At 38.4% G+C, this 140,207-nt stretch overlaps 18 protein-coding genes and 2 long non-coding RNA genes across 34 annotated transcripts; 12 read left to right on the top strand and 8 right to left on the bottom strand.

Annotated features, from left to right (window-relative positions):
* Positions 1 to 1,750: 1,750 nt before the first annotated feature.
* Positions 1,751 to 2,500, bottom strand: LOC6639601 (ras-related protein Rac2). The gene has a single exon (XM_002062115.4). It carries the CDS (start codon positions 2,408 to 2,410, stop codon positions 1,832 to 1,834), a length of 579 nt encoding a protein of 192 aa, XP_002062151.1. The 5' UTR covers positions 2,411 to 2,500; the 3' UTR covers positions 1,751 to 1,831.
* A 9,849-nt stretch (positions 2,501 to 12,349) lies between these two features.
* On the top strand, positions 12,350 to 23,197 carry LOC6639602 (transcription factor mef2A). Of its 2 annotated transcripts, none has more exons than XM_023181767.2 (8): positions 12,350 to 12,691; positions 12,787 to 12,894; positions 16,056 to 16,134; positions 17,996 to 19,026; positions 20,978 to 21,115; positions 21,543 to 22,168; positions 22,242 to 22,430; positions 22,616 to 23,197. In XM_023181767.2, exons 1-8 carry the CDS (start codon positions 12,547 to 12,549, stop codon positions 22,700 to 22,702), a joined length of 2,403 nt encoding a protein of 800 aa, XP_023037535.1. In that variant the 5' UTR covers positions 12,350 to 12,546; the 3' UTR covers positions 22,703 to 23,197. The 2 variants fall into 2 exon arrangements, with proteins under 2 accessions (XP_023037535.1, XP_046868155.1); XM_047012199.1 differs by lacking the exon at positions 22,616 to 23,197 and adding an exon at positions 22,545 to 22,607.
* LOC6639484 (probable serine/threonine-protein kinase tsuA) lies at positions 19,311 to 20,884 on the top strand. The gene has a single exon (XM_023181769.2). The coding sequence runs from the start codon at positions 19,391 to 19,393 to the stop codon at positions 20,831 to 20,833; it is 1,443 nt and encodes a 480-aa protein (XP_023037537.1). The 5' UTR covers positions 19,311 to 19,390; the 3' UTR covers positions 20,834 to 20,884.
* Positions 23,198 to 27,165: 3,968 nt separating the features above from the next.
* Positions 27,166 to 30,758, top strand: LOC6639486 (pickpocket protein 28). The gene is made up of 6 exons (XM_002062119.3): positions 27,166 to 27,752; positions 28,828 to 29,088; positions 29,154 to 29,358; positions 29,432 to 29,702; positions 29,774 to 30,032; positions 30,372 to 30,758. The coding sequence occupies exons 1-6, from the start codon at positions 27,172 to 27,174 to the stop codon at positions 30,616 to 30,618; spliced, it is 1,824 nt and encodes a 607-aa protein (XP_002062155.1). The 5' UTR covers positions 27,166 to 27,171; the 3' UTR covers positions 30,619 to 30,758.
* A 9,744-nt stretch (positions 30,759 to 40,502) lies between these two features.
* On the top strand, positions 40,503 to 41,649 carry LOC6639487 (protein late bloomer). Its single transcript, XM_002062120.4, has 5 exons — positions 40,503 to 40,667; positions 40,745 to 40,924; positions 41,011 to 41,145; positions 41,214 to 41,393; positions 41,452 to 41,649. Exons 1-5 carry the CDS (start codon positions 40,590 to 40,592, stop codon positions 41,554 to 41,556), a joined length of 678 nt encoding a protein of 225 aa, XP_002062156.4. The 5' UTR covers positions 40,503 to 40,589; the 3' UTR covers positions 41,557 to 41,649.
* A 2,366-nt stretch (positions 41,650 to 44,015) lies between these two features.
* Positions 44,016 to 44,725, bottom strand: LOC6639488 (cuticle protein 76). The gene has a single exon (XM_002062121.2). It carries the CDS (start codon positions 44,658 to 44,660, stop codon positions 44,016 to 44,018), a length of 645 nt encoding a protein of 214 aa, XP_002062157.1. The 5' UTR covers positions 44,661 to 44,725.
* A 1,540-nt stretch (positions 44,726 to 46,265) lies between these two features.
* LOC6639133 (cuticle protein 16.5) lies at positions 46,266 to 47,138 on the top strand. Of its 2 annotated transcripts, XM_023181772.2 has the most exons (3): positions 46,266 to 46,487; positions 46,593 to 46,935; positions 47,008 to 47,138. In XM_023181772.2, the coding sequence occupies exons 1-3, from the start codon at positions 46,266 to 46,268 to the stop codon at positions 47,076 to 47,078; spliced, it is 636 nt and encodes a 211-aa protein (XP_023037540.1). In that variant the 3' UTR covers positions 47,079 to 47,138. The 2 variants fall into 2 exon arrangements, with proteins under 2 accessions (XP_023037540.1, XP_002062158.1); XM_002062122.4 differs by having other exon boundaries at positions 46,266 to 47,138.
* A 5,513-nt stretch (positions 47,139 to 52,651) lies between these two features.
* Positions 52,652 to 54,054, top strand: LOC111519778. 2 transcript variants are annotated; one of them, XM_023181773.2, is made up of 6 exons: positions 52,874 to 53,052; positions 53,115 to 53,231; positions 53,290 to 53,442; positions 53,492 to 53,659; positions 53,716 to 53,847; positions 53,923 to 54,054. In XM_023181773.2, exons 3-6 carry the CDS (start codon positions 53,380 to 53,382, stop codon positions 53,977 to 53,979), a joined length of 420 nt encoding a protein of 139 aa, XP_023037541.1. In that variant the 5' UTR covers positions 52,874 to 53,052; positions 53,115 to 53,231; positions 53,290 to 53,379; the 3' UTR covers positions 53,980 to 54,054. The 2 variants fall into 2 exon arrangements, with proteins under 2 accessions (XP_046868156.1, XP_023037541.1); XM_047012200.1 differs by lacking the exons at positions 53,492 to 53,659; positions 53,716 to 53,847; positions 53,923 to 54,054 and adding an exon at positions 52,652 to 52,830 and having other exon boundaries at positions 52,885 to 53,052; positions 53,290 to 53,366.
* Positions 54,055 to 58,450: 4,396 nt separating this feature from the next.
* On the top strand, positions 58,451 to 94,391 carry LOC124460722. Its single transcript, XR_006954738.1, has 3 exons — positions 58,451 to 58,779; positions 79,423 to 79,593; positions 94,340 to 94,391. It is a non-coding gene; the product is annotated as an uncharacterized LOC124460722 (long non-coding RNA).
* On the top strand, positions 73,723 to 75,329 carry LOC6639134 (probable cytochrome P450 316a1). Its single transcript, XM_002062123.1, has 4 exons — positions 73,723 to 73,879; positions 73,927 to 74,356; positions 74,426 to 74,946; positions 75,001 to 75,329. The coding sequence occupies exons 1-4, from the start codon at positions 73,723 to 73,725 to the stop codon at positions 75,327 to 75,329; spliced, it is 1,437 nt and encodes a 478-aa protein (XP_002062159.1).
* On the bottom strand, positions 75,338 to 78,525 carry LOC6639135 (cytochrome P450 4d8). Its single transcript, XM_002062124.3, has 4 exons — positions 78,334 to 78,525; positions 76,417 to 76,870; positions 75,796 to 76,358; positions 75,338 to 75,726 (listed from the first exon to the last, which is right to left on the bottom strand). The coding sequence occupies exons 1-4, from the start codon at positions 78,488 to 78,490 to the stop codon at positions 75,374 to 75,376; spliced, it is 1,527 nt and encodes a 508-aa protein (XP_002062160.1). The 5' UTR covers positions 78,491 to 78,525; the 3' UTR covers positions 75,338 to 75,373.
* LOC6639136 (zinc carboxypeptidase) lies at positions 80,230 to 81,492 on the bottom strand. Its single transcript, XM_002062125.4, has 2 exons — positions 80,770 to 81,492; positions 80,230 to 80,710 (listed from the first exon to the last, which is right to left on the bottom strand). Exons 1-2 carry the CDS (start codon positions 81,486 to 81,488, stop codon positions 80,305 to 80,307), a joined length of 1,125 nt encoding a protein of 374 aa, XP_002062161.4. The 5' UTR covers positions 81,489 to 81,492; the 3' UTR covers positions 80,230 to 80,304.
* Positions 84,906 to 85,939, bottom strand: LOC6639137 (larval/pupal cuticle protein H1C). Its single transcript, XM_002062126.2, has one exon. The coding sequence runs from the start codon at positions 85,436 to 85,438 to the stop codon at positions 84,929 to 84,931; it is 510 nt and encodes a 169-aa protein (XP_002062162.1). The 5' UTR covers positions 85,439 to 85,939; the 3' UTR covers positions 84,906 to 84,928.
* On the bottom strand, positions 92,845 to 94,758 carry LOC6639083 (trypsin). Its single transcript, XM_023181771.2, has 4 exons — positions 94,321 to 94,758; positions 93,889 to 94,089; positions 93,623 to 93,830; positions 92,845 to 93,561 (listed from the first exon to the last, which is right to left on the bottom strand). Exons 1-4 carry the CDS (start codon positions 94,586 to 94,588, stop codon positions 92,943 to 92,945), a joined length of 1,296 nt encoding a protein of 431 aa, XP_023037539.1. The 5' UTR covers positions 94,589 to 94,758; the 3' UTR covers positions 92,845 to 92,942.
* Positions 94,759 to 94,847: 89 nt separating this feature from the next.
* LOC6639084 (large proline-rich protein BAG6) lies at positions 94,848 to 102,338 on the top strand. 2 transcript variants are annotated; one of them, XM_023181759.2, is made up of 11 exons: positions 94,848 to 95,376; positions 95,477 to 95,594; positions 95,675 to 95,889; positions 95,945 to 96,772; positions 96,834 to 97,629; positions 97,706 to 97,771; positions 98,007 to 98,768; positions 99,543 to 100,214; positions 100,279 to 100,409; positions 100,469 to 100,645; positions 100,952 to 102,338. In XM_023181759.2, the coding sequence occupies exons 1-11, from the start codon at positions 95,311 to 95,313 to the stop codon at positions 101,297 to 101,299; spliced, it is 4,179 nt and encodes a 1,392-aa protein (XP_023037527.1). In that variant the 5' UTR covers positions 94,848 to 95,310; the 3' UTR covers positions 101,300 to 102,338. The 2 variants fall into 2 exon arrangements, with proteins under 2 accessions (XP_023037527.1, XP_002062164.2); XM_002062128.4 differs by lacking the exon at positions 97,706 to 97,771 and having other exon boundaries at positions 94,849 to 95,376.
* Positions 102,339 to 102,785: 447 nt separating this feature from the next.
* LOC124460721 lies at positions 102,786 to 103,287 on the top strand. The gene is made up of 2 exons (XR_006954737.1): positions 102,786 to 103,029; positions 103,092 to 103,287. It is a non-coding gene; the product is annotated as an uncharacterized LOC124460721 (long non-coding RNA).
* Positions 103,288 to 107,284: 3,997 nt separating this feature from the next.
* On the top strand, positions 107,285 to 117,437 carry LOC6639085 (protein artichoke). The gene is made up of 4 exons (XM_002062129.4): positions 107,285 to 107,654; positions 114,920 to 115,928; positions 115,993 to 116,191; positions 116,261 to 117,437. The coding sequence occupies exons 1-4, from the start codon at positions 107,362 to 107,364 to the stop codon at positions 117,241 to 117,243; spliced, it is 2,484 nt and encodes an 827-aa protein (XP_002062165.1). The 5' UTR covers positions 107,285 to 107,361; the 3' UTR covers positions 117,244 to 117,437.
* Positions 117,438 to 118,602: 1,165 nt separating this feature from the next.
* Positions 118,603 to 131,808, top strand: LOC6639086 (epsin-1). Of its 11 annotated transcripts, none has more exons than XM_047012196.1 (11): positions 118,603 to 118,787; positions 125,619 to 125,896; positions 126,615 to 126,703; positions 126,771 to 127,429; positions 127,492 to 128,182; positions 128,240 to 128,333; positions 128,406 to 128,686; positions 128,762 to 128,857; positions 129,150 to 129,797; positions 130,607 to 130,662; positions 131,045 to 131,184. In XM_047012196.1, coding segments are annotated over exons 2-10 (2,589 nt in total). In that variant the 5' UTR covers positions 118,603 to 118,787; positions 125,619 to 125,895; the 3' UTR covers positions 130,637 to 130,662; positions 131,045 to 131,184. The 11 variants fall into 11 exon arrangements, with proteins under 11 accessions (XP_046868152.1, XP_046868151.1, XP_046868153.1 ...); XM_047012195.1 differs by having other exon boundaries at positions 131,042 to 131,184; XM_047012197.1 differs by lacking the exon at positions 130,607 to 130,662 and having other exon boundaries at positions 127,492 to 128,122; positions 131,042 to 131,808.
* A 1,994-nt stretch (positions 131,809 to 133,802) lies between these two features.
* LOC6639382 (transmembrane protease serine 9) lies at positions 133,803 to 134,570 on the bottom strand. The gene has a single exon (XM_002062131.1). It carries the CDS (start codon positions 134,568 to 134,570, stop codon positions 133,803 to 133,805), a length of 768 nt encoding a protein of 255 aa, XP_002062167.1.
* An 827-nt stretch (positions 134,571 to 135,397) lies between these two features.
* LOC6639383 (trypsin beta) lies at positions 135,398 to 136,354 on the bottom strand. Its single transcript, XM_002062132.3, has one exon. The coding sequence runs from the start codon at positions 136,352 to 136,354 to the stop codon at positions 135,398 to 135,400; it is 957 nt and encodes a 318-aa protein (XP_002062168.1).
* Positions 136,355 to 140,207: the final 3,853 nt, after the last annotated feature.

Genomic DNA, 140,207 nt, shown 5'->3' with positions numbered 1-140,207 from the left:
GTGATGTGGTGGAGGAGGACATGAAGGGAGGCTGTGAGCAGAAGCCAAAAATGCCACACACAAAATAATTCAAATTTTTCATTATATGTACATACATACAAACATACATACACTTACAGGGCCAAAGGGGTACATTTAATTTTGTTTGTCGCTTGATGAGAGATGAGTTCATATGTATGTACATACATGAATGGACACTAGTCCTCCCCCCCCGCCTCCGCTTTAACGCCATCCACTCATTGCTTTAGTTTTTAAGTTCTATCAGTCATAAGTGGTTTGCCGGATGTATTAGGAATCAGACAGACGAATGAACAATATCATTTACATATGTAGGAGTTTCTATTCTCATTATAAGACTTGGTAATAAAAAAATGAATAGTTTCTGCAACAATTTTCTCAAGTATTTGTTTAGATTTCAGTTAGCTTAGATCGGAAATAAGTAAGTGTATATAGACTTCCGGTGTTTTGTTTGCGCCTCCATTGGAGTAATTTGGTTCTTTTTATTGCATTTTCTTCTTTTTGTTTTTGTTTCATTTAAAGTGTTTTTTGTTGTGTGTTAATATAAATAGGTTTTTATTTGATATTAAAAAAAAAAGTCGTTTACAAAATTTATGCATTAATTAATGTATATATATATATACATATAAATATATATATATATATAAAGTATAAGTATATATAAATTAACATTTAGTATACAATTAAATAAATTATAAAAATCTACGCTCATCCGGGCAAATGCAAGGTTAACTAACACAAACAAATAAACAATTTTCTTTCGATTTTTTAATTTTTATACAACAAAATTTGGAGCTTATTCTATATATATATTTTTTGTTCTTTCTTTTTTTTCCTTATTGTTAGTTTTTGTTGTTGCTTTCTTTTTTTTTGTAGATTTGAATTTGAAATCGATAAGCGGGGCCTTTTCCTTATAAAGTTAGTTAGTTGTCAGCTAGCTGCTGGCTCCTTATCTCCAGTCATAGCTGAGTGGCTGTTGGTTGGTTGGTTGGTTGGTTGCTTGCAGTCGGCAGTTAAATTTTGTTTTTGTTATATTTTGCTTTTTTTAAATCGTCTAGATTTATTTACAATTAATATTATTTATTTCAATGAATTTGTCATACACCCTGACTGGCTAGAACATAGAAACACACACATACACAGATACACCTATACACTGAACGAAAATTATAATGTTTGAACTTATTGAGTCACAAGGGAGCATGAACGAGTCACTATTAATGTTTCGCTCCAATTTGGTTATTATGTATGGCTGTGAGTAATACAGCAAATTATAACAGACCACAATTTAAGAGGAAAAATATAAATAATATAAAACTTTTTTTTTTGCTTAGCACGAATTCACACCTTGTTTGTGAGGGTCAAATTAATTAAATCAAAATGCTGTTTGTTCATTTCTCTCAGTGTATATGCATATGTTTCTGTATTATTGTGCACCCGCAATTCAACAAACTGAATGCGTTCAATGTTTCTGTAGCCCCTTCCCAATCTTTTCCCTCACCCCCTAATATAAAGCAGACAATATATATATATAAAAAAAAAAACTACTAACTCTCACACGGTCTTCACGCATACATACATACATACAAACTGATTCTCCCACACACTCATACATACAAACAGACGACACACTCACACTCATAATAACTGTAACTGTAACGCAGCAAAGCGAACAAATATGAATTTATTTTGTTTTTGTTTCTTTTTTTTTTTTTTGCAAAAATATTCTGCACTTTGTTCTCTTTTTGTTTTATTACTCTTGCTCCCCATTTTTTTTTTGCACATCAGTTTCTGGGGCCGGAGGGAGGGGATCCTACAGCAGTGAACATTTCTTAGACACATTGCCGCGCATAACGGGACAGAGTACAGAACGGATTGCCTCATCGAATACCGTTTTGAGACCCTTTTGGGTCAATGCCGAACACTCCAGATACTTGACAGCTGCTATCTCCTTGGCCATGGCCAGACCCTGTGGATATGTGATTGGTGTTAATTTCTTATCCTTTAGCTTCTCGATGGTCTGCTTATCGTCACGCAAATCCAGTTTGGTGCCAACCAGAATGATGGGCACATTGGGGCAATGATGACGCACCTCCGGAAACCATTTGGCACGCACATTCTCAAATGAGGCCGGATTCACCAGCGAAAAGCAAATGAGAAAGACGTCCGTCTGAGGATACGATAGTGGACGCAAACGATCATAATCCTCTTGTCCGGCAGTATCCCATAGACCCAAATTGATGGGTTTGGCATCGACCATCACATTGGCCGAATAGTTGTCAAATACCGTGGGTATATATTCGCCCGGAAAGGCATTTGTTGTATAGCTGATCAAAAGGCAGGTCTTACCCACGGCGCCATCGCCAACTACAACACACTTGATTGCCTGCATGACGTAGTCGCAACAGAACTCAGTCTTTCTTCTTTAGGTGGTTTTTTTTTCTACTTCTTTTTTGTTTTTTTATTATTAATTTATACAAAGTTAACGAACGGGTGGTGGTGGTGGTGGTGGTGTTGGTGATTGTGTTGCCGCTGGTGCTGGTAGTAGGGCGAGGGCGAGAGCAGCTGGCTGGCTGGCGATTTTTGCGTTCAACAAGTTTCTCGCGATGCGGTGGCGGTGACGGTGACTATGGCGTTGGCGTTTTTGGCGATTATACAACAATTTGCTCACGCACTCACACAGATGCTGCCAATACACATATACACGTATGCATACAGAACGATAAGAGTATCTTTTGGATTCCTCTTTGCTTTCATTTACTTTCTTGCAGTTCTTGGTTTGCCCTTTGTTTCTTTTTTTTTTTTCGTTTCGTTTAACGTTTTTTCCTTGATTACTGCTGATTGATAGTTAAATTTTTAACCCGCATATGGGAGGAATTTGATTGTTTAATATATGTATATATATATATCAAAGAACAACAACAAAAAAATAATATAAATAACAACAGCGACACAGCAACAAATCGAATACCTCCAAACACAGCGATCGTTGTAAAAAAACTGATTCTGTTAAGATACAAAGCAGTCTAAAATCATTTGGGAGTCTGCTAACTAACAGATTGCTCATATATGAGACTGCTAGCAAGAAAACTGCTCATTTACGAGTTGGAGCAGTCTAGCTATCTCTGTTGCACGTCAGCCCCCCAAGTATCTATGTTAAGTATGTCGCGCACGCTCCCACACAAAGTCGAAAAAGAGAGAGAGAGAGAGAGCCAGAGAAAGAGCAACAGTCAATGTGAGTCATAGACATCTGGTGACGTTGAACGTTGGACCCCACAGTGGGGCACATTTAAGATAAAGACGTTTATAATATGGGAAATGTGTAATCTTTAGAACAAATTTTCATCAAAGCATTTTACATATAATATAATTTTTATTATTCAAATTAAATTGATATATTTTTTTACATTTGTTATTACAAAAGCGGAAGGAAACTTTCTTTCGATTTTTTTTACAACCTGTTTCTAATAAACTAACACAGTGTGTTCGGTCACTTGACCTTGCTTTGGTCTTTTTTGTAGAGATTTTTCTTTCTATATTTGTACCGTCGCTTTTCCATGAATTTTCCTCCCTGTTATTGTTGTTGTTATTTTTGTTGCTGTTGTCGCTGTGTGCTGCTTGTGTGAGCCAATTTCCACAAAATTAGTTACAATACAATGTCATAGCTATAGGAGCCCATGTATGTATATGGTGGATAGAGGAGCTATGTATAGTATGTGGTTATGTAGGTAGGTAGTATGGCCGCTTTAATGGACCACAAAAATGCGTGTGTTGGCAAAAAGGCATATCAGACGACAAACGGTAACAACAACAGCAACAACAATGAGACACAATAGGCGGTTTGTGGTCACCAAACTCAAGCCCCCAAAAACCTCAAACCATAAAACGTAACCGAAACCATAACCAAATCAGCATCCGCAGTTGGTCGAAACGGATAGCCGAACAAATCCTCCAACCCAACTGATGTTTGTGCTTGTTTCCGCCAACAAACATTCACAGACCTAAACGACCCACCAACGACCACCCACCACCATAACCACCACCCAAAACAAATGAAATCGAAATATTTTTGAAAATGTTGAAATATTTTCACATTAACTTAATTTCTTGCTACTACTGTTGCCTGTAATTGGATAATTAAATGGGCGCCACAAATTTTGGTTCATAACAATATAAATATGAAATTCAATAATAATCTTTAGATTGGATAAAAAAAAAAAAACCAAATGAAATATAATAAATAACAGAAAAAAAACATTTACCACAATTAAATCACGAATGAAGAGCTGATCAAGTGGAATAAATTAAATAATAATGTCCATTTGCCATGTTATTTCCTTTTGATGCCCTTTACTGAAAGCTATTGTAAGTTATATTGAATATATAAGTCTGTTATATACATATGTCCGTCATGAGAATAGCTATTCCAAAAGCAAAGTTTCGAACATATGATTGCTGTAAAACTTCTAGTTCGACATAATCGTATGAAACAATAAAATCAAATATCGACAGGTGATTTCACATCTGTTTTTTTCTTTTCTTTTGAAACAAAAATACAAGTGTTTAGATTAAATACGAGTTTCGGGCCAAATTTCTGGCGATCGTAAATACGATTACTCACAGACAATCAAGTAAGCATGATTTTAGGAATTGTTTCGTATTTGTCATTAGAAAAAGTACTTATGGTTAAAACAAATTGGTCTTTGTCTAAGATTACCTAAAGAAGAGCAAAAGGAATCGAGATTGAATCGATGTGAGCGGTTGGCAAGTTGGCAGAATTATTTTCAAAGTAGGTAACCCCCAATTTTAGCGTAGTATATTTCAATTCCGGATCTAAATGTAGGGCAAACCGAAGTCGGCTTGAATGGTTTTGTAATCATTTTAGTTGGTTGTTTCATTTCGCATACGCAAATGCAGATTGATGAGAAATCCAAATGCCGTGTGAGTATGTTTGCGTTGATTAAAACGGAAAAATAAATGCTGGTGTCACATTTTGTTTGGTTTGGCTTTTTGCATATGCATATACATATCAATATATACATACATATATACATATGTACATACGTGTAGGCATTCCCATCAATAAAATCACATTCATTTTTCTCACTACATTTCTGCTTGAAATTTTCAACATGTCCATTAAAACGGGGAAAAAGGCAAAACATAACAAAAAACGCACACGCAAAGTATGGAAAACAATATACCTGAAAAACTGAAAGAGAACTGTGCAAATAATTAAAGTAGAAGAGCGAAATATATGGGATATATGACAGAAAATGCAACAATTATTTGATTACTGTCGGAGAGTTGAAATTGGGGGCAGGAGCGTCGTGAGCCATGGCCAAAGTCGGAGGATGGCAGCGTTCCTCGTAATTGGCGAAGTGAAATATATGCTGATATGATGCCCATAACCAAAGCCCTTGCTAACCACCCACACAATATACACGAATATACAAATGTGTATGTATGTGTGTAGATATATTTATATATGTATGTATGTACATACATACATATATACCATTTCGCCGATCTGCCAATATGGCCACAACAGCCGCAGCTTGGGCCATTATGTGCAGAGAGTTATTCATAATTGTTGTTGCAACAAAAGTGGCAGAGAAATGCATAACAAACTGAAAAATATGCAAACCATTTTTATTGCCACACCAGACGTGCCACACACACACACACACTCAAATACACACACAGTAACGGACTATAATGAATGAATGCGCTCTAAAGAACCGCAGTCTGAACCGATGCCGACCCCAAAAAAGAAACAACAACTACAACAAATATATGCCACATGACTGCAAGTGCAACAACAGCAAAGGATAAAGCAAAAGCTACAATAACATTTGCCGACCAACAATAAATTTAACACTTTAACAGTCAAGTAAACAAAGAGAGAATGAGAAAGTCATAACAGAAACAATGAGGCAAAGGGCAAAAGAGACACACACACAGAGATAAACAGAAAGAGAGAGAGAGCAAGGGAAAAAGGAAAGACAATTGGAGAATCCATTAATTTTTACAAAATGATAATGATATACACATATAAAAACATCATGTACGCACAAACACACACACACACAAATCATCGCATTCTCCTGCAGCTAAAAACTCTACAAAATCTACTTCTACAATCTCAAGCAAGTTAACTTAATAATTATTTATAAAATAATTAGGTTATCAAACGAATAATTCATTTTTAATCAGCTATTTAATCTAATATCCAAAAAATACCTGAATTCAATATACTCTATTAAGGATTTATGTATTTAACAAATTGAATTCCAAATAATCCTTAGGACGGAAATAGCAAATAGCATTAATATCAGGAAAATATCATTGATATCATTGTTGAAAAATTCATCATCCGTATTAAATTTTGAAAAATTTATGGAATACTCTGAATCGAAATTGAAGTAAAGCAAAGTCAAAAAGCAATATTTGTATGGGGATATTTTTTAATTATTTTACTCCTATATGCAAAATACAATTACAATGCTATATATGTAGATTTTTCTTTCATACATACTATTTTTATATCTATTTTTATATCACAGAGCAGTTCAAAAATAATGCCCGAGCCACTTCCAAATGATGGGTAATGTTTTCCTCCTCTTATTCATATTACGAATGCCACTTTTGACTGCTACAAAAAAACAAAAAAAAAACAACGAAAAAATTCCATAACAAAATGAATAATTTTTAAAGTCAATCGATTCGCGGTACTTGGCGTCATTTAATACTTTTCCGCATTCTCATTATCCGATTTCGGTTCTCTCTGTTTCATTTGGTTGGTTCTTGTTGTTGCTGCTGCTGTTGTTGTTGTTTCTTTTTGTTAATTTAATTTATTTAATGAGCAACACAATAAAATGCATTTATTGTCAAGTGATAAAATGCCATTTCAGTTTGCTTCAGCCTGCAATTTTCCTCCACTCCATTTGAATTTGGTTCGCTCTCAGTTTTTTGCCCCCACTTTTTTTCGCTTTTTTTTTTTTTTGTTTCCATTCACTGCATATTTTTCATTTATATACCCACATGTCAGAGGCATTCGCCGTATAAATGTGTGAGTAAGTGAGTCAGTGTGTGTGTGTGTGTGTGTGTGTGTGTGTATTCCTTTCGTCCTTTTCAGCCTGTTGACATGCAGCAATTATTAACTTTTGTGCGGCTGCTGCCATGGCGCCGTGTGTTTGTTATTAATTTCTTGTTATTTATGCAAATAGTTGGCACTTAATACGCTTGTAAATATATATATAAATGTATATATTTAATAGATTGTATATATAAATGTTTCTTTCTGTGTATGTGTGTGTGAGAGTATTCTTTTTTTTTTTTATTTGCAAATTGTTTTGCGCATTACAATAAATTAACAACAAACAACAACAAATGGCAACAACAATGGCGTATTCTAGCACGTTTCGAGTTTATCGACAACGTTCCGTGTTCCTCGGTTCCATTCCGGCGGAATTTAAAACTATGTAGCATACGTTCGGGCGTCGACTGGGCTGACTGTGGCTCGATTCTTCTATAAACTCGACTGAGTTATCGCTGGCAGACGTGAAGTCATCTCTGGATGCAGGTCCAAAACACACACACACATATATTTATATATACATATATGTGTGTATATGCATTCCAGAAAAGAGGATTCTGCCTCAGCTTCCATCGGTTTGTGTTTGGTTTTTGCTGGGGTCACGTTTGCTTCTGCTCCCTGTATGACTGCTTATGAATAAAGTTGTTTGCTGGCTTGTCAATACACACACACACACACACACACCCATTGACATTGCTATCATCATCATCATCATCATTCCACCACCTTTATCCATTCCCGACCCCGACTATGCATGGGGCCCATTCAATTGGGGTTATTTGTCGTTCTATGTGGCATGGTTTCGTTCCTTCATGTCCATCATGCCTTCACACTCCTTACCACACCATTTACTCGCTTTGTTGACTTTTTGGCTTTTTGAATGGCCCTCGATGTCTATTCATTTCTTATTTTCTGTTTTTTTTTTTTTTTTTTTTTTTTTTTGTGTAAGAACCCCTCACATTGCCGCCAAGCAATTTGAAATGAAAAGTTGTCTGCCATCTCTAAACATATGTATGAAAATAAATAGATAAACAAAAATTGCGTATTTGTGAAAATAGAAAATCGACTAAAACTTACCCAGTGTAAAGGCTTTCTAAACTTTAACAATTTGTCGATATATTTCTATTAAAAAAAAACTGCAGCTTAATAACTTAATAACTTATGAACTAAAGGGTTAAAAAAACAATTACCCAAAAAAAAAAATTCCTATAGATGATATAAAAAACAATTTCCATTGTCTATTAGGTAAGTTGTCATGTATACACCTTTTTCTGTTAACCAATTTAATGGGTAGAAACAAAAAGGAGAGCACAAAACAAAAAATTGATATGTATCGCTTGTAGCCGTATCTGTATCTGCATCTGCGTAGGCAGTAAATAGCAACAGGCATCCTGTCGAAATGTGTCCTTTGACATTTGATCGTTTTGGCCGATAATCCTGGGCAACAGACTGTTCTGCCACGATGTTGGCTTTTCAACAACTCTTCTCAACCAGCTTAATGGCTTCTTGCATTATTTAATACAACTTCTGGTCTGTGTGTGTGTGTGTGTGTGTCCCAATAAAATTCCTTTAACAAAAAACCAAAAAAAAAAAAAAAAAGAAAACATAAAATTAACCGGGAAATAGTCCACAAAGTCGTTGACTTTAAGCCGTAGACAATGCAGCGTATTAAGGCCTGCAGCAGCAACTCCAGCAAAGTAATTAAACTCTCATCACGGTGAGAAGTGATGACTATATGAAGAAGTTTGCCAGTTGCCTTCAGACTGACCATTCAAATGCAACCCCACATCATCATCATCATCATCATCATCTGTTTGTTACGCAACTTCCTATACTCTAATCATTTTTCAAAAATCTCCTTCTGGAGTTATGAAAAGGTAAAGCCTTTTTTCCATTAAAAGTCTTTACAATTATTGTTTGAATTTGATACTGATCAGTAAATAAAAAACAAAATGTTAAAAACTCTTTTATATGGTATTTCAGCCATATTTGAGTACTTTGTGTAGACAATATGCTCTCGATTTAGCATTGCAATGTTCTGAGTTTCGAGTCGCAAAAGACGAGAACGAGGAAAATAAAAACAGAACAAACTAAGTTTTACAATAAACTTTAATGCAAAATTTACTTTTAACTGAATGGAAATGAGTTTTATTTTGATATGGAAAGAATACTATTTGGTGTCATTTCTTGAAAATCTTTTAATAAAGATTTATTAAGGCATCACCCTGGCCCAAGAGTATCAATAGCTCGGTTTTTAATGTGTTGTGAGAAAACACACACAATTCCTTATTTTCCGCACTCAATTACAAAGTTCAGTGGATAGACGACTGAGGGCACATGTGAAGTTTTGGGGTGGGGGGCAGGGTTGACTTTTCGACGACTTTTAGTTGCTGCTTACTTGGGAGTTAAGCGTCTTAATTTACTTTTGCACTCAGGCGTCTGGAAAAAAAGTGCAGCCATCTGAAGGAAGTAGACGACGTTATTCTGGGCCTAAAACAACACCCCCAAGATTCATGACGAAGGCAAGGATAGAGAGGCTAGAGGTGTGGTGGCAATAATACAAAGAACTGCAGCAATTTCCTGAGCAATTTCTTGCGGTTGAACTTGGGCTTCCAAGAGGGACAGAGTCAGAGAAAGAAAGAGAGAGAGAGTGAGCGAGAGAGAAAACTTCTCATAGTTAATTATAATTAAGACGAGTTAACTAACCACTTGGTAAAACTTGCTGCACTGCAGAGGGAAAGAAGAGGGAGCAGAGAGGGCTTGGTAGCCACCTGCTGCTATAAAGGCTTTAATTTGTCAACGCCTGCCTAGAATGTGGGCTGTTATTGTTGGTAAGAAAAATCATTAAAATGTCAGGCGCTGAAAAGTAGGCCATGGAAAATGCGAAAGAAAAAAATTGTTGCATATTCAACGGTTTATTCAATATAGATTCCGTTGTCGTTCGTTGATGTTTCATGTTGTTCTTGCTCTGTGTGTGTGTGTGTGTGTGTGTCTCTAGACTGTGTCATGTAACAATGGTGGCAAAATGTTGGTTGATGGGTAAAGAGTGAAGAGAGAGGCAAGGGGGGTCCCTATAACAGTGAAACGGTGAAATTGTGGTTAGCCGTTAAGGAAGCTGCTAGCTGTTATGCAAAAGCCGCCAGCAGCAATGTTCCTTCATTTGCAAGGACAATGCGGCGAACGAGCGGCAAAACGACAAAACAAGAAGTAAAACAAAAAAAAAAAGAGAAAAAAAAACACAAAAAACAAAATAGAAAGCGTTGAATGACTGACTGACTCAATGAATGAATGCCTGAATGCTTGAATGGGTGAATGGGCTGAATGGGTGAATGACTGAATACATCAGGGGACAGCAACCAAAGGCAGAGGAATCGCTGTGGAGGCAGGAATGCTATTATAATAAATAAAGAGAGACTTTTCACTCATAACTGGCGCACAATGCATATCTCAACCAAAGCTATGAATATCTTCTCCTTCTCCCCACTTTCCTTTTTTGTCTATCTATCTATCTGTCTATCTGTTTCACTCTTTCTCTCCCTCTCTATCTCTGTGTCTTTCTCTCTCTCTTATTCTCGCTGTCTGTCTGAGTATATCCTGTTTGATTTATTCGAAACAATGCAAACACTTTTAATAAAACTGATGGCCTGGCCAGATCGATGACGTTGACTTTAATCAGCCTCAAGCCAAGAATCAGAGGCAGTGGCAGAAGCAAAGGCAAAGGCAATGGTAAAAGCAAAGACAACGTCCTCTTGCCCAACAGGCAAAGGCAAAAGTCTTTCCCAATTAACGCCAACTGCTGTCGCCCATAAATATGCAATAAATAACTAAAGTGAAGAGAAGTGTGTGAAGGTGGCCAAGAATGGAAAATGGAGAATGAAGAAGTTCGCCCCATGTATCCCACCATGTTGCATAAAAATCACATTAACAATTTGCTAGTACAAGAGTATTTTATTTTTATTGCTGCATGTTTTATTTTTATTTCATGCGCGTCTTTGTACATTTTAATGCCACATACAACAAAGAGCCATGCAAAGCACTCACACACACACACACGCTCACACACACAAACATCCACTCACATTGAACACACATGTTGCCAAGTGAGAGGATGTGTGGCAGGATACTGGCAGGATGGTGCCCACTGGTGCACCACTCTTGCCATCGAAAGCGCAATAAAAACGCTTAATTTTTCACTTTTACACGAACGAGAACAAAGTTCTCTTGTTTTTTTTTTTTCTCAGACAGAGTTCTGATGTCTGTTGTGCTGGGGTGTTAATGTTGCTCTTTTTGAACATTTCCTAGACCCATTTAAAAATTGTTTAATTTAATAACACGCCTAAGCCAAGTAAAAGCTACATGTAAGGCAGACTAAAATTTATGACGAAGCCTAGAATTAACTTTCGCATGGACTAAGTCCTTTCTTTCTTCAACTCTTTAATGAGTAAAGTATTTTCCAGTTATTCTACTGGCAATCGAAAATCAAAACTGTGGCGGTATAAATCATTTCCCCCCTCACATTTCCTCCCGCATTTTCCAAGCCTTTCAATTAAAAGGGTATTTTTGCATTTTAATTGCTTGGTGATAAAGATTAAAATTCACAGAAATAAACAAAAAATATTACGTATACGCAGAGCAGAACAGACAAATGCCAACGATACGACGACTCAATATCAGTTTTTGGTCTGCTCTCGATACCCATTGATATTTAAGCCGAAAAACAGAGGTTGGCCAAAAAAATAAAAACGGGCAACCAGACCAAACCAACAAAACAAACAAACAAACAAACAAAATGCCAAAAACCAACATGCAAAGCAAAAATCATTGTCAATTTTATTTATTCTGGCTGCACACACACTTATTACTGTGTGTGTGTGTGTGTGTGAGATTGTGTTTTTTTCCCCTGTATATGTATAACATTGGCATTGTTGTTGTTCTTATTTTACAGATTTAAAAGCAACAACATCCTGACAATCTGCGGCCGCTCACAGATTTGGATTCGTTAAACAAAACAAAACACACACCCACAAAAAAGGCGAACGCAAAAAAAGCGCGTGGCATCTAAAAAGAAAAATAAAAAAGGAAAAATAAAGAAAAGGAAACAAACCTGAGACCGGAGACCAAAATGCAATAAGCTGCAGTGACGCACCCAAAGCCGTAAACAAAGCCCAGTCTAAACCGCAGCAACGTACAACAACCAAAAAGCAGCGACAACGACAGCAACAGCAACAACAATAAGAATCAAAAGCAACAGCAAACAATCAACAAGAACCACAAAAAGAAGCTGAACTCTCTCGTGGATTGTGCCAAGAGTCGCCAGAATTGCTTTCTTGTACTTTGGACACACGTGCGCCGCGACTGCGCCGGTGCCCGTGCCATTGCCCGTGTCTCTGGGACCAGGTGGAACATCGTCATTGCCAACGGCTGGCACAATGAAGCTGTCAAAACTGTCTAACCAGACGAATTCGCAGGATCCGCAGGCGGTTAACTCGCGCATCTTTGTGGGCAATCTGAATACGTTTCAATGCTCCAAAACGGATGTGGAGCGCATGTTTCAGATCTATGGTCGTCTGGCAGGTAAGATTCTTCTTTATCTCTCTACCCCTCTCTCTCTCTCTAACAACAAAAACCCACGACCACATCATCTTTCTTTTTCTTATTCTATTTTTCAGGCATTTCCATGCATAAGGGCTATGCCTTTGTCCAGTTTACCAATCCGTTCGATGCGCGTAATGCCTGCCATGGCGAGGATGGTAAAACGGTTCTCAGCCAAACGCTAGGTGAGTTTTCCGAACAAGACAAACAAAAACAAAGCATTTAACTATAAATAGACCATAGTGTTAGGCCAGTTTTTCGTTTTTTTTAAGGACCAATACATCAAAACGTCGAATACAAATTTTTAGAATTTGTTTTGTTTAAATCAAATTCATTTAATTTAGTTTATTCTAGACATTTTCATTTCTATTGAGGAATATAGTTGGGATCAATTTAAAACCAAAAACTTCAAGTTGCATTTACTTTATATGGTTATGATATGTACCTACATATATAAATATCCAAAGTTGTTGTATATTCGGCAGTTGATCTTATATGAACTTTGCTCCTATTTAATTATTTTTTTTGCAAATTGCAAATAGGTTGCTTAGAACTGGCTTATACAGTCTGAAATACTAAAGCGACTTGAATTAAGTAAAAGTCTTTAATTAAGTTGCTTCTTAAATAGATAAAGTTAATTTGTATGAGCCCAAAAGATTAAGCCAAAATAACGACGAAATTACGATTCTTATTTTACAGTCACTTCAAATAAATATAACCTATTGCTTTAATAGAGCTTATCACTAACTAAAATCTTTAATTAATTATTATGAACTACTCAAAAGTTGGAGTCTTCAGTCCTTAGCAAAATGAAAATCGGGAATTGGTTGAGATACAATCGTACTTGCAATATAATTGGGTATATTGTCGTTTTATCTAGTTGGTTATAGGTACAAGAAAATCTTAATTAGAAATAATATATAGAAATAATAACCTTGAAAAGTCAAAAGCAAGCACCTACGATACTAAGTTAGTTTCTTTAAATAAGTAGGAAGTAAGTTGAAAGCTCTTTAAAGTATTAGCACATTTTATTGGAGTGTTGAGGGTAATTTCTTGTTGTTTTTTTTTTCTACTTTTCTTATGTGTATGCATAGATATAGTAGACCTTAACCCTTGGCAGTTGCATGTCCTTTGTGTCCTAAAGGAACCCTATACTCGTCGTCAGGTTAGGTTAATGGCCGCCAGCAGCAGGAAGTGTTGCACTAAAATCGAACAAACGTAAAATATAGAATAGTTGAGGGTGTGGGTGTGGGTGGTGATAGTTGAGTATGTTGTTGTTGTTGTTGTTGTTGTAAGGAATTGTAGTAAATGAAAACCGACCCCGACCCTGGCATGTGTAATGGCCATATCTTATGGCACCCTGCAACTTAACTGAACAGAAGAAAATGTTGTCTGAGTATTTTTGTGCAACGGAAGTTGTTGCCAAAGGCGATACGAGTGAGGGGGGGGGAGGGCCGCAACTTTAAGTGCGGCCGACATAAATCTTGGCGCGATACTTTTAATGAAATTTCAATGTTGTGTGTGAGTGTGTTGGAGTGCTGTCTTTCTGTCTTTCTGGCGGACCTGTATGTAGCTACCTCTACCTGGCAGACAGTGTCGACTGTGTTTGCCGATTTCATTTAAACGGCTAATGAAATTTTCAACGCCAGTTGCAGCTGCAATTTTAACTGAACGTCAGAGTGACAGCCATTCATTCCTTGGCAATGGCAATGGTAATGTGTCGCAGTCTCAGTCGAAGTCGCAGTCGCAGTCTCAGTCGAAGTCGTTGCAGTCGTCATCGTCGTGTGAAGAACAACTTAATGCACTTAGCGAGCTGTGTCATCCCATCCGTTGATCATAATGATGATAAAGAATGATGTTAAAGATGACGATGATGAAGATGATGATGCCATATGCTCGCTCTTTTCCATATACTTTGGCCTCATAAAACAAAAAAACACTGAAGAAGTATTTTTTCTTGCATTTTACTTATGCTGCTGCTGCTGCTGCTGCTGCTTATGCAAATAGAGAATGCTAATTCCGTTGATTAGAAAGAAAGCCAGACAGAAGGGAAAGCAATGGCAGCGGCAGTGAAATGTACAAAGAGCAATAACAAAAGGAACAACATTTTGAGAGTCGAGTGGACTGTTGTAATATTTCATTGCTACGCGCCATTGACTTTTAAGCGCAGTGGCAGCGCAGCAGCAGCGCAGTTAAACCGATTTTAGCTGGACTAGAGGAATTGGGCCATAAGGGACTGAGACTAGAATTGGGTTTGGGTTTGTCGGAATTGGTAAAGTAAAATGCGGAAACTTGTGGAAATCCTTCTTACGCTTTTATCCTTAATCTTAATTATAGCCTGCCAGCCGTAAAGTCAGACAGACAGAGAGAAAGCAAGAAAAGAGAAAAAGAATGAAAAGAAAACACGAACAAAAAATATAGCAGACGGCTAAAAAGCGAACATCTCACATCCAAAGAATATGGGCTTTTCCTTCTGCTGCTGCTGCTGCTGCTGCTCACCAATTTGTAGTTATAGCAACAACGCCCCAACATTTCATTCCCATTTCCCTACCACCCAAAATCCCCTTTACCCAGTCATCACTCTGCGTGAGTGGTTTGTCTTTTGGGCGCGCGCGTTTTGCCAACGGCAGGAGCAGGACAGCAGGGACAGAGTCAGGAGTAAAGGCTGAGGGGGTAAAGCGTCAGCTCAGCCATGTCCCACTTCAAAGTTTGTCATGAATTATGATGAACGAGCTTGGGCATTGGCATCATCCTATCTAACGGACCCGGAAGGGGAGGGGAGTGGAATGTGAAAGGCCTCTGTCGCACCCTTTTCATTGAAAAATGAAAACAAAAATCTTCTTCATATCTTTATGGTTTGCATGTTACACAGTGCAGTTTTATTAAGATTAATGATTGACCAGATTGAATTAGAAAAAAAAAAAAACCAAAAACCAATGCAAATTCAAATATAAATAGTAGAAAAAAACAAAAGGCAACTCCCTGCAATGACTTTAAATTGTTTTCTTTTCTTTTTTTCCTACTTTTTTTAATCACTTAAGAGTCATTTGCATAATGAAAAGACAACAACACACAAAAAATTATCAAAATAATCAAGTGATAAACCAAAAAATAAAAGAAAGACTATATGGAACAATTTCTGGTTATTGTCTTTTGTTTTGTTGATCCCCTCTATGAGATATTACTTAGAGAGTGGACCGGAATGGACTTCAAAAGCTAGAAAATGGGCTTTTGTTTAGCATATTATTTGTTGTTGTTGTATTTTTTTTGGCAGATTGCCTTATTTATCTCTCATTCTCTCTCTCTCTCTCTGTCTATCTCCATCTCTGTTTATTTTTTTTTGCAGATGTGAACATGGTGGCCGAACCAAAGGCCCATCAAATTGGAAGGAAACGCCAGAATGTTAGCAAAACGGGCAACGATTGGTAAGTGGGTCCATAGAAATTCCTTTCTATTCCATTATACTAAACTTTTTAATTTAAATATTTCAGTTAGTGGGAGGAAAATTTGAGGGCGGAGAAGGGGGGGATTGTAGTTTTTTGCACAATTTAACTAAGGCGCACATAAGGCGTTCATTATTTTGGGCTTTATTTACATATCATTTAACGGCTGAGTTTGGTGTTTTTTTTATTTGGATTGAGAGAGGAGGAGGGGTTAACTTTTAGTTGTTTGGGGGTGGATGGAGTAACCCAGAAGCAAATAAATAAATAAAGGACAATTCATCAGGAATGGCCATGGCCATGGATGAAGATGATGATCATGATGATGGCCATGTGAGTCCTTTGTTTCAACGCCTGCCTGGCATAAAATATTTGGCTGTCAACTCGATGTTTCGAGTTTCGGTTACCATATATGTATGTACATATATATATTCCAGACCAAGGACTGTCTGGGTCAGTCAGTTCGTCTTTACTTCCCACTCCCTCTCTCTCTTTCTCTGTGTGTGTTGGTGTGTTCGAGTGTTGCGTCAACAAACTTGCCGCCGTTGCCCCTTTTTGGAGTAACTATCCCAGGGGTAAAAAAAAAAATGGCCGCTCTCTTTTCTGTGACTGACAGTTGCAATGTATGCCATATAATGTCCTGGCTGTTGTCCTGCTCCTTCTGTGTTGCTGGCTGTTGCTGACATGTGTGTGAGTGTGTGTGTGTGTGTGTTTGCACTTGTTTGTCCTGGCGCGGCCTTAATGATGACTGAGCGACATTCACAATTTATTTGGGTCTTGAGCTGCAAACTCTCCACCAGACTTGGCATTCGTGTGGAAATATTTAATTTAAGCTTAATGACGCCGAAACGAAATGCGTTAAGGCTTTAAAAGGACACACATACAAAGAGAGAAAGAGCGAGAGCATGGACATGGCCTGACATGGACTTTATTGTAATTAAAACACAAACATGTCACAGCAGACAGCGACCAACCAAACAGAACCGAACCGAACCAAACTGAACTCAACTGAACTCAAACCATACCTGGAATCCTTCAACCAGGTGACTGCTCCACGTGTTTGTCATTAAACGGCTGCTGCTGCTCCTGCTGTTGCTCTTCATATCTTTGTTGTCCCTCTCTCTGCCAGTCGTTGCCAACCGCACACAAACTGACCAAAAAAGCCGCAATTGTTGCGCCACACCCACAACTCGCCCATCCATCCACTCATCATCATCATCATATTCCCCCACGACGCCGACCCCCTTAAAACAGCCAGAATATTTGACCTCAAATGGGGGTGGTGACTGAGTGAGGAGGAAGTTGCCTTATTTGAACCAGTTTGGGCATTTGTATCAATCACTGGCAGCAAAAGTGCTTCAACAGCAACAGCAACAAGACCGTATGGAAACGGGTAAGGGTGAAGTGAGGCAGATTGGGCCACAAACATAATTGGCAAATGACAATTCAAACGGCGTGCAGACGGACAAAAACCAGAAAAAAAAAACCAAACAACAGATAAGAGTGAGAGGTTGAGGAAGTGCCGGGGCCTAAACAAATATTGACTGGCTAACTGACTGACTGACAACTGGCAACAGGCAACAGTTGGTAACACAATTTCCCGATGAATCCAAAAAAAAAAAAAAAGAAAGTAATGAAGCAAGTAAATCAACGCGTGAGCTTTTTACCAACTCATTTTGGTGCACTTAGATGGCAAATTTTCCTTCTGATTTGTAGAAAATTGAACAAATTTTTTAGTTATTAGATGACTTTAGCTCTTTTACCTCCTACAATTAAAGTATATCCACTAATTGATGGGTATTCGAGTGAATTGTCAATTAATTGATTTCTCTTTTGGTTTCCATAGGGATTATTTTTATGATAGCTACTGCTCGTCGGCTCTTCTTCGCGGTGGTAGCGGTGGTTCGAATGGTGTACGTCCCAAAAAGCGCAAACGTCTGATGACGAATGGTAATAGTTTAGCTGCTGCTGTACAACAACAACAGCATGGACAACATTTGGTTGCTGCCGCGGCAGCAGCTGCCCATCATCAACAACAACAGCAGCAGGTACAGGTGCAACAGCAGCAGCAACAGCATCAACAGCAACAGCACCAGCAGCAACATCATCATCATCAACAGCAAGTGGCCGCTGTTGCTATGGCGGCCATGGCCAATTTGCTGCCACAGCAGCAACTTTTGCTGCATCAGCAGAATCTACTTTCGAATGCTGCTACTGCAGCGGCAGTGGCCACTACGGCAGCCACGACAGCTGCTCCAAGTGCCCTCCATTGGTCGCAATACAAACAAGAGCCACAGCAGCAACAGCAACAGCAGCAGCAGCAGCAACAACAGCAGCAGCAGCAACAACAACAACAACAGCAGCCACAGCCACAACAGTTTGGCTTCCAGTTGAAGAGCAATGTCGCTGGCCAGTCAACGACATCGCCGCAGAATGCAAAGTCAGCAATAATTGCTAATCAAACAGCGCTAGTTGAGCCATACACAAGCGGAGTTGGAGCCTTTGGCCAACAGCCGCCGCCGCCACATCACCAGCAACATCAGCAGCAACAACAACAGCAACAACACCAGCAGCAGCAGCAGCAATTGGGGTGCTTGTTGCAGCCGTTGACTTTGGCATTGTCCCCACAGCAACCGCAGTCACATCAGGCCGCAACACCCATGCAATTGCATAGCCAATTGATGCAACAACAACATCAACAACATCAGCATCAGCAGCAGCAGCAACAACAACAACAACATCAGCATCAACAACAACATCTGCAACAACAACAGCAGCAGCAGCATCAACAGCATCATCAACAACAACAACATCAGCAACATGCACAAGAGCAATTAAGTTCACATCAGCAACATTGGGGACCATTCAAAATCTACAGTGAGTATTGACTTGCCTTACAGTTGATTTGCTTTCAATGAAAGACAGAAAAGAGTCACAAGAGAATTATTTTTAATGTTCGGTGACTTGCTTAAATTTTAGTCAGTTAGTTAGAATTAGTTAGCAAATAAGATTTTTAATCTAAAATTAGTTAATGATTGTCGTTATTAAATTAAAATTTTCGACTTTATCATACGGCTCACGGCTGCGTATACGCAATGCCATCATAAAAGTAATCCGTTGAAATTTTGTTAAATTTTATTCATACAAAGTTTTTCTCAGTCGCTTTGAGAATTTTGTCAAAGATGTCGCTACCTGACGACGACGACGACGACGAAAACTCACCTGTGTCTGAGAATGAGAAATGTGTAAACGGGGCACAAGTCTCGTTGTGGTTTTTATTGCACTTACCATTGCCATATTTCCAATACAGACTGCTTCCTTGTCGGGGAGATCACAACTGCGTCTAGCACCAGCCTATGTGAACGGAGTGCTGACATTAAAGAGCAGTTTGCTCTCAAAAAATAATAATAGTCCAGCTTTGGCAAACGGTCGCAGTGGTGGCAGTCTGATCAAGTCCAATCAAAATCCCAGTTACAAGCATCAATATCAGAGCTTAAACTCTGGTAACTCTGGTTACGGCAAATACGGAGAGGAGGCAGATAAATCCCAACAGAAAGCAACGGCAACAAATCTCAGGAACTTAGGGACAGCATTTAGACCACTTAGCCGGACTATGATCAATATGAATTATGGCCATCAAATGGAACCGTTCAAGTCGTTGTTGGATGAACGAGATGAAACAAATGAGAATATAGGCAAATCATATTCATACGAATCGAATGCAAATCCATTATATATGCCAGCAAAACCATCTTCGCTGTCATATCAGCAATATCCGGCCGCGATCATACAACCACAACAGGATCAAATGAGTGCTCCCATGTCATATGCTCCATTGGCCATGCAAACGGATCGTCAGGCGAATCGTTATGTACAAGAGTTTCCGCCGCATTTTCTGTTTCAGCCACCATTTGTGCCCATGCAGACGACCGCATTGGAAACACCTGAAACACCACAATCTATTGCCCCACAGCAACAACCTACAGCAGAGCAACTTGATTTGCTGCAACAATTGTCTGAGTTCTTTGGTCAGCGACAGCAGCAGCAGCAACAACAACATCCACAGCAGCAGCAACAGAATTTTATACCCATAAGTTTTGCCCAATTGGCCTCAACTCAGCCACCACCCGATGAGCAGGGACAATGTCCATTTGATACAGAGGAGATTACTACAACTATTTCTCCTCTAGCAAAGTCAACAAAGAAATCAAAGACAACCACAATGGAGCCAGATGAGTCAGTCACAATTGATGTTGAGTCCGACACAGAGAAGCCAATTTCCAAAACAAAATCGAACAAGAAATTGCCATGTTGCAGCAAGACACCAAAACGGGATGTGATTAGTTTTACTCTCAATGTAGAGAATCCGAATCTGAATCGAGAGCAGCAAAACAAAGCCAGGGAACAACAACGATCGAGTCGTCATGCCATTCAGCCCGATTTGCGTATTAATGCTATAGCAACATTATTACGATACCGCAACGAATTGGGCAATGCCCAAGATCCATTGCAACAGCTGCTGCGACAGGAGCAGAAGAGAGTCGAGCAGCAGCAGGCCATTAAGCAGCGACGAAAAGGCAAGGTCAAAGGACGAAGGCAACGGCGAATCTTGGACAAGAATCGATTATTGCAGGCGGAATTGAAAATATGGCCACTTAAAATTGAACGCCTAAGCGGCGTATAATTTTCTATACATATTTATATTTTTTTAAGAGTTTATTAATTTTTTTTTGTTATTTATTAAATGCTATTTACTTAATTCTGTGTAATAACAATGTTTTATAATTCCATTTTGTTTGTTCGTTTTTTGTTTCTTCTATTTTTCTAGGCAATCCGGACACATTAATCTGTGGCAATTGCCGGGAATGCTTTGGCGAGCTCTCTGAATTATTGGACCACAAGAAAAGTTATTGCAAACTGAGGTTCACATGCAAATGCCAGGATGTTGCCTTTGCGGCAAGTGCTAGTAAGTCGAAAGGAGGTAAAAAGAGTGTGTGTGTGTGTGTGTCTGTCTGTTGGCAATTAATTTATGATTGTTAAACACTTTTTGCCATACTCGGGCGCTCGAGTGTTTGTCTAAGGCGGCTCAAGTTGTTGCAAGTCAGCAACATCTGGCCAATGTCTGTCTTTCTATCCGCCTGTCTGTCAGCCAGTCAGTGTGCCTGCCTGCATGCCTGTCTGCTTCACAGCCGCCTCTGCTTGTCCTTTGTCGGTTTTTGTAGCCATGTGCCATGCCTGCGGCCTGCTAGCAAATGCATTTAAAATTGAGTTATTTATGTCTGTCGGCCTTCTGCAAATTCCAACTTAAATAACTAATTAATTCTCGCATGTTCTCATCCTTCCGTTCTTCCTTCCATCCCTCAACCCTTCCTCCCCTGACATCCTTTTCACAGAGACGCCACCATCGAGCGCCAAATTGCTTTGTGCCGTTTGCAAGGATGCATTCGCCAATCCCTGGGATTTGATGGTCCACGCACAGGCCGCACATATGGTTAACATTTACGAGCTGGGCGATGAGGGTGCCAATGGCATTGGCAACAACAACAACAACAGCAACAAGAATAACAATAACAACAACAACAACAACAACAACAATGGCCCAACCACAGATGCAACGGCAGCAAATGTAACCAACGGACATCATGGCATCATGACGTCGTCGTCGTCGTCCTCATCCTCATCCTCGTCCTCATCGTCATCGTTATCGTCGGCGTCGTCGTCGTCGATGGCAGTTACGGCCTCAACAATTACCGCTGTTGCTGACGAGGCGACCACAAAGCAGATGCCAGCAACATCAGCAACACTTAACAAGGAGCCGAATAATAACAACAATAACAAAATTAGCAGCAACAGCAACAAGAATGACCAAATGTCGCCCACAGCAACTGTCACAGCAATGGAACCCATACCAGTCACAGAAGTAGCAAATGTCACTGCAGTTGGACCTGGAACTGCTCCAGCTACCGATACAGAGGCCAATTGCTTGGTGGACATCAAGTTTAGTCTTAGCCCCAAAGAGGTAAATAAATACCAAAATATTTCAATAAAAAAACTAAAACGAAACGTAACGGAAACTGCTTTTTCATTTCCAGGATCAACAGCGTGATGATCTCTCTTTAGATGGGCGATTGTCTAATAGTTCGCAAACTCATCACTCCTCCGATGACATAAATATGAAATTGCTGAATGGTGGTTCGGTATCATCGCGTGGCAGTTCCCCGGGCCTGGAGACAGATGAGCCGCCGGCAACGCGTGCTTGCATTGTGCGCACTTTGAGCATTGTAAGTGAAATTTGATAAATATTATTATTCCTACTCAATTTAAGGATTGTTTTTTTTTTCATTTTTTTTGTGAATTTTTTTTTGTTTTTTTTTTTTTTTTATTGTGTGAGAAAGAAGAGAGAAATATTGTTGTAGTTGCCTCTTTGGATTTGATATATTTTGTATTTTGTGTTGCCTACTTTTAGGAGGCTGCTGGAGCAACTGGCACAGCCACAGCGAATGCATTGAGCCTAATGTCAAATGGATTAACTCTGGCCCTGGCTCCACAATAGATTAAAAACTATATGCCGTAAGCAGTGTGACTAATTTAATTACAGAATCAAAAACCCAAAAAAAATATTGCCCAATACTAAATATGCATATATTTAGTGAGGTGGCGAGTGGAAGGAAGTGGTTTTTTTTTTAATAATAGTTGTGCAAATTGCAGACACAAATGCAGTATTCAGAATATTGCTTTTGGCTTTGTCTTTTGTGTATTATCAAGCATACAACTTAATCGTTTAATCGATACAAGTGCAATTTATTCAGTATTTTTGTACTAGACTAACATACGACATATATAAATACCTATACATTTTTTTTGTGAAAGCCATCATCACCACCAAATTGTGGGGTTGGCGGTTTATAAGTTGGTTAAATCATTATCAACCAACTGCAACAACAACAAAGTCAAGAATTGAACGTAAATTACAGCAAAACATATCATTTTAAATTAGATTTTAGGTCTAATACTCTATATATGTATAACAATATATAACTATGCATGTGTGTTTCTATATATATATACATATGTGTGTGTGTGTGTGTGTGTGGGTGTAAGTGCGTGTTGCATGTGTATAAATGTTTGTGTGTGAGTGTATTTTTTTTTTTTTTTTTGTGTATTCCCAGTGTAGAACATGAAAAAAAAAAACGAAAAGTATTTTGGTTTCAAACTGCATATGTGAACGTATAGGTAAAACAAAAAAAAAAAGAAAAAACAGAAACAAAATATTTCAAAATATATAGCCCGAGATTTTGTTTTCGTTTGTTTTCGGCAAGCCGAATTTTATATACCCTTGCAGCTCGTAAAATTTTAACTTAAATTCGATTGAATGTAAGCAAATTGACTATGAGGGGATGGTGGATTCTGGGCGTGGCTTTCAACTTAGTGGAAAGACGTTAAAGCAACTTTTTCATAAATAATTGTTGATTTCGCTGCGAAATTTACTTTCCAAATATAAGAAATTAAGCCCAAAACGATATTATCCTGATCCAAATCAAATAACAAATCCAATTCGGTTGAAATCTTGTCAGTATTTGTCTACAGAAACGAACTACACAGGATGAATACTTCTCGGATCATTCACTTATAAGCTATAGTATAGTATTCCAATGTGAATGCTATATACATAATTGTGAAACTACACAATTAAATGCTGAACAAGAGTTTATATAAAGCAAAACTACATATATTAAGAAGTTAAATTTCTAAATTAAAAAAGCTAAATAAATAAATAGTAATAAAACAGGAAAAAAAATGAGAAAATCCAAGCTTCAAAGTGTCATTATATACATATATATATATATATAAATATATCAATAGTTCATGGAATAAAAGGGCAATTTAAATGGCATTATGTAGGACAAATGAGCTTTGTATATAGTCAAAATATACTAACTAATTACCCAAACAACAAAAAAAATTTATGAATTATGTATTATTTGTTAATGCCTACAAAAACAATTAGCCTGGCAAAAGTAACCCAAAAACAAAAAACAAAAAAAAGAAATACAAGGAAAAACAAAAACTATATTTTATATATAAATCTAATTCGTTTAAAATTTAACAAGCCAAGAGCAGCGGCAGCAGCCACATTAGCAACAGCAACAACAACAACAACAAATACAAGCGAATTAAATTAAATATTATTAAACTAAACCAAAGATATACATATATACGTACCGTATATCAAATGTAGCATAGTGACAAAAACAAAAAATAAAAAGTGTTTCAAAAACAACAAGAAAAAATGCTAAAAACCAAAAAAAAAAAAAAAACAAAACAAACAAACAAAAGAACTTGAATAAATAATTAATAATTAAAAGTGTAAAAGTATCAGCATGAGAAAATACTTACTTCAAATAATTATAATCAAATCAACGTATTAACATTGACATTTAATTAAAACAAAAACAAAAACATGATAAATATATATACACATATATATATTTAGTCCCAAGTACATTTGTAGCAGCTATGTAAATAGTTTATAGTTACAAAACAAAACAAAAAAACAAGAACAAAAACATATGTAATATCAGTAACAACATTCAATTCAATGTCCTCCAGCTAAAAACCTAAAATCCCAAAAAGAAAACAAAAAAAAACCAACAACAAAATAAACACAAAAAAATTAAATTAAATTAAATTATATAAATGAAAGAAGATATCGTATATAAATCAACAGCAAAAGAAATGTATTAAATAAATGAAAATGCAAAGAAAAAGTGTTTTTATTAAGAAAAGTTTTCCACAACCCATCCGCTTTCACTCTCTCCCTCTCTCTCTCGCTCATGTTTGGAAAATTTCAGTTTCGGGACTGTAGAGCGCATTAGAAATTCTATTTTGAAGCTCATTAAAATAAATGATGATCAACTTGTAGCAGACAATGTCAAGCATTGCAGTGTGTGTACTTATATATACATACAGTGTGTTGACAACAACAACAACAATGGCCCGAAAAACCGTTTGCACGTTAATGAAAAGCCCCGCACAAAAGGTAAGTGCAGCAGCAGGGTCAAAACAGTTTGGGCCCAAAGAGTACGTTAAATTTTTCGACACAATGCCGTCACCCAACCTTACCTTACCCTACTCTACCTTTAGCACAAACTTTGCAGTTGAGTTTATTAAAATGCGCAACGAAAATTGTCTCGATTGTTGTGTTGTGTCCTTGCCGGCAGCAGGTAGACATTTTAACTAACATTACCCCAGAGATGGGTATATTAGCTGGTCAAATGCATATGAATCTGTATGACCATCAAGTGTTTCACCAGTATTTCAAGTGAATTGTCGGATATTGTTTTATTTTTGGGGCATATGGGTTAACTAAACCTAAACCTTCTGAATATAACTTTAAGATTTATATAGAATGTTATCCTCTCAATGAAGTTACTGTTAACACTGTTAAGGTAATAAATTAATCAGAATAGGCTTACCAACACTTATCAGCTAATACAGGTCGTGTAAAACCTATAATCCTAACTATGTATATCCTTTTATTTTCACTTCTTTTCGTTTTTATAATTTACTGAGTTGTATATCAACTTTTAATCAAACTTATAGCATATAACGCAAAACTATATGTCCCATTTCAGTGAAAAAGTGTTGAAAAACACTAATAAATTTTAAGGGTTACTAGACTTTGTCCTCTTCGAAATGTTTGAGCCAGCTCAAAATCAATCCAAAAAGAAGATTATCATTTACTTAATCACTGAATATCTTGCATATCTTTAGCACTTAAGGCTACCCAATATTTCTGACCCTAAGACAGACAAATGTGTATTGAAAACTTAAGTGAACAAATAGACGTCAATCTAGGAATTTCAATTAAATTTTAAACTTCTTTAATAGGGAAAGAAGATCAATAGATCTAAATTTTAATATTGAGTTACACAGCACTGAACACTCTTTTAATTCAGGTAAGAGAAAGAGAGAGTTTGCATTCTCTAATCTACTTACTATCAAATTATAGGTGGTAAGGGTTTTTACCTATTCGTTTGAATAGGAGTTGAAGTTTCGCGAACTTTTTTCGTATGCTTTTGTATTGTTTACTGGCTCAGATACTCCTGTACTTTAGGCCGTATGAGAATGCTGCAACCATTCAGGGTCCTGGATTTTTGGGGCCTGATGCTGTTGTTTAGGTTTTTGTTTGGAGGTCGAGCTAAGCGCCTGCGGTCTGGCAATGCGAGAGAGAGTGAAAGAGTCTAGGATTTAAAATGCATAAGCTCGACAACTGAACAACTGAAACTGAACTGGCGTAGTCAAGGAGCCAGCCAGTTGGTTTTCAATTCTTTTTTTTTTTTTTTTTTGGCTCAACACTTGGAACTGAACGTGGTCTTAACTGGCGCTCCTGGCTGTGTGTGCCTGAGTGTGTGTGTGTGTGTGTGTAGGGCTTGCCAACTTTAAAAGTGCGCACTGGCTAATTAGAATGCCTCACCCAGCCGTTCGGTTAGGTATCAAAGGTAACATTTAGCCTGGCATTCGGTCAGGGCTGACAATTATGGCTAGGTTAGTGGGTTCTGGGTTCTGCCTGCTTGACTGCCCCGGGGACAAGCTGACTCTCGCGCGCGCGAAAACTTGCAAATTACGCCAGCTTAGCAAAAATGAAGTAATTGAAACGCCAAGCCACCGAAAACTAAACTAAACTAAGCAACCAACGCCAAAACCAACCCCCTTACCTCTCCATGGACAATTTTTGCCATTTAGCATTTACTATATTTTACGTTTCCTCTGTATTTGCATTCGTATGCGTGATGCGTGCTGGAATTCTTTGGGGGGCAGAGAACCATTGTCACCATTGACGCCAAAGTCCGCCACCGTTATGCCCCCAACGGTATCGTAAGGTTACCACGCCCGATTGCGGCACTTACTTGAACAAACTTCTGCTTACTGCTTACATCGGGGGGTTCGGTCTAACCCTATATAAGGCTTGAGTATTGTGTGCACTCTTCTGACTTAGTTAACGCAATTCAAGCATACCGCATGTCGAACAATAGCACACTACAACGTACGCCCAGCCATGATCTGGACAAGCCGGACAAGAATCCAATTGCCGGTGTCGGTGCCGGAATCGCTTCGAGTGCCAATCAATGGAAACGGGCCGCATTGATGTCCCGTACAGCTTCCGCATTTAGGGAGACCATATCGGATGATAGCGAAGAGGAGGTCGATACCAAGCAGCAAATCAAATACGGCAGCGGATTTCAGGCAGCCAAAGCCATTGTTCATGAGTATTGTGACTATACAACGATTCATGGCATACGATATCTGGGCGAAAAGAAGCGCCCAATATTGGAACGTCTATTCTGGATCTGTGTCCTGATTGTCTCAATTGTCACCTGTTGCAAGCTGACATTAAACATTTGGGACAAGTGGAATAACAATCCGGTGATTGTCAGTTTTGCCGAGAAATCAACGCCAGTCTGGCAGATACCCTTCCCCGCTGTCACCGTCTGTGCCGAGACCAAGTCACGACGCAATCTATTCAATTATACGGATTCGTATCATCAAATACGCGATTTTCGTAACAATGTGACCGATGTAAAGGAATTACCTGAAAGAAAGTAGGTATTTCGGATGGTCTTGGTCAACAATTTTTTGTTCAAGTGCAAATTTCTGTGTTTTTTTTTATATGTGCAAAAATTGTGGTATATAAAATGCTCAAAAGGATAAATGGCCTGCGAGAGCAACTCTTCCTCTTTAGCAAAGCGAATTCAAAAATAAATTTATACAAAACGAAAGCGCCTTCAGCTAACATCAAACACTCCACGAAAAGGTCATTTAAGACCTCATTTTCCTGGTCTATATTTCCAAAACTTTTAACAATATTATAACGCCTCGTTATTCACACGTTTCCTTAATCCAATACTATCTATATTTTCGTTTTGCACTGCTTAGAAGTTTTGCAAACTTTTTAAACCTTTTTTAGCTACAAAAAGTAGATAAATTCTGAAATGTATCAATCTGTCTAGATTATTTATTCAGCCCTTCGAAGCTATAATGCTAGGATATCGCAGGTCAAACCTATTTGGTTCTGATGACTATCTTACTTCTTAGGATTGACTAGTATATTACTTTGTTTTATGCAATTATCATACAAAGATTTGTCAGTCTGTCATTTCAAGATAAAGATCGGACAACTATATCGTTTATTCAAAAAAGTTAGCGTGGTATATACAACCCCAACTTGACGAGCTTCTATTTCAGTTATAATATCTTATGTCCTTACTTACTTTCTCTAAAAATATATGTTTTCAAATTGATTTTAAGAGTCAAATACATATCTTTAATGGAATTTCTAGCCAATTAGTAAAAACTTAACCGAGTTATAGAACTCGCGCATAGCAAAATTGTATAAACAATTTTAAAGAAATTTCATAAAATTTCCATTCTCCAAACATTGACATTTTAATGACTTTTAATGGAAATTCATTTTATTTTTCAAGTCAGCAAAAAATAAGCTAAAATGGAAATTTCAAATAATGAAACTAAATGAAGAGAAAATAGTTTAAAAATGGTATCCGCCCTACAGATAATACAGTATTCGATTTATTTATTATTTATTTTGCTCAATTTATTATATATATCTTAAAAAATGTTTGTTAATGATTATAATCAATTTTATATTGATATTCTTAGGAAGGATATTTATGGTGCCATAAGCCAAGTGTGTGATGCTCATTTGCATGACATTGAATTCGGGCAAAAGATACGAAAGGGCATCGAGATAATCGATGCATTAAGTGAGGTCTCACCTTTATTTGACAACACCTATCTGAATTGCAAGTGGCGCAATATGCCCATCAAATGCAATGATATCTTTCATAAATTTGTCACCGAGGATGGCGTTTGCTATAGCTTCAATTCATTGAGCCCTGCAGAGATATATAGGGCCGAGGGGTAAGCTTTAGTTAGAGTTAATCGCTAAATTGGCTTGACTTTTCTCTTGTGTTGTTGTTTTACAGCATTATACCCGATTTTATATTCCGCGAAGAGAATCGTTTGTCAATGGATTGGAATGTAGAGGATGGTTATAGTGCCAGTGCCGATACAGACACCTATCCAAATCGTGTTTTAGGTCCTGGAGCCAAAGCAGGACTCTATTTGTTTATGGGCGGCATGGAGTTGGACTTTGATGATCTATGTCGTGGACCCGTTCAGGGTTTTAAAGTGGGGAAACAATATTTAATAATTAAGTACAAAAAAAAATAAGAGGAAGGTAATTTTTGTGTGTGTTTTACAGATTCTACTCCATACTCCTGGCGATGTGGCTCAAGTGTCAAAGCAATACTTTCGCATACCCTTCGATCAGGAAGTACTCATCTCTATACGCCCCAAAATTATCACCACTTCGGATGGCTTGAAGCACTACGAGCCGCATAGACGTCAATGTTATTTCCAAAAGGAGCGTGATTTGCGTTATTTCAATATTTACTCTCAAAGCAATTGTGAATTGGAATGTCTGGCCAATTTTACCTATACCAGATGCGGTTGTGTCAAGTTCTCCATGCCTCGTATGTTGCAAATAACAGAAATTGTCGCCAGTATCCAGTAATCCACATTACTCCGTACCCATTCCATTCAGGTAATGTCAATATGCCCGTTTGTGGAGCAGCCAACATTAAATGCTACAACGAAGCCGAGGATGAACTTCTGCTCAGAGAGTTTATGCAGGGATTGCAATCCAGTGGTGAAAATACTCGTGGTCATACCGAATGCAATTGTCTGCCCTCGTGCACTTCTATTGCCTATGAAGCGGAAATATCTCAGGCTGATTTTGACTACAAGACAGTAGCGAATGCTGATGGACCCGAAGGCATGGAGAAGGAGACCAAAAGAGATGGGTAAGTTTTGCCAATAAAACTAAAGCTTACATATTGAAACCTATAAAAATCACTGCAAATCCCTAAAAACTGAAAAAGTGGCGATTGAAAAAGACATAAAATTGGAAAGAAATTTTAATCCATTAAAAGTTTGAGTTGGTTTTACAAAATATTATGGTATATTTTCATGCTTAAAGATCTCAGCTTTCCAATGATGCATTCAGTTTCATATTTATCCAAGTCATTTAAGAAAACTAGGCACTCTCTCTTATAAATTTGGGAAGCTTAATAATTTTTTTCATTACATTTCTCTCTCTCTCGTTTCTCTGTGTTTCTTGTCTCCATTTTTCTTTATTTCAGCATGAAGATGTCACGTGTATCAATCTTCTTTAAGGAGGCTCAGTTTTTAACCTCAAGACGATCCGAACTTTATGGTACAACCGATTTTCTTGCCAACTGTGGCGGTCTATTGGGTCTATTTATGGGAGTCTCAGCATTGAGCATTGTGGAATTGATTTACTTTTGTACAGTGCGTTTAATATCGAATTTACTTATGAGGCACAAGACCCGCATGGAATTGTTGCATGCACCCAATAAGGAGGCCTAAGCAACAATAGAAAGCCAACGGGCACAGCAAACTGCAGCTGATATCACATTCGCATTCTCATTCTCTCATTTAGAGCGTTAAATGTTAAATGTGCAAACAATGAAAATAAAGTTGTATTTAGCAGCAGAAGCAGCAGCAGCAGCAGCAGACAACATTGCAAATGAACTTCAAATTGGAATAGATGATGATACCGACCCGCATATTTAGACAGGCCAAAATCTTATTCAATCTCCTCTAAACTGACTGACTGACTGACTGAATGTTGTGTGCATTTGAAATGGAATCAATTATTTTATTGTGTGATTTCCGGCTGCATACAATTCGATTTGCAAAGTCAATAGACAACGTCATCGAAGTTGAAGTCAAAGCCGTCGTCGCATCCTTGACTCCTTGCCTTGCCTTGCCATGTCTCATATGTTATGCAAGGCCAAGCCTTTGATTTATCTGCTGGCAGGCAATTTCGATGTCTACCGATACCTTTAGCTAGATAAACATTGTGGCAGAGTTCCCTACACTCCTCCTTGGCATCATCTCAATCTTTGGCTTTGCTTCTCTAATGGAAATCTAATTGAATTAAGTTAATTATGTTGGCAAATATTTAAACAATGGCAGCAATTTATGTACTCCCACCCAAGTAGTTGTGTGTGTGTGCGTGTGTGTGTTCAAGGCTTTAAATTGCTGATGATGATGATGATGATGACGACGATCATGATGCAGTTGTCATTTAGTTTAATTCAATTCACATTCGCATGCACCACGCGCAACTAGCGGAAATTATTAACATACAATTTGAAAATGGCAGCACGCAACAGCCGCAAACACTTGTGCAACAGTTGTGCAGAGCAGTTGCAGTTGGTAGATAGGTGTGAGGGGTTGGGGTTGGGGTTGGGGCTGAGGGGGGCAGAAACGTGACAGCAACTCCTGAAATATGTATCAAGCCAGGAGCTGCAGGAGCAGCACTAGTTGCCGAGTTCATTATGGCAACAAGTGTCGAAATGTGTCGAAATATTGCAAATAAAGTTGACACATTTGCATACCTAATAAAATTTTCATGCACACATGTATGGGAAATCCACGCAACACCAGCAACAACAAAAAACGAAAAGAGAGAAAACGTTGCCATAGTGCAACAATGATGGTCGCGGCCCCTCATAACGCGGTCGCGACGGCTGGCACCGGCCATAAAATTCACAAAAAAAAAAAAAAAAAAGCAACAACAAAATATATGTAAATATATGAGGCAGACATATAAAGAGAAAGTGGATAAGAGAGAGAGAGAGAGAGAGAGAGAGAGTGTGTGTGTGGGTGAGTGTGGGTGGTGGATGCGCTCCACTTTGGCACTTTTCCCACTTCTCAGCTGCACTCGTGCATGCCAATTTGATTCATATATAAAAATAAATTTATGACAATTTTATACTGATGGCTGTCAAGGCTGTCCCCATGAGGTTTATTGATTACAGGATCAACGTGGGTTGCAGTCTAAAGTTATCAAACAACGAATCCCTACTAAAATATATACTTACTTTGACTTTAGAATTGATTAACTGAACAAGAAACATAAGCAAAAAATAAAAAAACCTTTTATCGTTAAAGGTTAAAAGTGTAAGATGATCAACTGGATTGGTATATACAATCGATTATTATTTCGAAAAAAGAATATCAGGACACTCTATAAAGAGGAACACATCATTAAATGAAAATAACAATATCATCAAATCGCAAAGTGTTAACTTTTTGTTAAAGACAACGTATAGAAGGAAGCATATCCGGGCTTTAAGGTAGATCGGTACTTCTAGGCCACTTTAGGCTGCCAAATTCTTTCGTCTGTCCGTCCAGATCGACGCAAACAACTCTAGGATACTTAGAAGATTCCATATACTGTAGGCATTATATAGTTGGATTTTTAGATTAACCAGACTACTAAATCATATAAATTTAATAGTAACTAAAACAAAAGGATACAGAAATCTTCTCAGGGCCAATATTAGACTGATCCTCTGAATTTTTCTTATAACCCTCGGAATGTATCTTTTAAGTGCATGTGGTTGTATCCGTGTGTGTGTCTGTGTGTGTGTATGTGTGCTTTCAGAAGCGCGTAATGTGACAGCAGCTATTAAGCAGTAAAAGCAACTCGTCAACTCTGCCAATGTCAGTAATCAATTTGCAAGTAATTTCTGTTCACTTTTCTTCTTGTCTGTTCTGTTCTGTTCTGTTCCGTTCGCTTTTCTTGGCTTCTTTTCCCTTTTCAGTTTCTCATTTCGTTGGCCAGACATGAATAACTCCTGGATAACATGACACTTGACATTGGGAGGGGGCGGAGGGATTGGTTTTTTTTTTTTGGTGGCAGGGCGGGCAGAGCCAGAGGCTAGGACAGGTTGTGCAAGCAAGCAACTCCATAACAATATCAATAAAAAGTTTCTTTCACTTTTGCAGCAATTGCAAAATATTGTAATTAAACTTTCTTTTCTCTCCCCTCTTGCCGCGCGTGCATTTATTTATTTTCGTTTTTTTTTTTGTATTTTCTTACACAATGCAACTCAAACTGTCCGCAGTGTCTGCGTTCTGGGCAGGAAGAAAGTAGCGACAGCAACAACAACAATAACAACAACATTAACAGAATGCATAGCAACAAGAAACAAGCAAGCAAAAGTCGCGGACACTCGTTTGATTTGCTTGCCATGACTTTAAATTTCCGGTTTCCGGTTTAAGAACTCTCACGTTATATCGACAGTGGCACAGTGGTTCAAAGTATTAGACACAAACCAATTGAATTCATCTAAAAGTTTAGAAATCTTTCAAAGGCCAAACTAAACTTTTGATTAACCAAGCCATTTTGAATAATGTAAAACCGCTAAAACAACTAAGTAACCAATGCGAATACATCTATTCTGCCATTTTACTCTTTCAATTAGTTTTATCTTGATAATAGAGCCTACTCTCTGTCTCTCTTTTATTTTTTGGCTTGCTAATTAATGAAACTTCTAGCCCTAAGAGAATATTTTGGGTTTGGTAACGATATATATTTGCCCCGATTTCAAGAAATGTTTCGTTTAAAAACTGAGCTTGGTATTGAGATACTAACTGATTTCAAAGGGTAAAGGGCACCTCTAAAACTTACTTACTTACAAATACATTAAATTAGGTATTTTATTTTCGTATTACTTAGCCTTTCGATCTATACTTATTCGACTTGTATGGTTTTTGTGAGTACTTATATACTTTCGATTCTGAATGTGCAACCGAATGCAACTGTGTTGCACTCGTCGCCATTGGTGGCTAAAACAGCCGCCATGTTTGTTTGTATTTATGTCGGTTTTCTGAGAAACTTTTTGCGGCATTCAAATTGCGAGGCAGCAACAGCACGAGTCTGTCATGACAGGTTCTGGGCTCTGATTCTCTGGTTCTGGTTCACCTGGATCGTTTGGATGGCTCTGCGTGTGCCTTTAGCTGACTGCTTAAGCGGAAATGACTTGAATGCTTTTGCTATCGCCACGTCACGTCACATGGTTGAGGGAGGGACCAGATTGGGATTGGGATTGGGATTGGGTGATATGGTGGGAGTCGTCAGGCATATGTGGAATTTCGCACTCGATTGCCTGCCAGCCAGCCCTCTGCCAACTAGTCAACCAGCCAGCCAGCCAAGTTGCTTTGAGGCAAAGTTTTGTGTAACGCGATTAGCGGTTTGCGTTTTGTTTGCTGTTGTGTCTAACTTCAAGTCGTTTTTTGCCTAGAGTTTAAACGAGGTGATACCACCTATACCACCTGTATTTGAATCGGTTGCAGTAATTGCTGTTGCTTTACTCAACTAAAAACTTCTTGGTCTCTTTCTATCTCTCTCTCTCTCTCTCACTCACTCACTTTATTTTCTCTGAATAGTTTGAAAAGTCATTAAAAACTTGTGCGCAACTTTGAATTAGAATTAGAATTTTTGATTAAATTGTTTGGCGCACATTTCCGCAATTTCGAGATTTTGCCTTTTCTTTATTTTTTTTTTTTTGTCGTTTGATGCGACAAGAGAACAATTAATAAAAAATGCATATAGAACATCTAGTAAAGAGATGGCAAATCAATGTATATCGTGACATCAATTGTGAATTAACGCACACTCTAGTCCCCATCCCCCACCCCCACACACACAAACACACCACACATATGGCGTAGGATACTCTGCTGTAAGGATAACGCGTATAGCCATTGTCACGCAGGGATTTTGATGTTGTTGTGGTCGTGAAAGGCAGCTAAAATGAAAATTTGTATGCAAACCTCGCACTAAATTAGATTTTTTTTTTCGTCGTCTTCTTCTTTTTTTTTTTATATGTATATGTATTACTGCAGCAAAATGCCAAGATCCAACATGATTTGAGGAGGTGGGAAGGAGTCGACTCTAGGATGCTGGGAATGTTGGCATTCTCCTTGCACTGACGATAAAATTGCGTAAGCTCGTTAAAATTGCAGGCGACGCGCCTTTTATAATAATGATGGGACGATGGGGCGAAAAGCAATGCCATCCATGGCTATGAGATGCGATGCGATGCTTGATGGCTGAGACTCTATATTGATGGCTGATGTAACGAGCGAGTGGGTGGGTGGGGAGGGTGGTCGATTGTGTGTGGGTTTTCTGTCAGCCAGCTGAATTAAGCTCGTATTGATTTGACTTTTTTTCCATTTCCCAGAAGCATCTTGTGTAATGTTCGATTTTGATTGTGGCTGCTGCTGATGCGAGTTCAATAGACACTTCATCATGATGATGATGATGATGATGATGACAACGATGCCGTTAATGAGTGCGCAAAGTGGGTGCTAAATTGTGGCAATCAAGTTACAACATACACATCTTGCACTCATAATGGCAACTAATTTCTTAGCTAAAAGGTTTCAAAACTCTAAATTGAGAGAATTTTTGTAGACGAAACTAGTGATCTGAGAGAGAAACCATTTTGAATTTTTGAGAGTTCAGAGTATAGGGATTTTAAAATAACTGTTAACCCTTTTGATCCTTCAAATTCTCTAAAAGGATTTTCAAATTCTAAGCTCACAACTCAATCAAACAGAAGAACTTTTTTTCGGGGGTAAGTTGATCCTCTGAAAGGATCTTCAATCTATGCCCATAACTTGCTCAAACAGAAGACCCTTTTTCGAGAGTAAGGTGAGGCGTTTGTATTACTCGCCTAAACAAAGACACTTAGCATAACTTTTCATGGCTACAGCTAATTTGTTTTTACGTCAGACGTCAGAATCTGTAAAGGTACTCTAGATTTTGATGAAAAACTTGGTAGGGACCATCAATTTGATCAAAATATATCAAAGAGAAATTAGAAATGACAGCAACCACTTGTTCGATTTAATAGAAAGTGCTCCTAAAAGTAATCCATTCGTTAATAGAACACGAAAAATATTTTACTAACGATTTCTAAATTAATGAAAACTTAAATTTGATTGCTGATGAGCATTTAAGATGATTTATGTATAAAACAATCATTCTGGATTGATAAATGGCATTTGGGTTTTGGTTCTTTCAATCAATTACTAAACTGTCCTTGCAGAGCATTCACAATTGAATTTAACCTCCTCTCAACGCGGATTCAGATAGACAACATAAATTGAATTCGCTTAAGGAATGCGCCAAGCACAAAGAAAACACTTGCTTCTCGTACTTATTATGCATTACCTAATGAAAAGTGGGCGGATCTGGGCCAGGAATGTTTGCCAGCCGCGTAAGCAAATAATATAAATAAATAAATAAACGAAAAGCGCAAATAACATTCGAGAGCCAGATTTAATTTCTAACGTTCTGAGTGCGAATATTAAAACAGGCAGACAATGGGGGGATGACTGAAGGTGGGTGGGTGGAGGGGGAAGAGCAATGGGCTTGGGGGCAGACAAAAGGCAATGCCAATGACTGGGAGCAACAAACAAAGATGATGCGGATATCACTACACTTGGCTACCCTCTCCCAGCCCCTCCCCGCCGCCCTTCTCCACTTCCACTTCCTCGCTTCTGTTCTCATGGTTCCTGGTGTGTCTGTGGAAATGCAACGGAAATGCGGGATTCCTGGCGGTAGTTGAGGTGGCTGTGGCAGCAGCAGAATCAGTAGGAGTGAAAGTTTGCTGCTGCGGGGTAAAAATAAACAATCACAGCAAGGGCATAGGGCGGTGGGAGTGGCAATAAGGGTGGGCACACGGAAGGCGTAATAGAAGTTAGCGCGAATAAACAATGAATTACGGAATCATGAAAGCAAATTGACTTTAATGCAAAAATCAAATATTTACACGGCGTCAGAGAAACGCGTTAGAGATCACAGACAAATGCAGAGAGATAGAGTAAGAGAGTAAGGGGGTGGAGGAGAAGCAAAAGGCATGGTGAAGGGGGAGAAACTCAAAGCAAATTGCAAGTGCAATTTCTAAGAGATGGATATAGATAGAAAAAACCAAAAAAAAAAAAAAAGGAAAACAAAAACAAAGATGGTAAATGAAAAGTGGGAATTGTAGATGGAGATGAAGATAGAAATGGTAGACAAAAGGACAAACAAAAATACAAACGCATACAAATTGAGGTTATGTTGAAGCTTTGAAACTTATTTCGGCAATCGAACTGGAACTAGAACTTAAATGCCAATGCACCAACCAACACACACACACACACACACACACACATGTGTGTGAGAGAGAGAGAGGGGGAGACTTACACACATATACATAGCCATGATATTTGGAGTCTGATTGTAAGCCTTGATGCAAGGGAAAAAGATGGTATGAGTGGGTAAGCTGACTGGCTGGATGGTTGGTTGGTTGAGTTAGTGGGGCTGGGGGCGTGGCAACTGAGGGTTAAAAGCAAGGGTCAGCTTTTGTGCGGCAACGGTCTGTAGAGCATCCGGTTACGGAGTATACGTTATATTAGCTCGCTGCTGGCGTTGCGGCTGCTGCAGCGGCTTCGCTTGCTTGTCCGAATTTTACGATTTCATTCATTTTTGTGGCTGCCATTTGATGCCACAAAATATGCAACAAAATTTTATTTCGCACACGAAAAGAAGAAGAAGAAGCAGCAGCAGAAGATGAGCCAGAGGAAACAGGAGAAAGAGTACAAGAAGATTTTCGTCTCTAAAAATGAAAATGAAAATAAAAATAAAAACTATTATCTAATGTTCTGGAAATACAAATGCAAAATAAACACACACACACACACACACACAGAGAGAGAAACATACAGACACTCTAATACATATTAAATAAAGCAGTATCCCTCTGAATGTTTGGCTCTGACAATTTGCTAAGGAATTTTCCAATTAATATACCAAGAATAGAGAAAAAAACTCTGAGATTGTCACAGTGACAATGTGAGAGAAGGCGACCAAAAGGGAGACAGAGATGGCAATGGAGAACAGTTGCTGATAGCAAGCAGGAAACATCACACAAATCTGAAAACCATAAAAGTGTCGCTTTCAATTGTTTTCCAACCAGGCGACAATCGAAGCCAACAAGTGAAATTGAAACATTCAATGCCAGCGAGTCATAGGAGAAAACCAAAAAAAAAGAGAATCATATAGACAGGACATGGGATAGAACACAAATTGATGATGAAGTGTAAGAGAGTGTGAGAAAAAGAGAGAGAGAGAGAGAGAGAGAGGGGGTACTGCATGGTGGTTTTCCTTTTCTAGACACGATTTATTATGGTCTGGACCAGTCTGAACCTCATGCCCAATGACTATGTTATCCAGTTTGGTATTTCGACTAAAAAAATGTATTTTAAAATATTTCAAATATGAAACTTCTATAAAAATAAGGAAATTCGTACTCTACGAATATTACTTACCTTTTTTTGCTTAAAAAATTATCACAATATAATTTAATGTTGTAAAAATAACATATAAAATTATAAGTGCAATCAACTACTTTCTCTTGTTCAGTTTTAAAATAATAATGAAAGTAACATAAACGATTTTTAGGTTTTCTCATGAATCCTTTTCATAAAAATTGAAGAACATTTGTCTATCAGTTTTAGATAATTTATTTTAAAAAGCACTGGAAATCTCTAGGATCCGTTAACTAAAACATAGATATTTAAAGGTATTTCAAGTCTTACTTCTTACTTCTGAGTCTTAATTTGTTTTGCCAATTTTCATTACTTTCATTTATCATTTAAAGCGAAATTATTGAACGAAAAACTGGTCTGTGAGTAAAAATAACGTCGTTTCTGTTTTTTCAATAATATCCTGTGACATTTTATAATTTTTTAGAGCATACAAATGTGTCATAATTGAGTGTATAGTCATTTTTATTTTTATTTCCTTCGTTTTTTGCTGTTCGCTAGGACTTTATTACTTTTTTGCTGTTGCGCTGAACCGATGGCAGCGATGATTGACGCCTTGCCAGGCAATAAATTTTTAATTTTCCAAGCATCCCCCTGATAGATTGTGTGAGTGACTGACTGACTGACTGACTGTTTGACTAACTGACTGGTAGACTGAGCGACTATCTGCCTAGAACATCGTTGGCTTGATGCGAACTTGTTAAATTCAAATTAGAGTCCTGTTTGTTCCATCTACATACAGTCAAGCTTTATACTTGGTTCTTTTTTTTTTTGCTCTCTGGTTTTCTTGCCCCGCTGACAGGAAAGATAAATGACATAGCGCACAGCGATCGCAACAAATTAACCTTGTTAGCTGTGAGGCTGCAGGAGTCAGTCAAAGATGTGTGTGTGTGTGTGTGTGTGTGTGTGTGGCATAGAAAGAGCAAAATGGGCGGACAAAAGGCGGAGAGTTGCAACAGTTACAAGTGTATGTAATTTTTTATCGTCTCGATGCCAGAGAGTTGACTTACCCACGAACTGACTGACTTATGAATGGTGTGTGTGTGTGTGTTTATGTGGGTGGAATAGATGGGGCGGAGGGGAGGGCCAGCAGGCAGTATGTAGTATGTGTTGCAAAGTGTGCTAAGAAGCAAGCAAGCAAGCGAGTCGATAAATCAGTTTGTTGTATCAAATTGAATTCACTCAGTCTCTGCACTTGACACGAAGCATACGCACATTTATCAGTTGAATTTTACTATATGCAAGACCACTAGGCCTTCCCCTCCCCACCCCTTCCCTTATGTGCCAGCTTAGAGGCACTTTAATTCAACGGCTGCTATTTTATTTATTCTTATTTTTTTTTGGTTTTTTTGGACAAGAAGCCACAAAATTTTAATCTCAACTAAAAGCCAGTCCAAAAACAACACTAACAAACAAACAAACAAAACCAACACCAACAACTTGGCGCTTTATAAATTATTCATTACAGGGAACGCAGCCACGCCCCCATGACTCCCATATAAACGCCTTCTGCCACTGACGGCTGCTCGTTTGCACCTAATTTGATTTTTAGTTGTGTTGAATGGCTGCTGCGACTGGTTGCTCCTGGTTTCCGTTTTAACCGTTCAGTCTCAGCCTCTCTGTTCTGCCCGGCTCTGGTCTGGCTGGCTGCGGTTTGCCTCGCGGCATTCTTTTTTGTTGTTACACACACAAATGCACCCACACCCCAACACACACACACACACACACACACACATGGCTGATGCCTGAGAGCTGGCACGCCTTGGCAGCGGCAGCATTTTATTTCTTCTTTTTCACTTGCCCCCCATCGTCGTCGTCATCGTCATCGTCTTTCGCTTTTCATTCATTCTGTCCAAAAAAAATAAAACCAGCGAGAAAAAAGAATATGTCTGTTATGTGGCTACAGAATTTTGCAGTAATTAATGGCAACTGTTTGATTAAAAAATTCCACAGATGCCCCCATTTACCCCCATCACCCCTATCCTCCCTCTCTCATTGTCCCTTCCTCTGGATCTATGTATGTGAAAATCTATGCAAATTCCGTAAATTGCTTTAAGCTTTAACTAACTCAATTCGAAAACAGTGTCACATCTCGTAAAGTATTTCAAGTATTTCATATAGAATTTCAAAGCATTTGGCAAACAAACAAAAAATGAGAAACAACAATGGATCGACAGCAGAATTCAAATTGGTTATTTCATACATTACGTTGGACTATTTTCCTTATTATTGGCATTTGTTTCGTGAGTCCCTGCTGTGCTTTAGAGACATATCCTTGTTGAGAATCTCCTTTGTCTTTGTCTTTGTTTTTTTTTTTTAGCTTTTTAATTTCCTCGATTTGCTGACCTATTGCAAAATGATAAGCGATTATTGGTGGTGCAAGGAATGCATTTTTGTTACCTATGATTTTTGGGCATTGGCAGCTACCCTAATACTTCTGATTATGTCAATAATTGCCATATTCCTGGTTATCCGGCAATCGCCACAGGCTCTGCGCATTGTAAGTGCAATTTATACTTACCTCTGATGGGATGAGCGTTTTGCCTTGGTTAGTTGTTATTGTTTCTTATGAGTGATCGTTTTCAGTTTGTAGTACCTTTATTTCTGGCCAGTTGGGTGCAATTTATGCTAATTATGCTTATCGTTATGCAATTTCCCATTGTCAATGAAGTGTCCAAGTTGAGACGCAATGCAGCCAGTTTAAATCATTATGAATCCAAGGTTTGTTCAAGAAATTTCTAATGCGGATTCTTTGCTGTTGCAATTGTTTTCATTTGATTTTCTTCCAGTATTTGTGTTGTGGGGAATTCGGACCCAATGATTATATTAAAAACTCTGGCAAAGTGCCAAGCAGCTGCTATAAGAATCAAACCATGAGAAGCCGCGATATGCATGTAGATGGATGTCTGACCAAGACATATGAAGCCTCTACACCTGTACGGATTGAAATGCTGACGCCAATATTTCAGGTGAGCCCAGGACTTGGCTCTAAAAACTAATTGCATAGTGCATTTCGTTTATTATCAGTTTATATTGGTAATTGCATTGATTTTATATCGATGGCATCTGATATATATAAACGCGCCCATACGCTCCTTAAGATCCTTGAGCAATTTGCATCTTCATCCCTAAGCAGCAAATTGCATTTGCATTTGCAGTTGCCCAGATAAATTGGATGCCAGCAAGACTCAAAAAAAAAAAAGGACTCGACCGCTTACATACAAATAGAGACACAAAGAGACAGAGAGAGAGAGAGAGGGTAAAAATAGTGGAAGCGGAGGATAGCAAGACCTATATACAAACATATCTCATATTTCACAAGCTGTGCAATCAATAACGATAAACACTCAAGTCTGGAATTGGGATAGGGATTGAGCTTGGTCCTGGTCTTGGGCATGCATATGGATGAGCCAATAAAGAAATCAACAACAAAGCATGTCAGACGATTGAAAAAGTATTGCAAATGCCAAGGGATTTCGAATTGGACACGGGACATGGAACACGGAAAAACGGACTTGGACACGGACACGGACACACTCGAAACAATATGCGAAATGCAGTTAAGCGGCAAATATTCAAGGACAATCTTCAATCTCTCCCTTCTCCCTCACGTCAGTCCTTTCTCTTAGTTCTCTGCCTAGTTATTTTTCTCCGCCCCCCCCACCCCTTTTTGTTACTTTTGTCTGTTTTTATGTATGTTTCATACATAAATTTTATTGTTGTCAACATTAAATTTTGGCTCGAGTAAAACAATTTTCAAGCGTTTTGAAATGCATAAAATATGCATACAAAATTGTCCGGCTGCCGACTGAACGACCAACTTTATGGCTAAATAGTTTGCCCTGGCCCAAGCCATTAATGCTTTTTTATGCGGGTTTCTGTGCCAAAAGAGCAAAAAAAAAAAAAAAAACAATCCAAAAAGGGAAATCTACCAAGGAGAGAGAGCGAGAGAGAGAGTAGTAAACTTTTCTTTTCCCCCACTCTCTCGCTCTCTCCCTCTCTCTCTCTCTCTGTGTGGGTGGGTAGCACCACCTTAGTCGCCTTAGCCGCCACCCATAACCATAATAATAACAACAACACTTTGGTCAAACATCTGAAGCGAAACCCATCGCAAAGTTTATGGCGCCAACGCAGAAACTGAAAAACCGAAAGGGTCATGTGGCTCATTAAACTTTGGCCAACAATTTTTTCTAGCGCGCCCTTCCAACTCTAGTCCCATCCCCCTACCCCTTCACCACCACTCTTTCCCCCACCCACCCACATTAACCCACAAAGACAAACAAAAAGTTTTGCACTAAATATTTGCACCATTACAAAAAAGAATACAAAAAAAAAACGAACCCCATATAAGGTGAGTGGCCACAGTTTCTAGTAAATGGGCTAGCAAAAGGGGCAGGAGGAGAATGGGGGGGGTAAAGGGCTTTGAGGTCTGTGTTTTTTTCCCTATATAAAATTATCTTGCTCACACATACGCCCCATTAAACGTGAGACAAATTGTGAAGACAAGTAAATTGTAAAGTACGATGGCAAACGAGTTGAAAATAAAATAAAGAGGAAAAGTGAAAGCATATTTTTTTTTAAGAGATTTTGCAGTACCTATAAACAAAACAAAAAAAATCTGGCATGGAATTATAAGTATATAAATATATGATATTTAATTACAAACAGAAATTGAAAAATTTTCTCCATTTTGCAAAGATTTCAAATAATAACCATAAGGAAAGGTTAGCCTTTTCCCCTATTTAATATGCAATCGATAAATATACATAAATATAGCTTAAAGAATAATTATTTCAAAAGTTCTTTAGAGTTGTAAGCTGGGCTTTCTTTCTTTTTTGCTTCTTCTAGTTGTAATTCTCAACTAGTTGTAGCAGCATTGGAATAAGATTACAATTCTGAAGTGGTTAACAAAGGTTGCCGATGACAGAACTCATAGGGTCTCGAAAATGAAAGTCATCTATGATAAGTTTCAATAATAATCATCTGACTGCTCATTCAAAAGATAAAAAGAAAAAACTTTACACCTTTAGAAATCAATAAAGACTCTTTTTTTATAAATATATCTACATCTTTGGTTGACTTTTATGTAATAAAACTTGTCACTTCTGTATTACCTAACGCCTGGAGGCAGTTGAGAAACACGTTATTGAGCTTTATAGAGGTCAAAAGACCCCTTTAAAAATTTGCTGAATTTCAGTCATTCAGAAAAGTTATTCAATTAGGTATTTAATTTTCGATTAACCAAATTAACAATTGTCTTTTCACCAAACACGCACAGGTTGACCCATTGTATATGTTAACTATACTTATAGTTCCATATCCAGACACAGACCAAGACCCAGACCCAGACCCATGTCCACTTGTTTGTCCTTGCACATTTTCATTAGCGTGACATGTGTTGACATTTTTGCCAAGGACACGACCAAGGAGCGACCACCTTCTGTGTAGAGGGGCAGCTCGGCGGGATTTATTATTGCGTAATTAGTTAAAAGCGACAACATGTTATATGCAACTACTGGGTGTCTTTATTTCATGTGACAAATCAACAAAGTTTCAACAAATAGTGTGAGAGAGGCAGAGATGCTCACTCTTTAGTAGCCCCAATGGGAGCCGAAGCCATCGAAACTGGCATGAGCCACAACGGCGGCAGGTGAGTACTTGACATAGGCAGCTGGAGCGACGGCAACTGGTGCATGGGCAGCATAGGCAACGGGAGCAGGAGCAGCATAGGCGACTGGAGCTGGAGCAGCATAGACAGTCTTGGCCACAACTGGAGCAGGAGCAGCATAGACAGTCTTGGCCACAATTGGAGCGGGTGCGGCATACACAGCCTTAGTAACAACTGGAGCTGGAGCAGCATAGACAGTCTTGGCCACAACTGGAGCAGGAGCAGCATACACGGTCTTGGCCACAATTGGAGCTGGAGCAGCAGCGGCATAGATCGATTTGGTCACAACAGCGGGAGCCGAGTACAAAGTCTTTGGTGTGTAGACATTGTTGGTGATGCGGGAATCGACTTTGCTAACACTCGAATATGGGGTGACCACGTTTTTCGAATAGGTGGACACAGTGCCGCCAAATGAACGGACCACATTCTGTTGGGTGGTGCCAACAGCATCGAAATGAGGCTGAGCCACCTTGGCTACCACCGGAATGGCGGCGGGAGCAGCCAAATAGCCAGCATTCGATGCAGCAACCAAAGCGCAGAGGGACAACAGGACGTATTTGAATGCCATGGCGAGGAATTGAAGTGAAGATTTGTTTACTTGGATATGTAATTGAAGCTGAAAAAGCTGCTACTGATGCTGATCTGTTTGAGTTTCAAAGTTTTTATAGTCCCCGAACCAAAAAAAAAGGTTTGAGATTTATTTGTTGCCAAATTTCACGGTCAGCTCAAGTACGAATGTGAGTCTGGGTTTGTGTGTGTGTGACAGATCGACTTAGGCCTAAGCCCCTTTAACAAAACCCAAAAACTGGTTCAATGGGTCGACAAATGACTATGACTTGGCGCTAACTGGAAACTCTGCGAGTCTGAGACTGTGACTTCAGCATCAAGTTCCAATTTGACTCCACCTTCAATTCGCTGCAAAACGAAAATGAAAATGAATTATTTTGAATACTATCAGCAGCTCATAAATTTTACCAAAGAAGAAAAACTTTTATTTGTTCGGCGTATTTTTCCATTAAATTGAGTTCAACTCAAGCAGCAAATATGAGACCCTTCCCCCCTTCTCCGCCCACAGGGTTCCTTGTCACACCACCTTACCATCATTTAATGGGATGCGGGGGATGGGGGATGCGGATGCGAATGCGGATGCTGTATGTCAACTGCCTCTTGTATCTTAGCAGGTGGCGGTGGTGGTGGGTGGTTCTGTGAGTGGGTGGTTGGTGGACTTGTTTATGATTTTTGTTGTTTTTATAAGAGTTTCAAAAGTTTTCTTCACATCAGAAACAAAAGAAGGAAAGAGAACAAGAACGAGAAAAGAAAGAACTCCACTTTTGCCATATCGTTTGCCACTCTGTCTCTGTAATGAAGGTCGCATAAACTTCGAATTTCGAAAGTTGAAGGAGAAGCGAAAGATTACTTAAGATTTCTAGAAATTTGTTTTCTTTCACTATTCAAGAGAGCATGTGAAATTCGTTGTCTTCAATTCAACTTTCGTTTTCAGTGTTGTGCAAGTTTTTTTTTTTTTTTGGGAAAATGAATTTCCCTGCTGATGCTGCTGCTGCTTTTCACACAGGGACAGGGGCAGGCGGGCAGGGACAGAGAAAGGAGAACTGGGCAGAGAGGCAGGGCCGAGACCGTGATGAATATTTATTGAAATTACCAAAGTTGACGCTGCTCCAAATTGAATTGTGTTGCCAACTTGGGATGCCTGCACTCCAAAAAAAAAAAAAAAACAACGAAAATATTTATATATATAACTGCAGGTTATATCTTTTCGCTTCTTTCCTGGTTTTATGTTTTGCCTTTTTTGTTTTTTTTTGGCAAATTGTTATTAATTTTACACTCAGGGCCCATGCATGAGAGTTTCGAGTCTAAACCTAATTACGGCATTTAATTTATGTGAGTAAATTGGCTTTCAAATTGGGTGATAGAGGGAGGAACTTGACTGACAACTAGTCAGCATTGTGTGTGTGTGTGTGTCTTTGTGGGCAGTTCAATTACTGGCTAAAAAAGATATTGGCACGCGTCGCGTTGTTGTACCCTAAAATATATAAAAGCCGCAACATTTTGGTCAAATCAACATCAGTCTCAGAGCAACCAGCCATCAGCAATCAGCCATCAGCTGCTCAGTTCAATCTAAATTGCCAGTCATCCAGTCAAAAAAAATTACGAAATGGCTTTCCGCTACCTCATCTCATTCTGCGCTTTGTTGGCCTATGCCAATGCTGGTCTCTTGGCCGTAGCTAATCCCTCATTGGATGCAGTGGCCGCCACCCAGCAGAATGTGGTCCGCTCCTTCGCCGGCACAGTGTCCAGCTACTCCAAGGCAGTGGATACCCCATACTCAAGTGTCCGCAAGACAGACACCCGCATCCAGAACAATGTCTATACGCCAGCCATTGCCAAGACCACCTATGCTGCTGCTGCTCCTTTGTATACCCAAGCCACACCAGTGGTGGCCAAGACTCTGGTCCATGCAGCGCCGGCTCCTGTTATTGAGAAGACTGTGTATGCTGCCCCAGCTCCAGCTGTCCACTATGCTGCTCCTGCTCCAGTGCTGGCCAAGACAGTGTACTCTGCCCCGGCACCAGCTGTGATTGCCAAGACATATGCCGCTCCAGCTGTCCACTATGCTGCTCCCGCTCCAGCTGTCCACTATGCTGCTCCCGCTCCAGTTGTGGCCAAGACTGTCTATGCTGCTCCTGCCCCAGTTGTGGCCAAGACTTACTACTCTGCTCCCGCTCCAGTTGTGGCCAAGACAGTGTACTCTGCCCCCGCTCCAGTTGTTGCTGCCCCAGTGTCTTATGCCGCTCCTGTTGCTGCCACTACCAATGTGAACTATGGTCCTTCAGCTACCACCTATTCGCACAATGCTCCCGCTCTTGGCGTCTCCAGCTATGGCAGTGCCCAGACAGTGCATTACTCACCAGCCGAGAGTGTATCTCACATGAGCTTCGATGGCTTTGGCACCCACTGGGGTTTCTAGGTCACCTGGTCACGCCCCCCCAAGCTCCTACCGCATTGTTTGTTAAACCTTCTTGTTAATGTTGATCGATAATAAATTTTAAGCAATTTTTTTTTTCCCCATTGCAAATTCAAAACAAACATCAAGTAGACCTTCCTTTTGACCAAACAAAAACACAAAAAAAAAAAAAACATAAAACCACAAAGTCAATTTAACAGAATCAGGTCTAAAGAGCAGTCCCAGCAGCTTTATGGCCACAATAGAAACAATAAGAGCAGCGGGGAACGGGGGTAAAAATTACACAAAAATATATATAGAGCTCGTTTCTTCGTTGTCATTCACCATCATCATCGGATTGAAACTCTATGGAGCGTTGGCGGCCTTCGACAGTTGCCGTTTCGTTCAGAGTTGCTCAGTTGTGATAAATTGCCCCAGAGAAAGAGAGAGAGACAGAGAGAGAGAGAGAGAGAGAGAGAGAGGGTCGTGGGTGGGAGGAGGCGCGGTCATGTCGATTATGTATGTTTGCGCATTACATTATGGGGGTTTAATTGGATTTAATATTAATATTTCGCACACCTTTTTTTTCCTTCTTTTTTTTTTTAATTTTATTTCTCTTTCTCGCTTCACCTTTTGGCCCTAAGGCCAAACAATACTCGTACAAGGAAAAAATGAATTGAAATCAATTTCATTGAAATTATTCGCTTTGCATATACATACATACAAATTCGGCCGATATGTCATGATTATGTATATTTGCACTTGTTATAAATATTGTCAGTTAATTAACGGATATTTTGTTGCTGATATAACCGGACATCGATGGCCAAAGAAACACACACGAAAATGAAAACCAAACGAAACGAATAAACAGAAATGCTATTACATATTAACTTGATCGAAAAATAAATTCAATAAGCACATCAAACCAATTGAAATTGACAATTCACCAAGATTTTATATAAACCTCTCAAATTTAGTACGGGAAACGAGTCATTTCGTGATATTCGTGAAAAAAAACATCAAGTTTTAGTTTAAATTCTGAAAATAGTTACTATTTTCCCAATCATATAGCCAATTATTAATAAACTATTTCGATTGATAGGTACTAAATATAAAATTAAAATTCTTTTGAAGCTTTTAAAAGATTTAACATTACAAATTTGAACATTTAAGTTTAATCCAAAAATATTATACAAATAATAAGTATAAAAGTGTTTTTTTTTTATTTTAGATATTTAGAATATGTATTGTCAACAAATAATATTTAAATATTTAATAACAAATTTTAAGCCTGTTTCAAATTTTATAATTGTTTAGTATTTTGGGTAAAGTTTTTATTCAAAAATATTATAAATCTAAAATATGGCAATTCACATAAGCATGTGGGCTTAAAAAAAATATCTCTTATACAATTTGGAGTCCATCTCAAGACTTAAATCATTGGAAATTAATAAAATTTGTCTTAAAATCAACTTTTAATAAAGAAATTTAATTTGATTTAGAATATTTTTAAACCTTTTTGAACCAAAAGTCTTTAATCGTTAATCAGTTAATAATTTAAAAGAAGAGAAAGTTCGTAATACAGACAAAGTTAAGTGGATTTTTAAAGATAAAATATTCAAGATACATCTAAACCCTTAAGACTTAAGAGATTAACTAAATTTAATGGCATTTCAGCAAACGTTTTGAGAAAGGCAAAAACAGAGACTAAGTATGTCGAGTATACGCCACATGTTACTGGGTATCTCTCATTGAAGTCACAAAATCTTCATTGATATGGGCACAAACAGACGCACATACTGATATATGTGCTTGTGAGTGAGTGTGTGTATGTGTGTGTGTATGAGTATAAGTGTGGTATGTATCTTGAAATGGTCAACAATGGAGCAATTAAATCAATTGCTATACCACTCGGCCCTTTCTATCATTGTCAAGATGAGTATGAGGCAGCGTGTTTTGGGTGTGGGGGAACTTGAGGAGGCAATTCAAATTTGATGGCCTCTGACTTTTGGCATCGTTTAGTTCCTTTTGCTGCCAGCCTTTTGGGCTCTTTCTACTCCACATTGAAAGTGTCACTAATGTGACGTGCGACAGATTTGATCAATTCCCCAGCTAATGCACGACAATAAACAATCAAATCAAATTAAATGAAAACGTGCTTCAAAAACAACAACAACAAGTGGGATTGAATTGGCTCCCATACTTTTATTGGTTTTGCCTTTTTTTTTTTTGGTGGATAAAGAGTGCTGAGAGAGAGAGAGAGAGGGAGAAAGAGGTAAAGAAATTAGCTGCATTTGTTTGCCATTTTGATTGCGCATACGCCACATACTCCTTGGCTTCGTTTGGCATCGTTTTTACATGTTCTTGTCTGTCTCGGTTGACAATTAGTCAATAATTTATTTCAATTTCATTTGGCATGCCAAACACACACACGAACACACACCCAAACACACACATCTATAGATAGTTGGCCTAACTGCACTTTAATTACATTTGCATTTTGGTTTGTGCCTTGTCGTTTTGTCCTTTGTCCTTAGTCATTTTGTTCGCTTGTTTTTGCTGAAAACTGCTTGCCACAGCAGAGGGAAAAGCTCAAGCTCAATTGTTGCAATGAAATTTACGTAAGCGAATTTTCCATAATTTAAATAACAGCATTACACAGCACGTTTGTGTGTGTGTGTGTAACGGAATGGAAAAACTGCAGTCGGAAGAATATCTTTCCTGTGTCTTTTCGTCCGCCTGTTTGTCGTTTCGGTATCGTCTGCCTGCGAATACGTATGTCCTGGTATAATTAAATTATGAAAGGACATAAGACGCATAATAAGTTATAAATCAAATTTACCTATCCCACGAGATTGTCCCACACTTTACACATGGCAGAGACGACAAGGATGCCAAGGATACCTCAAGTCAAACATTTAGTTTGCTTGTCCAGTCTCTCTCTCTCTCGTCTTTGACCTGGGCCAAACGGACGGACACGGCAGGGGCCTCTGAATGTGACTGTGTCTGCAATTTGATGGACATTATGACGACTCTGTCTCGACAAACAATTAGACAATTGATGCATCTGTGTGGTGTACATTTTGTGGACCATCTCCTTGTTTTGCCATTGCAATTTTGTATTTACATGTGTGTGCGTCTGTGTCTCTGTGTGTGTGTGTGTGTGTGTGTGTGTGTGACTGTGGATTTTGAAAACGTGAAAAGGGCTGTCCTATTCCGGATACTGTTCTGGTTGTTTAAATGCAACTGTTTCATAACTGTGACTGCATTTTATGTTGCATTTTGGCTGGTGTCAAGTCCAGCCGCCACTTCAAGTGTGCAATTGAAAAATGTCCTGTAACAGGCAAATGCAAATTTGTGCCACAGGCACATGGCCGAGCCTTTCTCCATTGTCCCCTGTGGCAAGTTGTTATGTTTCTCTGGCCCTTCATCCAGGAACCTTTTAGATGTGCTTGATAAATATCTTTGTTATCGCTTATTTTCACACAAATTATTGAACATTAAACTACAGAAAAACAATTGCTAATTAGGTAATATATATTTGTGAAATCTGTCAATATTAATGCTCTCATTGATCTGCCTGGCAACTCTATCATGATAATGTTAAAATGTACTTAGCTGTTAATAAACATTCCGATAACATTTCTGTAAGTAATGATTACCGCTATAGATCGTCCTTAACAATCAAGCGAGCTTAAACATAAGCTTGAAACAACCACATTACTATATAAATTAATATTTCATTTACTGAATAAGTTCTTTAATTTTCCAGAACTTGCAAAACATAAAAAAAACCTACTAAAAAATGGAAAATTTAATCAAATCTAACAGCAAATCTAATCTAATAGCATCAGGTAAGTCACCTAAAAAATACAACATCATTTAGAAGAAATAAATACTCACAAAACAATCAATTAATGCACTTTACATTAATTTAACGAAGTTCAAAACTGAAATAAAATTAAATATCTGTCTCTAAATTAAAGCAAGGCTATATGTAATGGTATTTAGTTAAACATAATTCGTCCATTCAAAATTCTGTTCTTCTTGAACTTAAACTCCAAAGCAAGCCAGGCAGAAGTAGGCAAAGGAAAGCAACCATCATGATATGTCATCATGGTCTCTTAGCCTTACAGGACAAAGGGACAGTCAGATCCATCCCCTGTAGAGGAAGACGAAAAACAAAAACAAAAAAGAAAAGCCAGCCAACTGATACTTATCATTGTAAGCTGCTGCTTGGCTGATTAAAATTTAATTTTTAATTTAAAGAATGTTTGTATTTTATTTGAGTCTTGTTGCGAAATAAATACGAGGGAAAGAGAAAACCTAAGAAACACACAGAGAGAAGCACAAAGAGACTTAGGCAGATAGAGGGAGATAGAGAGCGAGAGAGAGAGAGAGGCTAGAGAAGGGTAGCAAAGTGCCTTGAAGGTCGTTGTAACTGTTGATTTATCATTACTTTATGCAAATTGACCGCTTACCTTTTGCTTTTTATCGAAGCATCTGTATAAACTCTCCATTTTTTTCCCCAACAATTTTTTCTATGCAATGGCAATTTTATACTCTCTGAGTGGGTACAACGGATATATCTTCAAAGAGAAGTTTGAAACTCCATAGACAGACATTGAATGTTCTAGTTTTGTTTTCATGGAGAATATCTTTTTATACTTCTTTCAGTTTGAAACCGTTTTCCAACAGTGGTGCGCCAGTGTTGTTAAACGTCTTTAAGTTCTAAAAGCAAACACCAAAAATAACATGGCGCTCACATGCACATTCAATATATTGAATCACTAATCCATATATTAAAATACATTCTGTTATTTGAAGAGTATTTCAATAGCCCACAAAGGTCAATAGTTCAGTTGCCAGTATTTGTTTTTTATGTGTGTGTTGCCTTTTTTGTTTTTTTTTTTTTTTTGTGCCACGTGCAATGTCAATGCCAAGCGATTAACATTCAATTAGCTTTTGGCTTCATCAATGATTTTATCGTAGCCATTAGGAGCGAGGTGAAGATGAATGGTGGTGGTTGGAGATGCATATTCCCATTTCTGTCTGGTTTGAGTGTAAATTGTGGCAAATTATCATTAGCTTGTGGTTGTTATTGTGCTATGTGCTGTGTGCTGGATGGTGTATGCCCCCCTACCCCTCTGAACAAGGACAACGACAACGACAACGACAACAGCAACAACATCTTCACATCTTCAAAAGGTTTTTATGACATCAACAGCTGTCGTTGACAGATTATTGTGGCGATTATTTTAGCAGAGACGAAGGCAGACGAAGGCAAACAACAAACAGGACTCAAGCTTCAGGCGGTAGGAAAGGCTATACCCTAAAGCATAGATAGAGAGATAGAGATATAGAGAGAGAGAGGGAGAGAGGGAGGGGGGCCTTGGGACAGGAGTTGTCTCTGCTTTGTGCGTTCAACTGGAAATTGTCAACAATGTTGTCATTGCTGGTGGTCTCTTTGTCGATGCTTTGCTGCTTGCCACATGTGTTCTGGCCACTTAAACATCTTGTGGTTTTGGCACTTGTGAATAACTAACTATGTTCCACTTGGAAAAGTTGTCACTTTACATTTCATTTTTTTTTTTTTTTTTTTTTTTTTTTTTGTAATAAACAAACACTTACAATTTCACACACTTATAAATAATATTGGAGACAACAGATTTAGATCGCCGGGGAGATCTTTCTGTCAGTCTTTACTGCTATGTGCATTTGCCCAGCAATAGTTTTGCGAATTAAGGCCATAACTTTGTTGATATTACTTATCGTAAGTATTTAATGATATATTTCTTATAGATTATTATTATAGATTTTCTGGCAGATTCTAAGCGGAATTGAAGCGTACCATGATATCAAAGAATTGAGATTACCAGATTTACAATCTGCTGCAATCATTATAATTTCTCTTATCTTAACATTATGCATAATGATCATCTCGATTTGGGGTATATTACTGGTGAAAACGGAAAACATATTCAAATTGCAAATAGTAAGCTAAAACAGCAAAAATCCAATTCGCATTAAGTTAAATTTTATCGATTTTTTATTTAGTTATTCTTTAGCCTTTTTGGATTTATTATATCCAAGTGCATTTTATGGATAATAGCAACTGAATCAGATATAAGATATTTAACAAATATATGGTTTAAATTCACCGTACTTAATGCTGTAAGTGAGTAACTAACCAACTAAGAGAACCAACACCTCACCTGATAAGTTCACCCAGGTCGTCAGTATGATAATAGTCAGTCTCCTGATCCTATCACGTATGCTCAATTGAATGTGAAATCTGTCATTGATATAAAAATACTCAACCATGTGCATATGTCCGAGAGTTGCTTTGAAATTGGTATCATTACTTTTGATGCTCATCCTTATGGTAAGTTATAGCCATGCAAATCCTACTCTTATGCCTCCTATGCCTTTAGATATTCTGTGCTACCGATATGGCCATTTCATATGAAAATATCGAGAAATCTGAATCCAAAGTTACACTTTTGCTCATCCTATCCATATCGGTGAGTTTATTTCTTTCGGTTGCTCTTCTGTTTGGTTTCTATGCCGGGTTTCGGAATAAATATGTATTATTGCAAGTGGTAAGAGTTGGAATACTACTCATATATTTTTTTCTTATATAACTTTTTTTTTATAGTTAGTTTTCGTTTTGGTTGCCTTCTCCCTGAGCAAATTGATATTGTGGATTATCGCTGGTAATTTAGTTCAGCAATTGAATGCCACTGGATTAGTTATACATATGTGGTTTCAACTTTCCATAGTTACATCGGTAACAAAGTTTATTTTTTAAATATTTAATATTAAGTTAATTTCTGTACTTGTTGTTTTTGTCTTTTTTTTGCAGATGGTGCTTATAGTTTTTGTTACATTATATTGCCTAAGACTTCAAGATGATGTGTAAAGAACTATCGCAGAAGTAAATATTGTGTTAAACACTTTTAAAATATTGCAAACATGGTTTCTAGTAATTCAGCAATCCTATCTATGTATAAATGTCGAATTTTTATTACTAGTTCTGACTGAAGAGAAACGTTCAAAAGACATCCTGTGGACATTGTGAAGAATGTCCATAGGACATCATGTGGACAGTTTCAAGAATGTCTATAGGACATTCTGTGGACATTCGAAACATATTTCGTATATATGAAAATTGTTTTAGTACAATTTTTAAAGGTTAATTGGCTCTACCTTTAAGTTGACATTTCACCTTTTTCACTCACACTATTATTCTCCCCCATTTCAATGGGCGCGTAATGCCAATGAAGTTGTCGATATGGTCATGTTGATATCACGCACCATGCCATTTTGTTGTCTGCCTGTGTATGTGTGTGTGTGTGTGTGTGTGTGTGTATGCGTAATCAAATTACATTCGGAATTATGGACACCCGCAGGACAACAACGGCAGCCAATAAAGATGACGATGACAAGATAAGCGCAAGTTGTTAGCCATGGTTGGGTTTGGTTGGGGTTGAGGACAAGAAGGAGAGGAGAGATATCGTCTGCTTTTTGCTTTAAATGAAATTTAACGATAAACACAAATAATGGCATTTTGCATTTTAAAAACACTTTTGGTGGCAAAGCGGAAAGGCAAGGGACACCAGGACGAACAGAAGGACAGCAAAAGAACTGTGGCGACATTGACATTCGATTGCTGGCCAGAGTCCAAAGGGGCTGGAGGGTGGGGACACTGTGAGGGTAAGAGGGTCAGCGACTTGATGCTCATTATACGCATTTCATTTGACACTTTTATTGGGCACATCTGTCCATTGCTGATATTTCACACTTTGGCGGGAGGGTAAATTAAATGTGAATGTGCTCTTCCTTTCGTTGGTTGGTTGGTTGGTTGGTTGGTTCATTCATTCCTTCGCTCGTTTCTGGTTTATGCGGGTCATTTTATGGCCAAAACGAGAAGAGAGAACGGATACCGATAAGGAGGCATTAAATTTGTTCCGCACTTTGGCTGGCCATAAAGTCGTTTCTGGGCACATCACATCAGTCAGTCAGAGCACTCAGCCAATTACGCAAATAAAAAAAGAATATGCTCTGGCTCACTCACACTCTGGCACTCTCTCCCTCTCTCTATATATGTTTTATCCCGTTGCTCCCGTATGGGGAAACGTGTCAAAGTGCTGCAAAAATGCAGCAGCAGCATTCAAGGATGTTGGGAGGTCGCTTTTGGAGTGGCTCATTAGGTGTTGGCTGCCCCAAGGTGTTGTGGGTAAATTGTGTGGAAAAACGCGCACTAAACTGATACACACAGACACACACATACACACGCACACTCGACTCTCTACACTTTGGAGTGCTTCGCTGGCCGCTGGCTAAGTGAAAAAAACTGTAGCATACTTTTCCGAGCAAGTACTAGAACAAATTTGACAAAAATAAAATATACAGTGGTGGTCAGCGGGTTAGCCCCTTTTTTTTTGTTTAATTTTAAATTTGATTTTCTCGGCTCCTAAGAAATTTAATGAAGAAATTTTTTCAGTTATTTGTTGGTTATTGTATTTAGATGATGACACGTAATTATTGTCATGCCAGCTTTCGAGGTTTTTTTTACAGGTGCGTTTGAAAAAAAATCGGCCCCCAAATGCTGGCCATTAGTTTAGCCCGGTCTTTCCAAAATCTTTAATATTATAGTTAGACATGTGTATTCTTTGAAGAAGTTGTAGATCTAGGTAATCTAAGATAAACTGCATACCAAAAATTTTCATTTTAGCCCCAGTATTTGTTTTGGGGCCCATCGAAATTTCGGGATTTTGTATGTAATTCTTGAGGTCTCTTTGTTTGATGACGTTTTACGATACCAATTTAAACTAAAGTAATATTTTCTTATTCTAAGTATTAAAGTGAATTGAATTTCCCGTCAAATGATACATGTTTCATAAAAATCCGACAAAAATTAGATTGATTTCATCGCCCATACTTTAAAAAATAACCAGGTAAAATAAATTAAAAAAATTTCCCATACATGCGTTCAAAGAAAGAGATGGAGGATGTGTGGGAAATTTTGCTTACCTAGTTTTTTGAAAGTATGGGCGATGAAATCAATCTAATTTTTGTCGGATTTTTATGAAACATGTATCATTTGACGGGAAATTCAATTCACTTTAATACTTAGAATAAGAAAATATTACTTTAGTTTAAATTGGTATCGTAAAACGTCATCAAACAAAGAGACCTCAAGAATTACATACAAAATCCCGAAATTTCGATGGGCCCCAAAACAAATACTGGGGCTAAAATGAAAATTTTTGGTATGCAGTTTATCTTAGATTACCTAGATCTACAACTTCTTCAAAGAATACACATGTCTAACTATAATATTAAAGATTTTGGAAAGACCGGGCTAAACTAATGGCCAGCATTTGGGGGCCGATTTTTTTTCAAACGCACCTGTAAAAAAAACCTCGAAAGCTGGCATGACAATAATTACGTGTCATCATCTAAATACAATAACCAACAAATAACTGAAAAAATTTCTTCATTAAATTTCTTAGGAGCCGAGAAAATCAAATTTAAAATTAAACAAAAAAAAAGGGGCTAACCCGCTGACCACCACTGTATATATATTTTTGTTCTTTTACAATTCGCATAATTAAAGCTCAGACCGAGAGCTTGAGGGCCTTCATCATCATCAGCATCATCATCATCATCATCATCATCATCATCATCATCAGCATCATCATCAGGCCTGGTCATGAGAATTTTCAATTGTCGCCAAGCAAGTTGAGCCAAAAAACAGCATGTCGTCGCCGTTGTCGTTGGCGTCCATGCGCATATCCTGCGGCTGATTAAAATCTATTAGAGTCAAAGAGAGATGTAAGACACTGTGCAGGCGGCCTTCATGGGGGGTTGCTTGCCTCAGTGGGTGGTTGCTGCTGCTACTTGTTCTTGGCCGTTTTGTTGGGTGGGTGGGCCAATATGACTTGCCATGTAAATGTCGACATCAACGCAATTGAAATGCATGCGGCGGAACTTTCCAATTTGTTAAGAATATGCCAAATGAGTCCAACGACTTTGCCATCATGTTTGCCCCTTATAAATTTGTAAATTGAAAAATGTCATCCAAGAAAATGAAAAGATGCAATATCTATTTAATATAGTTGACATATCTTTTAGTTTTAGTAAATGAAAATATAATCAAATAATTATATTAAAGCAAGCTCATACTATAGCGATCTTTGCACACTCTTGTAACTAGCCTCTTGGCCTCTTTAACGCTTACGTATAGAGTATTTGAATTGCAATATGATTTCATTTCAAACATTTGGCGCCCTGTTGTTGCCGAAAGTCGCACACAAAAAACTTTATTTCTATGCAAAAGTTTTCAACGGAAATTGTGCAGCTGTTTTGTGTGCGAGAAGACACACGATGAAGGAGGCAATGAGACTGCCACGACACTTGTTTGCTGGCTGGCTGGCTGGCCTCTACTTAAATATCTCTGCAGAATAATGCTTGTAAAAATTTGTTGAAATTTTAATTTAATGGTAACCGCATCCATGGTAAATGGTAAACTCATACACTTATAAATTCTCGTTGAAACATGCATATGTATGTATGTATACTCCATGGAGAATGAAGCAAGGACACAGTTGCTCTTTGCTCTCATTCAATATGATGTTTCATGATAAAAGCGCGTGCCGGTTGCCATTTTTATCGGCCAAAAGACATTTGCCGGGGTTCAATAATGATTTTCTTATAAATTATCGCTGGCAACAAATGTGTCCACACCCCAAACGATACGACACAATCGTTTGAAGGCAAAAGATGAAACATGAAAATGGAGTGAGGCGAGCCATCTCACACATTGGCACGCATGCATAATAAAGTGATTTTAAAAGGCTCTTTGCTTTTTCGTTGTGTACGGATACGTAAAAGTTCCATTTTCTTATATGAGCCAACAAGGCGTGGCGAGGGGAGGCCATCAGGCAGCAGGCTGGCACTCAACTTTATTGAAATTGAAGTGCATAGGTCCCACACAAAAAAAAGAGATAATGTTTGTCTGATAAAGATCTCAAACTCCTTTTTAGGTACATATATAGGCAAATATATACTGTAAGATTTTGTTACCATATAATCGGCAAAGGCCTAAAAAAAACGAACACACTTTACAAGTTTATAACCTTATTTGTGTGTCTGCCAATTAAAAATAAATTGCTTTAACGGCTGTAACTTCTAGCTTTAAATCTATTTTCAAATCCAGCTTCTTTTTTTTTAGCTAAATCTGATCTCTAGCTATCAGTGCTGCTGATTTTAGTTGTTTTTTTTAAATATGCCGCGTTTGAGCTGAATCTGGCGGGTTTCGGCTAGGACAAGCAGTACTAGTTGTTAATATCTGGCAACACTGTCTTTTTATTTTGTGCGTGCTGGTTAATGTCAGTAAAATTGTTTGTTTTGTTTATTTTTAAATACTTAAAAGTTCCAAATAAAGTTGCATGTGTATAAATTCACTAAGTTTAACACTTTAAAGATTCATCTTACATTGAAAACGGTTCATTAATTCCAAAGACTTGTGAAAATTTCTTCATATTGGCCAGAAGCTTTTAGGGTGCTCCTGTGGACATAAGCAAAATACACATACAATAAGTGTGTGACTGTGTATGGGTACATCTGTGTGATCTGTGATAAATTCTGTGCGATTAAAGTACAAAATTGCTGCAAATTAAGGAAGTAACTTTAAAAAGGAAATGTAATTGGTAAGGTAAGTACACTTGGAATTGTTTTAAAATCTTTGGCATATATATTTTTGTTCAATTTCTATGGGATTGACATATGGACACATAAATATACAGTGATGGCCGAAAATGTTGGCACACATTTTTCTTTACATTGTTGAAACATAAAATACCAAAACTGTGGCTAATGCAAAAGGTCGTCTGGATTAATATGTTGTCTAAGATCTACGACCAGGGCCTGGTTCTTCTCCTAGTTTTGGTCTTGGCCATTTAAACAATACATCAAAAAGTTTCTATTTTATATAAATGTGGAAGACGCGACGCGACGGGCCGGCATGGATGATAAGTAATCCACTTTGCTGTGCATCGTTTTCATTATTAACTGTTAGTAACAAATGTGTCAGTGGCAGGCAACAACAATAATAATAATAAACAACAAAGACAACATCAACTACAATGGCGCAATAACAATATTAAATGCAGTGCAAAAGCGTCAAGTCATAAACTGCTCATCAGTCCTTGCCACTATGTGCGGCGCCTTGTCTTCTTCTTCCTTGCCTCGCGTATAACTGTAATTATGCGAAACGCAAGGCAAAACTTCTATGTACTATCACAACTCATTGTCTCGACAAAGGTTTGGTTGGAAGGGGCAGCAAACAGCAGCAGCAGCGGCAGCGGCGGCCTGGGAAGGGGGGGTTAGGAAGTGGCAAGAGCCGGCGGCAAAACATGCCACCAGTAGAACACAAAGTGTTGTCTGGGGCCTTGCCTCTTTGACGCTGATAATGCAATTTCCGCCAAATGCCACTGTCAATCCCCGCACATTTCCCCGTCCGCCATGTAATTTACTACTATGCAATGTTTCATTTTTGTTCATTTTTAAAGCCTTAGTAGGCGAGGATGCAAAAGGGACCAACTAGTTGGTAGCTATTTATCTACATAAAGTTAATTGAAAACATTCAAATGCCTCGGAGATGATGATGATGATGACAAGCGAGAAACACAGAGAGAGCCAGAGGACTGCGTGATGTGTCAACATCTTTCGTGGCCACAATTTTCATCTAGCCCACAAAAACGCAATGGTAACAATGACCACACTTTCTCGTCCACCTTTCTGTGCTGTTTTTTTTTGGGGCCAAGTCTTTATTACAAATTGGTTTTCTGCACTCACTCGCTCCATTCTCCATTTCGTGAGCAATTTGCAGCTTCAAATGAATATGAAACCAAAACCAGAACCAAAAACCACCCAACAAAAAAAAAAAAACAAATGTGCAAAACACAAAACATAAAAGAACGGAAAAATAAATTGCATCTCTCTTGCCAAATGTGTAGGGAAAAACGTGTCCCAGCCCCAGCACTCTCTAGCCACGTTAACGAAGTGAAATCGAAAGTTTGACTGCGGTCAAACGTGGGCCGAATCCTTACCAGCCACCATAGCCAGGCATCGTGTCATTGTCTATCTGCTGCTGCTCCCAGTTGGCTGTCAGATTGAATGGTTTATGTGTGACACCTTTGACCGGTCGTCGTCCGGTTCGGGTCGAGTTCGAGTTTTACCTGACGATATAAATTAAAATCCAGCTGAAAGCTTTAAGCCATCATCAACAGCAGCGAAATCTTCTACTCCGAGCGCAGATAGAAATTAATGTATAGCTGGATAATTCAAATGTTTCTCTGAAAGGTGAAAAGAATTTCATTATTGAAAAGAATTTTGTCAGCCTAAATCGTTCAAATAGAAAGATAAACTGTTTGAAAGTCTTTTCTCTTTGTTTCTTTTTTCGGAGTTATGGCATATAAGTATAGGAAATCGATATATATACCGATATCTAGTCTCAAGGAAAAGTGTGATAAGGAAATGTGTGTTACATTGATTCCATTAAAGTTAATTTCGGTTTAATTCGGGACAAATACGGGACCCAAAAAGGAAACAGCTTTTGCTGTCCTTCCACTCTCCAGCAGATTCTCGCTTTTCTTTTCTATTTGTCCAACAAAAGTCACGTGGCATTCATAATTCTTAAAATGCCGCCATCAGAAATTATGTAGCAATGCTAAGTGCACCCTGCCCTGGCCCCTCCCCCGTTTTCCCCACTTTGCCTAGCATTTCGAGCTATCCTCCTTTACCTCTTACTACGTGACCAGCATTTGTCGTTGCCCGCTAAAGTATGCTATGATTTTCACTTCCCTCTCGACACACAATGGGGAAAAAAGGGAATTGATTTTGGGTATTTCTTTTTTTGGTTTTTAGGGTCCAAATGCTGTGCAAGCTGATTATGGAATTAAAACATATTTTTGTGTGCAACTTAAAAACTTTAAGTGACAAAGGTTGTTGTTGTTGTTGTTGCTGCTTGTTGGACGTGACATTCTTTTGCTTTTGGAGTTTATCACGTGACAAGTTTTGTAGTTGCACGCACACACACAGAAAGACTGGCAATGCGTTCCATTTTCATTGTTGGAAAATACTAAAAGGGGGATGCCAAAAGAAAAACAACTACAACAACTTTTCATGTGTGTGTGAAAAAGAAATGAATAAGCAAACGAAACTACAAAGAAGTTAACTACAAAAGCGAAACTACGAAAGTGAACTTGGGTTACAAAGGCGATGAACAAAAAAAAAAAATAAAAGGATGTAAAAACGCAGATAAATAACATTGGATGTGAAAATACGAAAGAAAAAAAAAACCAAGCCGAAAAGAAGAAGGGCATGCGGTGAGATATAAGGAGAAGGAAAAAATAAACAATACGCCTTTTGAAATGCTAAACGTGCCACAGACTCAAACCCCAACACACACACACACACACATATACACAGAAAGAGAGAGAGAGAGAGAGCGACAGAGAGGGAAACACACCCTGCAGCACTCTTCACACTTTGCAACCAGGAGCAGGACTCTTCCTCGTGTGTATTTTTATTAGCTACCCCCATCACCACACACTTTGATGCTGGTGCTGCTGCTTTATCGGTTTATCTTTATCTTGTTACTTGCCAAAAACATTTATCTTGTCGTATTTATTTTGTAGCACATTAATTTCGTTTCATGTTTGAGCACAAATTGACTTATTTGCATTCGAAATATATATATATATATCTCGAGAGAGAGAGAGTGAGACAGAGAGATGGGGAAGAAAAAATGCTACCAGGATGGGTGGGTCAATAGATGGAAGAGGAAGGGACAGCTCTCGCTCTCTTTCTCTTTCTTTCTATCTCCCATACAAGCCACAGGTGTTGCATGTGTCAAATTTTGTGATTGATTGATTGGAAGGCTGACAAAAACAAAAAAAAAAAGAAAATTATGAGATTTATTACATGAAAAAAAAAGCACGATAAACCAAAGCTCCAAAATCCCTTAACTGTTTAAATATTTAAGTTGGATTCTTATTCAAAAAATGGGTGGGGGGAAGAAAAAACCAAACTCGTGTTAATTCTCCTTAAAGGACAATATTATTATACAATTTCTTATACCAAACATACAGTTAAATAAATAATATAATATAGTTTTAGGTTAAAAGAAATTAATATGCAGAAACCATTTGCATTGGCAGCAAATGTCACAGTTTACCACAGATTGACTCAATTTGGTAAACTAGTTAAAATAAAACACGTTACGTTTATTCCATAGAAATGTGAAATGTATTTGGGGGAGCGGGGAAGAGAGGCTGAAAAGGGCAAGAATTTTCATTTTCATAACATTTTCCACTTTATTGGACTTAAATGAACTGACTTTTTCAGATGACAAAATGAAATATCAACTTCAAACTAACCAATTCGAAAGCCAAATGAAGTTATATTAGGCATGGGCAAAAGCAGCAGCAACAGCAGGAAAAGCAGACAAATGCATTTTTCATAAAGCAGACAGCGATACGTGTGTGTGTGTAGAAAGAGAGAAGAGATAGAGAGAGAATGAGAGGCAGAGGGTTACTACTAACTACTAACTGCTACCTGTAGACGTCTATCGACAGCAGCAGTAGCAGCAAAAGCAACAACAATGGCCAAAATGGCAAATGGCCAAAAGCGCACAATGTCAACTGAAATTGCGATTGCGTTAAAACTCTATAAATACCAGAGTAACATGCAACAACAACAACAACAACAACGACAACAGCAACAAGGACAACACGGACAACAAGGACATGCTGATATGGCAACAACACAATCTAATCCGGTTATTGCATTTTAAATGCGCTACAAGCTTTCATTTTGTTCGCCTGTGGGTAGGCGGCAAATGGCAATGGCAATGATTTAAGAGCTACCACCTCTCCTTCAATCCCTCTCCCATCCCCACCCCGAAACCACTATGGGAAAAATGTTATCATTTTATTGTGGACTTAATTAATAGTTAAGTACAAGTACATTATAGTCAATATTATTTAATTTGAGTCCTAAAAAAGAATTGTAGTATTGCAAACTTATGAAATTTTCAGTGTTGGAAAGCAGTTTTTGATGCATTTCAAAACACATTGCCACTTTGCTATTTACCGATAACTAAAATAGTAAGTGCTTATTGTAAACTAAACATTAAAGATGCAGTTACAGTACAATAATCTCATACTTGCGGTTTGCTATCAATTACACTTTTGTATAATTGAATGTTTTGGCCCATAGTGAAATAGCTTAGCCATACATATACACACCCACACACACACACCACACAATAAAATGCAATATATACGGATATACAATGACCAAAACGAATGGCCGAGTGGCCGAGTGAGTCGGTTAGCCTTCTTCTTCATATTCATGCTCTCGTTACAGTTTTAAATTATTTGCCAGGCAATTAATGTCGACCTGTTGTGTGACATTGAAGCTCAGCTTTGACCAGTTCAGTTCAATTCGATTCAATTCAGTTTTCAGCTCAGCATAGTTCAGTTCAGTTCACTTCAGTTCAGTTATTAATTTGCTTAACAAATAAATCACCAAAGTGTGCAATTTGCAATGGTAATACGCTTATCTGGCACCACAGGCAGCCGCCAACAGTCAGCCAACATTCAAACGGGCAACAGAGAAAGCCAGGAAAACCGCAAGCCAACTCTTTTCAAAATTTAATGCAATTTAACAGCATATTAAACAGCAGGAGTCTGCGGCATCCTCCTCCCCGGCCCCCCAGCCCGAGCATCATGCATGCATGCAGCATCCATGTGAGTTAAAAGGGAGAGGAAGCTCGGAATCCTTTCGGCAACAGTTGTGGTTTGCTGCAGGAACAAAAGCAGCAGGCACACAAACTTTAGATAACAGTTTGCCGGCAAGCTGCCGCCACCTGCCGCCAAGGAGTAGTAGTGAATTGGAGTGGGTAAGTAGGAGATGCCGCCTTCTCATAAGTAGAAACTAAAAGTCAAGGTACATAAGTGAGTGCTGGGGCTAGAGTTGGCTGGTTATTCATGAACTTGCAGAATGGCTAATCAATTGTGCGCACATTGAGCACAAATCAAATTACTAAATTGCCACGTCCAATGCTTTCTTCTCTCTTCCTCTCTTTCTCTCTCTCTCTGTCTCTTTTTGATGCTGCTCTAGCAAAAACTTGCCGACTCTTTGTAAGATCAACTTTTGCTCAATTTGATTTTTCAACAAAAAGAATGAGGGGGAAAAAAACTTTTATTTTTGTGCGTTTTTACCTGTCCTTTTTCTTGATCCCCTTCACCCGGCATTTTTTTTTTTCTTTTGCCTGTCGTTAAACAAACTTATCCAATAAAAGTTTTGTCAACATTGATTTAAAGCTGAGACGAATGCATATATCTGGAATATAAAGCAAAAAAGGGAGACTAGAGAACTTGAGATTTTCTTTCTTGCTTTGTTTGACAGTCTTTAAGGGTGTGAGCGTGTGTGTGTGTGTGTGTGTGTGTGTGTGGGTGGTTGTGCTTTATCATACATATGTCAAAATATGTTAAAAGTTGGCTTAGCAAAAAATGCAGAGTCAGGTGGATAGAATTGCCACAAATCATATTTATTTAGTTTCAACTAGAAAACTCTGTGAATTTTTAGTCTTTCCGCTTGAAAGCACTTAAAAATAAATGCCAAAGGACTAAATAATATATATATATCTCCAACCTGAAGAAATCTTCACATACAAAAAAAGTCTTAGTCTCGAAAGGGCCAGAAAAGTACAGGATCTTTATCTGTTTAGGAAATGGAAACTGTCCAAATAGCTCATCTATAAGCAAAACCTCCAGCTTTTAAGCCAGAATGCTTGATCTGGTGTATATGAAGACGTTGTCGTCGAAAACTGCTTGATACAAGGTATCTTCAAGTCGAAGTCCTTCCTTTCTAATACACAACTTTATGATTGACAGTGTGTTGCACCGAAGTGGCACCTCCCTCTAATCTGACCCACTTTAGCCTGAGGAGTAGCTAACGCTTATTATATACTTAAGCCCAGTATCTCTCGCCCACGAAACAACACGAAAAAAAAGTGTTAAGCATGGCGCATAAGTAGACACCGACCGACCGACCGACCGACCGACCAACCAGTCGAAAGACAAAGTTTTCCAACTGCAGGAGGCTAGGATGCTGGCCTAGTTGCATTGTTTTTGTGCATTTACAGAAGGAGAGATCTCTTTCGTCCACTCTTTGGACTTAATACTTTAATAGTTGGAAAAGTTTACTCAACGTTGGCTTAAGTAGCTGTTTCTGTTGTTTCCCCTGCTTTCTGTGTGTGTCTTTGTAATGGGTGTGGATACTGTCTTTAGGTAGTGCTTCAAATAACTGTAAAACTGCCAACATAAATCTAGCCACAACATCTTTTATGTTGTGTGGTGGTTACTAGCGAAAAGTTAATGCTATTTGCTCAGAGCGCGCCCAGCACGTAAACTTTTTCTTACATCTTCCCTAAGCCCAATCCACGCCAAGTCACTCCACTCCATTCCACTCCAATCTCCAGTCGTTTAAAGAGCGATGATAGAAAAAAGAAGAAGAAGAAAAACCTTTAGCAAGATTAAAAAGTTGCTAAAAAACAAACAACAAATTGTGATGTGTATCTTTTGCATATTGAATAAAAGTCAAATTGTGTTTGGCATATTAAACAAAAAAGAAAAATCTGTCGAAAATCGAAAGCAAATCTACTTTTTACCCGGCCTCCCCCCTTTGTATCTAGTGACTGACTGTCTCTTTTGTTGCTTCCTTTGTGCCCAAATCCTGGGGCTGGCTCGTGGAAAAGTGATTTTTCTTGTTGGACTTACGGCTTAGCCAGGCAGGCAATTTCCTAGCTCCTTCAATGACAACGACAAATACTGCAGACTCGACGGATTTGACTACAAGAAAACTCACACAAAAAAAAAAAAACAAAAAAATAAAAAGAAGTTGACAAAAGTTTTTGTGTTTTTTCTTTCTGACATTGTCGCCGATTGTTTGTTTTGATATTGAATTGGTCATTCGTTCTTCAATATATTCCAAATATATTTAAATGCATTACTAGTGAAAATTTCTTTATGTTTGAATGTTAATTAATGTCTATTTAAATGAAATTTTCATTTACTCTTAACAGTTATAGATTGAGAGTTACTAAATAAGAGAAAGCTAATCACCAACAAATCAAATTTAATTTACGAAATTAAAAAAATTGAGTTGAAGTCAAAACTTTATCTGCTTAGATTACGATCTTTTTCAAATTTAAGTTGAACCTTAAATGCCGTCTCGAAATCAATCTTCCGAAAAAAGATTATTTCAAAGGCAACACAAAAAGGTTAGCAGTTTGTCCGTATAGCTTTCAAGATCCACCAAGTTCTATCATCAGCAGACTTTGCTAAAGAACTTCACAATTCCAATAGCCATGTCTCCATGTCTTGAACGCTAAAACTAGTTGAGAATTGCAACTAAATGAAGCGAAAAAAGATTGGCGAAGCCTACAACCCCGAAGTACACCTTTTTATGTTGCCTTTAAAAGAATCTTCTTTTAAAAGATTGAATTCGAGCCAAGGATGCAAGTTTTGAGTAAAAATTTAATGTTCGTCTATTCGATTTTTATTCTTAAAATAAAATAGTTCCTATACTGTTTCTTAAATGATATAATTCTAGATTAAAATTTATTCTGCAAAATCTTTTATTAGTATTATATCCTATATATATACATATTATATGACAAATTTGCTTATTGGGCCATTTTTGCATTTGCAGCTTATTTATTTCGATGGCCTCTCATTGTTTTTAATACTGTTGACATTTAATTATTTTTATGGGGAAAATATGGAAGTGAAAATATTTTAAATAAATAAAATATATGCTATAAAAACAACACAAAAAAAAAAGGCACACACACACACACACGACGAGGGGAAAATTTCGCTGCATTTCAAGCTTATGGCATAAATGTTGTTTGGTTTTGGTTCGGGGCCAGAAGTGAAAACCGCAATATTTTGTCAAATGCCAAATGCGCGCACTGTCGCCTCGTGGTTGGTTGTTGGCCCAATAAATATCAAGGGCTAACTAGGAGATGTGCCATGAAACTAATTGGCATCAAGTGCCTGCACTCATATGGATTAATTGTTGAAGTGACCCTCAGTTTGTACTTCTCCGCAAAATGTTAATCATAAATTATAGGTTGCCCATCGATCGGATCGTGTCGCTAATGAGCCAAATGCAAATGCAAATTGATGGCATTTCCTCATTACCTCCCCCTTTAACTGTCTCTCTCTCTCTCTCTATCTTGCTCACTACAGGAGGCAGTGGGAGTGGTTGATCGGGTTGACTTAAGGGATTAGCATCACGTTATGCAGAGTTTATTTGTTTATGGTGTTTTTTTTTGCGGTATGAAATGTAATTTAGTGTAATTGTTTTTAATTTCCATGCATTTATAATTCAACAAATTCGCACGACAGCGAGCGCGGACCCGTTTAGAGAGCTTCCCAATCCCAGTTCCCAGCTCTGGGCACACAGAGCGGGGGCTCTTGAGTGTCATGAAAGGCTCATTTACTTTTGTGCACATAAATTAACAAAACTGCCGCCATTTGGCTGCAGGTTATAAACAGAGTCCCCCAAACTCGAGAGAGTCTATCTTCTCTACATCCTTCGTCTACTTCAAAGCGCGCCCGCGTTAATGAGTGGGTGGAGGGGGAGGCAGTGGGCTTTGCTGGAGAGGAGTGCCACAGCAACAGCAACTCGCGATGTAATTATGCAAATTTTTAATGAGTGGGAAAATTGTGTGAGTGCTACCAAGAGCAACACGTGTCCATTTTGTGGTAGGGGAGGGTGCATTCTCTTGCTCCCTCATCCTCTTACTCATCCTTGCCAAGCAGTAGAAGAAGCATCATTGATAGAGGCCAATTCCATCATTTTGGGGTAAGTGGGTAAGTCAGACTGGCCCACAGCTGTTGCCAATCCATTTACCGCACACACACACCTATTTCTAACACACATTCAACCAACCAACCACCCACCCATTCTTTTGCCCACAAACTCACACTTTCGTCTTGCAGAAGCCGACTCATGAGTGGAAGCTGCTGAGCTCGTTTGATTGCTGCTACTTTTCCGGCTCCAGCTTTAGCTGCAGCTCTAACTCCATCACCATCTCCCTTGGCCATGGCATTTACTCTTTGGGTTTATACAGATTTTGTCAAACAAAACATGAGTTTGCACTTTTATGTGTGTGTGTGTGTGTGTGTGTGTGTGTGCGTGCGTGTATTGTGTGTATTAGTGTCTGTATGTGTTTGAGCTGCTGAAAGCCGATTTCAGTTGAGCTGCTGCCTAACTGAATTGGCCTGGCCCAGCATTAAGGATAAAAGACTATACATAAGCTTGTATTTTTGTATAAAATCTTTGCATATACATTCTATATATATACATATATTTATAATGAAACAAATGTTAAATATAAACAAATAGCCTAATCGACACTTAAGAGCATAATATTCTTAAACAATTGCAAAACGATTAACCAAAATTTACCTCAAGGGTCTTTATTCATAATATTTGATGTACTTGAAATTTATTCAATTGAAAAAAATAGCCTAGCCTTGACAAGCATTTTCCATCAAATATGAAAATTGGAAAAGTTTTCGTTAATTTTCCCAACTCATTGATTGGAGAATATGAAAAATTAAATGATTCACTTGTCGATTTGCATAAAAATCAATGGCAATGCACAAATCCCATATACTACTTTTGCTCTTTTCAGTCCACAACTAGTCACAACTGCAACTGTGTGTTCTGTCTTTTTCAATTAAAACAATTTCACATCTACATGTCTACACAAACACTCACACACACGCACACACACACTCGTCACGATGGTAGATTGTAAAGTTCAATTGAACAAGACAATAAACAGTATTAGAGCAACATAACAATTTATTTATCTAAGATTTAACAAAACAATTTCCCTTGGTTATAGGCATAAGATGGCTGTATTTTAAATTAGATGTAGATTGATCAATTGTCTAAATTGTATATTCCATATGCATATATTAGTTTCAGCAATTAAAATGAAACACTATAAGAGATGGCTCTTAAGGTCACCAAAGGTAAATAGGTTGTCTGCATAGAACTATTTCAAAAGCTTACAAGTTACAACAAGCTATGATAAAACTAGTTGTGAATTACAACCGAATAAAGTTAAAAAAGAAAACACGAAGGGGAAAGCCATGGGCAAATCAGTTTTAAAACATTTTCTGCACACAACATAATACTGGGGGATTTTCGGACCGTAAAAGTAACTTAAAAGTTATTTAATCATCAAACTGCCCTCGTATATATGATGCTCTGTGTAGTTGGGCATCATCGCTTTAAATGCAAATGCAGATTTTTAAGCCTTGCGGCAGCTTTTGCAAACAGATTGTAAACAAATAAATGCCGCCAGTGCAACGTTGCAAAGAGGCAGGCAGGCTGCCTGGCTGACAGGCTGAGACTAAAGGACATTCGGAGGGACAGGCACTTCAGTATTCAGCCACGCAGCACTGCGAGCTTATTGAGTGGCCAATGTTGGGTGTTGAATCTGGCAATATATATTGAAGAAGGTTTCTGCAAAGTTGTTATACCATTTCATATTTTTCTTTTATATCACTTTCTGAATCTGAATCTGTATATATATAGATATATATATATATATATATATATAGATATATATATATGTATACTTTGGGCTCTTCTCTACTGAACGTTTTTCACACTTAAGTGGTTAAATTGGCTGTGATAAATTGTCACAGAGTCAAAGTTGCTGCGCTGCGTTGCGTTGCGCTGCGGGGGCACCTCAAGTCACATAAGTCACAGAGACACAAACAAACACACAGGAGAGTGATAGGAGAGGGGCAGTGTCAGGGGCTGGGGCAAAAAGCGGCGTCATAAGCCCATAAGGACATAAGTAAGTAAAAGCAAAGGGCAAGAGTATAAGAGAATAACACCAGAAGCAGAAACTGCTGCTTATTCATAGAGTTGACTTGCCTGCTGCTGACAGTAATCATAACGCATCAGCTCATCAGCTCATATTATTACACACAGTCAGCAAAGGCGTAGTCGAAAATATTATTGAGGGGCAACATTTGTCTTTTGCTTTTAGCTATGTGGGGTTCACCCCCAATCATACGGCCCTGGTAGACAAGAGTGTGACATATGACAACTGGGAATTAATATGCCAGCCAGAAAAAGTATGCCAAAAGTCAATGTCATAATGAGCTTGGTATGGTTATGGAGAAATAGAGCTAGGGAGATAACATTGGAAGAGGGGGGAGGATTCAGGATTCAGTTGTGGGTTGACTTAAGCTAGTGACTGATGGCAACCTTTTAGCAGCATTCACCAAAATTAAATATCTATCCAAATGAAACTAGTTACTCTTGATTATACAGTCGAGTCTCGATAATTTGAAATGGCAAGGGAACAGAATTTTTTACGAATTACAGAGGTTTTCGATTTACCGGGTTTTCCATTCCAACAAAGTTTTTTCAAGGGACCAGCAATTTCTTACGAAATATTGAGGTTTTCGGTTAAGCGGGGAAAGAGTTGTTAAGACTCGATTGTAGTTGGAAACGAAATATTTCACTCTGATAGGAATCAGGCTCAGGCTTAAGATAAAGAAAATGTTAGTTTAGAACTGGAAATAAAAAACCTCCATTACTTAAGCATTATATGTGGGAAGTTGTAAGATCCCTAAAAATATGTATTCGTTAATCGTTTGTGAATTTGCGAGATTATTGAAAAATGTTAACTTATCTTTAACTTTTTTTTATTGGTTCAGCTTGTTTACATATCTTGAGAAGAAACAGCCAAATGTTCCCTAATTTTTTAGAGGTTTTAAGAACAAAAGAATATTCAAAATACTTTGGTCTCTGACAACATCCAACATTTCGTGTGGCCAGAACTCATTTAGAGAAAACACTAATTAAACGCTTTCTTCATTAGCTTAAAACACAAAACTAGATTTACTTTTAGAATTTAATTTTACATTTTCTCCTTCTTTTCTAAAGCCCAACATCTTATTTTAAAGAATTACAAGAAGTATAAATTCAATTCATATATGAAAAAAAGTGTACGTAATAGAAAAAATATGTGGATATATGTAGATCTTTTTCTATATTGACTTTTGGCCGCCGTGTTTACATGTTGGCTTGAGGCAAAGTATAAAAGATATTTGTAGCAAACGCTGAAACGGTAGTGTTGATGTGCATATAATTTTTATGGGTATTTCATGCAAAAAGTTACCAACAAGGACAGCTCCATCGCTCCATCGCTCCATCTTCATATGCCGTATCCATTTCCCCTTTCTCTTTCGTTTTTTGTGTGTGTGTGTGTGCGGTTTTTTTTTCTTTTTTTTTTTTGGCTGGCTTCCTTTTTTTCTCCATCTGTTGTGTTACTCATGTGTCTTTTGCTGTCTCTAACTTGCCGGCTGACCGACTGCATTTGCAATTTATAAGCGTCTATGTATGTATCCCCCAATCTCTTACCCCATATCCACCATTCATGCACATCTATCTGTTGGTTTTTCTTATTGTTTTTTGTCCACTTGTAGCTACAAAAGGAAACAATGGAAATGTAAATTGTTTTTATGTCTATGTTTTAATTTTTGTCCAGCGAACGGCGACCTACCGAATACCGAGTGCCTAGTGTGTCGAGTATTGGAGTAGTGCCTTCTGCATATTTGGCGGTAGGCCCTGTGAAAGGATTTGTTGTCCAGTTTTTTGTTGAGGTTTTTTGCGTATCTTTTGTGGTTCCCCCCTTTAGTTTTCATTGTCGCTGTCATTGGATTTTGTTGCTCTTTTTGTTGTCATTTGGTTTTGTTTTGTTAATTTGCATACGCGTTACTTGCAACGCAAAGTGGAGACAATGATGGAAACGGAGATGGAAATGGAGCTGGACACGATGTGCTTTTGGTGTTGGCCATTGCACCCTGGCGGCGGCGGCGGCGTCGGCAGCCATTCAACTTGTTCATGACATTGACGTATATGTACATACATATGAGTTGCATATACATTTAACCAGAGGTAAGGTAAGGTAAATGTAAGGTAAGTTAACGTATTACGAGCAACCTGGGAGAAACAAAAAGAACCTTCATTAGCTGCCATTAGAGGAATAAGCTTCAAAAAAATTTCAAATGAAATGAAATACAAAACAGAACAAAATGTGAAGCTTGAATTATTCTTTGAGATAGAAATGGAAATGGACACATGGCCCTTTTTTGGTCTGCCGTTTGTGTGTGTGTGTGTGTGTCATTAAAGTTTCATCAACGCGGCAAACAACAAACCCCCAACAAAATCCCAAGAGCACCGCAGGGCATAGATTGGGTAGAATGGGGGAGAGGTGAGGAGTTGGGAAAAAGATGTTCTCTGATATTGTCATTACATGCTTCAAGGATATCTTTCTGTGGCGTAACCAAGGCAAATGTACTTTTGACAGTTCAACTCTTGAAAGGGTTGACCAACTCTTACAACATCCTCCCCTCCCGTCGTCCACCCGTGGAACGTCGAACGTCGCAGCTGACCCCAACAACCTCAAAACGAAACAGAAAACTCTCTATGAGCACAAAAGATTTGTTTGTTATTTGCCAGGACAACAGCTGCTTTACTATGTAGATGTGTGTGTGTGTGTTTGGCATAATGCCTCTGGCCAAGTGGGAATGGATCTCAATGGTCCACTACCTCCTCTTTTCCCCATCCATTACACCACAATTTGTGCCCCCAATTTGGTTAGTTTAATAGTTTTGAAATGATTTTCTTCTTCCTTAGCAGCAGCAGCAGCAATAAATGTTAGGTAAGTGTTTAAATATTTATTAACAAAAAAAATGTAAAGAAAGACGGCAATGTGACCTCCTGGCTTTGTCTATGCCCTCATGACGCTTGCCCCTTGCCCTTCATGCCATTTTCATTCATTCCCATTTGTATCTGTGTATCTCTGTAGAGATGTTGCCATCAGATGGCGCACACTCCATCCATCCATCCATTCGGTCGACCAGCCAACCGTCCCTCCCTCCACTGGGCATTGGCAATTTTCGTCTTGGCCAATCAAGTGACTTGTTAACGCGCAATGTGTATACATGTTCTTCTTCTTCTGCTGCTGGGATAATGGATAATTGGTTCAATTCTATATATGGTGACTTATATTAAAATGAAAATACATGGGGAGAGAGAGAGATACAGAGAGAGAGACAAAAAAAAAAACAAATCATTTAAATATATTCCCTTGAATATTGTAAACATTTTGTATCGCAGCAAAGACAATCTAAATTTTTGTGTGTTTTTTGTTGGGACAAACTCGAAAAACAAATTTAGTGTATGTAATAAGTTGGCAACATTTTTTGTTAGCAACATGTTGCCGTAAAACACACACATTTGTGGAACGCATGTGGAACATGTTGCCAGGAAGAGAAATAACAAACATTCTTCTGATTAAGAAAGAAAGAAAGAATTATTTATGGATGAATATTGACCAGCCATAAAGGCAAAACACTTCAGGTTTATCAGGTCCCCCTCGAAAAAAAAAAATTGTTTATAAATAATTAAACGTAATCTTCACCCCAAGCGTAGTTATAGCCCATATTAAAAAGAAAACTGAAATTTAGTTGCCAAAATGATCTTGACGAGCATATTTGTGTGCTTCTGTGTGGCATCGGCCATTAATTATTTGAAAACGCGTAGACAACGTAAAACGATCAAGAATCTCAAGGGTCCCTTCACTTGGCCATTGCTGGGATCCATGCACAAACTGTTACTGTTGACACCAAAAAGTTGGTGCTTGGCCAATTGAGAGTTGGTTTTTCCTATGCCTAAATAGATTTCTTTCACCGCAGCTCAACATATTTGGCCAAATATGGAAAATTTAGTCGCTGCTGGGTTTTCCATCGTCTTTTCATACCAGTGGCAGATCGAGAATTGGCCCAACAATTGCTGCATAATGAACAATACTTGGAAACTGGCAATGAACTGATGCAAGATTGGCTTAACGGTGGCATACTAATGTGCAACAAAGATCAATGGCCACAACGTCATCAGATGTTGAGCAAACTATTCGAGCAGCAAAATCTAATGCAATTGGTGGACTTATGTCGTTATCGGGCAGTTCAATTCGAACTGAAGTTCACCGAGAAGGCCAATCAAGAAGTATTTAATGTCTGGGAAGTTGTCTCACCTCTTGTAATGGATCTAATGGTCATGATCACTTGCGGCGTGAGGCCCACTGAGGATTATACTGTGGCATTGAATAGGTAAACAATCCACTAGAAGAATGTTGCCTGTTTTATACCCCAAACCCCATCTCCTATGTATATTTCTAGTTTGTGTGAGCTATATCGCCAGCGTTTTCTCAGCGCTCAATCGGCTAATCGATTTACCTTTTGGCTAACCTGTCCTTTAATGCGACGACGTCAAAAGCGTCTAATTAAACATTTAAACGCCAATCATAAGCAGTTTATCAATCAGAACAGACGTCAATGGCAAATGCAAGAGCAAACCAAAGGCAATTGTTTCATAATCGATGCAAAATATCATCAATCCCTGTTGGATATTCTACTTCTACAAGGAGATCTCTCGGAGAATGAAATCTGTGGCGAATTGAATACTTGCAATTATTTCGGCTATTTATTGTGTAGTACAACAATTTGTTTTGCCCTTGTCATGATTGCTCGTCATCCGAGTGTCCAAATGCGTTGCCTAGAAGAGATTAAAAAGGCCAGAGACTCTGCTGGTTGGGATCTGCAGCGTTTGCCATTTCTAGAGTCTGTCATAATGGAAACTCTGCGTCTCTATCCCCCTCAAGTGATTGTGGGGCGAGAGTTGTCTACTGATTTCCCCTACAGTTAGTTGAATTTAATCCAATGTCAAAACAAAAATTAATTTCCCTCTCATTCAGCTCATTCGGTGGTGGGCAATGGAAATCTTCCAGCTGGAGCTGAAATCTATATCAATCTGTTCGAGATGCAACGCAATGGAGAACATCAATTGAATGCCCAACACTTTCAGCCCGAACGTTTTCTCGAGAATCCTCCTGAACTACTTAGCTTTGGCATCGGACAGCGTGCTTGTCCGGCCAGGCAATTTACAGTGTCGCTTCTCAAATCCCTGTTGGCTCCCATTTTAGAGAAATTTGAATTTTTACCCTATGGTGATGCTCTGAAACTTGATCTACAGCTAATACTCGGCTCACGAAATGGTTTTCAATTGGCATTGAAAGAGCGTTGAAATAAGAATTAAGGAAAATATATGTATATATTTTAAGTCAACTTTTATGCATTTCTCTTGCGCATGCCCAACTGGAATCCAGTGCTAGATCGCAATACAATATTAAGGATACATTTAACTGGTTCACCCATTGGCAATAGTTCAAATTCTCGCACAATTTTGGCAATCATAGTTTTCATCTCGAGTTGGGCAAATTTCTGACCAATACAATTACGTGGCCCAGCACTGAAGGGTATATAAGTAAAGGCCGATCCACGATCAGTGGATATCGACTCATGACGTTCTGGCATAAATCGATCCGGATCGGGAAAATTTTCTGATGAATTTTGTAATCCATAAATTCCTAAGAGTACCTCGGTACCAGCTGGCAAAATACCATCACCGTACTTTGAATGGCCTACAAGAAATCGAGAAATAATGATTTAAAAAAAAAGTCTGACCAATTAGAGAATGTTTTGTCACCTACTGTATTTGAAATCCGTTTGCAATTTGCGTCCTACCAAGGGCACCGATGGATACATGCGCAACGATTCTTTGATTACACATTCCATATACTTGAGCTCATTCAAATCTCTTATGGTAATGGGGCGATTGCGATCTTGCCCCAGCACCTCATGAATCTCGTTGAGAAGTTTCGCCTGGACGGCAGGATGTCGGGAAATGGCTGTCAGGCAAAAGGATATGGCACTGGTTGTTGTGTCATGACCTTCAAACATAAAGGTATCGACCTCTTCGCGTATCTCATCATTCGACAGGGGTCGTCCATCAACAGTTGACTGGAGTAGGACATCCAACAGGGCCATTCGCCGTTTGGTGCCGACATCATCCTCATTAGCCTGCTCAGGTCGTTTGTTCTTCAGGTGCTCCTCCAATGTTGTTCGACGCTGTTTTATCACATTGATGGTATATTCATGCATGGTGCGAATCATTCGCATTTGCCGCCACTTTAAATGCGGATGGGTTAGTGTAAAAAGTAGCTCATTTTGCAGATAAACCGATAAGAAACGCCAACTCATCAAAGCAGTGCATCTGCGAAATGGAAGCAAACCTAAAGATTATGTTTCTACGATGATCTGGCAGAAATTACTCATTGACTGCATTGGCGTAGGGTGTGCCTTCATTCTTCTGGGCATCCACTTTAGTGCCCATTGCCGTTTCGGCAATAATATCCAAGGCGGCCAGACATATATACGAATAGACATCGAACACTTCTCCATTGGCCCGTTGACTTAGGCGATTTATACACGTATTCGATTGGCTATCGAAAACCTCTACAAATTGCTCTAATATGGCAAAGTGGAATGTCGGCGTTATGATCTTGCGACGTTGATGCCAAACTTTGCCATCGCTCAGTAGCAAACCATTGCCCAGCCATTGACCCAATACCCTATATACAGGGTGCTTGACCAAGTGTTCTTGGCTGCTTAGTATCTGCTCATTCATCTCATTGTCAGCACTAATTACAAGCAAACGATTAAATACCCAAACACGTTGAAGGGCACCCATTTTTTTGACTTGCTCACGACCTACTTCAAAGAAATCTATCGGTAAAAGAGATAGAAGCAGGTAAGTGGTTTAGTAGGAGGGTTTGGCCAATTAATAATCGTGTCATAAACGTGAGTGTTGTTAAGATTAGCCATATATTTTACAAACACACATAACACCGATAACAAGCCATTGAGCAAAAAATAATCCCACAAATTTATATTTATTATGATCCCCCGATAACTATGAATGGCTATAAAAAAAACTATTTTTAGCTTGATTAGAACTAAAAGCATCAATAATACTTCAACGCTTAGAACTTCCGTTGAAGATTACTCAATGAGAGAGAGAGAAAATTAGATTAATTTATCATATATTCAAAACTATGTATCATGTGAAACCCGAGAGTCGCGCTTGCAACCTAGATAACCGATATGGATATGGTTGTCTAGACCAAAGTGAAGGTCACAGATATTCAGATTAAACACAATTATTCACTTAGCTCATTAATCTCTTCTCAAGCTAGGATCTAGTCGATTTTAAATTATATTAAATCATAAATACGATTCGCAAACTTTATTGATGATTAATTTCATAAAAATTTTCAAAAGTTTGTTGTCATTATTTAAATGTTTATTTAATGTCAACTAAAAAATTTGATATTTTAAAAGCTTTGACTCCAAAAATAAAGTGTAGAAAGTGTTTCGTAAATTCTGCAAATGTTATTTTATATAAGTCTTTTATTTACCATTTTGACTATTTGTCAGTTGATTGTGAAATCTGTGAACGGTTTTAATTAAGCTGAGAATATAAAATGCCATTTTTTTCTGCAAATATATGTACATATAAGCAATTTGGCCAGAAATACAATTAATTTTAGCATTTTCAGTTTTTTATAACCTGCCATTACCAAGTGGTGTGAATTATATGCCCTTTTTGAACTAGTCTTAGAAAAGAAATTATTACGAGATGATAAATTTGGTTTTTGTCGAGTTTTCTATGGGAATTCTTCATGTTAATCTAAAGTGGTTTTACATTTGTATAGTCAAAGGTAAATATTATTATTATTATTATGATGCTTATATATATGATCATCGCTGTTATAGTGATGTAGTATATGAAAAAAAAAACCAGTTCAAGTGGAACGAGTTATGCAATTTGTACAACGTTAGGCCACAACTGTTTGTGAGTCATTTGAACTTGATTTTACTTCTAATATTACATGTGTGTAAATGCAGTTGTTGCATTTTTTTGCAGATCGGCTAACGCTAACGAATTGGCCATAATTTTACGTAGGCTAATTGATTTGTTCATAATTCCACTGATTATAACAATTATGTCCTTTGGCCGGTTTAATTGTGTGGAACACAATTTGATTATTTGTTCTTTCCCTTTTTGTTTTTACAATTATTGTACACACGATTTGTGCATTAATTATTAGATTATTTTAAATGTTCATTGTTTGTATTTGTTTGGTTTAATTTGTGTTTGCTGTTGTTGCCAAACAAAATGTACCTACTCTGTGGATTCATTTGAAACATTATGTGCAGGGCACCCACAAGTGGGGGGCAGTAGGGACCCGGCAGATTGGCGACCGCCTGGCGACGCGACCTCTGACCATAATGGATGAACCAGGCGGCTGTCAAGAGCAACGCGACTATAGCGAACAGCAGCATGACTGCAACTGAAAGTTTTTATTTAAGCTTCTACCGATGGCAGTCGGTCGATCTGACTGACTGACTGACTAACTGTCAGCGGTCAGTGCAGAGATATTTTCTTATCGTAATTGTGCTATGCCAGATTATTTCTATATTACACATATATGCAAGTTATTTCTAAGAATACGAATATAGCACAAAAGTGATTTTTTTTTTTTTTTCATTGCTAATCGGTCTATTTTGAGAGAACGAGAGTGCTTGTTTATTAATTGTTTTTAATCCACCGGCGATAACAAAGTTCGAGTTGACTGTTGCAAGGAGAACATGAAGAGGGGTGGAGACATCGCCCATTCATTGATGCTGGGTGTAACTTTTCTCTTATATATATTTTTTTTAAAGTAATTTCCGTTAGAGACACTCGTGCGGAAATTAAAACATTTGCCCTGATGATGATGATGGTGCTGGTGATGATGGCGGCATACAAAAAGGATCCGTGCAACCAGTTGGACATGGATAGATGGATGGATTGGCATGGAGGAGGCAAAGGCATTGAAGTCCAGAGAGTAACTGTCTTTGAAAAAACTAATTAACAGTAGCTTCCTTCTGGTCGGTTGGGTCCGCAGGGGCAGGTCGGGCAACTTTGACTTTGTAATGCCATTTTATTATTTTAAATGGCACGAATGGTGGTCACTATGCAAAAATAAATGCACATAAGTATGTGAATGTGTGCTGGCTCTCGAAACACACACGAAAAGTGTTTTTAATTGTAGACGCAATGAGCATTTTCAATTTTCACAATGACTGTTATAAATAAATGCTTGGATATATGTATGTTTTTTTGTTTTTTTTTTGTTTTGGTTTTCATGCCATGCTGCGCCATTGCACGGCTCAAAAAGATTTTCCCCATTAATTTTGCATATTAAAAATGCAATTTGTTGTATTAATTGCAGCATGTGAAATGTATCAGACAATGCCCAACCAACCAACCAACCAGCCGACCAACCAACCAACCCACCATGCAACCAGCAGGAGAATCAAGTCACGTTGCCATATTCAGTGCAAACAAGCCAGCCGAACGGATAAGGGACCATGGACAATGGACAACACGTCGTATGCGTGATGTGAGTAATACAATTCCATGAGAGAGAGAGAGAACGAACAAGAGATAAAAAAAAAGAATGGGTAAAAAGAGATATTGAACGAAGCAAACCAAACCACGTGACCAAATGCAGTGTGTGAGCGAGAATTGAAGATTTTTTTGTTTTTAAATATATAAATTTAACTACAAGCAAAAAAAAAACATGAAAAAAACAAACGAAACGAGAAAACTGATATTTTTTTTAAGGCATTGAATTGCCACAGAAATTGATATAAATGATGCACAGAAATGCAGTTGCATTTCTCTAGCATAGAGAAGGTATGTATATATATATATATATATATTGCAACTCTTTACAACAACAATGTTCTCTTTGTGCTAAATTTTGAAAATGGAAATTGTTTTGGATAGTTGACAGGAACTTATTATTAGACATTAAATATTGATATCTACTTTCATTCAAAATTTCCAAAGTGTTGTTCAAACTATGCACTTAATGCTATTTTTGTCTTGAAACAGTCTCATTTAATTTTAATATTAAAATTCATAGGCATTTGCTTAGAGTAGGAAATTAGCGTTCAAGTTGAAGTTGAGGGCAAAGTCAATGTCAAGTCTCAATTGCCATGCCACAAACGAGTTTAACCAAATGCATTTAGTCTTAGATTGCACAATTGAAAACCAGTTTTGAGATCAAGCTGATTGTTTACAGAATTTCTTATACATTGCAACTATTTTATATAAGTACAAATTGGCCTATACATACAAAAATGATATAGATTGAGGTAGATACTAGACTGCTTGCCGCTGATTTGTCATGTTGTTGCTGTTGATCCGTTTGATCAATTAAAGGATATTTTTCTATGGCCTTTTCGGCCATTGCCCGAATGCCAGCCCATGATTCTTTTACCAAAGTCTCTATATATTCTGGTGGAGGAAAAAAACCGTGTTGCCTGCCAGACAATTCGAGGACGAAGGACAAAGGAATTCCTATTTTGTAGGCATAGTCGAGGCTACTGCCACCAATTGTGCCATATTGATGACCTTGTCTGGCCTTAAAATCTGTCTGGTAAGAGGTTTGCATTGCTTTTGCTCCATAGTCAGCTATCTCATGAAGATCTTGATGATTTTTTGTTTGTACACTGAAGAAAAATTGAAATTTACTTTTAACACAGAAACGCCTCAATTCGGTTTTATTTACCTTTCATAGACCCAAGGATAGTATATCGATTCGTTGTGTGAATGCAATGATAAATACATTTTGCCTTGCCCAGTGCGCACCAAATCTAGCATTAAATCACGAATAGCAACCGATTCGGACTCAGAGAAGGGTTTACTTCCCGCATAATGTTCACTACACGGATCAAGCAATTCGCTATAGCCCTCACTCCAGTGTACATCAAAATTGCGATTCAGATTTGTACCAAAACAATCTTTTACATTTGGCGAACGGGTATTACGCCACATTTTGTCGGCATTCCTTGAGTATTCATAGCCATCTGGATTAGCCAATGGCAATATGATCCAGTCGTAGTCCTTCAACAGATGGGCATTCTCTTCGAATTCACCCAGCAATTGATCCACCACATAGAGAGCTACAGCTGGTGTTATCCATTCTCGGGCATGCAAGCCTGCATCCATGAAGATAACATTCTTTCCACGTCGGCCATCGCTGTTGGATATGACAATGGTCTTTAGATGGCGATTCTCATAGGATCGACCAACATCAACCAGCGACACCCATGGATGATAGTACTCTCCCACAACATCCAAAAACTCCATTACATCATCATAGCTTTGATATTTATCCAAAAGTAGCCTTGGTTTAGGAACATTATCGTTTCGGATTGGTGGAAAGGCATCGATGTGAACAATAACAATGATTAATGCTAAGATAGTGTTACAAATTTTCAGAAACATGTTGTTGAACCGACTCACAAGTCTCTACTAACATTCCCTTCAAACACGCAAGAGCAAATTTAGTTTGCACACAGCGAACATTGCGATAAGACGCCTAATAATTAAATAGACAACAAATGAGAATAAATGACAACCAAACCGAGACACAAAGAGAGAGAGAGAGAGAGAGAGAGAGAAATATATGTTTATTATTCCATATTCGAGACACGAAATCTCGGGAATGTCTGGCAAAAATCCAATTTTCTGATTATTTTCTCTTCTATCCCAGACTGCTGATCGATCGGTCTCGTTGGATTCTAATGATGAGTTCGTGAGAAATAGAGAAAAAAATAGCGCAGTTCAAAAGTGTCCAAACAACTTTGCAACTGTTTCTTTTCTATCATTTTGATTCTCTATTTCGAAACAGGGCGTATTCGAATTTTATTAACAGTTTGTTATTCTTAATCATCATAAGATGATGTGTCCGTTTATAAGTAAGAAAAGGGTAAGCAATTCCATTCTGATCCAGGCACTCAAAAAGTTATTTTTAAAAGTCAGGGTCAATCTTACTGATTAATAACTTTAACTTGTAATTTTGAAAGTTACTAAGGATGTCGATACATTGTGTAGATACAATGTTGAGACAAAGGGTATTAAAAAGTTCAACACACTTAAAAGCAAGCTCAACACCGACTGGTTTTCTGGGTTTTTTTTTTTTTTTGTATACGCACTAGTTTTTTATCTCATTTTACGGCTTTGCCATTTTGCGGTTTAAAAAGCCATTAAAAAATGTAATTATGTTGATAAATACGTCTTACTGGGCATTTTGCATTTTTATTTTGCTAACTTCCTTTTGACGGCATCCTCGTGCTCTCATCCTCATCCTCATCCTTGTCATGGTCGTGGTCGTGGTCGTGGTCCTTGCGTTGGTTCTGGTCTTGCTTGTGATGCCATTGCCACTCAACTTTAGCCACGAACCAACAGCAGCAGCAAAACAAAAACAGTTCCAGTACGGCCGGCCTTTCTTCTTCATCATCATCATTATCACCATCATCATCATTCTCATCCTTCTTTTAGTGTTTCTTCTTTTCAACTTTTAGCCAACAATTTAGTTGCCTTGGTCTCGGGCAAATATTTTATCATTGCGCCTTTTTGCACTCAAGTGGGTGGAAGTTGGCTAAGGGTAAGGGGCAGGCAGATGGCATGGACTGAAGAACTGTGTTGCATTTAAGCCAAGTTTATGGCTTCATTTCTTGCAAATTGTTGCCTTTAGTCACATTTGACTGGCAAAACTACTTTTTCACTGGCAAAAAAAAAAGAGATAAATATTACGAAGAAAATTTCATCACCAAGAGCCAGTTTTTTGTTGACCTTTTCCCTTTCTTTTTTATACCATACACCCATAGGGTGAAATGGTATATTAAAGTCGCCAAAATGTATGTAACAGGCAGAAGGAAGCATCTCCGACCCCACAAAGTATATATATTCTTGATCAGGATCAAAAACTGAGTCGATCTAGCCATGTCCGTCTGTCCGTCCGTCCGTCCGTCCGTCCGTCCGTCCGTCCGTATGAACACCTAGATCTCGGAGACTATAAGAGCTAGAGCCACCAAATTTGGTATGCAGTCTCGTGTAGTATGTACGCTTATCGAGTTTGTTTCAAATTTTTGCCACGCCCCCTTCCGCCCCCAGAATTTACATAAAACTGTTTTTCTTAAAAAGTATAGCAGATAGAAACATCAAATTTGGTTTATATACTCGTTTAGTTAGCGGGCAGAAAATAATTGTTCCAACTTTTTGCCACGCCCCCTTCCGCCCCCGGAATTTACATAACTCTGATTTTCTTAAAAACTATGACAGCTACCGACATTAAATTTGGTATGTAAGTTAGCTTAATAGACGCGCAGATATTGACTATTTAAAAATTATGCCACGCCCATTTCCGCCCCCGAAAATTAAACAAAACTGATTTTCTCGAAAACTAACAAAGCTAAAGTCACCAAATTTAGTATGTATATTGGCTTAGTATGCGCGCAGAACACATATATTTTAATATGTTGCCACGCCCACTTCCGCCTCCATAATTTAGAAAAAACCGATTAGCTTTTGCAATTTTTTGACCATCGCGATCAAATTTGGCAGACTAATAAATCTTATCTATTTCTATCAAACTACCAAATTTGATTGAAATCGGACTAGAAACATACAAAATATACGTATGAACGTATTTTGCTACGCGATCCATAAGGGCAGAATTGGCCGTTGGCTAGTGGCGGCGCTAGAGTGCTTGTGTGTTTGTAGAGTGAGCGAGATAGCAAATGGTATGAGGCATGTTAAAACAATTTAGTAGACATACATTTGGTTTTCGAAATTTTAAATATTTGTTTCACCTGGTGTATGGTATACCCAAGTCGGCGAGACGACTTACTTACTTCATTTTCTTTTCCATATAATCAGTTTGGTCATTAAAATGATAGCCAATCTAATGAAGCTATCATTTATGCAAATTATGAGTGAAAGAAAATAGCAAAGGAAATTCTTTTGATTTGCCCATTGAGCAGAAAAAAATTATTATATAAAAAAAAAAAAATAAAATGTCTGCTGCTTGCGGCCCTGAGCAATTCAAAACTTCGACTATTGACTTTTGAGAGCTTTCTTTCTTTGGGCGAAATTAATGAGGCTGCACAAATTTGATTTCAATTTCTAGATTGGACCCTAACACAGTTGTCAATGTGCATAATTTATAACGACAAAAGAACAAGAAAAAACAGAAAAAAACACACCAAAAAGGATGAGGCAAAGAAGAAAAAAAAAAATTAGATTAGTTCATAAAGTGCGCCCAGTTGCTCTCGAGTTCTGTTTCTTCGTTCGCAATGGCTGCTTCCTGGGGCTCCTTGTTTGGACCACTTTTTGCCATGCAAGTCACGTAGCCGTTCATGTCCGATTTTTAAGTTGGCGCTGCACAAATCACGTAACCCAAACCAAAGGCAAACCAAAACCAAATCCACTAAAGAAAGAGAAGACCAATGCCAGGGAATCAAGCTAATGTCGTACTTGGGGCTATTTGTAGTGCACTTTGTGTGGATTTTTTTATGATTTGTTTACGCAGCCAAGAACACCCAAAAAATTGAGACGTGAGTGAAAAAACGTGGCCAAGATTATGCTTAATGCCTTTCTTTGTGTTAATTCTATTAAATCATGTCAATATGAAAGACCAAGAGTAAGTTATTTGAATTCAACTTTTACCTGTCTCTACCGATAGAAATTGCAGTTCTAATCACATTTATGGCCATAATTTTATGAATGTAGCTCTCGAATAGTTTAAGGGTTTGTGTTGAGAAATGACAGACAATAAGAATAATATTTAACACAGATACAAGTACATAGTCAACAATAAAAAAAAAAACAGTTTATTAAATGCAGATTAAATAACATTTTGTAGAAATTAATAACTATGCCGCTTAGTAGCCCCAATGTGTGCCAAAGCCATCGAAAGTCATATGAGAAACAGCCTCCGCTGGCGAATAATGAACAATAGCTGGCTGATGGCTAACAATAGGTGATGGATTATGGCCATACTGCTGCTGATAGACTGCTGCTGCTGGATTGTGGCTTACTGGTGCTGCGGCCTGAGTGAAGAGAGTGGGTTGATGATGGACCGCAACATGGGCTGGAGCTGGAGCTGGGGCTGCATAGGTCAAAGTCTTGGCAATGGCCGGCTGATACACATTATTGCTAATTCTTGTGTCCTGTTTATGAACTTGAGAGTAGGGTGTGGCCACCGATTTGGCATAGTGGGAGACAGTACCATCGAAATTTCTAATCACATCCTGGTGGGTGTGGGCCACAGCGTGTTCGTCACTCAGATAACTAATGCCAGATCCCGGTTGGGCAATAATACCAGCCCAGGCGGTTGGTACCAACAACAGAACAAGGATTGAAGCAGCGATTCCAAGGATTTGGTTAGCCATGTTATTTAAATTGAAGTTGAGACTTTGAGGGTAATGCGACAACTGTTGCTATTTGAGTCTGCTGCTAAGGCACATATATATATATATTCATTTAGATTTGGCCAGATCTATTATAAGTAGGGTCGAATCTAACGCCGACGCAGCCAGCCGCCCGCAATCTAGTCGAAATAAACCCGTTTCGCTTAATGCGATTGGCTTTTGCGTGACTTTCAGTTATCCATTTCTCTATCTCTTTGATCGTGGCAAATCAATTTTACAATTGCTCTGAAATTCAACGTGACAGCAAGTGGCTTACCTGTCTGTCTGACTGTCTATTAGAGGGCTAGGGCGAGGGCGTGGCTGACCTACTTGTAAGTGTCCATATTTATGCCTAGACATACATACATTATTGGTATGGTATATTACATAAGCTGAACTGAGCAGGTCGCCGCACTTGCTCCACTTTCAATGGATGATTGGGTTGCTGCTGCGACGATGATAATGATTAAAATGACGACAATGATGACGATGATGATGATGATGATGTCGACTCTGAAGTGCCATCAAGTGCAAGGTATGCCCAAAAAACAAAATAAAAACAACAACATACATACAGCCAACACAATTTATGGCCCATTGGAGATGCATTAAAGTCGATGAAAAAGGAAAATTGTTAATGCATTTTTTCAGTTTCCCGTTTGTTACACTCTCTCTCTCTTTTTCTCAAGCCTTTTTTTCTCAAGTACACGCTGCTATCCATCCTCATCACAAATTGTGGGTCAACAATGAGAGACACTTTATCGGTATATTATCAGAAATGACAATTGGAACTCGTAACTTTACTCTGTTTAAATCTATTCACTTGTCAACACTCGCACAATCAATGGCCTTTGGCTAATGAGTTTATGATTTGTTAACATATTACTATTGAAAATCCCTTCCTTATTGAGAATTAAACAATTTAAAAGCAAACTGTAGTAAAAAGATAAAAATTAAATCCATTTCAAATTCGAATTTGACATTATATTCCAGTGAAAGAATATTTTATGAGCATTACGTTATTCTTTATATATGAAGATATAAGAGTTCTTTGTCAGTCGCAAAGTTTTTTTTAAATTCAATCATTGTTCTCTTTTCACCTTCAGGATTCTTATTAGTATTAAGAGTAAAGGAGAATAAAGTCTCTCTCTAAGTACTGTTATTATATCCTAAAAGTGGTCAAATATAGACATATTCGAAATATTTAAAAATTAAAACTAAAATCACTCAAATTTAAGTAAATTTCCCAGCGATAAAGCAACTTAAATTTCAGCCCTGCCTCCTTAGCCTGAACATATTTTCGTCTCAGTAATTTACAAAGTTTACATGGGAAATCTGTAATCCATTAATTCTTTGTGGGACGATTCGATCCTAGAACTTTTTTTTATAGTATAGATTTCAGCGTAAAAGGTTATACACTTAAATTTTGATTTTGATGAAATTATTTTGTTAGTTATTGTTTTATTATGTTAGTTAGTTTGTTATTAAGTACTCATAAAGTACGACTAATACGAATAATTTTAACACTTTGTAAACTTATTTATTTGCAAATGACAGAATTGCAATTCGTATATAACATTCTGAAATTTTTGCAAGAGAAGTTAACAAAAAGCGAGACAAAAGACTAGTGGAAGGAGGAGAGGGCTATGCTTTTTGTTAAGTGTAGATTTTTGCACTTGTGTATCCATTCGTTTGATCAATTTCGAAGTAAAGTTACTTCCTGTTCTCATCTTTTCTTGTTGCTGCTGCTGCTGACTTTTCAATGGGCCAAGACCAACACTTGGAGTTGAAGTTGACTCGTTGTCGTTATAGTCGTTGTCGATTTCGTTTTCGATCTCATTCAGCTTTTCATGTCCATAAAAATCGCTCAGCTACAATTGAGTTATAATGCAATTGGCAAACGTAAAGCAAATGTTGTTAACTTGGCAAAGAAACAGCAAAAGAGAAATGGAGAGTGGAACTATGGGTGTGGTAGATGGTAGGTGGGCGGTGTTGTGTCCATGTCCGATTTATCCAAGGCTGGAGTGGAGGACATTGTTGTCTTGACTGTTGCAAAAAGAAAAAAAAAGTTTTTGCGCAATGAAAATGACACATAAATAGCATCAAGTTCTCTACGGCATGAAATGTGATTACGGATACGTCGATTTCGAGTTGAGTTTCAGTCCAACTTGAAGTCAACCAACAACAAGAGTCACCTTTGTTTGCTTCACGAGCAACATACATATGTATATATAGCATATATGAGAGGAGGGTGAAGACAGGGCGAGTCAGGGTGAGACTGTTTGAGTGTGTGTGTCGCTGTGTGTGGGTGTGTGTCCATTATGGTTCTTATGAAATTTGGCCCATAAATTGTATTATGGCATTTATGCTTGATTTTATTTCCGTTTTGCCTCACAATCGTCAAGATGATTGTGTATGTGTGTGTGTGCGTGTGTGTGTGTGTGTGGGGTGCTCTGTCTGTGCTCTGAATTGGCTTAAAATCGTTTTCTTCTTGGGCTTGGTCTTGGTCTTCATCATTCTCATCTTTAATTTTTATTGAACAGACAGGAATCACATGTGAGTGCTTAACATTTCAACGGTTTCTTTTTAGAGCCCCTCATTTTGCACTAGCAACAACAATATCATCGGCAATTTGAACTTCAATTAGCTGCATTTGGTCCTTCTATATCCTGAATACCACCTCCCGCACCCCACCTCCCTCTCTCTCTCTCTCTCTCTCTCTCTCTTTCTCTGGTATACAATTACAAATGACGCGTCAGGGCCAGGCCTGACCCAGTCCAGGCCGAAAGTCAATTACCAAAGAGAATCGTCAGGCAGAATTAGGGTAGGATGGAAGAAGGGTGTAAGGAGGGAGTAAGACGCTTGCACTCCATTCGCATAAAAGCCCGCGCCTCGTTGGCTAATTGGAATTGAAACATAAATTAAAAGTCAAAGACGAAAGACGAAAACGAAGACTCCAGAATGCAACTAAAACTTTACGACTTCTTTTCTGGCTTTGGCTTTTCTGACTGTTTCTTTTTATTCCATTCTGTGCTGTGTTTTGTGCTCTGTTCTGTTCTGTTCTGTTCTGTTCTGGTCAATTCGTTAAGTATCGTAGACCAACTCTTACTTATTCACGTACTCGAATTGTATGCAGGGGCGCATCAGAAAAGGGACCAATTATCTATCTATATATACATATAAAAATGAATTGCTGTTCGTTAGTCTCGCTAAAACTCGAGAGCGGCTGACCGGATTTATCTTAGCTTGGTCTTGAATTATTCGTGGAGGTCTAGGGAAGGTTTAAAAGGTGAAAAATTTGAATAATTTTCGGAAAGCCCCTTAAAACAGCCAATTTCTTTTCCCTATACAAACGTTTTCTAACAGTCTATTTAAATAAAGTCAACTGTTGTTTTAATGTCATTGTAGTGCTCTGTAATATACAATGTGAAAACTAAAGGAAAAATTGGTATATTGTGTTTTGTGTAGTAACATAATAGAAATTCACATATCGTGTTTTGTGCAGTGTTTAGTAACCCATATTATCAAACCAAACCAATTAGCAATCATTATGCCACGTCTTAGATTATCCGATGAACAAGGAGAATAAAGTAAATGAAATGCTGATGCTGATATTAATGTATCTAATTAAAGCAACCTCAGATCCCTCAATTTTTTTGAATATTTATGCATTTTGATATCGCATATTAAGCATTGCGTAATGCTCTTGACTACGCCCATGGCTTGTATGTGGATGTGGGTTTGTGTGTGGGTGAGTGTGTGTGCTGTGTTGTGCAATGTTTTGTAATTTTAACGTTTTGTCGTAATACTCGAACCAATTACTACGATAGTTTCAGTTCGGCTTTCACATAGCTAATGTTGTTGCTCTCTTGAGCAGCTGCATTGACAGCTTAGATTAAGTGTTGACTATAAATTGGTTTTACTTTCTTAGTTCTATTTATGAGGCCAGTTGCACTTGCCACTTGCCAAGTTTAAGTTATTTGCCAGCGATTACAATCGGATTGTAAAACATTCATATTTCCACACTATTAATTCACTGCTAAAGCATAAGCAAAGGAAAGTCTTAAATTTAAACGCACTTCTATGGATTAAACCAAGTTAACTCAAATAACCTTATGCTCTCTCGTATGTGAGTATAGGGTTTACCATCGCCAATCAGTAGCTGCTTCTCGGCATCCTGCATTCTCTCTATCTATTATCAGTCAGTCCAGGCATCCAGCTACACCCACTTTCACATCCATTCAGCTCATCTTAACCCACCCACCCTCGCTGCCTTGTTCTTCTTGCTTTATGGCACAAAGGGGACTTGGCTTCAATTTTCTTTATATTACAACTTGATTTAATTTGACGTGAGACTTGCCACTGGAACTCGAGGAGCATGCTGGCTGGCAATCCTAACTAAAGGTGGAGGTGGAAACGCTTGACCAGAACCAACAAAAAAAAAACACAAAAACAACAAAAATTAGAAACGAAAAAGTTGGATAAACTTGAAGTTGCTGCCAGCCACCGAATGAGAGTTTATTGCAATGCCTGAAAATTCAAATTCCAAAATCCAAATTTTCATGTTATTGTATACTTAATGAAAATATGAACAATTCAAAAAGTAAAACTCATTTACCAACTGCCAGGCACAGGGCGGCACTCCAAAGGTATTGTGCCGGGAAGGGAGGAGACAGCGGGGTAAGGCGGCTGATCTAGGCCGATTGATATAATTTCATTACGCGAAGCTGGCTGCCAGCTATTTCTAAGCAATTAATGTTTCCTCACGCCCACTGTCATCCCCATTACGCCCCTCAACCGCACACCGCCCATTCCACACTCCTTCACACTGTGTGACACAGCCAAGACCCAAACAAAAAAAAAAGAAATGAAATACAAAAAATGTGTGTAATAAAAAAATTTAGAGCAACAAAAAAAAAATGATAATGAAAATGAAAATGCATAAACAGAAACAATTCCAAATGAAGAAAGGAAGTCAGTAAAAGCAAAGGGGAAGGTGAAGAGGGGGTTGCTTGTTTAGAAGTGGGTGTAGTTGTAGTGGACGAAAAGATGAGAGAAAGAGAGAGAGAGAAATGGGGGACTTGGTGTTGGGGAACAAGGCTGTCGTGGAAAACTCATTAAAACTTTTTTCATAGCCCATTTGAAAGCAATTTGTAAATTGTGAAACTTGCACTTGGCCAAGGCGCGAAGCAGAAAAGTGTAATAATTATTGTTTACCCACATTTTTTTTTTTTTCTTTTTAGTGGGTTGAGTTAACTTTTGGCCTTGCTTACATTTAAGAAGCACTTGGTCAAGAGAACAAGTTACAGCAGTTTAGGTGCATGTTCGTCTTTTTGTTTTGTATACCTTTTGATTAGGATTATTCGAGATATTTGTGTAAATATGATTTCTAAGTTAAGGTAAGTCTTTTTAGATATCTGTATTCAAAAAGGACCACCATTTGATCTTCATTTTGCCTCAGGGCAGAGATTTCAGTAATAAAAGCGAGCAAATTTGGATTGCAATCTTTCTAAGAAGCTTCAGACTCTGTAAAATCTAAGAGTTTATAGAGATATACCAAAATCAGTATAATATCTGGCCCGCAAGGAGAAGTATCCAGCAGCTTTTAGGTTGAGCTTCCTATATAACTGCCCAAATAACTAAACCTATAATTACTCGCTTTAATTAACAAGTTTAAAAATAGTTTATATGACATGCCATGTTTCCGAATTTCCAAAGAAACTCCTTAAAAAAGAACTTAAGACGCAAGTCAATCTGATAATCGTAGCAAATCCTAAGAGATTTGACTTCTTTTAAACAAATTTGCATTTATTGTGTGTGTGTGTGTGTGTGTGTGTGTGTGTGTGTGTGTGTGTGTGTGTGTGTATTTGGGTGTGTGTGGGTGTGTTTCTGTGTATTTAGTTAATAGCCAGTTTGAATTTTCAACTGACAGGATCAGGATATGTCAGGACCTCTATGCCCATGCTCTTACCATCATGCCATCTTTTCATGTTGTTGGTAAAACGCCAAGGTCTTCGCCATCATTTTTGAGACCGTGGAAAGGCTCACAATCGCAGACATTAAATCAAATTTCCGCACATTTCTTGTCGGTTGGGCCATACTACATGTATATACGAAAAATTTTTCTCTCGCTGCGGTTAGCTTCCCTTATTCTTTTTCTGCTACCGCAGCGGCACTTAAATATTCAAAGCGAACACTTTTTCTACACCTTTGCGTCTTGAATGGAGTTACTCCATCCACCAGCTCCGTCCAACACTTGCCCCCTTAACCCCCGTAGTTCCACTGATTTTTCCTTATTATTCATACGCTGCCTTTTCGTGTGCAGCGCCAAAAATTCCCACAGGATGCAAGTCAAAGCCAACCAGCCATCCAGCCAGGGGTTTGCCTTAAGGCAAAGAAATGGGCAGGGGGTCAAAGGGCTTGGGCCAAAGCCAACCAGGTGGGTAACTACATATGCAGTACTTCAAAAGTTTTTATAGACTTCTGTTTTGTGTTGGCATTATAGAAAAATGGTCTCACTTGGAGCTAAATGTACATACCTATATATATTTTCTTTGCTCGAAAAAAAATAAAAGTAAACTAAAATCAGTAAATCCTTCCAAACGAAGTGGAGTTTTTTTCGCCTTTAGTTTCATTAGGAAACTAATACTAAATTCTGAACAAGCCATCAAACAATGAATAAACCATATAAAATTATTAAACTTATTACACTTAAATCATAGTTGAATAGATGAATTCAATTTACATTTTATCATAACACTATTACTGATCCTGAGGGACTTTTATAGAAATTCCTGATTTATCTTTAAACGTACATTAGTATCACATGCAGCCAGAGCAGGGCGGCTTTAATCTGGCAACATCTTGGAAGTTGATCGGGAAACTGGCCCAAGTTTCATATACCCCTGAAATTTTGAAGAAAATATACATATGCAACATTTCTTCTTGTCCACGAGAATGAAGATGCAAATAGAGTAAGGGAGTTGGAACAAAAAGCTTTAGGATTGGCATGGACTCATGCAATCTTAATGTCGGACATTTTCTGGACAAAATTTATTGGGAGTACTATAATGCAGCCCAATGGCGTTCAAACCGAGTGAAGGATTCGTGGGTGGCGGCCACTGGAATGACGCCCCAAAACATTTGCGCATCAGCAAAACAAAATCAAATTGGTCAACATGTAGAACCCCCGGGTATGGAATGTAGTTTTCGCTTAAGTTGTAAATGATAATAATAATTAATAATAATAACAAATAGTAATATTAAAAACAAAGTTGTGAAATGCTTTAAAAAGTCAAACCTCTCCGCGATACCCTTCCTCCACACTATGGATTTTGGCAAGGACAATGAAAATGACATCGTGACACCACATACCAGACTAAGGGCAATTCATAAAGGTCAATTTCGACCACATTTTATTTATGAAATATTTTAAAAAAACTCTTCGAAAATGTGCCAAAATTCGACATGAATTAGAATACTTATATTATTCACCCCAAATGATGTTCTCAATCCAGGAGTTAAACAAATGAACTTTGGTATAGACACTGGGTAAACCTTTTTCACCACATAGCAAACCATAGGAAGTGATGCCTATAACCTGTTTGAGGCAATTGTATTTCGGATGTTGAACAAACATTGGTCCACCGGAATCTCCATTACAGGTATCTATGCCACTTTGATTATGTGATCCAGCACAGAATTGTGTGCGTACATCAATATTAAATTCGATTCTCTCTTGGCATATGGGATATGTGAAACGTTCCAGACTCACTTTGAGAAGATGCATGGATGGATGTCCTGCATTTCGGGTGAAACCCCAACCAGTGGCCATAAATTGATTATGATCATCACCAGAGCTGGAAGGCAAACAGGCTGGTGAAATATACTCATTGATAGTAGCCTCTTGTAATAACTCGATCAAGGCAATGTCATGATGACGACTCTCGTCATCACCTTCATCATATGATGGATGCGGCACATAGTTGGCCACTCCAAAATCCTGAGGCTGTGCATCTTCTGTAGTGCTATTAAAGTCCAATTCACCCAAACGCACTACAAATTTAGGACAAGGATAGGTCAAATTCAAGATCTGTTCCTTTGTTCTATAGAGATTATTATCTTTTAGATGGATATATGAAAAGGGTATTGACAAATTTTGCTTACTCGGCAGTAAAAAGGCAATGGGCAGCGGTTAACACAAATTTGGGATGAATTAAAGTGCCACCACATTCCCATTTAATCTCCGAATTGCCAGGTATACGTCGTCCCAGTCGTGCCATAAAGGGAAATTCTTTTCCTGCTGCCTTGGAACCGCCCAAAATTAAGGGAGTTGATCCGCAATCACGACGCAGCTGATTATACCGCAAACATTCTAAATATATATACTAAAAACTTAGTTACTATAAAAAAACACTGATTTGACATCTCACCCCTTTCGAATCTCTTCAGCTTAGCATCTGACGGTGAATTGGGCCTCCTTTGCAAGTTCAGGGGCAGGGGGCAGCAAACAATGTCGTTTTTTTTATCGCAATATTTAATGCCGGCTTCAATTATATGTAGATTGTCGAACAAAAACGAACATTCAGACATTTCTTTGCATTCGCCTGTTCCTTGATCACAATACTCAACGGCTTTGGATGGAGAATACAAGATAATTATTACTAATAAAAAGTTTAATGTAAATGAAGTCATTTTATTCAAGTTCCACAATCAATTGCTTAAGGTTGAAACGTAGTTTGTTTTATCAACATTTAAGCGGATGTATGAGTTGACATGTCAATCGCTATTTATACAAATGTATGAACATCGTCTGCACTTTACTAACTTAGTTGCTATAAAAAAACACTAATTTGACATCTCACCCCTTTCGAATCTCTTCAGCTTAACATCTGACGGTGAAATGGGCCTCTTTTGCAAGTTTAGGGGCAGGGGGCAGCAAACAATGTTGTTTTCTTCATCGCAATATTTAATGCCTGCTCCAATAATGTGTTGATTGTAGAACAAATACGAACATCCCGTGGCAGACATTTCTTTGCATTCGCCTCTTCCTTGATCACAATACTCAACGGCTTTGGATGGAGAATACAAGCTAATTATTACTAATAAAAAGTTTAATGTAAATGAAGTCATATTATTCAAGTTCCACAATCAATTGCTTAAGGTTGAAACGTAGGTTTTCTTATGGCTTTAACCAGAGTAATTTTTTTTTTTAAATGTGGCCGCCCAGCCGAAGTGAGAGAGATTCGGAAGTGCTAAGGGCTGAGTCGGAAGTGCTGAGGGCTGAGTCGATATCGATTAAAGCTGGGTTACAAAATTTATTATCGATAGCTGCAGTGTGACCACATTTTGAGAGAACCTTTGCAATTCGCTGCAAAAAATAATAGGCGAATTGCCTGTGGCTAGTGGGTTGAGAGCGAATTCGTGCACGTTTGTTTTTTTTTATAAAACAAATTGTTAAATATACGAACAAAAACATAAAAATTTTAACATAACATAGCAACCAAACGAAAAGTGTCCATTGCGTTAAATATACAAATTGTGAGAACCCTAACTAAGCGACAACAAATTACACATTCAACGAACGGAATTAAGCGAGTCGTGACAAGACCGGAGAGAGAGAGAGTAAGAGTGAGAGCGAACGAGAAAACGAGAACGAACGATAGAAAGAGAGCAAAGACAGCCGCTTTTTACCCTGCACTCTGCCCATACCCCCCCTCTTCTGTTTAGGTTTTTTTTCCTTCAGCTAGTTGTAGTTGTGTGTGAAAAGAAAAGAATTTCCACAGATTTTACGCCGCATAATCCAGAGATATATAGAGCACCCGGACACGACGACGACGACAACGACTACGAAAATGTTAATAAACCTAAAGGTTAAGACTTTGGATGCCCGTACCCACGAATTCAGCATCGACAATGAGGTAATTTTTGAGGTTGTCCGTCCAGAAGCTTCTCTAAGTCAAAAATCCAAGTCGATTTTCCACGTACATTGATATTTCCTCCCATATATATCTGTTGTAGCTTACAATACGTCAGTTCAAGGACCAAATAGCAGAGAAGACCAACATTGCGGCAGAGAATCAGCGCATTATATACCAGGGGCGTGTACTAGCCGACGACAAGCAGGTGAAGGAATACGGTGAGTCATATGATTGCATTGTTTTGTGACAATTGGATGCAATTCAGCCAAATCCAATTATTTATGTGTACCTCTTCCAGATGTCGATGGCAAGGTATTGCATGTAGCCGAACGTCCGCCCTTCTCGCAGCGTGGTGCTAATTATCGCAACAATGATGAACCTATGCGAACCTTTCGCAACGTGTCACGCCCCACACCTGGCTCGATGCGTACACAGCCCTATTTTCGTGCCCTCGATGGTATGCTGGTGGGCACAATGGCCATACCAGTTAACAATCACAATGCAGCGGCCGGGGTAAGTATTTCCCACCCTTGCTTCGGATGCTTATTCAATGATATTTCTTTTGCAGGCCCGCACCGCTCCTCCAAATCGTTTTCCAAACTCATCGTCCTTCTGCATAAACCGCATCACAGTGGCTCTCCACATGATTGACTGTGTCAATAATATAGCCGCCTATCTAGAGAATCCTGCCGTTGGCCTCAACAATCAATCCTTAGACATTCTACAGCGCGGTCGCTGGTCAATGGAATCGACTGTGGTTGAGGTTGGTGTCTCATCCACTGACTTGCCACGCAACAACAACATCATCGATATGGTCCAGGATGCCGTGAATGCAGCTCTCTCGCGTGGCACAAACGGCCGCAACTATACGGTGGTGCAATTGCCCACCGTGTATACCAATGAAAGCGGAGAAACCACTCAGCAGCGCGGAAATGAGATTGACGGTGAAGGTGGTCTAGCAGCCTTGGGAGGACCAGGTAGCGACGGTAGTGGCGAGACTACAGCTGCCGCTGTGATAATTGAAGATGTTATTGAAACAGACGATGAGGCAGCTGATGGTGCTTCAGATCGCTCGACCACACCAACACCAGATGGCACCGATGCCGGTGATGGCAGCGATGGGGCCTTTGGTGGCGAACCTACAGGCACCAGCAGTTTAACAGCTCCAGATACAAATGCTTCCGGCTCTGCTTCGGCTGACGCTGCAGCTTCCACTTCCGCCGCTGGCGGCTCCGCATCCAATATGAATGTTAGCGGCATTGGTCCACGACGTCGCACAAGACCCCAGGTGCTAGCGAATGTTATACAAAATTATCGTAATGTTCAGAATCGCCTGGCGCCGTTTGTGCAACGTTATTATGAAATACTCGAACAGGATCCCGTTTTCGAGGAGAGTGTAAGTCGGATACGTTACGTTTAATTTAGTCTATTCTAATTTTTTCTTGTTGCCCTTACAGGATACAGCCGAAAGGGAGAGTGCTCAACGCATTTTTGATCGAGTTTCTGAGGCTTTTCATTACCTATCCCATGCCCAGCATGCCATCTCTGATCTGATGCTGGATCTGTCACAGCCTGGCCCACGTGTGCTCACATGCCGACCCATTCTGGTGGAGCAAAGCGGTTACATACGATCCAACAATATTTTTGCACCAAATCTAGTGGCCTCACCACTGGCAGAGCTCATACCAAATAGAAACCCAAATGGTGGTGGCCTTGTCAGTGCTCAGCAGCTTTTGGGCACTTTATCCGAACCCACACCTCCATCAACGTCAGCCACTGCTGTAGTTCCGTCTTCAGCTGTTTCGACTGCGACAGCGAGCACTGCGTCTACAGCTAGCAATCCTTTTCAAGATGCTGCAACGCGTGCACATGTGGATGCCATTCGTGCAAATGTGGATGCCGTTAGATCCGTAGCTCAAGCTCTATCCAGTACTGGCAGCACCGCAGACCAAACTCGATCCGACATTTTATCACAAAATTTAGTGGCTGACTTGACCAGTGAAATTATGCACACTATCACTAATCCATCGACAATATCACAAGATGCAATTCATTCGAATGGTGATTTAAGAAATGCCTTGGCCCGTGCCACAGTGGATAGAGTGATAGCAGCTGGTCGTCGTTTTTTGAACAGTGACGATGTTGAAGATCCTGTCGATGAACCAATGGTGGCTCCTTCCAATGTCTCTGGCTCGGCTAGTAGTACTCCACAGTCCCCACAGCAGCCCCAGCAACCGCCACGTCCCGAAATGGGTGAGTAACTATGTGTCCCATCATTAGATGAGTCGATGCCGAATCCCTGTTTCTTCATTCCTTGTCGATTTTCTAGATAACACAGAGCAGCGAGCAGTCCCAAGGCTGCGCCTTTATATGCCCGTGCCCTTGCCACCGCCCAGTAGGTTTTTTTTCTGCCTTTTGAGTTAAACGCTTTCCATAATTTCACTCGCATTTAACTTGCATTCGTCTTTCATTCGACTTGCCATGTTATCTTTGTTGTTCTATAATTTTGTTTGTTACGTTAAATTTTGCCAAGATCCCAATGCCGTTCTCGTTGCCCAAGCTGCCCGTTGTTTATTTATTGCTAATCCCTTCGCCTGAGATAAATGCTAATCCTTTGTGCTTACTTGCAGATCCTCAAGTGCAGATGGCGCGTCTCATTCAAGCTGTTGTCAATAGTTCCACCAATGATGGTGATGTCCGTGTAGAATTCAATTCTCCCAACATTGTGTCAATTAACCTGCCGGTACATGTTATGACTGCTGCAGTACGTCCTGCTCTGACTGGAGCTTCGGGCGCAAGTGCTGCACCCACAGCCACGGCTACGACTACGGCGGGAGCATCACCAGCTCCACCCAATGACATTCAATCGCGTACAGCGGCCAGAATTGGAGAACTTTTCGCCAATGTCCTACCGGCACCAAATGCCAACGCTGCTTCTACCACTGCATCGACAAATACTGCTGGTGCCGGGGCTGCTTCAACCTCCACTGGACGTGATCAACGGGCAACCAATACATTACCGACAACAGCCACCCAAACACGTTCAACATCACGTCCTCAGATACAGCTGGGAGGCAATAACAATTGGGGCGGACGCATTGCACCCACACATACGGCTTTCGATCGCTTCTTGCCCTGTAATAGTCATCATATTCGTGAACCGGAGCTGCTTGCCCAACATAATAACAATAACAACAACAACAATAATCGCAGCACAACAAACGCAGCAGCAGCGCAGCCACCGCCGTTGTCGTCGTCATTGTCAACACCTGGAACAGGCATTGGAGTAGCAGGAATTCCGGTGATGGCAGCCACATCACAACCGCTGACCGGTTCCATATTTGCTGCCGCAGCTGCGGCCGCTGCCGCCAGTGGTGCTCCAAGCCATCGTGGTGAGTATGCGAATTGGGGGACTGGAGGATTGGTTAAGGTGTTTTATTACCGTTAGGCACTGCCAAAACTACGTTGCACGCACGCTTCTTCTCATCCTCATTTACCCTCAATTAACAGAGATGGAAACTAATGTTCAAAATGTTGTACATACTGCGACTTAGTCTACAAGTCGTGAGAATTCCATTTTCCCAACCAGCGGGAACTCAACTCAAATTCAAGTCCGGTTTATGTCTGCAAGTTTGAAGCGAATCCAATTCTTAATTCAATTCAATTCTTATGTATAACATGCTCTCGATAATTTTGTCGAACTTCTGGTTTCCACCTCTGACCATCTTAATTTGCATTCTATCCGTATCATCATCTAGTCATCGCAAATCGCATTCAACGCGGCAACGCCGGCGGTAATACTGTACGCTCCTCATTGGGCCGCCATCGGCATAATCTCGCCAATAGTGAGTCCGGAAGCGGCGGCCATCAGGCCACCTCGGCGATACAGCAGGCAGCATCCTTCGTTGGTCGTGGCAGCACCAATGGGGGCATGCCGAGTCATCGGCGTTTGCGCCCCACGTCAGCATCATCGGCCATAAATCGTGAGTGGCTTGCGACTCGTGTGGCCTTCGTTGGTGGTGGCACCATCAATGCAGGTGTGGCGACCGCCCGCCGCGGCCGTGCACCGGGCATGCGAACAATGCAAAACACCAGCCGCTTATCCCGACAATTTCGCACTATATTCGCTAACCTTTTTAATAATCTGAGAAATAATGCGCAAACAGCTTCGGCAGGCAGCGCTAACGGCGCCGAAGGATTAACTACGGCAACTGCTGGTGCTGGTGCCATTGGTGTCAATACTGCCAATGCATCAGGCAGCCCATCGAACACCGCCACCCACAGCCCCATCACGGCGCCAGGTTCTACCACAGGAACCCCAACAGGAGAAGCAACAACAGCGACAACCGCCTCTGTATTATCACAGTTTGGTGAAGGAACAGCAGATGCAATAGACGATCAATTTAACGAATTGACCAGTATACGTGCCCAGATGCGCACCTTTCTCTATAGCAGCTTGTTTCGAGGTCAAACGATTAACGAGCAAACGATTCCCGGAGCCATTACCCGTGCCCTTAATTGGTTTGACGACAGTCTGATCTATTTGCCGCAATATGAACGACCGGAATATAATTCCCGCCTCTCTTTATACAATATCATTGGCCAGAGTCTGCGCCTTGTCTTTGAGCTGTGTAGTAGTGGTGGTAATCCTTTTTCATTATCACCAGAAGCTTCTAGTTTTAGTAGTACTGGGGCGCAGTTTGAGCAGCGTCTCAAACACATCTGTGACCAGTTTCGGCAACGACTCTACAGTGTGCTATTCCTGTGCTTGGGTAGTACCAATGCGGAATTATATTGGCGCCAACTCATGCGGATATTGTGTGTTCCATTGAGGTCCAGTAAGTTGACCATTGACCATCTACTAGACGGACGAGGGGTTTCTAATAGCGTTTTTCTCCCTAGATTTTTATAATGGAGCCTTGCAGTTTCTGTGCATCTACATCGATCCGACAATTCCATCAGAAACAGACACTGTCGATGCTCAACAGTTCCTTGTCCTGCGCACTGGGATACCGCCTTCAGCCCTACAAGAAGTGAGTATAGTCGAAATATCGAAGACTCCAATGCAATTAAGAGCAATGAATTGTTACAGCAACAACAGATGTTCGACACTGATATTGAAATGCTTGACATGGACGCCGGAGCGAGTAGCAGCAATACGGATCCGGAACCTCTGCCTTCGGTAACTGTTGGCGCCGAACCCTGGCACATAAATTTCCCTAGTGAATGGTTGCCTGTAATAACTCGTGACTTGCAGACACAGACTGAGGTAGGATTTCTTACTAAATGTGATCCTGTGGTTATTATAAAAGGATTCTTTTTTCATATTTACGTCCTTAGACGGACGGAAACTTAATTGCTAAGGATTAATAGAAAAAATTCATGGAAATCTCTTAGAAAAATAACTAACAATACGAGAATGAGCGAGACGGCAAAGATTTGCCAAACAAAAAAAACTACTACTTTATATTTCTTATGCATGAAGCACAATTTGTTTTGTTTATTCTATTAAATTTCACTTTAAATGATTTATAATTAAACTCATATTTTTGTATTCTTCCTCTCCCTCTCTTAGCAAAATCGCTCACAGCCGCCTTACTCTGATGCCTACATATCTGGAATGTCGGCCAAGCGCCGCAAGGTCATACAAGCGGAAAAGCCTACACCGACAGTTGAGTGTCTTATTGCAAACGGTGTGCAAAGGGCCATGCAGGGTGCTGGAATCAATTCGGGCAATGCATCGGCCAGCTCAAGTTCCTCGATTAGCCCAGACGCTGTGATTGATGCCATTGCCAATGATGATGGCATCCAGGCCACATACACAGAGGCCGTGCGTACCAATACCCGCGAGCGGATCAAGCAGGATGTTGACTACAGTCCCAACAAATATCCACAGATTGCCAAGTTTACCGAACAGAAATAGTGTGGGGCAGAGAGACGAGGCGATCACCACTTAGTGCTTGTTGTACATTTAACTTTAAAACAAAAAACAAACATTTGTATTTAATTTAGTTAAGATAAGTTGTGTTTAAAGTCAGGCATTCGTAATGAAACAAATGTTGTTTGGCCCTCTCAGTCAGCATGCGATTTAGAGCGGTATAGAATACACACACACACACACACACCTATTATACAGATTCATATGGAAATCGAATCAAGTTGATAAAAAAAAAAATTATTCATAAAATCGATATTTGTTTCTTTACGGATGTCTTGCTGAAAGCGAGAGAAGGACGAAGAGAAGAAGGTGACAGCCAATTGCAAAAAAGGCATGGACACAAAAAAAAGGATAAGAAAAAGAAAACAAAAAATTAGAAGAGATAAATAAGATGTGCGAAAATCACAGGAATGCTAGCAAATGCTTCTGTTACATATACATATACGAGTCTATACACACGCATATGGGAATATATATTTATATATGTATATATTCGAAGTTACTTCCACATAAAATCTATATATATGATATATATATTCACATACTATATAGAAAACACAAATTTTCAACCATTTTTCGAGGACAACACCAGCAGCAACAACAAAATCAAATAAGGAGGTAACCCACACACACACACACACAACTAAACACACCACACATACAAAGCTACACTTTTATATATATATATATGTACATATATAGAATGCAATTCGGTGCAAATGGCATAAAGCAGCCCACACACGATGATGATTTAATTGAATTTTGACGATGGCGTCTTCAGGTCGGATGACGCAGTGACCACCAGAAAGCAATAGACAACAGAGACCATGACGACAGCCGCCACATTCCAGTCAAAAAGAAAACAACAAAAAAAATTCAATGAAGTATTTTCGAACGATTTGCCCATTGACGTGAGCTTTGATGGCACATGATTGCTATTGATGGAATTGGAATTGGGATAAGGAATTTTTGCAGTCTTTCGAGTGGATAATTATGAATTACAATAACAAGCAACAACAGCAAACAGACAGACAGACAGACTATTAGAGACGAGTCAGCAACAGAAACAACAACAACAACAACCAACTATTATAAGCCTAAAAATCGTCAAATTCACATGACATGATTGACGCCGAATCGCATTGGCATCGGGGCATCATCATCATAATCATCTATCCGTTTATAAAACACCGTGGAATGCCGAGCCTACGCTGCTCTCCTTCTTCTCGTTGTTGATTGTTGTTGTTGTTGTTGTTATTATTATTGTTGGTGGTGGTGTTAGTGTTGGTGTTGTTGTTGCAATCAAAACACGAAAATCTGTCACATGAAAATTGTTCACAATATTTATGTGCAGAATCTAAAAAAGAAAAGAAGAAATACACACATAGATACATATATATAAATATATATGAAAATAAGAAAGGCAAACAAAAACAGCAACAACAACAACAACAAGGAGAAATGAAACAAAAAAAATGTGTACCAATAAATATTAATTATTAATATTTTCCCCTGCTTATTTTCGTCCATAATTTGTTGTGTGTGATTGAATTTTTTTATAAATAGCCTGGCTACGTAATCGATTACATATAATTTTGATAACACTATTTAACAAAACATTGATATCATTGGCTCCACATCAAAGAAACCAAAAAGCTCATCCTACATCACACATTATTATACGCACATCATGAGCAATGAGATTACATAAAAAGGTATGTAAATCCATTTCATCTGTCGCACAAATCATTCACATATCGAATCATCTATGTTTCAGCAAAGATATGATCTTTATTTGATGGGGATGGATTGATGCATCCTGGTGGTGATGACTGGTGAATTGATTGTTATTTCCTATGTTTTTGTTTTTTTTTTTTTTCGGTAAGTTTCAGTTGGTTTTCTCAAAATCATCATTAACTTTTAGAATATGTTTCCAATTATTTTTCGCTAAACAAAGGAGTATCTTGTTTCTTTTTTACTGCTTTGCTGTTTGTAAGGAACTGCAAAAAGGCAATATTATAGAAAGATTTAAAATATCTATGGATTATATAAAGATTAATTCATTTGATTTGCAATAGGTATATACTCATTTTTCGTAATCTATTTACTTAATATATGTTTTGTCCCTTTCCTTAACTAATCAATGTTTGATTAGATAACTTCCACACGTCGTTATATACCTTTTCGTTTGGGAGGTTCTTCCTTATATGTACGATTTACAATAACAATACCTTAAATATATAAAAAAATATATCCAATCCAAATCTTTAGGCTTCTATGCGCGGGCTAGGAGTTCATTTTGAACATATGGTTGTCTTAGTGAAAGAGTCTTAGAATTATTTGAAGAATCTGAATCTGGTAGACGATTTGTGCGACAAAATTAAACCGCCCTATTGAATGAGCAATGTAACCCAGACTTAGCACTAACTAACAATGGCAAGAATAATAACAAGCTGCCTTTAAAGTGACAGAAGAGTCTTCGAACAAAATGGTGGATATTTGACTTAGATTAGACTTAGACTTGAAAACTCCATTATGCAAATAATAGAAATCTTGTTATACAATCTTATATGTATATCGTATATAACATAGCTAATTCTTAATTTCTAATCAAATAATGAATTCGCATTGTGTTCTCATATAATTTTCTTTTCATTGATTTGGTATACATATGTAAATCCCTTCTTTTTTTTTACTAACAAATGTATAAATCAATCTCTATATAATATACATATGAACATATGTATAATCAATAAGTGAAGAAAGTTTAATTAGTTTGAGTCCTTACAAAGAGAATGCAATATTTCTAAAGGCAGTTGTTAGATTGATACAAAATTTATAGTTTGTGTTGCAGTGTAAATTATGATTCATAATCTAAGAAAATAATACACATATTTAAAACTATATTTTCTGGAATTTTCTCAATTGACTAAGATAAAGAAAAAGAAATATAGAATACAGTGGCGGCTAATGATTTCTTCTACTTAAGAGAGATCGTCACAATCTAACGTCATTTAATTAGAAAATTGAGAAATGTTTTTTTTTTTGTTTGTTGTATTACTATACCAAGTTAGTTAATTGGCTTTTCGTGGAATACGTTCTGATATAAATCAAAAAAATTTTGTTGGAATTAATGAAGTAGGTTTCTAAGGAAAACCGAATTTAAAGATTTGCAGTTGAGTAAATGTTTAATTCAAGACAGTAAAAAGATGAAGGATAGAAATTTCCATGACTCATAATTTATCTTGTAAAATCTAAAACAATGTAGATAGAAAATGTGAAAATTCTATCAAAACATTTTGATTATATCTTTTCATGAAATCTACTGCAACTTTAGGGTAGAAGATGTTGCATTAGGGTTGAAATTCGATTATAAAATTTTGAAATTAACTTATGAAATGTACAAAATCAAAGCAACTGCACATTAATAATTTAAATTTAAGGCATAGAGATAGCATAAGATAGAGAGAGGAAGAAAATTTGTTGTTTAGTGTAAACGATGCAACTGTATTTGTTAATGTTAAAAATAACCATGCCAAGGCTGCGGAGGCGGAGTTGTCACCAAGCAGCAGAGAAATTGCCACTTCCACTTGCAACAGCAGCAGCAGCAGTGGCAGCAACACAGTGGCAAGTTCCCCACAACACATCACATCAGATCACATCACATGATGATTAATTGCATACCCCAAGAGAAGCAGAGAGCAGGAGCCATCAACAGAGACGACCATCATGATCATCATCATAATGATGATCAGGCATTGGCACGCGCATTTTGGTCTGGGATCTTCTGGGATGTGGTTGTGAATGTGAATGTGGACCCAGGGGGAATGCATGGAATTTGCAGCATACAAGGCATTTAAGGGGCTTTGGTTAATTATGTATGCGCCAGAACTTTAAAATAAATTAAAGCTGCGGACTTTGATGCATGGCCCATGGATGGGGCTGGCGCCAATGGAAAATTTTCATTAACCATGGGACTGCAATAATGGTTTGGCACACAAACACACGCAGGAATACAGAAACAGGCCCCGAAACCCAATGCCAATGACAGATTGATAAGAAAAAGTTTTGCACTAATTATCTTGGCCAATATTTGCATTAACAATCAATAATCATAACAAGAAGACCAAGAATCCAAACCGGCAACAAGCCAATAATTTCCATTCAATTAGCAGCAAAGTGCAGCGGCATTAAGTGAAATCTCTGGGATCTTTCCTCGTCACCCTCATCTAAATAGAATGTCATAATTAAAAACATTTCTCGGTGATTTCTTCTACAAGATAATTGTTAAAACGCATGTTTTCAGATTTCCATGTGAAGGACAATTTATCACCAGAGATAGAGACCATGTGTGTGTGTGAGTGAGTGTGAGTGTGTGTGCACACATGATGATGATAATGATGCCCCCATACATAGATCAATGTTGAGTGCAACTCCCAGAATCTCTTGCTCAAAGGGGGCATCTCAGGCAGCAATGGAACTGGCACTAGCACGCACAACAACGCAGCCGGCATAGGCATCGGCATCAGCATCAGCATCGGAATCTCAGCATCAGCAACGGCGCCGGCATATTGAGATTGAGATTGATGCCTGGCGCCGTCCAACAACTCGTAGCCAGGCAGCAGGAACACATGTAATTGAGTGTTGTGGACAATTACACGAGTGCGCCTACTAGGTAGGCCAAAAAAAAAAAAAGAAGACAAGAGAAACACAACACACACACACAAATACACACAAGTTTTGCATCTAGTTACTACCAAAAACGCGCTCAAAGTTCTCGCAAAGAGTAAGAGACTAAATCAACTAATACTATACACAACGACGACAATCAACCATCCATCCAACCAACCAACCAACCAATCGACCAATCGACCGACCCGACAGACAGACCGACACAAGTAATGAAGAACGAAGATGTTGCTGCTGTTGCCGTTGCCGTTGTCGTTGTCGTTTCTGTTGCTGCTGTTGTCGTTGTTGTCTCTCGAGCAGTAGCAGAGACGCCAGCAGCAGCACCCATCACAATAACAACAGCAGCAACAACAACAACAACACCAACAGATGGCGGATCGATCCTCAGCGATTTCATTCCCCATTCCCAGTCGCAAACGGACCGTGTTGGAATAAAGACGTGATCATCGGGCTAACCCCAACCAATATATGTATATATAAACACATATATAAAACATATGTAGATAGGAATCTCATCTTAAACATCTCAATCTCAAATATTTCGCGCTAATTTCGAATCAAAAGAATCAAAATATATATATATAAATATATTTTGTAATTTTTTTTTTTTGGGTTTTTTTTTTTATTTTTTGTTTGGTTTTCCCCCAAAAAAATAACTGAATGTTCTTTTTTGTTATATATATATATATATATATAAAGAGACTGAGCCCTAGAGCTAGGCCAGCTTAAAGATTTGGAGAAGCGCGCAAAAATCGAAACAAAAAAAAAAACCAAACCTAGCGGAACAATCTATATACTTGTGTATATACACATATATGTATATATATGTTGAAATTTGATACCATTCTTTGCGTGGAAAGTGAGCAATTTTCAAAGGAAAAGACACATAAGTATGGAAACTCCCATAAGTATGCACATATGTGAATACTAGTGTTTCGTTTCGGTGTGTGTGTTTCGTTTTTCCTCTTGTGTTGGTGGCGGTGTTGTTGTTGTTGTTTCCGGAAAACTACAACCATCATCCGAGGAGACATTCAAGTAGCAGCAGCAGCAGCAACAGCAGAAGAAGGCGCACAAAAAATCCGTGTTTACAGTACATAAGACGCCGTGCAACGAAGCGGAGTGTGTTGTGTGTGCAGCAACAGATTTTGCTCAAAACAAACAGCAACAAAAAAAAAAAAAGAAAGAAAAAACGAAAAGAAAAGAAGAAAAAACCCAAAGTTATTTTTTTCCGGTGAATGGTGAAAATTTGAAAATTGAGAATCCAATTTTGTGTGTTTTTGTGCGTGTGACATTACCTATTTTTGTGGTTTTGTTAACAATTGATTGACTGACTGATTGATTGATTGATTGATGCAAATATGACTTCACTAGTTTATACCGTTTTCCACATTGCCACACTGCATTGCTCGGTGCGGCCAGAAATCTCGCCTTGCACATGCGAAACGGGCAAATCGATGAACCATGTGGAACTCTCGTGCGAGAAGCTCGAATCCTTTAATGCGGTGGTCGATAGCTTGGCCAATAAGCTGAATCCGGATCTAAATATTGAATTGAAAATAACCCATTCACAGCTCGATGATTTGGAGATGAGATCGTTTACGGATATGAATTTCAATTTATACAAGTTACGAATGCAATGGAATGAATTAAGGTACATGAACAAAACAAATGAATACATTAAATTGAGATCGATATTTCATTGACGAGTGGGTAGGGGAAAGCATTAAGCATATGCCAAGTGGTAGTGGGTTTTGTTTTTCTTGTCGAAATTGAGACAGAATTTTCCGCTTGCTGGCCATATCAATTTAGGTTCCTTAAACCCAATAAAAAAAAAACAAATGAGAAGAAAAACAAAAAACAAACCAAACAAAAAAAAAAAACAATAAAGAAAAACAAATTATACATTATACACTCTCGGTATTTATGTAAAACAAGAAAAGTGCTTACAGCAGCCATCAGCCAACCAACAACTTATCCTCCCCCTCTTCCTCTGGTCCACCTCCTCAAGTAAATAGATACTAAAACAATAATAATGACAATTTTGTTTACGTCAAAAAGCATTTGCTTATTATCATTTATTGGGACAAATTGATATGCAGATGAAGCTGGAGATGCAGATGCGCAGAGACTCACATCCATCCATCCATCCATCCATCCTCACAGTCAAAGCCAAGTCATAATTATAATTTAATTTTTCAATTAGCAAAATTTAAAGTCCCCATGGCTCTGTGGAATACTAGAACCAGAGACACAGAGCCAAAGCCAGAGCCAGAGCTCGATCAGCTTGATTTTTACCAAACAAACAAAACAAAAAATTATACACATAGACAAAAAAAAAATGAACCTGAAATTGATACAAATTACGAAATATATATATATATATTCCGATCTCTATCATAATAATAATGCCAACAACTAAACTAAACATCTCTCTCTATCTCTCTTTCTCTCACACTCTAAGGTGCTATGGTGGAGCCCCACCATTTCGATTTTTTATTTGTATTTTGTTGTTGTTGTTTTTTTTGTTTTAAATTGATAATTGAAACGAGATGAGAAGAATTGAATGTGGCTTATCAATTGCTATATAATGTGCTAGAGGTATATAAGAAGTATATTCAATAATTTCATCTGCTCTTTCATATAACACACACACACATAGACCAGCTTTTATAGAAGGAAAAGGAAGAGGAGCAAAAGGAGGAGTATGAAAAAAAAAACTCACAAATATAATAAGAAAAGAAATTGATTATTGCAATATTATTTATTGAAATCGATTTTCAGCGAGGGAGTCAATCGCGCGGGGGCAATTTGTGTGTGCACGTTTTCCAACTTGGACTCTGAATGAATTTCAATTGTACTTTACTTTTGTTTTTGCATTCAATACTAAGTACAGATATATATATATATACATATATACTTATATATATTGCAATTATAATTATAAATATTGTCATCCCATTTATAAGCACACACTGCGTGTGTGTGTGTGTGTGTGTGTGTCTATATGTATCTGTATCTCTGTAGTATACTATGTAGAGAGATGGCCATTCAAGCCTATTTCATAAGCGCCTGTACCGGGGTTCATTGATATTTGACTTCGCTGCTTGGGATGTGAATAACAACAAAATAATTTCAATTCAATTCGATACGAGTCTTAAAAAACAAAAACGAAATGTGTCAAGATCCAATCCCCAATTCATACAAAGAAGTCATTTCATCATATACATATGTACATATATATAAATCTCTGTACTATATATCTCAGTTTTTGCCAACCATCGATTGCATTTCCATCTCATTGTAGATGTCAAACAGAGACAATATGTAAAAGTGAATGATTTAATTATTTCAGTTAATCGAATCAGTTTCTCAATCTTTCACCTCCTCCTCCTCCTCCTGCTTCTCCATCTATACTTTGCTCATCGTCATCATCATCATCATCATCAACATGTTACTCTCCTCCCCTGTTCCAGTGCCGTGCTCTCCCCCGTTCTACTACTACTCCTCCTCTTCACTTTTTTACATTGATGTCAATTTATAATAATTGACCTATTGCCTTAATATCGCGCTCTGACCAAATCATACCAGCCATACCGACCAGAGCCAGAGCCAAGTCAGGAAAAATACCGCTACTGCATGGCTCTTCTGTGTGTGAGTGTGTTTGTGATGCGTGTGTGTGTGTGTATATGTTGATTCTGTGAATATTCGTCATATCAGTAACGCGTGGCATTTCCAACTGTCTGTGATTCAGGCGTGATCAATTCGAACAAAAAATCCCTCCTATAAGCCTACAAAATGAGTTAACAAAATTATGTATTTAAAAATTTTAAAAATCGATACACATATATACAAATATGCTCTCTTACCTGGTAACACAAAATTCGCAATAATTAGCATACAACATTTTTATTAAGAACTTTATTTTGGGGACTTTAACTTTATTTAATTTCATGGCTTTGTTATCATTCAAAAGAAATTATAGTCAGGTAAATCGTTTTCTTTGGTAAATCAATTTCAGGATTGACTACTTGAAATATTTCTAAGGTGATATTTACATTAACAAAAAGACAATTTAAAAGTCTATTAAATAGATAAAAACCCGAGAACGAGAGAATATTCAAATCAATTTTGAAAAAAGTAGTCGAAATGTCAAAGTTTACTTTAAGTTCATGTTAAACATAAGTAAAAGTAAAAACATAATATTATATAAATATTTGAATATTCTTTTTAAAATTTATAACTGCCTTAGAATAAATATAGAAAGCAAATAAACGAAATGTTATAAAAAGAGACAAGTGTTCTTCTAAGAAAAACTCCAAAAAATCCCATTTTATCATCAAATTGCTAAGACATAATATGAAATATTTCTTATTTTATACTCTTATAAACCGTGGGAACTCTTTTTTAAAGCTGTTTTTAACTGGAAAGTAAAGTTATTAAGCAATCTCCCTAGAATTTGACACGCATCTTTTTTAAATTGTTTAATTCTACACTGCATTCTTATATTTCAAAATTTCTAATAATTTTTTTTTAAAGTAAAAAGTATTTTACTACTATAAAAGCTATGGGAAATTCACGTCCAAATTTAGGTTTCTTTTACATGAAATTTTAAAAGTATAATTTTTATAGATTTAGATAGATTTTTTTTGGGATCCTTCAAATTTGAATATTTAACCAATTTTTTTTGCTAGATATTAACCTCTTGAAATGCATCGAAACCTTGGTTATTAATCGGTTAAAGGTTGCGAAGAAGACCATTATAACCATGGCCAAAAGATTAAGCCGGTTATTTGTGGTGCTATTTTAAAAACCCTTAAGTTCTATCATCAGTAGCCGATTACTATATCTAGCTAAAGATTGTCAAAAGTGAAAAGGCCATACCTCATATCTCTGATTCCAAAAGCAGTTAAGAATTACAACTATATTAATTGAAAAATGGCAAATATAAGATCTGATCATAAATTTCAAACTTATTCGAACAATATTTACGTATAAGAGTTGTTTTACTTATAATTATAAGTCTAAACCAAATAAATCAAGTACATGAGCGATTCCTATTAACCAGAGATGATGATGCGGGGATTCTGATAAGAACAGGCATTACTTTTTCTTATTTTAATGTTATTTACTTATTCGTAATAATCTTTCATGCACACTTTGAGTTTGTTTTTTTTTTTTTATTTCTTCTTTTTTTTTATAGCTGGCGCCAAAATAATAAACTCAATTTTTATGATCGGGTTTTATGACCAGTTTGACAATCGGAATGTATTATATAGATGATTTGCGGCAACTATTGCCATAGAGATTAAAAGAAATCTGTGTGTGTGTGTGTGTGTGTGTAGAGTAGGGGAGAACTTGGGGCAGGACATTTTGAGTTTTGAGATTTCATTTTGAAGAATGAGTTACATAGTATGGTAATATAATGCATTTTCTCAGGCTGATAAGAAACTTTACCATGTGATGCACACACACACACTCACACACTCTCTTCCCCTCTCTCTTTGTCTCATTCCTACTAGTATGTATTATGGCTATATGTTCAATCACTCGCTGATTTGTTTAAGGCTATTTTAATATTATTAATTTTATTATCAAAGTGCAGCAGCGCGCTTAGCCCTGAGAAAGTGCGAAACGAAAGTGTTGACTGTGACTTTTCCCCCTTCTTTCTATCTCTCTGTCTCTCCCTTTTTCTCTCGTGAGTCTCTGATCTTGACAATTAATTATGATCGATAATTTATGTGATGTGATGTGATGATGTTCAGTTTGAATCATGGAATATTTTCAATTATGTCTGGACATGTCTGTCTTGATAACAAAAGTTCTATGGTAAAGGCAATCCCAGTTTACTAACAAAAAAAAAAAAAACATAATGCTTATAGTGGAATTAAATGTGAAAGTATACTCACATACACACACATACGCAAAGAAATATATTTTGTTATTATTATTATTTTTTTTGGATGGATGGATTCAACGTCAATAAACCCCAAACCCCCACAAAGTCGACCATCTAATAATGATTACTTCGAAATGGAATGTTCCGCAGTTGTTGTTGTTGTTGTTGCTGTTTTTTTTTTGTTTTGGTTGTTATTGTTTTTACTCTCCGGGGTCAGTCAGCCTCAGGCAAAGTCTGTGTTTTTGTGGGTAGGTGGTGCTGGAGGAGGAGTAGAAGGAGGAGGAGGTGGAGCAACAGCAAATGGCGGTGCGAGGAGAAATTATGAGAAAAAACAGGCAGCCCAATTGAATTTTATTATTACGTTCAATCAATGATCAAGAGGGCAGTTTAGGTCGTGTGACAATTATATGTCTGACGTTAAGGAATTGTAGATATAGTCAGTGAGTCTTCACATACAGACAAATATGATGTACACACATACATATGTGTGTGTGTGTGTATATAATATGATCAATTCCTTTATTGCATTGTCTCAACTATATTATACATATATAATTATCATCCTTCTAACAGCATCTACCTAAGGAGAAGGCCATCGCCTTTGGTTTTCTTTTTTTGTTACATAATTCTGTTAGCTCTTCACCTGACTGGACATGTGTCGCAGGTCCCTCATTGCCATAGCTGGACCAGCTATCAATCATGATCATGTGTCTCATCTAAAAATAGATACTGCCAATCAACAATCAGTCAGTCAGACGGTAGAAGCTCCACCACCTCACCAGCTCACCAATAACGGGCGCCAAGGATGTCCAGTCCATGTCCCCATCCCAGTTCAATTGGATATGCAATTTACACGCCACAACTAGCCAGTCGACCAGCCCAGTTCCCATCATGAATAATGCGTCAGTTTGGCGCCTCAATGGCGACAACTTAATAGCCCCCAATGAAGATCCCAACCTCCCATGCCTCGTTAGTTACATCTTGGCCACTGGCACCTGCTTTGCAGGAGATTCTCAAGAAGAGGGAAGGGGGAAGATCCAGTTTCATTGCTCGAGTTTATTGATTCTATCAATATTATATATTATCAACTACAAATTCTCAGTCAGTCAATCAGTTTAACCAAACAAGAAAATAACAAATCATGGCTCAATTGCCAATCTCCATATTTATGTAAAAATCAATTTTCCATTCGTTGAATTTCCTTTTCAAACTTCGAACTATTATATCATATTTATTCTTAGATAGCAGCAGTTGGCAGTCGGTTAATTGACTGATTGATTGACTGATAAATGCCCATCAAACGATGTGATTGCATTTGTCAGGTTTCGTTTCGTTTCTTTTCTTTTTTTTTCATTCTATTTTCTTACAAAGAAAATGTGGCCAAAGATTGAGACCATTTCATGCAATTCTTAAGGTTTTGCAGTATTTTTTAAGAGATTGCTAGTCAATTACTTGAATCAGTTGGGTTAATTTAATAGTTTATAAAATAATATTTGCATTTCATCATCAAAATTAACGAATATGAAACTGCTTAAAACGTTATTGGTTTTATCGTAAATTCAAAACCGCTAAATAAATGTATTAATCTTACTCTATTTTTACACATTTTTATTTTAAAATCAACTATTTTTATTTTTCGAATTATATTAAATCAATAAGAGTTGGGAATAGATTACATGGTTATAGCTCGTATCAAGTAGTCTTAGCCTCGAATACTAATGCAACAAATATCTGCAAACGTAAACTTTGCCCCCTAAAGTATGCAATATGCTGGAAAAATCTTCACTATTTTTAACAAATCTATATCTTTTTATATGCCTTGTAACTTAACGAAACTCTATTAATAATGTTTGCTTTGAAAATGTTTAAAAAATTGACTTCTTGGGTGCAAATGCAATGTCTATTGCATACTTTTATCCTTTTAACAGCCTTTGATCCGGTGTCTTCTTTTATGTATTGTTTTAATCAAATGGTTAACGAAACTCAAAATTAGTAAATTTATTACACAAATTTGTATGTGTTGCTTTTGGACCTTTTGCATTAGATTTCTGGTAGATTTCAAAGATAAATCTGCAATTAATCCATTCGGACTTTATTCACTTTTTAGTGCTGCTGAAATATGTTTAGTCATTGTTATTATATATATTGAATTCATTAATGATGCTGTTGAGTTTTTTTTGTGTTGTTGTTAATTGTTGTTTTGTCTAACAGCAAATATATGTAAATTAGCAGTGATTATTGCTCAAATGAGAGCTTTAACATTAAGCTGCATTCAGTTCTTCATTCGTATGGATTGATTGTTTTTATTGATAAAAGTCTGGACGAAGTTTATTGATGTCGGGAAGCAGAAGAAGTTAGTCTTTGAGTCATTGGGAGGCAAAATATTCACTTCAAAATAGATGTAATAGAATGATCATTTCTTAGTCATAGTCAAGAAATGTTTTACTAAAAGAATTAATTGAATAGTCTAGGCTGGTTTCCCAACGAATTTGTCTTACTGACAAATCCTTGATAAAAATTAAGGAATACTAAATATTTTGCCACACCCAATGCAAAGAAAGATTCCATAGTCATGTGACAACTTACTCCACTAGAAGAACAGGAGAAGCTACAAAGATCATCTACAGAAGATTTGTTTTAAAGTCAACAAAACAACTTGTTTGTTTTCGACTTTTTCCATATGGAAAGTGGGCAAACATAGAATTTTGAAACAATTTACCCTCTTTATAAGGTGGTTTGATACATATCTAAAAATGTAGGAGAAGTATTTCTGATTTGATTTGCATTCATTTTTGATATTTGAAGTTTCTTGATTGCAATGTCGGGAGAGAATTGTATATTGCAAAATGGGAATGCTATTGCATAGAGTATGCATTTAGTATACTACTCTAGTATAGGTAAAAATATGATGGTATATGAGTCGCATACTCACTCACTCATTCGTCAGACGATTCCCATTTGGATTCATTGCAAAATTTTGAATTTCTAATGGCATTTCTTGTATACTTTCCTATTTATAGATCGCTGCCCGAACTGCCATTCCGTGGGTTATCGAATGTCACCTACCTAAGCGTCGGTGACAACGAACTCGACGAGATTCCAAAGCATGTCTTGAACCATATGCCGCGACTGCTAACGCTGGACATTGGGCGATGTAACATACAGGCTGTGCAGCAGGAAGATTTCAAAGGCATACAGATGGTGACGAATCTCATATTACCGAGCAATAATATCAATCGATTGGATAGAGGATCATTTCCGCTCAGTTTGCAGATATTGCATTTGGGTCGAAATCAGATAGAGTCGTTGAATGGGTCCCTGCACGAGTTGGATAAGCTGCAATCGCTGTTTATTAATGCGAACAACATCAGTAATCTGGATGGTGAGCTACCGGATGGGAGTATACTGAAGCTATTGATGGCCCACAATAATCGATTGGAAAGGCTGCCGGCCAATATGGCAAAAATGATGAATTTGGAGACAATTCACTTGCATTTCAATCGCTTGCGTTCGTTTGATGGCGTCCTGAAACATGCCAAATATCTGAATGAACTGTATGCCAATAACAATGAGCTGGAATACTTGGCCCAGGATGAGTTCCAGATGTGCGAACTAATGGAGACTCTGCATTTGGATTGTAATCACATACGCTCGCTGAACTCGTCGTTGCACTCCATGGGCAAACTGAAGATAGCAAATTTCTCTTTCAACGAGATCGAAGAGTTCTCCATGGAGGAGCTGCACGGCTTGCGTTCGCTCAAGTTGCTCGATTTGTCCAATAATCGTATACAACGTCTGATACCCAGTCGTAATAGCATCAAGGATTTGCCATTGCGTGATCTACATTTGGATAACAATCAAATAATCACTTTGGACTCTGCCCTGGCTGGCTTGGGCAATCTGCGTCTTTTGAATTTGCCCCACAACAAGCTAAAGTACATATTGCCCAGCGATTTTGAAGGCATGCATATTCTGGAGTTACTGGATATGACTGGAAATCAATTGACCGAACTGAAACCATTGGAAAATGTAAGAAAAGAAACAATTGATGGGTTACCACTTGGGATTACAACTTTTTCTTTTGGTTTTGCAGACAATCCTGCCCAGTCTTAGGATCCTGAAGGTTGCCTTTAACAATATCACCAAACTGGAACGAGATTTTCATGGTCTGCCTGTTTTGTGTCAGGTTAATCTGACCAATAATCAGATAATGTCCATATCGAGCGAACTAGTTAGTAATACGCGCTGCAAGAATCACAATGTGGCTGGAAAACTGGAAATGTATCTGGATGGTGAGTGAGCAAATGACTTCAAATCCACAAGGATTTCCTTCCATAACCAACTGTTTTTTTTTATTATAGATAATCCCATAATGTGTGAGGTGGGACTCAATGAGATTTGTCGTCTAATGGCTGCCCAGGATGCACGTATACGAGGACGTTCGCAGTGCTTTGAGAATGACCAGGAGGTGTGCACAGTGTTGCCGATGCTGTACAAGATTGATTTGCCGCTGCTGGTGACCCAGTTAAATGAGAAGCAAATGATTGTGCCATCGCCGATTCTATTGCCACCGATAATAGCAACGTTGGGTCAACCGATAATCAATCCAGTGATTTTAGCCCCGCCAGTGACCCTTGAAGTGACCACGACACCGGCTCCAATACCGTCTACAACGCCGGCTCCGCCAACTCCGGCAGCATCTGTGGCTCCCTCTGTGCTGCTGGCCGTGGAGTTAGAGAAGGACCTTAATGAGACGACAATAACTATGCCAGCTATCACGAATCCGAACACGACTACAGCGACAACAACATCGACCACAACAACAACTACAACAGCAGCGACAACAACAACAACAACTCTCCTCAGTCAATTGGGAGCCACCGAGGTGGTAACCACCACAGCACCCACCACCACTACAACCAGTACAAGAACTCCAAAGCCAAATGAAACCTTGCCCGTTATCCTGGACATTGAGGAGCCAACAAATTTAACACCCAATGTAGCGGATCCCAATGGCAATGAAACTGCGGGGCTAAGCCCCAAGGAACAACAGGAGCAGGAGGATGCGGTTGTATCCCCCGTGGATGTGGATGAACAGCGTCACGAGCAGGCACATGAGCGAGATCATGATCACGATCATGATTCGGTGGCCAAAACAGAATACGAAACGGTGGAGTATATACCGAATCTGGTGCAGCCTGCCATGGCTGCGCCTACGCCACCGCCGCCAAGTAAAATGAATCTTCTCGAGGAGGACTCGGATTCAGTGTCCAATTCCGTGCACGAGGAATATCCGCATGCAGCACAGAGCTTGCAAATACCCGAGGAACCGCCCGAGGAGTAAACGCAGATAGGAGGGAAGGATTCAGTTCAAGATCGCCGGAATTGGCTTGGTGGGCAGTGGGCAACGGGCTGAGCAGCATGCAAAGTGGAGGATCGCGAGAACGAGAATTGGATTGTATGCTTTAAGTTAATTTAGTTTTTATGATTTATTTAAGCTGATGGCAAAAATCGAGCAGTTTTTGTTGAGTTATTATATTCAAATTCGAATTCATTTTGGAGGGGGGCGACAGGCATTTTGTATGATCGATCGACTAGTGCGTGTTGGAGCCTATATATATATATACATAAATATATATACATAAACACACACACACACATATATATATGTATATATATATATATATATATATTTAAAAACTGTATACACAAACAAATACACATACATACATAAATACACATATATATATATATATATGTACGTTGAATATCTGAAAGTAGGTACTTAGCATTACAAAAATAAAAAACAAAAACAACGACCAACAACAAGAACAAAAAAATGCATCAAGCTAATGTTAAAACAAACAAAAAATATCGAAATAAACAACAAAAACCACACACCCATACACACACGCACAAACAGTAGAAACGCACATACACCATACACACACACAAACATATACATATATTGTTATCAGTTCGTTAACAAATGAAATTAGAGCTTAATTATATGAAGAAAATCAAAATAAATGTAAAATTTGAAAAATAAGTGCCAATTCGTTGTCATCCTAGTAAAGCTGGAAATAACATCGATGGTACTATCGATACATCGATGGTTTTATATTTGATGTTTGGCCAGCACTATCGAGCGTCCAACTTTTAAAAAATCGTAGAGAAAGGTAGCAACATCGAGCAAAGGAGTCGAACATCGAACAAAAGAGTGGCTCAATTTGAGCTGCGTGAGCGTCCCAAAGAGCAATTACCTTCGCCCAGTATTTTTTTTAACGATTTATCGATTATTGTCTATCGAATATCAGCTGCTATGTTAAAATGAAATCGCCAACTCACAATGAGACTGTAAAGCCCAAATGAGACTGGCAACAAAAATCGAGACTGTTAAGTTAAAATGAGACCTCTGTAAAGTTAAAATCTCCAATTCCAATCCAAAACAAGAAAAGAAAAGTTAAAAATTTTATTAAGTGTTCCATTTTGGTGTTCCCGTTCTATCTTGTTGCGTGCAAAGTGCAAAGTGTAATTAAAACAACGAAATTCTTAACCATTTAAAGTTTGTTGACGTCGTCATCGTCTTGTGACTAAACAATCTTTCTATCTGTACTAGCAGCAACGCATTTGAAAAGAAAGTCGTAAAAATATATAGAAATCTATCTGGGGAGGAGTACTCGTCGTCGTCGTCGTCACACACACAAACACACACACACACACCAATAAACATACACTCACACACTCATAAACACACGGATACGGACACCAGCTCAAAGAAACGTCAGCACACACACACATACTCAAACTGCAGCGCATCAACAGCAACAACAACAAAAACAACACCAACAACAAAGCAAAGAAGTTGCAGTTGCAATTGAGGAGCAGGTGAGCATAACAGGGGGGTGGGAGAGAAGAGTAGGGTAGGGTGGGCGGCCGAGTGTAGGTGCACAACTGGGCGTGGATGTGGGCGGGCAGTGACAAACATTTCTCTTGAGGCGCTCTGCTCGTTGTGGTTTTTATTTAGTCATTTTGTTGTTTTAATATAATATACATACAGTCAGCAAAAAAAGTTTAAGTAAAAGAAGATTTTTTGACAAATTTTGATGAAATAGGGCTAAAACAAAAGTAATTGAAATGAAATGAAAATGAATGTGCTAAGATATAATTTATTCAATATTTGGCAACATAAAAGTCTTGAGGTTAATCCATTTTAACATACAGAACAAAAAAAAAAAGCAAATTCATAAAAATAAACAAAAAAATCGAACCAAAAAAGTTTAAGTAAACTTAAAAAAACGTAGCTTAATATATCTTAATACTTAGTTGGGCCTCCTTTTGCAGCAATTACTGCTAGCAGACGTCGATGCATACTCCGTACTAACGGTTTGGTGTCATTTTCGACAATTTTCTCCCACTCGGAACGCAAAACCGACGAAAGGGTAGCTTTGGAGGATATTTGGTGCTTTCGTATCCTCTTATCCAACAAATTCCAGATATGCTCAATAGGATTGAGGTCTGGTGATTGTGGGGGAGTGTGCAATTGCTTGGTATTGTAAAGCAACCATTCCTTTACAAGATACGACGTATGTTTGGGGTCATTATCTTGCTGAAAATAATATGCACCCTCACTTAAATGGAGCTGAGTCGCGCTCTCCTTGAGATTGGCCTTCAAAATTCCTAGATAATGATGTTTGTCCATTTTAGTATCTATAAATACTAATTTTCCAGCACCACTCGTGGCGACACATCCCCAAACCATGACATTTCCGCCGCCATGCTTCACAGTTGGAGTCAAATTTTTCAGCTGTAAAGCAGTATTTGGCTTTCGCCACACTTTTTGAGCTCCATCCGACCCAAAAATGTTAAATTTGGACTCATCACTCCAAATAACAGAGTCCCAAAAAGAATCCGGCTCATTTACATACTTTTCAGCGAATTCTAGTCGTTTTTTCTTATTGACCTCAGAAATTAACGGCTTCCTACGAGGAGTTCGTGCGTTGTACCCTTCCTTGTGGAGCACATTTCGCACAGTTTGCGGATGAACGCTAACTCCAGAGGTGAGAAATAGGTCCTCCTGTATTTTTGGTGCCGACTTTTTTGGATCACTCTTTATAGTACTCAGAATTTGTCGCTTATCTCTGGCACTTAATTTTGAAGGTCGGCCTGATCTGGGCTGAACCTCAAGGCTAGCTGTTTGCCCATAAGATTTTAGAATTGATTGAACACTAGTGGGTGGTCGGCCAATCACTCTGCCAATTTCGGATACACCTTTACCCTCTAAGTACAGTTTTATTATCATTTGTCGCGTTTCTAAAGGTATTTGCTTGCCACGACCCATTATGACCCATTTACGCACACAAAACTGACACAAATGAAATTCCATTGCATAATAACTCAAGAATTTGAAGTAAAGTAAAGGAAAAAAGCAGTTTACCGTTGCAATTTCCGAGAAACACCCAACGGTAAACGGGACAGACGAAACATACTTAAACTTTTTTGGCGTGCTTTTCGTCATTTGGTTTGGTTTTTGGTGCGTAGAAAGAAAATAAAAAAAGGAACTCGGTTCTTTTTCACTCCATTCGTTAATAAATAAATGTCCTAATGTAAAATAATCATAATTTAATAATTTTCCCATTATGGAACGGGTACTAATAGAAATAAAATTAATTTAAGCAGTTTACTTAAACTTTTTTTGCTGACTGTATATAAAAATGTTGTTTTCACTTTTTCTGTTTCCTTTTTGTTTTTGTGGGAATTTCGTACATTTTGTTCTTGCTTTTATGTTTTTGTTTTCAAGTTTTTCCCCCCTCAACACACACTAGAAGGTCACTTCTCTTTTAAATTATTTGATTCGTCCAACTATTAGTGATAAGAATTTCTTGCTTTTGTTTTGTTGTTGTGAGTGTGTGTGTTTTTTTCTTCTCTTTTGCCATTAGTTGTTGATAACTAAAGCCGGTCGCTTAGTCATAGCCCAAAAAAATTCAAGCCAGGTCAATTGGGAATACTGGTTTATGTTGCGGGGGTGTCATCGACGTTAGTAGAGGGTATGGGGCTAGAAAGGGGGGCGGACGGGTCTGGAATTGTCGTTATCGGTGTTTTGTTGTTTTGTAGGGAGCGGCGCTAAGTGAGAGGTTGTGGTGGGAGGGGGGCAGCAATGAGTAATGAATGAAGTTTTTCGCATATTTTTCTGTTTCAATTGTTAATATCACAACTGATGAGTTTTGTGTGTGTGTGTGTAGTTCTGATTATACAAGTAAATCAAATAGTTTGTGTGCCACAAATGAAATCTAATCTCATTTCGGACTCGTTATCACACGCACACACGCTTACAACTGGCGCAAACACACATACACACATGCATACATGCGCGAAGAAACACCTCCACTCACACACACACACACACACACACACACACACACACACTAAGGCCAAATTGTACGCCCGCATTCTCAACAGATGCAACAAACCTATAAAAATGCATATGACAAACGTCGGGGAGAGTCAGTGTGTGTGTGTGTGTGTATGAGAGAGAGGGAGAAAAAGAGGGAGAAGGCCCCCAACAGGCTTTAGGCCCCATAACGTAGCTGCAGATCGTGTTGCACAGTGGAACCAGTGTCAGTGTCATCAAAGTGGACAATATCAACTTAACTAACCTAAGTAATTAAAAAATTCTAGAAAAAGTTAGACTATTTTTAATGCCGAGTTTTTAGTTTTCTATTTATCTCAGAAAATAATCACGACTCAATGTTTCTTTATGAATTTATTCAAATGTATTAGCAAGCCCTTCACATAGAAATGTTCGATTTAACTAACTTTAACTATTGAATTTTATAATATAGACTCTATATAATCCGATTTAACTGATGATTAAACATACATTATCTATCAGGAAACATGAATAAAGATTCAAAATCATATAATAGAGAACCTACACAACCAATAAAGTCATTGCACATTAAATGTTAAAGTTATTAAACATGAAACCATGAATTGACAGTAAATACGATTAAATTTCATGTTAAAACAGTCTCTAGAGAGAGAGGGAGAGAGAGAGAGATAGAAAGAGTGTGTGTCCTTCTAGGCAAAAAATTAGCCGGTTTAATGCAATGCTAGCCCGCTCAACTGTTGTGTATTGTGAAGGGTTAAGGCCAATTCAATGATATTCGCATCTATATGCTAAACGGCAATACTTTAGCTAGAGAGAGAGATAGAAAGAGAGAGGGAAAGAAATAGACAAAGACACAAAGATACACTGCGTAAATATTAGTCTCGTGAATTGTGTGGAATATTTTCGAGTATATACATATATATGTATATACTATAATTGCTATTCAATTTAAAATCAATCTCGTCATCTATCAATTCCATTAGGCACATCAATCTGGCAACAACATTCGTCGTAGTTGGTTTAGTTTGTCGGTTAACTCTAAAAAAAATTGTTTGTTCATTTTGTCCACGTTCGTTGAACCTAATCCTCAAGGCTCTGTTGTTGGTTATTTGAGAAACAAAGTGAATCGCGCAACTCGTTCAATGTTTGTTTTTGCTTAATTTTGTTATTATTGTATCCATACATACACACACACACACAGACACATACATACATACAAACCGTCGTATAGTATGTACTTTTATTTTTGGCAATAAAAATGTCGCCGTCGTTGTCGTTCGTTGTGGCTGAAAGTCAAGTGCACAACACAAAGAAAGCTCCACCAGCTACCATCTCCCTCTGACCCTCTGACACTCACTCTCCTCTCCTCTCCTTTCCTTTCGTCTGTACGGCGGGGGGGTTTTGCCCTCTATTTTCCGAGTTGCCATCTCCCCCTGTCTCTCGCGACTCTCTGTCTGTCTGGCATTTAATTTGTTCAAGTTCAAGCAACCACCAACACAAAAAAAAGTGACCAAGCGACCAATCGAACCACCCACCACATCCCCCAATCCCTTGACCAGAGACGGATCTGTCAGAAAATTGACTGGGGAGTAAGTGATAGCTAATTATCTCTTATCTCTTTTTAACTGAATCTTATCTAGTTATATAGATCATAAGGAGATGTTTTTGTTTCTGAAAAGCAGATGATGAAATCGGGTCACTAGAAACATCTAAAGAATGTCTGAAGCAAACTTTTGCATATAATTGAATTTGGTGTACATTTTGCCCGCATGTCATGTGTTAATCCGGTCCTGTTCTTGTTGAATGTTGCACTTCATTTGCGTAGTTTTGTTTTTGTTTTTACTGACTACATTTAATTGAATTATTTCGCCTTCTTCTTTGACAAAAAAAAAGAAACAAAAACAAAAGCAAAAGAGAAGGGGGAGAGGGAGATGGAGATAAAGAAAGCACAGAGTGTAAACTAAATGAAAACAAACAAACAAATGTTGTAGGAATCTCCTGTTCCCATCCCCATCCCCCTGCCATCACTTGAAATTAATGCCACGCACTGACTGACCATTTACTACAACAGATGATCATCATGATGATGATGATGATGAGCTGGATGCCTAATAATTATGATGATGATGATGATGATGATCAGCACAGCAAAGCGGTCAATGAATTGTTTCTCCTCTTTGCCCCCCCTCTTAGTAACCGCGAAACGGGTTTTTCTTTCATTTACTCCATAAAGTGTGTGGAGAGAGGGGCAAAGAGGAGATACAGTTCAGTTCAGACAAGTCTGAGCTGCTGCTCCATTACGAGTCTTGGATGTTTTGTATTATGCCGGTTGAGCTCCATCTCTCTCTTTCTTTCTCTCGCTCTCTCCCTCGATCTTCATTTCAATATGTGTCAAGTGTGTTTTATTTATACTAAAAACCAACAACAACAATAACAATAATACAATGTTTTGCAGTTATATTAACTGTTTTATTGCCCTTTTTTTTTGTCAAAAATTTCTAAAAAATTAAACAAATGCATATAAATATTTTGAAAAATGTGTGTGTAAATTCATAAAGGAAAAACGAAATGTGTTTATCTTATCAGTTGATGGAATTAGCTTGCAATCTCTCTTTCTCTCATCAAAATGGGCATTTCTCTACTACGTAAAACAACATGATAAATATATATACATATATACAACCTATGGACGTAAATATATATACTTTTTTATGCACACAGATTGTGAATCATTTGTTAGTTTCAAGAACTTTCGCTGTTATTTGATTTTAGTTTAACCAATTCAATCAGTTTGATTTGATTATAATTATATAGTATTTAAAAATAGTTCAACCCACAAACACACACACACACACACATACAGAAAAATCAATGCATTTGCCATTATTTTGTTGCTGGCTTGATGGTTGGTTGGTTGGCTGTTGCTTGTTGTTGTGGTTGTTAACGAATAATGCAACTTAAGCTGCTAAAAAAATTTGCATATTCAGACAGCAGACACTAAAATGTCTGGGGCCCTTGGAATACTCGCCCTTTACTTGGCTTTTATTGCCATCCCCCTCCCCCGTCCCTTTTTTTTTTACCACATTTCGTGTCTTTTGTGATTCCTTTTTGGACTGCTGCACATTTCTTTGGCTTCTTTCCCCTATTTTTGGGGTTAAGTTCAAACAAATTGCATAGCAAATCGGGCATATTGACTATATTAATAGATACCTTTTGTATTAGGCCTTTTTCCTTGATATTTGATGAGGATAGACAAATATATCTAAAGTCTTCATGGTCATTGAAAGTCTCTGTTTCGATTATGAAGATATATAGACCTTGGTAAAGGATTGATTATACTTTTCAAGGACTTTAGAATAATAATTTAGTCATTTTTAATATCCATTTACTATGTCTGCAACTATTTCAATATTAGAGATAATCCTATTGCAGCTATTGCAGTTCTTATCATGATTTATATATAACTTGGTGTTAATTTTTTAGTCGAGGGGTTTGAAATTTACTTTCAATTTGGAGGGGGAATGGAATAATAGGCAAAGGAAATATTTTAAATTGTACTTGCTGCCTGCACAAAAATTTTATTAATATTTGTATTATACACACCCACACACACACACACTTACACACATGCTTACTCTCGCTAACTAACTATCTAGCTATCTCTCTCCATTTCTAACTGTCTCTTATTAACCCTCTTCAGGGCTTAGGATAATGAGAGCATCTAAATTTATTTGCATCATCAACTATTTTCTAGTTTCCTCAGTTTAATTTGTTTCTAAGACGTTTCATTTTTAAAGAGTATTTGCTTAGTCGCTTTTTTCTATTATTGATTTCTCTTTCCGTTTATTCTTTTTTTGTTTGTTTGTTACGTTTTGTTGCACATTTTGTTTGACCGCAAATTGAATTATTTTTTCTATTTAGTCCCTGGACTGGTCTGGTGCGGTTCCGCCTCTAAAGGCAGCAGTGGCTAAAAAAACAATAAAATAATTTTAAAAAACAGCAACAAATAGTTTCACCTACGCAAAGAAAGAGACATAGAGAGGGAGAGAGAGAGAGAGAGAGAGGCTAACGATTATAGTTTCAAATTTTAAAGTTTTAATTTCTATTTGTTATTAAAGCAATTTGCTTTCCCCTCTTAGCCTTTCTTCTTGTGTTGTGTGTGTATGTGTGTGTGTGTGTGCTTAATAAACTATATATATATATATATACAGATATATGTTTATATGTACATATCCACTGTATATATTCAATATAAACTTTAATCTATATGTAATATTTTCTTATACTATGTATTTTGATTGTATTTATCTTGTATCTCATACTCTTAGCTTGCTTTGGAGCACTTATACAGCAAAATAATAATAAAAACAAAAAACCAAAAAACAAAAGCTAAAACAGAATCTCTAGCAAACTCAGAAAAGCAAAAGCAAACGCAAAACGCAAAAACAAAAACTCAAAACCCAAAACCCAAAATCGAAAAAGTTCTAAAGTTTCGATAACAAAATTGAACAATAACAAAAAGCAAAACTATAGCAAAGTAAAAGCAAAGTCAAACGCAAACAAAAACTACAGAATAAAAAAAATTAAGAAAACAATACAATAAAGAGTAAGTCTCAATGTTTAATCACAATTCTCATATAAATATTCTTTTATCTTTCTCTTTTCTTTTTTTTTCGTACACTAAGAAACGCAAAACAAGAATAATAAAAATAATATTACATCCATACATAAATAATTAGATACTTATGTAGTTTTTAAACAAAAAAAACAAAACAACCTAATTTGATTTTTATGTTAAAATTTATGGTATATAACACATCATAAATCTATATATATATCTATGTATATGTATATATATATTTACTTAATTGGACTTCCTTTTGTGTTGTCGTGTTTGTTTTTCTGTTCTGATTTTGTAGCCTGAAATATAATGCATAAATATCTTTTCCTAATCTTCCCTCTCTCCTCTCCCCAATCTCCCAACCAACCCCCCACACTCAGTTACTCCTGCATAAAGTAAACCCGAAATTTATTTCAAAAACAAAACTAATTATTACCAAATAGACAAAAATATTTTCCCAATATTTATTTCTCCAAAATCCAAAATTTTTTCACACCAAAAATTGATTCCAATCTCAGATTTAAAAGCAACAAAAAAAAAAAAAAACCAAAACGTTTTAAACAAAAGTCAAGAAAAAAACGCATAGATACTAGCAACAACCTGTTTCCTTGTGGTCCTGGTCCAATTTTTCCTCCTGAAAACTGAATTTCAAGCATTTTGGGTAGACATGTTAAAATCCTCTTTTATTCTTTTCGTCACACAGTGAGAAAGCAAAAGGACGATATGCAGGTCAATGTTGCCGGACTACGCAGAAACATCAAGAACCTTGCGCATAACTATTCCGATGCACAGGTGAGTAGATGAGACTCTAAATTGGGGATCGATTCGATTTAATTCTGCTGCTCTCTCCCTCTTCCAGGTTAAGGTACGCGAAGCTACCTCAAATGATCCATGGGGTCCTTCGGCCACCATTATGGCGGAGATAGCCGATTTGACGTACAATGTGGTTGCCTTTTCGGAGATAATGCAAATGATATGGAAACGTCTGAACGATCATGGCAAGAACTGGCGACATGTCTATAAGGCACTCATACTGTTAGAGTATTTAATCAAAACGGGCACCGAGAAAGTTGCCCAGCAATGCAAGGAGAACATTTTTGCCATACAAACACTGCGCGAATTCGTCTACTTTGAGGAGGGCAAGGATCAGGGCACGCATGTGCGGGAGAAGGCAAAGCAGCTGGTGAATCTGCTCAAAGACGACGAGCGGCTGAAGAACGAGCGTGTTAAGGCACTGAAAGCCAAGGAGCGTTTTGCTCAGCATCCAAGTGGATTTGGCAGCGATGGCTATATTGATGGGCCATCGCAAAGGGACATGCCGCCGGGATGGCAGGAGGAACCGCCAAAATCCCTGTCGGAACTGGAAATGGTTAGGCCGCAGACGGCAGGCGAGGAGGAATTACAGTTGCAACTGGCCATGGCCATGTCGCGCGAAGAAGCCGAGCAGGAAGAGGCCAAACGGCGGAGCGATGATGTGCGATTGCAGTTGGCCCTTAGCCAGAGTGAGCAGGACTTCAAGTGAGTGCGAAATTAATCTCCCCATTAATGCATCGACTTAAACAGAGCTTTTCCATTTTAAGGGATGACAGTGGACGGCCCATTCCTGGTCCTCAGAAGAAGGAGGAGCCACAGCAGAGCCATCTGCTAGATCTGCTGGACATTTCATTGGGCGCCACAAGTATCTCGGGTCCACCTTTGGGCGCTGCTGGCGGCGCCCCACCACCCGTTGTAGATCCATGGGCAACATCGGCACCACGAGCGCCTAGTCAACTCTCAGACCCCTGGGCGGGTGGCAATGCCGCGTCGGCCCAAGTAGATCCCTGGCATCCGTCGGCTGCTCCGCGTACCATAATGGGTGCCGGTGTGCCAATGAGCTCGGCTCCCGCCAACGATGCCTGGGGCATGCGTACACAATCACCTTCCGTGGCCTCCGGTTCATCAAACGAGGGCTGGTTGCAGACCAATGGCAATGCGAACCAAAACGGACGGGGAGCCACTCCGGGAGTCGGAGCAGCGGCGCCGGCGGTGGCGGTGGCGGCGGCTCCCATTGATGCCTGGCTAACGAAATCCACAGCTGTCAGTGCCTTGGCTGCAGCTCCAGTAACCGCGAATAATGGCAGCACGACTGCCGATCCTTGGCTGGCAGAGCAAGCATCGGCGCCAGCTCAAGCCACATCAGCGGATCCTTGGGCGCCAGGAGCGGCCACTCAGGCAAGTTCCTCAACGGCTGAAGATCCCTGGAAGTCCTTGGGTGGCACAGGAGCCGTTAAGGTACCACTACTACCTTCCTACTCAACTTAAATGCTTATCCTAACTTTGGTCTTGCAGAAACAATCACCGGACTTTGATGAATTCGATTTAATTACCAATCGCAACAAAAGCTCCGAACTGGGAAATTCCAATGCCTCCAATAACAATAATGGTTGGATACAAAACGATTCCCCCCCAAATTATTAACATAGTCTAACGGTCTCTCTCTCTCTCCCTCGCTTAGCCTCTCTGCTCGACGATATGGATCCATTATCTGCGAATTACGGCAACGGCATCGGCAGCAGTAGCGGCAGTTCTGTCCATCCTTCCACTGGAGCCACAGCAAAGAAACCACTGAAAGATGCACATTCGTTCCTTGGCGAGAACTCGGCGCTGGTTAATCTGGATAATTTGATTAAGCCGATTGCCCCGCAAACACAATCAGCCAATGCGCCAGCCTACAATCCCTTCAGTGATACCGTGATGCCACCCAAAACGAATCTATTCCAGCAACAGCAGCCAGCCGTAAGAGCTATCATTGAGCCGTGTAATATATGGGAATCCAAATGATAATAATTTTCCTCTCCCGCTTCTCACCAGGTGCCGTCCATTAATCAACTGAAACAACAGCCACCTTTTGCAGTCAATATGAATAAAGATCCTTGGGCGCCAGTTATGAGTGGTGCCGCCTCTCAGGTGAGTGTCCTCTGCTGTTGATTTGGATTTGGATTGTGCGAGGAGCGTTTTTTAGGTTATAGGGATTTGTTTTTTTTTTTATAACTTTTAGTTATTATTTTCTTGAGGTTATCTTTCTCTCTCTCTCTCTCTCTAATTTCTATTATTTCTGCTTTAATGTATTCAAACATTTTGTTTCTTAATCATCATTTTCCTTTGCATTTTGGTTCTATTATGCTTTTCTCTCTCTCTCTCTGTTCCTCTCTTGTAACTTGTATTGTGATCCAAAACTGTTGCATGTTGCATCCCGCAGGCCAAGTTGCCGCCACCAGTGCGACCCACCAGCCTGAATTTGGGCATGGCGGCGACAACAATGGCAGCCCCTAATCCTCCTCTGCCTCCTCCTCAGAAACTTCAATCGCTTGAAGAATTTCAAATGCTTAATGCATTCAGTAATCCTGGCAAACCTATCCATCAAGTCCATCTCCCCCATTCACAGACCAATATGCAGGTTTATGCAGGTAATCCCTACAACAACAATGACAACAATTCCTACGGTGGTTCGTTAATCGACTATAGCAGTCCAAGCCCTGGCATTGATAGCATACGCAATATGGAGATATTCAGCGAGACGACTCATTATCCTCAGCAGATGCAGCAGCAGCAGCGTCCTTATTTCAATAGTCCCACAGCAAGTGCTCCAGTTTTAGCTGCTACTGATGATCATCATCAATATCAATACAATAGCAATAACAACAACAACAACAACCACAACCACAATAGCAGCAACTATGGCTCATCTGGAATCTATTCAAGCTATGTGTCCAGCTATACTAGCGCCCTCTCCGACTCATTAGCTGAAACTCCGGGCATAACCATATCGCCATTGGGCTTTGAGGGATATTCGAATACCAACAATATAAATACCAACCAAACCGCCGATCATCATTGCAAGTTGGAAGTGAGTCGCCTGCCAACAAAACGCCCAGCAGGGCATCGTTAGAAGTTGTGTTGAAATGTGCTAAAAGGCTTCTACTTATATTAGTTGTATATAGCGGGAGGGGATGATACCCTTGCAGGGGAAGATATGATCAACTAATTTTGGGACTCTTTTGTCTGCTCTCCTTACGTAATACCTGCTTGTCAATAATGTATATATAAATCTTCATTCTCAACGAGATTTTGAGACTATATTCAACACCAGATTCTTAGTTCGAGTTTAACTCTTTGTCTCTAACTCAGTTGACTTCATCCTTGTCTTTTCGTTTCCCAATAAGTCTCTATTTCTGATTCTTTCTTTTGATTTAATGATATATTTTCAATCGATAAGTTATGTATGGAGGGAGATTCTTTGCTTTTTTTTCTATGATACTGCAAGAGTATATTAAATTTCGGTTTGCCGAATTTTTGTTTTATAGTTTCCAGTTGATATCTTTTGTTTGTTGTTTCTCTTTTTATAGTTTCTTAATTTTGTCGTTGTTGTTTTTTGATGAATTTTGCGTTGTTGTTGTTTTGCTTTGTTTTCAGTTTTCCCTAAGCAACCTAAACTCGCTAAAGATATTTGCTTTTGCTCTTTTTTTTTATTTGGCAGAGGGGAATGAAATCGATAATCAATCAATATCTTGCGATTTCCGTACGATTTCATTCCCTGCTTCCATTACTGTACATACAAAATAAACATAAACATATACAAATAACTAAAAAAAAAAACAAAAACCAAAAACAAAAAGCAGCCTCTTCTAGCTGATCATAATCGTTTTCTAATTGTAGCCAACAATGGAGGCTTGGACGCTTAAATAAAACAATAAGCAAATTATTGCAAATGGGTAAACTGTTTTTTCGAATGTGTGCATGCTCTGCTTTTCTATCTCTATATGTCGCTCAACTAACAAACAAACAAACACAAATAAACAAAAAACACTATTTAATAACATTCAACTCACTCACTCTCCTATTCGACGACTAATGTACCCATTTTTTGGGGCCAATCAGTAGTTTTATTTTTCTCTGCTTTAACCAATTTGCTAAAGTAGTTTGACAATTTGTGGTATATCTATCTGCATGTAGCTAGTAGTTGGCCAATAAATAGAAACCAACAAAAACAAAACCACCTTTCCATTGATCATCATCGATCGATGCTTAAGTGATAAGAGAGACAACCATTCTAATTCGTATATTTTGTTCTCCCTAAACAAACTATTGCAGCAGAACAACAATATGCCTTGGATCCAGCCCGAAGCAGCAGCAACAAATCCATTTTTGTCATAAACAATAAACTAGAGAGAGACAGAGACACACAAACGCGGGACAATGAAGAAGAAGAGTACCAACAACGACAGCAACTGCAATCAGCAACTAAAACGGCAACGGCAAATACCAACCATCTCTAACTAACACACACACACACACATACATACAATAGGCATGGGGCACATGTGGCAAGGCAAGGATGATGATGATGTGGAGGAGCCAGAGAGAGGTGGTTGTGTGTATCCAGTGCTGCAATATCATCTAAACTAGCAACAGCAACAACAACAATAATAACAAAGGCAAATTTCAAGAGAAAATATGATTAAATTTAAAAATAAAATAATGTGTAAGCAAGTATTATTAAACTGTAAAATATGTGAGGTGTGTTGTTGTATAATCTGTATAAGAGAAAGAAGGATACATACCGATATGACAAAGCAGGACAAGGGTCAGGGAGCAGTGATAGTGGGCAAGATAGAAATAAAAGGAGAGAGGTTGCAGCACCACAATGCCCACACTTCCATCAGCACCACCAACACCACCACCACCACCATGCCACCACAGCAAGAACAACAACAACAACAACAAGTCAACCAGAAATTTATATGTTTAATGCAATTTGCAATAGCTATGATTTATTTATTACATATATACCTATATATAATTATTTCCGATAATTAATTTAATTGAATTATGAATATTGATTTAAACTTTACATTCAATTTTGTGTGTTGCTTGCCGCTTAGTCTGTGTCTTATTAGAAAAAAACAACAACAAAAAGGGTTGGCCAAAAACCAAAACCGATCAACAACAAATCAATAATGCAACTGGGCCTACGAAAAAAAGAATGAAAAACCACAACAAAAAAAAAAAAAAAAAATGATAAAATTGTTATATATATAGCTTTAAATTTTTGCATTGGTGTAACTAAAACAGCAACAACAACAAAAGATTGAACAAGAACAACAAAAGAAAACAAAAAGGAAATGAAAAAGAAAAAAACGTGAGCAAATATCTATTTGTATGTGCTTGTAATTGTAAAATATCTATTTATATTTAATAATAGCTTTCAATTATTATTACTATATACATTTTTTTTTATATATATATTATGTGCGTGTGGCAACAACAAACAAGAAATCAACTATTTAAACACATATTTTCTTGATATTTCCTTAGTGGTTTTTCTTTTTTCCTCCTCTATACATATTTGTAGTGTTTTTTTTTTAGATTTTTTTTTTTTCTGCTGTTGAAACATATTATATTATGTCAACTAGATTCAATTTTACAAAATGATGCTGATGATGATAAAAACGATTAATAATTAATGAAAAACATATTGTCTAGCAAGAGAATTCGTTTGTTCAATGTTCAGTTGAGTATGGATATATTGAAATCGCATTTAACTGTACATTGAGGAAAAGGGTTCCAACAAAAAAAAAAAAAAAAAATAAGAAAATAATGAAACAGAATGGTATACATTTAGGTTAGAATACGTAAACAATTGTATAAGCATAATTTAATGATAACAAAATATACATAATATATATATATATATTTGTGTATATGATGATACATGCTTAAGAGATTTACATAATTAGCTAAACACACACACACACACACACACAGAAACACGCTGATAACACTTACAAACCATGCGACTCTATACAATTATATATACATACATATGTATATGGTATGTGTTTATATATAAATCCATATAAATGTAGGGAAACAAAACATATATACACTTGATAAAATGCAAATTTTTAAGCATATTTTCATATATTATTAAAAATTTTATTTTAACACAAAAAACCAAACGAAAACGTAAACAAACAAAAGAGTCAAATGTAAAACGTAAAAGTCAAACGATATGGAATGCCCCGCATTGCACAACCAAGGTGCTAACCACCAGCAGCAGCATCACCCACCACACACCACACACCAATATGACCGGCAGGAGCTCCGCCTGCCATGCGAATGAGTCTCGAGTGTTGAGTGTGCCAATGCCTGGCAGCAGGCATCACTTGACAGGCGGCGGCAGCAGCAGCAACAACAGCATTCAACACTTTGTTGGAACAACTGAGAGATGGAGGACGGCAGCACGATTATGTTAATTTCAGGGGCCGCCAGAGTTTAACATTAACGGAGCACGCCCACTGCATATGGCATATGGCATTGGTGATATTTTTCGGCAACCAGCTGGGATGGGGATGGGGATGTGGGGATGACGATGATGATGGGATCATTGAGATGGGGCTGGGATGAGAGGATATGAATGGATGTGGATGTGGATGTGGATATGTTGCGCAAGTGACTGCCAGTCGCGTTTCGGTTTTTGATATTTGACATGCGCTGGGGGCCATCAGGAAACTTCGTTTAAATGAAATCAAAATGCACAAATACATAATTTACACAAATTTGCCGTCTACTTGTGCTCCAATGCGCTTGCAATGGAAGTTTATCGTTTGCCTTGCCATTTTCCATCGTTTGTCTAGTCCACCTCACCTCACTGTCTGTATTGTGAGTGTGTTCGAAGGCTTGGGAAAATATCTAAAGATTGTGTAACACAAAAAACAAGGATGTTAATGTGTCTTCTCCTTCTCAAAAGATGCTTTCAATTCGCTCTCTAGTTAATGAAATTGTTCATTTTTTATTCATGTAATTATTAATTATCGTATACATTGTGTGTATTTGAGTATTTAGTTTAGATTCAATTGGCAACAGTTCTTAGCACCTCAAATATCCAGTTGACATAGTTGGCCACTTTTGTATAGACACCAGGGAAATAAGGATTGGCACAGCCATAGGCAAAGGATACTATGCCATAGTTGATGCCACGATGTACGAGCGGACCACCAGAATCACCATAACAATGATCCCTATCAGCTGCCGCCGCACAGAGCATATCGTTGGTGATGATGCGATTCCTTTGTTGATATAGATATCGGCAAACACCCTGTTCGAGGGGCAGCACCCATGTGCCCTGCAATTGGCCCAGGGCCTCCGTAATGTTTGGATTTATTGAGCCCCAACCGGCGACCTGTAGACGTTTGGGCATCACACTCAGACCAGATAGGGGTAACTTTATCAATTGAACTCTTCGATTCAATCGAAAGGGCTCTCTGGTCTCTAGAATTGCTATGTCATGGTACAAAGTATTTAGATTGAAGCCTGGATGCAAATAGATTCGGATGACATCGCGTTGCTGGCCATTATAATAGGGACTCGATGAGCCAGCCCTAACCGAATAGCTGGCAGGATAATGGACACAATGGGCAGCTGTCAAGAGCCATTTGTTAGTGATCAGTGAAGCGCCACACCAGAATTTCCCATTGACCGTGATCGAAGCCACCCAAGGTGTGGCCTCTATGGGTAGCCTAACGCCGCCCACAATGCGTTGAGTTGATGTTGATTCTTTGGCCCATATTTGATAATGACCAGCAGTCAGGAGCAAGCAATTTAACACCAGCAATTTCATATCGATGCGAACTGAAAAGCGAAGCAACCGCCAAGCTCAAATATTGTTCAAGAACTGGAATGATCAGACTTTTGACCTTACTACCTGAACTCTCAGCATTGTGTAATGCTAATGAAGACATCCTCAGTATCTCAAACTCCAACTCTTGACCCATTAATATATATAATCGAATGAATATTTATCATTCGCTTCCATTGACAAGGAATAAGTGGATGATTTATTTATTTGCATTCACAATGAAATACTTGCTAAACAATGCGTTGACCATGACACGATTCTCAAAAAGTGACCTACATTTTTGCATTTTCTTATCAACAGTTGGTTGGCTATACATAAATCAACTAGATCGGTCGATTGACTATTAAAGTTCAGCTATCAGAACTTGAATTTAGCTAATTTATGACAAATTTCGACTCATATATATGCAAAACTATCTTGATTCAAATTTCACCCGAGATGCTTACATCGAAATCAGGTTTTACATGGACTCCTCTTACATAGGTTGACATCTTTTCATACCCTTACAGAAAGGGTATATTAATTTTAGAGTTAAGCATCTTCGACGATATGATGAAAAGGCATGCTATATTGCCATAGCTTAAACTTGTTGGTGAACTTTAGACTTCTTATGCAAATCCTTTTTCACATTGACTTTATGTAGAGTAGGAAGAAAGGAAAAAAAAAATCTTGCAAGTGTATACACACTTCGTCGTGGTCGAAGCTAGTCCCGGCCCTCTGGTTTGTTTTCTGTGCTTAATGGCATGACCTGATTCTTTAAATGAAGACAGATTGTTGGTTTTTTTTCTTGTTGTGCATATATTTATCTATTAGTATTTTCGCATACATTTTCGTATCCATTTGACAAATCTTTTCACTCTCACATAGACACCGGGATACTTGTAGTTGGCACAGCCAATGCCCCAGGACACAATGCCATAGACAATGCCACTGTGTACAAGTGGACCACCAGAGTCTCCGGAGCAACTGTCTCGTCCCTTGCGCCGGGCGCAAAGCATTTGTCTATAGATCTGAACTCCGGCCTTACCATAGGCCCGGGCGCATGTCCAGCGGCTCGTTTTGCAGACAACAACACCGCGTAAATAACGTTGGACATTCGTGGCACTGGCCGAGGTGAGACCCCAACCACTGACCAGAAAGCAGCGTGGCAGAGTCTTCAATTTAAGAGGCGGCAAGTATGCCCGTTTAACACATGGTCCATATTTGAGGCGATTGCGCAGCTTGAGGAGAGCGATATCATTTTGCATGGTGTTCTTGTTGTAGTTCTTATTGGCCACAATTAGTTCCACGCGTCGCAACTGACCGCCACGCCTCTGTTGAGTTGATCCCACACGCACCTGGTATTTGCCAGCACGACCCACAATGCAGTGGTGGGCCGTGAGTATCCAGCGTCTCGATATAATGACCCCGCCACAGATGAAGTACCCTTCGAAATGCACGGCCGCCTGGTAAGGGGCCACTCTGCAACCGATCTTCTTGCCGCCAACAATCCGTGTGGGCAGTTCATCGAGCATTTCCAGTGCGTTTATATGCGGATTACTTGAGATATTGCCAAAGTAACTGAGTGGCAGATGATTACTCATGGAATGACGTATGATCTGTGATTGAGGTGGCTCTTCCACCGGTTTCTTGTAGATCAAATAGTATGTCCCATTGTCCACATAGTCACCGTCATCATAATACTGATACTGATCCGACCAAGTGGTGGGGCTAGAGCTTGCCACCAGAGCCACGATTACAACAACTCCAATCAATTGATAATACATGGCTACAGCTAACGGGGCCAGCGGTTGGACTAGAACTAAACGCCTGCCTTGTGCCAATTCACCTCTTGACCCTAGAGAGCGCGAAAGAAGAAAATACCAAAAAAAATATTCATAAATCATTTTTTCCGCGGGCTAAAAAGTAAGAAGAAAAAAAAAACAGAAATGTTTGATAAAAAAACAACAATGAAGCACTTTCTATACCCTTTCGTCATTACAGAGTTATCTAAAAATAAACCTTTTTAACTTGATGAACTAAAAGAACTTGATTAAATTAAAATTTCTATAATTAGCGTTTTCTGATTCTTCTTAAAGAGATAATTCCTTTTTAGGCTATGAAGGAAATGCATATACATATAATAGCAAAACATGGCCAAACAGTCAATCAATCAATTTTAAGATCCAACTTAGGTAAATACAATCACAAAGTTAAAATGCCATCACAAAAAAAGGGCATTAAAAATTCAGCGCCACAAAAAAATAAACATATTTTAAATTTTAGCTTCACCCATTAGGCTCAGCTTCTAGTTGGGTTCTCGCCCCACCAATCAAGTATCAGTAGAATCCGAAGCAGAGGGAAAGGTTCTCAATGCCGATTTCTCCAGATGGAACTTGCCACGAAAGTGAAATGAGGCACATAAGGTATCTAATGGATTACATTTTAGTTGAATATTGCCCCCGGTCGTTTTGCATAAATTCCTCGCTAATATCTGCCAGAAATAAGCATCAAGGCATAAATCTCTCGCGTGTGTCCAGAGTTTTTACAATTTTCTGTATGTATATTTTACGAAATAAAAAAAAAATTAGTTGTTTGTTTTTTTTTTTGGTTGTATTGCTTGGTTATTGTTGTTGTTGTGTTTTTTTTTTGGCTTTGGTTTGCAGTTAGTGTCAAATAACGGTGGCGGGGTTTTGTGGTGGTTTATCTCTTTAGTTTTGTATGCGGCTAAAAGTTGGTTGGCCATTTTTGGTAGGGCACTGCTTCCGCATGACTGGTAGACAAAGACGAAACAATAAAACTATTAATTTAATGTAAATTTTTTGCGCAATTTAATTATGTGCGAAATCACAGTAGACAATGGCCATGGACAGGAATAATTAGGCAGCCGGCAGCCGGCAGTTGGTTGCCAGTTGCCAGCGAAAAGTGAAAGGAGCAGCAAATGCAGTAAACTCCTTTAGCATGGGCATGGACTTGTTGTGGTCTTGTTGCCAAATATCCCTCTCCCTGGCCACCCTGCATCTTCTGTACGTGGCTATAATAATGCTGATGATAATTATGTAAACAAGCGCGAAATTCATTAGCCTGCCTCGTATGCAAATTTCTCTCTTTGTACCACTTTGGTTATGCTAAGGTGCTAGCGGTGGGGCGAAACGCCTGTTTCGATAATATTCCATAGAGCTTTCCTTCGCTCACATTATACAGAGCCATATATTCAATTTCACGTTTATTAATTCAACAAAATGTTGCAGGGTTAAATAGGGCAACATTAACCAAAGAAAAAAAAAAACAACAACCAAAGCGAAGGCAAAGCAAACCAAACCCCAAAAGGATGGGAATTATCTTTGAGTTGTTTCCATAGCCACATCCCTCCCGCCACTTGCCACTTTTGTTTCGTTGTCGCCAAACCATGGAGAATTGCAATTTGTATGCTTTAATTAAAAAATCTGTCAAATGCCAGTTTTGTGAGCTCATTAATGAGTTTTCAGTTTGAGGTAGGCACTCAGTCAGCCTTAAACAACAAAATCATGCTTGACATAGCATGAACTCCACTTTGATATAGCCTCCTCATATCGTATATACTTAAGATATAATGCTTGATATGTTCGTCTCACGTCGATGTCTGCCGTGCCACAAGAAGGAGAAGGCCCACAGACCGAGACGTAAAGTCTGCATGGTACAACATGGACTGCATGAGGCTGCAGGGGCAGAGGCATCATCTGCCTTTGCACCTTTGACAAAATCACTAACAAAAACAAAAGACTCAGGCAACGAACGTGGTTATTAATTTTCATCAGCAGCATCAACTTCTTCTTCGAGCTAAGCGTCTCTTGCATAATAAGGCACAAGTTGTGCCTTTCTAAGCTTTAAGTGAATTGATTTTTAATTATAGGTTAGCCAGGCACAATACGTGCTCGGTCTATACCAACTTCTCGGAAGTCAAAGTCCTTAGGCAAACCCTATCATAAATTGCCAATCATTTGCCATAAGATTCTATGATATACAAACTTTTTTTTTTTTGATGCTAATGCTTTGGCCAACAAAAGTACATATACCAAGTGTCTATGATCAGCTAGTATTAATCAGCGGTCAGTAATTGACAGGCTGACTCTCATATAGTCTGACTTTCTTCCGGAAGAACATTAAAACATTGAAAACTTTAAGGTTTAAATTTGCAGGAAAACATTTAAATTTATTTTAAAAACTCGCTAATATAAAATTAAGTTTACCAAATTTATTCAAAAAAAAAAAACAAGAGTCAATGCATGACCATTTCATCCAATCGAAGAACACGAACATGGCGAAAGGACATCCTGACTGACGTATAAACACTTCAGTGTGCATGGTTTGTAATTTTTCCACTGAACTTAGCATTTTATGTCTCTTATTTTCGTAACAATATATTTGACTCAACTGCAAATCGATTGTCTTGATCTTAAAGGATAAAAAAAAGTGTCCTGTAGATATTGGCCAATGTCCTGCGGAGATATGGCCTCTCTAAAATATTCCTTTTTTCGTTGTACAGAAGGATGCAGGACATGCAATTGTCCCATTTTTCTTCCTTCCGAAGGACATTCCAGGGCCTGAGGATGCCAATCGATGCGCGTGAACAGGAAGCTTAACCAACCAGAAGGACAGTCAAAAAAACATCCTGATCGTTCTTGAAATGGCCGAGTTAAAAGGACATTTGTATTTTTTTGCGACATTTTTTTCATTTTTCTGACAAGTGTCCTTATAACTAGGCCATTCGAGGACGATCAGAATGTCCTTTTGTCAGATGATAATCCTTGATGAGCTGCATTGACTAACACTAACAAATTCTGCAATGTCCTTCGAGAAGCAGAGATAAAAGGACATTTCTCTTTGAAGAAAAATTACAAATATTTCGAAAGTCCTTTGAAGGATCAGGATAATGGTGTCAAGAGATTCGTACCACCAAGGACTATATGTAGTTGGTGAGGCGGACATGTTGATAGTCATGCGGAGAGCCGAGATATCACACATTTTAACACATTTAAGAAATTTTAAACCAGCAACCTACTAAGTAATTCTGTTGGCCTGGTATTTCATATTTCTCCCAGTGCAAATTTTGTCGTTTAAACTTCAAATATCGTTGCCCGCTAAATTCAAATATTCCAACTGACAGTTGAATTCAAAAATTCAAATGCCCAAAAGTCCGTTAAGCTTTTAAAAATAATTTTAAACCAGCTACCTACTAAGTAATTCTGTTGGCCTGGTATTTCATATTTCACCCAGTGCAAATTTTGTCGTTTAAACTTCAAATATCGTTGCCCGCTAAATTCAAATATTCCAACTGACAGTTGAATTCAAAAATTCAAATGCCCAAAAGTCCGTTAAGCTTTTAAAAATAATTTTAAACCAGCTACCTACTAAGTAATTCTGTTGGCCTGGTATTTCATATTTCACCCAGTGCAAATTTTGTCGTTTAAACTTCAAATATCGTTGCCCGCTAAATTCAAATATTCCAACTGACAGTTGAATTCAAAAATTCAAATGCCCAAAAGTCCGTTAAGCTTTTAAAAATAATTTTAAACCAGCTACCTACTAAGTAATTCTGTTGGCCTGGTATTTCATATTTCACCCAGTGCAAATTTTGTCGTTTAAACTTCAAATATCGTT

Source organism: Drosophila willistoni (assembly GCF_018902025.1).
Source record: "Drosophila willistoni isolate 14030-0811.24 chromosome XR unlocalized genomic scaffold, UCI_dwil_1.1 Seg144, whole genome shotgun sequence".
Classification (NCBI taxonomy): Eukaryota; Metazoa; Arthropoda; class Insecta; order Diptera; family Drosophilidae; genus Drosophila; species Drosophila willistoni.
Note: the sequence above shows the minus strand (reverse complement) of the source record. Positions and strands in the feature narration are given on the sequence as shown.

What these genes read in the sequence shown, in the direction of transcription:
- LOC6639383 (XM_002062132.3), bottom strand. Translation starts at nt 136,354, where the DNA reads ATGTATTATCAATTGATTGGAGTTGTTGTAATCGTGGCTCTGGTGGCA.
- LOC111519778 (XM_023181773.2), top strand. Translation starts at nt 53,380, where the DNA reads ATGTGCATATGTCCGAGAGTTGCTTTGAAATTGGTATCATTACTTTTG. An exon ending in TTTTGATGCTCATCCTTATG is followed by an intron (nt 53,443 to 53,491) that starts GTAAGTTATAGC and finishes CTATGCCTTTAG; the next exon opens with ATATTCTGTGCTACCGATAT. An exon ending in AACTTTCCATAGTTACATCG is followed by an intron (nt 53,848 to 53,922) that starts GTAACAAAGTTT and finishes TTTTTTTTGCAG; the next exon opens with ATGGTGCTTATAGTTTTTGT.
- LOC6639602 (XM_023181767.2), top strand. Translation starts at nt 12,547, where the DNA reads ATGAAGCTGTCAAAACTGTCTAACCAGACGAATTCGCAGGATCCGCAG. An exon ending in TGCCTTTGCGGCAAGTGCTA is followed by an intron (nt 21,116 to 21,542) that starts GTAAGTCGAAAG and finishes TCCTTTTCACAG; the next exon opens with AGACGCCACCATCGAGCGCC. An exon ending in TTAGTCTTAGCCCCAAAGAG is followed by an intron (nt 22,169 to 22,241) that starts GTAAATAAATAC and finishes TTTCATTTCCAG; the next exon opens with GATCAACAGCGTGATGATCT.
- LOC6639484 (XM_023181769.2), top strand. Translation starts at nt 19,391, where the DNA reads ATGTGTAAACGGGGCACAAGTCTCGTTGTGGTTTTTATTGCACTTACC.
- LOC6639137 (XM_002062126.2), bottom strand. Translation starts at nt 85,438, where the DNA reads ATGGCTAACCAAATCCTTGGAATCGCTGCTTCAATCCTTGTTCTGTTG.
- LOC6639083 (XM_023181771.2), bottom strand. Translation starts at nt 94,588, where the DNA reads ATGACTTCATTTACATTAAACTTTTTATTAGTAATAATTAGCTTGTAT. An exon ending in GCTGAAGAGATTCGAAAGGG is followed by an intron (nt 94,090 to 94,320) that starts GTGAGATGTCAA and finishes CTCCATCCAAAG; the next exon opens with CCGTTGAGTATTGTGATCAA. An exon ending in CATTGCCTTTTTACTGCCGA is followed by an intron (nt 93,562 to 93,622) that starts GTAAGCAAAATT and finishes TAATCTCTATAG; the next exon opens with AACAAAGGAACAGATCTTGA.
- LOC6639086 (XM_047012194.1), top strand. An exon ending in CAGAGTGAGCAGGACTTCAA is followed by an intron (nt 127,430 to 127,491) that starts GTGAGTGCGAAA and finishes TTCCATTTTAAG; the next exon opens with GGATGACAGTGGACGGCCCA. An exon ending in TGAGTGGTGCCGCCTCTCAG is followed by an intron (nt 128,858 to 129,149) that starts GTGAGTGTCCTC and finishes TGCATCCCGCAG; the next exon opens with GCCAAGTTGCCGCCACCAGT.
- LOC6639134 (XM_002062123.1), top strand. Translation starts at nt 73,723, where the DNA reads ATGATCTTGACGAGCATATTTGTGTGCTTCTGTGTGGCATCGGCCATT. An exon ending in GTTACTGTTGACACCAAAAA is followed by an intron (nt 73,880 to 73,926) that starts GTTGGTGCTTGG and finishes ATGCCTAAATAG; the next exon opens with ATTTCTTTCACCGCAGCTCA. An exon ending in GTCTACTGATTTCCCCTACA is followed by an intron (nt 74,947 to 75,000) that starts GTTAGTTGAATT and finishes CCTCTCATTCAG; the next exon opens with CTCATTCGGTGGTGGGCAAT.
- LOC6639382 (XM_002062131.1), bottom strand. Translation starts at nt 134,570, where the DNA reads ATGAAATTGCTGGTGTTAAATTGCTTGCTCCTGACTGCTGGTCATTAT.
- LOC6639486 (XM_002062119.3), top strand. Translation starts at nt 27,172, where the DNA reads ATGTCGAACAATAGCACACTACAACGTACGCCCAGCCATGATCTGGAC. An exon ending in GAGATATATAGGGCCGAGGG is followed by an intron (nt 29,089 to 29,153) that starts GTAAGCTTTAGT and finishes GTTGTTTTACAG; the next exon opens with CATTATACCCGATTTTATAT. An exon ending in TGTCAAGTTCTCCATGCCTC is followed by an intron (nt 29,703 to 29,773) that starts GTATGTTGCAAA and finishes CATTCCATTCAG; the next exon opens with GTAATGTCAATATGCCCGTT.
- LOC6639135 (XM_002062124.3), bottom strand. Translation starts at nt 78,490, where the DNA reads ATGCTGCTGTTCGCTATAGTCGCGTTGCTCTTGACAGCCGCCTGGTTC. An exon ending in GTTTCAAATGAATCCACAGA is followed by an intron (nt 76,871 to 78,333) that starts GTAGGTACATTT and finishes TTTTACCGATAG; the next exon opens with ATTTCTTTGAAGTAGGTCGT. An exon ending in GCAAACGGATTTCAAATACA is followed by an intron (nt 75,727 to 75,795) that starts GTAGGTGACAAA and finishes GATTTCTTGTAG; the next exon opens with GCCATTCAAAGTACGGTGAT.
- LOC6639601 (XM_002062115.4), bottom strand. Translation starts at nt 2,410, where the DNA reads ATGCAGGCAATCAAGTGTGTTGTAGTTGGCGATGGCGCCGTGGGTAAG.
- LOC6639133 (XM_002062122.4), top strand. Translation starts at nt 46,266, where the DNA reads ATGGCTTTCCGCTACCTCATCTCATTCTGCGCTTTGTTGGCCTATGCC.
- LOC6639136 (XM_002062125.4), bottom strand. Translation starts at nt 81,488, where the DNA reads ATGTTTCTGAAAATTTGTAACACTATCTTAGCATTAATCATTGTTATT. An exon ending in TATCCTTGGGTCTATGAAAG is followed by an intron (nt 80,711 to 80,769) that starts GTAAATAAAACC and finishes ATTTTTCTTCAG; the next exon opens with TGTACAAACAAAAAATCATC.
- LOC6639487 (XM_002062120.4), top strand. Translation starts at nt 40,590, where the DNA reads ATGGATCGACAGCAGAATTCAAATTGGTTATTTCATACATTACGTTGG. An exon ending in TAAATCATTATGAATCCAAG is followed by an intron (nt 41,146 to 41,213) that starts GTTTGTTCAAGA and finishes ATTTTCTTCCAG; the next exon opens with TATTTGTGTTGTGGGGAATT. An exon ending in TGCTGACGCCAATATTTCAG is followed by an intron (nt 41,394 to 41,451) that starts GTGAGCCCAGGA and finishes GTTTATTATCAG; the next exon opens with TTTATATTGGTAATTGCATT.
- LOC6639084 (XM_023181759.2), top strand. Translation starts at nt 95,311, where the DNA reads ATGTTAATAAACCTAAAGGTTAAGACTTTGGATGCCCGTACCCACGAA. An exon ending in AATTCAGCATCGACAATGAG is followed by an intron (nt 95,377 to 95,476) that starts GTAATTTTTGAG and finishes TATCTGTTGTAG; the next exon opens with CTTACAATACGTCAGTTCAA. An exon ending in ACCGCCACGTCCCGAAATGG is followed by an intron (nt 97,630 to 97,705) that starts GTGAGTAACTAT and finishes TCGATTTTCTAG; the next exon opens with ATAACACAGAGCAGCGAGCA.
- LOC6639085 (XM_002062129.4), top strand. Translation starts at nt 107,362, where the DNA reads ATGACTTCACTAGTTTATACCGTTTTCCACATTGCCACACTGCATTGC. An exon ending in ATGCAATGGAATGAATTAAG is followed by an intron (nt 107,655 to 114,919) that starts GTACATGAACAA and finishes TCCTATTTATAG; the next exon opens with ATCGCTGCCCGAACTGCCAT. An exon ending in AACTGAAACCATTGGAAAAT is followed by an intron (nt 115,929 to 115,992) that starts GTAAGAAAAGAA and finishes TTGGTTTTGCAG; the next exon opens with ACAATCCTGCCCAGTCTTAG.
- LOC6639488 (XM_002062121.2), bottom strand. Translation starts at nt 44,660, where the DNA reads ATGGCATTCAAATACGTCCTGTTGTCCCTCTGCGCTTTGGTTGCTGCA.